This window comes from Parasteatoda tepidariorum, chromosome 5 (assembly GCF_982258835.1).
Source record: "Parasteatoda tepidariorum strain Cologne lab strain chromosome 5, Ptep-v5.0, whole genome shotgun sequence".
NCBI classification, from domain to species: domain Eukaryota; kingdom Metazoa; phylum Arthropoda; class Arachnida; order Araneae; family Theridiidae; genus Parasteatoda; species Parasteatoda tepidariorum.
The window spans coordinates 83,933,698-84,077,876 of record NC_141759.1 but is presented as its reverse complement, the minus strand read 5'-3'; the positions used below and the strand labels follow the sequence as shown (position 1 = coordinate 84,077,876).

General features: G+C 29.0%; 7 protein-coding genes across 9 annotated transcripts; 4 read left to right on the top strand and 3 right to left on the bottom strand.

The window, feature by feature from the left end:
* The first annotated feature begins 46,426 nt into the window (after positions 1-46,426).
* LOC147809616 (uncharacterized) lies at positions 46,427-49,994 on the top strand. The gene is made up of 2 exons (XM_087162885.1): positions 46,427-48,991; positions 49,989-49,994. The coding sequence occupies exons 1-2, from the start codon at positions 46,427-46,429 to the stop codon at positions 49,992-49,994; spliced, it is 2,571 nt and encodes an 856-aa protein (XP_087019011.1).
* A 7,649-nt stretch (positions 49,995-57,643) lies between these two features.
* Positions 57,644-70,073, bottom strand: LOC107442896 (uncharacterized). Its single transcript, XM_016056575.4, has 4 exons — positions 69,158-70,073; positions 62,863-62,986; positions 60,790-60,845; positions 57,644-60,286 (listed from the first exon to the last, which is right to left on the bottom strand). The coding sequence occupies exons 1-4, from the start codon at positions 69,872-69,874 to the stop codon at positions 60,149-60,151; spliced, it is 1,035 nt and encodes a 344-aa protein (XP_015912061.1). The 5' UTR covers positions 69,875-70,073; the 3' UTR covers positions 57,644-60,148.
* Positions 70,074-70,245: 172 nt separating this feature from the next.
* Positions 70,246-88,849, top strand: LOC107442894 (transmembrane protein 145). The gene is made up of 6 exons (XM_016056573.4): positions 70,246-70,929; positions 73,700-73,874; positions 77,315-77,548; positions 79,280-79,417; positions 82,460-82,715; positions 83,878-88,849. The coding sequence occupies exons 1-6, from the start codon at positions 70,442-70,444 to the stop codon at positions 84,042-84,044; spliced, it is 1,458 nt and encodes a 485-aa protein (XP_015912059.2). The 5' UTR covers positions 70,246-70,441; the 3' UTR covers positions 84,045-88,849.
* A 4,428-nt stretch (positions 88,850-93,277) lies between these two features.
* Positions 93,278-101,971, bottom strand: LOC107442895 (F-box/LRR-repeat protein 12). The gene is made up of 2 exons (XM_016056574.4): positions 101,602-101,971; positions 93,278-99,248 (listed from the first exon to the last, which is right to left on the bottom strand). The coding sequence occupies exons 1-2, from the start codon at positions 101,676-101,678 to the stop codon at positions 98,348-98,350; spliced, it is 978 nt and encodes a 325-aa protein (XP_015912060.2). The 5' UTR covers positions 101,679-101,971; the 3' UTR covers positions 93,278-98,347.
* A 121-nt stretch (positions 101,972-102,092) lies between these two features.
* LOC107442897 (peroxisomal membrane protein 11C) lies at positions 102,093-109,822 on the top strand. Its single transcript, XM_016056576.4, has 4 exons — positions 102,093-102,380; positions 104,735-104,913; positions 106,108-106,161; positions 108,217-109,822. Exons 1-4 carry the CDS (start codon positions 102,159-102,161, stop codon positions 108,416-108,418), a joined length of 657 nt encoding a protein of 218 aa, XP_015912062.2. The 5' UTR covers positions 102,093-102,158; the 3' UTR covers positions 108,419-109,822.
* Positions 109,823-112,925: 3,103 nt separating this feature from the next.
* On the bottom strand, positions 112,926-135,625 carry TfIIFalpha (transcription factor IIFalpha). 3 transcript variants are annotated; one of them, XM_087164448.1, is made up of 13 exons: positions 135,439-135,595; positions 131,448-131,503; positions 130,494-130,566; positions 128,310-128,503; positions 126,394-126,480; positions 126,032-126,202; positions 124,308-124,440; positions 123,101-123,309; positions 121,986-122,182; positions 120,604-120,680; positions 115,702-115,780; positions 114,671-114,758; positions 112,926-113,208 (listed from the first exon to the last, which is right to left on the bottom strand). In XM_087164448.1, the coding sequence occupies exons 1-13, from the start codon at positions 135,469-135,471 to the stop codon at positions 113,007-113,009; spliced, it is 1,599 nt and encodes a 532-aa protein (XP_087020574.1). In that variant the 5' UTR covers positions 135,472-135,595; the 3' UTR covers positions 112,926-113,006. The 3 variants fall into 3 exon arrangements, with proteins under 3 accessions (XP_087020574.1, XP_087020575.1, XP_015923447.2); XM_087164449.1 differs by lacking the exon at positions 126,394-126,480 and adding an exon at positions 134,784-134,918 and having other exon boundaries at positions 135,439-135,556; XM_016067961.4 differs by lacking the exon at positions 126,394-126,480 and having other exon boundaries at positions 135,439-135,625.
* On the top strand, positions 135,616-143,823 carry LOC107451756 (prenylcysteine oxidase 1). Its single transcript, XM_016067962.4, has 5 exons — positions 135,616-135,980; positions 136,402-136,608; positions 138,786-138,963; positions 141,704-141,909; positions 142,829-143,823. Exons 1-5 carry the CDS (start codon positions 135,896-135,898, stop codon positions 143,584-143,586), a joined length of 1,434 nt encoding a protein of 477 aa, XP_015923448.1. The 5' UTR covers positions 135,616-135,895; the 3' UTR covers positions 143,587-143,823.
* Positions 143,824-144,179: the final 356 nt, after the last annotated feature.

Genomic DNA, 144,179 nt, shown 5'->3' with positions numbered 1-144,179 from the left:
CATTTGAAATTTTAAGGATTGGGGCAAAATTTGCTCCTTTCATCAACAGTCCAAATTTCAGGACGATGGAACAGACGGTACCGGAGTTATAAGAGAAATAAACAGAAACGCACACAGACTAACTCTTCACTTAATTATTATAGTAGATGCAGTTTATACAGGGGAAAGCAGGCGAGAGAACTAATTCTTGCATCGGATTCAAAAAGGCATAGATCTGTCTCTGTAAAATACTAATACATTATCACAAAACATATTAAATTTCTTTTTCTCAAGCTGGTAACAAAAATCTGATACAAATTGAGCCATAAATTGGGCAGAAATAAAAAATTCTAAGCGGGGAATTCCTATAAACAAGAAAAAGTTGTTTTAGATTTTTGTTTTAATTATGTTTCATAATTTACCAGGCAACATAATAATTTGAAGCTAAATTTTAGATTAAAAATTAATTAACGCGGGGAAAAGATGCGTTTCACTAGTGGAGGTTCACAAGAAATGTATTACTATTTTAGTCAATATAAATTGTTATTATTAATATTTTAGCTTCTGCATACTGCTTCAATTTTTTCTACTTCGTTACTCTCGATTTTTTTTTCATACTTATTCTTTTAGTCTTTAAACCTAAACAATCCTAAATAAACTGCAAAAGCAGCTCTGGATTTTGGCAAGCGCAGCGAACAGGGGTTAAAAATTCCTAGAAATTATGAAAATTTGAACTAAGTTCTTGCAACTTCTAATCCATAATTTATTGACTGAAACTTTAAAAATATTATTATCATTCTTCACATAAAATTGAATTTCTCAGATATGAGAATTTGCCTTATGTTCTGTGATGAATTAAACATGATTTTCAAAAAAATTTAAGAATGTTCGAATTAAGGGCATTAAGTTTCATTAGACAGAGGTCAGGACTGTATTTTTTTAACAGGTTCTTTACATCTTGATAAACTAAAATTATCAAAATTAATGCGTTATTCTCAATTTTTTTAAAAGCCCAGATAATGCAGAATTGGAATAAGCTCTTAAATATTGAAAAAAAAAAAAAAAAAAAAAAAAAACTAGACCACAAACTCTTTTTATTTTCCAGAAATAGTTGCTTTTCTTCATATTAACGTTTTATGCCTTTTTTAGAATAAACATAGAGGATGCTGGCTGAAGATGAGTTAAGTTTAACCGAACGGGACTGTTGCAATTTTACAGTTAGTTTCGAAAATAGCATATTATTTGCAAAGAGTTTACAAAGCTTTCGAAAAACAGCCTTTTAACGTTATACTTTTGCATAATTGTTCTAATTAAATAAATACATATAAGTACCCGTAAACTTCGTAAAATCATGAAACTTAAAAGAAGTTTGAAACTCAAAATTTAGAATGTATTTTTAATCCGAATTTATAATTTTAAATTTCCTGGAACTTTTTAAAATAATAACAAATTGGAAATATATTGTAATGGTTACGCATAGTTTTATGTTATGTAGTATTATAAAAATTCATATTATAAGCATAAATGGAGCTTCTATCTGAAGGTAAAGAGATAGATAAAAAAGTATTTTAAAAATAAAATATTATAAGAAAATAATTTCAAATAATTTTTTCCCTCGAACTTTGCAGAATATGAATAAATTTTTGGTGCGTTACAAATGAACGTTTTATAATGTAAAAATTATTTTATTTCAAAATTTGCAAGTCGTGCAAATTTGAGAGTTAATTTTAATATATTTTTTTTTCATTTTATATTTTCATAGAAAATCTGTATGCGGAAAATTCTTTGAAGAAATCTCGAGCTCATTTCCGCTACTACAAAAATTTTCCGGAATAAAATTTTGCAGAAATAATATTTACGAAAATAAAGGAAAATATCTATCAATTTCATAAATAGAATTAAACAATAAGTGAAAACTTCTATTATTTACGTAGTTTCATTTATTTTCTCAAGCATTTTTTCATAAATTGTTGTTCTAAAGGAGCAAAAGCAATTGTAATACTAAATCTATGGAACATCTTCAATTTAATTCAAGGCAGTTAATAAAAATCGCTCCCGTTTTGAAAATAAAATCATCAAAATTTACCTGTTTTTAAACACATATTTTCATGTAGGTCTTGAAACAGGGAAACCATGTTTAATTATATAATTCTTCATGACGGAAAAAGTGCTCTTAAAGAAATATCTCAGCGCCATCTATTGCCTAAGTTTACTTATACACAAAATAACTAGGAATTTTAGTTAGGTAGTGTCGTAGCGTCATCTATGTTCTGCATTTACATTTACAGGGGTTAAGCTTAAATTTACTTAGTTGTTTTCAAAGAGGTTGATTAATTTTTTAATTTGACATTTATTGATAGCAGTCTTTATTCTCTTCACGATTTGTACAGTTCTTAAATTAAACAAAAATTAAGATAAAAAGTAAATGTCATCAGTCTTTCTCACCCAGTTGTGGTAGAATTACAATAATTTAAATGGGAAAAAAAAATTATGATCAAAATTTCACAGAAATTAACTAACTACGCACAATTATTGGCAGAATTTTGGAAATGATATCTATTTTTTCTTTTATAATATTCAAACAAACTTTTCATCCATTAAAGTAGACATTTTAAAAGATTTCTTAAACCTGACATTTTACCATTTATTTTTTAAAAAATCATAAAATAATTTATTAAAAAAATATTTAAATTAAAATTTTATGTATGCAACTGATATCGACTTGAATTTAGTTGCTTGAATAAATTTAATAGAAAATATTAGCCGAAAAATTTTGATAGGTATAAATCTATAAATAAAAATGTAAAAATTGACATTTGCGTTCCCGAGGCATCGAACCTCAGACCTTTCATACACTAGCGCGGCATTGTACCCACTATACACTTTACGTCCGAGTATAAGATTGCTTACAAAAAATTAAATTGTTATTACGTACTTTTAAATATTTATAGATATTTCTTAAAATTTTTACTTATTGTTGATTGTTACATTGTTGATATTTAGTAACTTGTACTAATTTTTCGATTTAAGGGGGAAAAAAGAAGATAAAATTTTTCCTTTTTTTTTCACGACTTAAGATATAAATAAAAATGTTTGCTATGTCTGGAAACTTGATGTAAAAAATCCTAATCTTTAAACAATATCTGTTTCTTCTTCTACTTTTTTTATATGCTGCATAATTGATATTTATGACCGAAAATTCAGTTCCCTTTAAAGAAGAAAAATCAATAAAAATAATAATTTGTTTTAGATTTCAAGTATGAATATAAACTAAGCTACGGTTGAATATATACAAAAATATTATATATTCGAATTATATCTTGTTCAAATATATAATATTGTATTAAGATTACTATTAAGATTTTTCTATTATCGAACAATTTATCTAATACTAAATTATAAAAATTATCAAAATAAAAATAGAAATCATGGCTTTTTTTAATTTCTTATTTTCTTCAAACTAAAATAGAGACTGAACTCCGTTATGATATTTGATCAAAAATAACAGCAAAATTTTTCAGAGTGGAGCAGCTTGAATTTAGAAGCGACGAAAATGCTTCCATTCGCAGGGTACGAGCTGGAGCATCGGCCGGCAATATTCACTGGTATTTCAGTATGTTTTTTGGAGCAGTGAATTTACCTGTGGCATTTGGAACAGCTAGAGTAGCAGTGATAATTGTCACAGTGACAGTAGCAGTGAAATTTGTCACTGTGACAGTAGCAGTGAAATCTGTCACAGTAACAGTAGCAGTGATTTTTGTCACAGTGACAGTAACAGTGACTTGTCACAGTGACTGCTCCAGTCACTGTGACAACTTTTTGGTTGGAACAGGCTGTCACAGTGACTGCTCCAGTCACTGTGACAAGTCACTGTTACGTTACTTTCGACCCATCTCTACCAGGCGCCTAGATAAATATTGATGATTATGTTTGTAAATGATATTATTATACTGTTTAAATTTTTTTTCGAAAAAAAGTGGTAGATACCGTAATCACAAAACTTGTTGATTGAAAAAGCTTTATATTCCGTAACATTCAAATGAAATTTAATTGTTTATTTAATAAAATGTTTAAAACTTACAAGTATTTAAAACTGCATGCATTTATTTCAGAACGGAAAATAAATTAGATCTATAAAGATACATAATTAGAAAAGTAAATAGCTTAAACTATCTACTCTTTTAATTCATTCAAATTGCTGCAGCAAGTTTGTTAACTGAATTCTTACTAACGAAATTTTTTAGAATAACTTTTCTTAGGAATATCTTTCAATTATGATCATAAAGTTTTACCAAGATAGGACAAAAATGATTTTTTTTTTAATTTTAACCACAAAAAATTTTCTTTTTTTTACACCATTAAATATATTTTAAATTTTAACGCTTCAAAAGGTATATATTATTCAATAAAAATCAAATTTATTTTAAAAGGTATTTATTTTTTCGAAAATTATTTAAAAATATGTTTATTGGTGCTTTTATTTTAATAATAAAATATATTTTGGTATAAGAGTTAGAACCAATTTCGTTATGAAAAATACTGCTTAATGAATTACGGATCAACGGAACTTGTTTAAAAATCCAACTATTAGGATTATATGTAAACTACTTCTGTTACAACTAGTCTCTAAAAAATAAAAATGACAATGATCTTTTTATTTTATGGTAAAAAGTAGTTGCTTTAGTATGCAAAATAAAATTTGTACTCTTTGGTTACGAATAGATGAATGAAAGATATAAACAACTTTATATTCCAATTTGTAAATGTCAAAAGTAAAAAACTATATTTTATATATATAATAGAGTTACTGTTGTCAGTACAACTTCTTATAGCTTAACTTTTATGAATCATTTTCAAAAAGAATTGCACTTGCATATCAGAGAAGAAAGATATATTTTTTCAAATGCATAATATTTAAATCTAAGTAATTTTAAAAAAATAATGACATGGCTTGGACATAAAACCAGAAAGATTGTTAAAATTGAGACATTTCTTTTTAGAAATCAAATCATGTATTACTTTTTACGTTAAAAATTATACTTAATTATTACAAATCAAATATTTTTTCATTTACTTTTCTATTGATCCTAACTAATATCTAATTACAATCAAATCATAAACAGCTAGTGTGACTATGACTTAACGGCAAATACTTATAAGTTATGATCAATTATATAAAATAGCAGCTATTAGTATGAGTCAACTTTAAATGCAAATTTATGATCACTTCAATGTCACAACTTATAAACATTTACAGTTGAGCAGAATTCTCATCAATTAAGGACTGCAGTAAAACTATTAAATATAACCAGAAGAAAACATTACTAATCCACATTAGTTTTGAGTATACATGCATGATTTTTGCTTCAAATGTGGAAGTGGTAAAAAAAATTATGGCTAATAATTATTAGCTCCACTTTTTAACTTATTTATAATAAAACAGTTCGAATACTACTTTTTTCCTTCTAATTCTGATTACAGCCACAGTATGTTAAATACCACAGTTACTATTGTATTGCCCGACAAAAAACTGCAACCATAATTTACAGCTCCACAAAGATTTATTAATCAAGAATTATGTATAAAGACTAACAGTTTCTTAGACTATCAATTACACAGTAAAGAAAAAACCTGAAATTAGAATGTAAATTTGAATGTTTTCATTTAGTGCAAAATAGATTCACACACATTTTTTTAAAATCCTTTTTCATGACGCAATCGAATCGCAAACATCATTGCATCGTAAAGTAACATTAATTTTTTACTCTTTCTTCAGAAGACTCAACAACAAGACAGCAAAGTGACAAGACTCAATATTGAGTTAAAAAAGAATGACATTATATGAGGTTGAACTTTTGAACAATTAAGTTAATGTATTGACAGAGCAAAAGTTATTCCTGTTTCCCATGTACTTTAACAATGAAGTTAAAGTTTTCAACTTTTTGAAGGCGTTGCAACGAAAATACAGTTTCACAGGGATCGTGGTGACGTGGCGTGATTTCGAAACGAAATTTTAAATAATAATAGATTTCCATAATACGGTACACAAAATTACAAGGCTGCGGAGGTCAACATTAGTTGTCGTAACCCCAAAATTGTGTCGGCTGTTCAACGACGGTTATAAAATAAAAAATAAAATTTAGTATGTAATATATAATTCTTTACACATACCATAAATTGCTTCAATAAAAGTAGGCGTTACCTAACTCTTATTTGAAATTAATATTTCTTTTAAGAGTAACGCCTACTTTCTGCTTGAAAATGTGATTATAGCGTCTCGTAATGATAATGCAAAGTGTAAAATTAAGATTACATTGGATCTGGTATCTCCTTCCTCTGAAGCGTTGGTTCTCAAATGGGATATCCATGATCTGGGAGATGTTGTCGATTCGTCAATGAGAGTCGTTGTCAAATACGGTAATTAGGAAAAGGGGGAGGAGCCTAAGCTGGTGGCCGGATCTGTTCCTGAGCTGTATGACTTTTTGCTGTGGAACGTCGCTATCCGAAAGTAATTTCACCATACCAGGGATTTGAATGTCTCTATCTAATCATTCGATGAGAATTATTAAACTCCTACCTACTTTTTTGATTTAAAGATAAATTATTTGACATGTAAGTCAAAGGTGGTATAGTTATGATTATTGAAGAAATTATTAGTATATAAAAATGAAAGGAATTTCAAACACAAGTTTAATAACTTTTAAATCAAAGTTATTCTTCTGTTCTAAAGCTTAATAATTCTTCATGACAAGATGATATACATAATTTAAAATCATCGTTTTGCTTCAACTGAAAGGCACTTGAACTGCGACATTTTTTTATAAATTTTAATTTATTTATTAAGGAGCCATAGTTTCGAAAAAGCATGTTAAAGCTTTTCTGAAACTTAGGAAAGGCCTGCTTTAAATTCACGCTATAAATCAATAACTTAACTTCAATATCAATAACCTAAGCTTTCCTACATTTTAAAATCTCAAATTGTTCTATATAAAAAGTTGGTTCAACATTTCCTTCACATAACATGAAAATAAATCTTCGAAATGAATTTAAATATAATTTAAAATTAACGTTGATATGGTTAAAATAAAAACAAAAGAATAATTTTTTTTTTATATTTACATTGCATTTTAATAAGTATATACAAATATAACTCATTCGAACACTTTTTCTCACTGAACTAAAATATCTTAAATATTAAGAGCTAGAAAATTTCGTCTACTATTAAAACAATGTCTCAGTGGGTAACATTCAAATTCAACATTATAAAAATACATTATAATAAACCGAAAGCAAGAATATGTTGGCTTTCACAGTACAGCGATTGTCAATGAACGGCAGACGGTAAGATCTTTCGTCAGTTCGTGAATAATCACGTGACTCCCAGTTTCATGTGAGGAAAAAATAGGCGTTTTTAGCTTAAAAATAACTTAATAAATAGTACTCTTAGAAAAGTAGTAAAATGTTTTCTGGGAATTTTGAGGAATTCTAAATGGAAAATGAGAAAGTGATCTCAATTTTATGAGAATTCTACCTATCATAATCTGCATCGTAATTCGAGGTAAGTCTGTGTTTCTCCCATTGCAGCGGGTTTCGTAAACTTCTGCGGAAATGAGTTCCGTGTTGTAAAATAATTACTTTGTCCTTTTTTATAAGCTACCAAAAAGTATTTGCAAACTAGAAAAATATATTATATAAACTACCAGTTTTTTAAATATAATTTTTTGATAACTATTAATAAAACCATAATTCTTTCTATAGATTTTTATATGTAGCTTCCTTAAACAAAGAGGGAAGGTGGATCTGTCTACTTTCTCTCGTAAATCTAGATAGAGTTCCCAACCCAGAGCAAGTTACTAGTTTCTCGAAACAGAATCAATAACGGCTCCTGTAATTTATAAGCTCAAGGAAGCGCTCTGGAGATCTCTTGGCTTGGCGTTTGGATTTGGTAGTGACGGAAAGCTATCGAGGAGACTGTTTCCCGTCTTTTTCGACTCACATTGTTATGCAAATGAGTTCCGTCGATTTTGTCTAACATTTCAACCTTGCTCCCAACAATTTTGAAACTTAAATAAATTATTGAAAAACTATCATCAGCCACCATTCCTTTTAAATTTTTGTCGTCTCTAGGATATTATTATTAAGTTGAAAATTTTTATTAATGTAGAGTCTCGATATTTCGAGGTGAACGGGACCGAACCTAACTCGAACGTTCGAAAACGTAAAAATTTAATGAAACAAAGTATTTAATTTTCAGTTATTCAATTAAAAATATATTATATTTAAAGAAAATTGACTTGCATAAGGGGATCAGGGAACATTTACTACATTAAACCAAGTTACAATATTCATTATATTACTGCAACAGGTTAATATTTTAAAATAATTGTTTATTGTTTAAACACACTATTCACAAATTTCAGAGTTAAACGCACGATATCGTTTTGTGACATCCAATCATAGTAATCGTCGCGAAAACAATTGTAGTAATTATTCCGCGTGTTGTGTGTGAATTTGTTATTATTTGGAAGCAAGACTGACTTTTTTTCACTAGCTCGGATTTATGAGAAACCGAGACTCGAATTATCGAGACTCCCCTGTAATTTGTATTATTTTTTGTCGAATTGATACTTACAATGAACATTTTTATCAAGACTTGAATTATAAAAAAGAAAATATCCATTAGCCATCAATTATTAAGATGTTTTAGTCCTCTTTCAGACATTTTTATTTATAATATTCTTCTGTTACTTTTTTTGCTTTTGTTTGGGTCTCTATTGACTGCAAATGTAAGTAAAAAGGAAATTGATTAGATTATCATCTTATTGATATTGTTATTATTGTTTTATTTCTCTTCAATAAATACTGTAATTAGAAAACTTGTTGGTTAAAAATACCTCATGTACTAAATAGTTCTATTTAGATTGAATTACTTACTGAATAAAATTTTTAAGACCTACAATTATTTAATAATGCATTCATTTATATCTCTTTTTTTGCTTGCAACGAAATTTTCTAAATTTCAAAAAGATATTCACCGGGCACTAGGATGAATAAATTGTTTTTTTGTCAACGTTAAGATATTTTTATTTTATTATTCTTTAGTTATTTATTTTTTTTTTTTTTAGTGGTTGGATTGCTACCGGCTGCAAAAACTAAATAAAATTGATCAAGGTAGCCATGTAATTGATAATTATTATTGGCTTTAAATTTTCTTTTTTCGAAAAAAAAGTGATAAATACTGTAATTACAAAATTTGTTGATTAAAAAGCATTTATTCCGTACAATTCAAATGAGTTTGAATTGTTTATTTTTTGTTATGGTTGCAACTTACAACTACTTATAACTGCATGCATTTTTTTCAGAACAGAAAATAAATTAAGCAAATAAAGATACATAATTAGAAGAGTAAACTAATCAACTAATTTTTTTCATTCAAATTGCTGCAGCAAGTTTGTTTAACTGAATTCTTACTAACGAAACCTTTTAGTATAACTCTTGTTAGGAACATCTTTCAATTATGATTATAAAGTTTTGCCAAGATAACAAGAAACTGATTTTTTTATTTCAACCTCAAAAAAAGTTCTTTTTCTTATACCATTACATACATTTTAAATTTAAACGTTTCGATAGGTATATATTATTCAATAAAAATCAGATTTATTTAAAAAAATATAGGTGTTTATTTTTTAGGAAATTATTTAGAAATATGTTTATTAGTGCTCTTTTTAATATTAAAATATATTTTGGTACTTGAGTAAGAATTAATTTCATGGGGGGAAAATACTGCTTACTGAACTTGTTTGAAAATCAATTATCAGGATTACATGCAAACTACTTCTGTTACTACTACTCTCTAGTAGTAACAGAAAATTAAAGAGGCAATGATCTTTTTATTTTATAGTAAAAAGTAGTTGTTTTAGTATACAAAGTAAAATTTGCAATTAATATGTACACTTAAGTTACGAATAATTGAATGAAAGATATAAACAACTTTATATTCTAATTTGTAAATATCAAAAATAAGAAACTATATTTTATATATAAAATAGAGTTACAGCTGTCAATACAATTTCTTAAAGTTCTTAGTTCTTTAATGTTTTAATGTACAGTACTTTAACGTTTTTTTTTTTTTTAAACATTGCACTTGCATATCGGAAAAGAAATATTTTTTCAAATGCATATTATTTAAATCTAAGTAAAAATAAAAAATTAAAGAATAATAACATTGCTTAAAAAAATAAGAACATGGCTTAGACATAAAACCAGAAAGACTGTTAGAATTTAGGCATTTTTTTTTCTTCAGAAATCAAAAAATTTATTACTTTTTACCTTAAAAATTATATTTAATTATTACAAATCAAATATTTTTTTTAATTTATACTTTTCTATTTATCCTAACTAATGTTTAATTATAATCAAACCATGATACAGTGTGTGACTATGGTAGTGTGACTAGTTAGTAGGAATATAACTTAACTGCAAATACCTATAAGTTATGATCAATTAATAGCAAATAGCAGTTATTAGTATGAGTCAACTGTAAATACAAATTTTTCATAACTGATATGCAATTACAGTTAATTCACAGTCGTAGCTTATAAACATTTACAGTTGAGCAGAATTCTCATCAATTAAGGACAACAGTAAAACCAATAAATAAAACTAGAAGAAAACATTACTAATTCTCATTAGTTTTGAGTATACATGCATGATAAAATGAAGATAAATTGAAACATTTATTAAAGATGACTAATTAATATTTAAGCAGAGAAAAAAAAATCTCACAAATTATAATTGAGGAAAACTAGACTGAAAACAGCAAAATCTATTCAACCATCAGAACTAACAGACCACGATAAATTGTTATTTGATTCATCTCTAAATATTTAATACAGGTTTTGATGTTCTTCATTTTTTTTTCTTTCCTTTTTGGGATTATTACAGATTTGATTGGCTTTTTGTTGCTCTCTCACTTAAATTGTCATTTGCATCTTTTTTTCTCACTGGGGATATCACACATTTTATTGGGGTTTAGTTTTGCCTCATTAAAATATTTTTTGCATGCTTTTTTCTTCAATGGGGATAGCAAAGATTTGATTGGGCTATTGTTTTTCCCTCACTTAAATATTGTGTACATCTTTTTTCCTTACTGGAGATGTCACAGGTTTGTTTGGGCTATTGTTTCTCCCTCAATTAAATATTGTGTGCATCTTTTTTCCTTACTGGAGATGTCACCCGTTTGTTTGGGCTATTGTTTCTCCCTCAATTAAATATTGTGTGCATCTTTTTTCCTTACTGGAGATGTCACAAGTTCGTTTGGGCTAGTGTTTCTCCCTCAATTAAATATTGTGTGCATCTTTTTTCCTTACTGGAGATGTCACAGGTTTGTTTGGGCTATTGTTTCTCCCTCAATTAAATATTGTGTGCATCTTTTTTTCCTTACTGGAGATGTCACAAGTTTGTTTGGGCTAGTGTTTCTCCCTTAATTAAATATTGTGTGCATCTTTTCTCCTTACTGGAGATGTCGCAGGTTTGTTTGGGCATCCGGGTATTGTTTCTCCCTCAATTAAATATTGTGTGCATCTTTTTTCTTTACTGGAGATGTCACAGGTTTGTTTGGGCTATTGTTTCTCTCTCACTTAAATATTGAGTGCATCTTTTTTCCTTACTGGAGATGTTACAGGTTTGTTTAAGCTATTGTTTCTCCCTCACTTAAATATTGCGTGCATCTTTTTTCCTTACTGGAGATGTCACAGGTTTGCTAGGGCTATAGTTTCTCCTTCACTTAAAAATTATTTGTATCTTTTTTCCCTCACTGGGGATATCATTGGTCTGATTAAGCTATTGTTTCTCCCTCACTTTAATGTTATTTGCATATTTTGTTTCCTCACTGGGGATATCACAGGTGTGATTGGGCTTTTGTTTCTCCCTCACTTATATATCATTTGCTTCTTTTTATCTCACTGAGGGATTCGATTGGGCCTTTGTTTTTCCCACACTTAAATTTTATTTGCAGATTCTTACGTAAATGTCTCCAAAAATATGTATTAAGGATAAGAATTTAGTAAAAGTAAGGAAATTTATTTCTTTCAGGTTGATAAACTATTAAAAAGGGAATAAAAACAAAAAATCCCTCGAAGTTCAAATAATGACAAAATCAATTAGCCGAAAAGGTTTTATTTTGCTCAAAAAATTTAAGGGCACACAGTGCAACTCATAATATGTAGTAAATAAATATTAATGCAAGAAAATCATCAACGCAACTATTTTCATGCATACAGTCTTCTTAGACTGAAAAGGAAAAGAGAATAAATTAATTATTAACTGTCAAATATTACATGAAATTAAAATTATAATTACAATAATACTAATAACTTTTTGTATTATTTTTCTCTTTATGAAAATCTCTTATTTTAAATTTTTCAATAGATCAAAGAGTAAGAAAAAAGAGATAATTCTTTAATCTATTAAAAATCTTGTTTACCATTTTCAAAAATGTATTTTGTTAATCTAATTAATATTGCTTCACAATAATACATTTCATGAATTTAAAATTTTTTATAATTTTATTTTTTTTAAATAAATGTATGAAAGAAATTATTGACTATATTTACAAAATTTGCAATTAAGGATTAAAAAGGAAAATGTTTTGTATTTTATGGCAAAAGACTTCAAAACTCATAATTTCAAATTTATAAAAGATGAAAAATTTCGATCACATTTTTTTACGAAAGATACCGTTGTAGGGATTGCAAAACTTATCTTTAAGAAACGAAAATTTTTAATCAAAACTTAACCCTAAAATTTAATAAAGCAGCCCTCTCTGAATTCGAAGAATTTTGCAGGAAAGTTTTTTCGGTTCTGTAAAAGATCCCGTTTTAACCGAATTTGTGAAATTTCAATTCTTAATTTTTTCCCTTCTTGACCCAATATCATGTCTTTCCAGGACTTGTAGCTTTAATCGTTTACATTTTTTAAAAAAAAAATTTGTAAAAGTTCATTTTGAAAATGAATTTTTTAGGGACGAATCCGCTTTCACACTGAGAAAAAATAACAGTCAAAACTAACAGAATACTGTAAAGTCGACAGTATTTCTGATTCTATGAGAAAACCTAGATGCTCGGTAATATTTACTGAAGCGTAGAAATTTTGGAAAAATTAGCAAAATTACAACAGTAATGATTTTGGTAAAATTAGCAATAAAAAAATATAAAAAATGGGGACTTAGTATATGTTAAAAAATATTAGTAAATGTGGTTGAATTTGGAAATTTTATCATGATACCTAAGGGCAGTGCAAAAATACTATTTATTCAACTAAATTTAAGTTTTAGGTTTATATTGTTTACTAAATGTGCCGTAATAAAAACTTTAATTTTGAAAACCAGAATTTCTGGTAAGCTGCTGCCATATAAGCGGAAAAATCACCAAATGAATGGTTCAAATATCTTATATTTTAGTTTTAATAATCAGATTTTTTTTTTTTAATGTCATTACCATTTTTTTCTCCGTGAAACTATAAAAACAAATACTAGGTTAGTTGACCTAAATTTCTCTTAAACAGATCCCTGGCAGCAATTTTTTTTTGTCTCACCTCTTAGTTAAAGAAAAACTGTTCATCACTTTTTCGCAGCTCAGTTAGTAATCTGTGACTGGACAAAATCACTTCCTCCGAATTCAGCAGGTCATATAATCTGCGAGGATCGGAGTTGTTCTTTTTGATTCGATGTTTTATGTCCATTAGTAGATCCGCATGGTGGCCAAAAGCCTTGTTTAATTCATCCTTTTCCTTTTTGTTGTTTTTCTTCACATTTTTAAACAAGACATTGCCTGGCTTCGGATGAGCTGCAAAATAAAGTTTAACATTAAAACCTTTTACGACTATTCCTCACAATGTCCTGAACTGATGGTTACTTCTGAAGTAACCATCAGTAATACATTAATTCCAGCATTGTTCCTAACACTTATCTAGTAACCATCATTAAAAAGAGTAGAAAATAAAAACTCTTAAAAGTTAGTAGAAAGGGTAAAAAGAGTGCAAATGTAGAATATCAAAGAAGTAATATTTCGTGAATATGAAATACAAAAATAAAACTCGGAAGTATCTAAAATCCCGAAGGAAAAACGTATAATAGATAAATCTGGTAACTAGTATTCTGATTTATATATTTTTTAAATATAAATACAGAATATTTTCTGTTATCATTTTGAGCTTTCTCATAGTTTTAAATTATAAATTACGAGAAATTATGAAAAATAATGAGAATTTTAATTATTTAGCACAAAAAAAATCAATTATGACATTAAAAACAGTTTTGAATTTCAAAAACTACAGTGCTCACCACAATTGGTCTGTAATAAAACGCAAATTGTCCCATCTTATTTTTATGTTCATTATGCAAAGCAACAGTATAATTTTCAGTGTAGGTAAAAATCACCTCATTGTTCTCACCGGACTGCTGTGGTTGTGCTTACTTTACAAAACATCGAATAATTATGGAGATAATTTACCTGGTATACTTTTTTTCAATTTTTTCTGAGATTTTTTTAGTTCAGCACCATCAGAAGCGCAGGTTTTAGTAAATGGCATCTCAACATTATCCAGAAATTGATTTTCAATGTCCGGAAATCGAACAAACTCCATTTCAAAAGTCAATCCTTTATTTGTAGGAAGGCCAGCTATTTCATCTTCCACAAAATCATTTTGCTCAATTATGTTGGAACACATTTGAGCAGTTTCTTCATCAGGCTTTTCATTGAAGCCATTTTCATCAGGCTTTCCATTGAAGCCATTCTCATCAGGCTCTTCACTGAAGCCATTCTCATCAGTGTTATCCAAAGTTGGAACCTTCACAGTTTGGTTCTTTTTCTTCTTCTTAAAGATACCAAACCAGGTTGTACGGACAACACTAGTCTCTGAAATTATATTTACAGATTTCAATTGATCTCTCTTAAAATGTAGCAAATACATTACAATGAATTACATAATTTCAATTCGTTAAGTATACTAAATGATTATAAATTTTAAAATGTTACTGTAGGATCAATAGTGAAAAATAAGGGTTTTTTTCTTGTCGCGGAATTTCGTAAAAAACAAGCGGAAAAATAAAGTTTTTAAAAACAGTCTCTATGTAAGAGAACAAATCTCTCCTTGTTACAACAGTTTATGTTTTATAACATTTTCTCTCTCTGTCCATTGAGTAGTAGTTTAATGGTTTTATTAGCTGCTTTCTTCTCGTGAAGCGTTCTCACAAAAAGATATGGAAGAATCAACATACGAGGCCTTCCCGAGCCTTTGGAATATGTATGTTGGCCCTCGTATAATGGCCCACCCCTTTTTAGTTGAAATTGTGTTTAAAAGCTTTTATTACGAGGAGTAGCTTGAGTGGAAGAAAAAAAAGGCTTAAATTTAGATTTCGAAAACAATTAAAAAATTGTGAAAACGTATCAGAAAAAAATTAATCCTAACGATTAATTTTTAAAATTACACATTTTCTTTTTTTTTTTTTTTTCTTTTTTCATTCAAATTTACAGTCTAAAGATAGCACTGGGGAACAATGTTTTTTATTCCCTAACTCGATTTTTGCTAATTCGAGTGTGAGGATTTTAAATCTGAAATTAGTTTTGCTTCTAAAGCTACAGGTTTTTTTTTTTAATTTTTAAATAATTTTGTTGAAATTTACAAGCTTAAAAATGCTATATATAGCAGAGTGTCACAGAAATATTGCGACAAACTTCTAGAGGAGTTAGGGCATAGCAGCAGGATTAAAATTGAATGGAAAACCCATGCCCTTAAATGTCATCATACGCGACTAGGTACGCAATTCTATTATGACTTGTTCTGAAGCACAACAAGAAACAATTCATAACAAAAAATCATAACAAAACCCAGGCGAAAAAGTCATTAAAAGACTGTTACTTGGAGTGAAGAACCTATTGCTGATTTGAAATCAGTGGCGTAAAAATATTCAAGATCCACTAAAAAATGTAATGCTACAGAAATACTCCCCATTTGCGTCGAAAAATATTAAGACCAAAATGGAGAGTGTTTTCATTTTTTCACATAAAACAGGAAAAAAAACTCGAAATTACCCATGTGCTTTTTATATTTATTTCATAAATAATTTTGAATTTTAATGTTTTCCACTTGAAAGTTTGAACATTTTCAATGTTAAATACAATATTATTATTATGAAAATATAAACGTCACTTATTAGAAATGATAAACTAAAGAAGATAACTTGTGTTATAAATTTACCGCTTGGATCATCATTTGATTTTCCTTTTTTAAACAGTTTTAAAAAGCTATTCATGTTTTTAATGTTACACAGGCAAGCATCAAAAATAGAATGAGCATTTTTTTATGCTCTCTCTTTCTTTGTACTCTTCTAACAATACAGAAAAATACCAAACATTGTAGAAATATTTTTGAAACAATAGTCTTCAACAATCAGTCTCTACTGATTTGGTGAAAATATTGAAATTAAGCATTGTTAAGAGCGATGAGACATTGTTGTGATTTTAGAAATAACATATTTAAATTACATGTTTAAGTAAATCAATAAAAGAAAAGACACTATCATAACCAGTGTTGCCAGAATTTAAGATTGAAAAGTAGCGAATGGGAGCTCCAAAAGTAGCGGATTCGAACATTTTGTAGCCCAAAAATAAATCATATATATATATATATATATATATATATATATATATATATATATATATATATATATATATATATATATATATATATATATATATATATATATATATATATATATATATATATATATATATATATATATATATATATGTAATTTTTTTAGAAATTTTAGGAAGTTACAGTGCACACCCAAGCAAACAATTTTTATCAAAGAATGCATGGTCCAAAACGCAAAACAGCTAGAGGGCGTCAAAGTTTATGTTCTTATATGAGGTGAAAACACACAAAGAACGATGAAGTTAAGTTATAAAAGCCAATTTAATGGCATGTGATTACAATAAGTGTTCAAAACCGTGGCCGGCAGCGGTTATGCACGCAGTACAACAGCGAAGAAAAGACAGGCGAACATTCTGAAACACACCAGGCATATCACGAACTTCCCCTGCAGCGGCCGAATGCTTGGCGACAAGTAACGCAGCGCAGTAACTCACAACAGGAATGAAGCTTTCACGTTTGCATCGAACAACTTTCCAAATGCACCAGCACCCTTGCGTTTTGTTTTCGACCATGCATTTTTGGCTGTCTTTGTACAATCTTGAATAAAAGTAAATAAAACATTCAAAGCATTGCTAAGTGGTAAAATTTCCTGTTTAAATCTCTTATAGAGAAAGACAAAATTAGAAAATTCATGGTTTTTATGATCTTTATTTCGTAATATGACTATTTTCAAATATAAGGTGAGGTAATATAAGGTACTTTCAAATATAAGGTGAGGTAATATAAGGTACTTTCAAATATAAGGTGAGGTAATATAAGGTACTTTCAAATATAAGGAGAGGTAATATAAGGTACTTTCAAATATAAGGATCATTAAACGTACTTTTGAAATAAATGAAGAAGTTTATATCTGAAATGGAATTAATTGGTGACTTGCCTTATTGAAATGAACAAAGAAATTAAAATTGCCGTTTGAAACTTTCAATGGGCCGGGGTAGCATGACTGAGGGGGCGTTGGGTCCATGTCCGACAGGTCATCAGTCTGATCCCCGCCAGCCGATGACTCCCCACGTACAAAGTGCTGACTGAAGTGTGCTAAATCTTTCGGGCACACAAAGTTCTCTAAATTTCCATGAGAAATCAATCTCTCTCGGGGTACTGAATAAAAGTTCTGGCTGTGGTTCATGTCAAAATTACGATATGCGAAGGAATGAATGGTATGTGATTGTGTTCTCCCTTTCAAACGGTATGTGGCATATGTATGTTGTCTCCATAACATCCTCAAAGATGTTTTCCTGACAGACAGTCGCTAATAGCCCACTGTGCAGCTCTAGTGCGACGCAAATAAAAGTACCGTACCGAAACTTTCGCATTGTGCTTCTTCATCAAAATATTTTTTTCTTTAACATTTATCATACAAATACATGCAGGGAGTAGAGAAAAATATGGGAACACTTCGACACTAACTCTATGTTAACAATCTTTCCCTTAGCCGTAATAGTTTTGGAAGACTTTACATGGCAAAATATTTGGCACATTTTAAAAGATCATGCTTGAAACGGCGTCATTTTTATGCGCGCAAAGTTCAGATCGACTAAAATGAGGAAAGGAAGTTGATAACTTCTTTCTAATTTTTCTTTCTAATTCCCACCTGGAGAATGACCAAGGTTATACAGGTATCTGAAGGGCAGATTTGTTGGCCACTCTTTCAGGGGCACCATATTAGGTGGGCCAACGTTGCTCCCACAGTAAGGACTGATAGTACAGAGAAGGAAAGAACATCCATGCCTTGGCCGGGATTCGAAAACAGAACCTTTCTGATGCAAGGGCAGTTCCCTAACCCCTACACAGGCCGGTCGGCTACTTCTTTCTAATTTTAATACCAGCAATTTAGAAATTATTCTTCAGGATTGCAATATTTTTATAAGAAAACCATTATATTTATAGTGGCATTGAAAAAGGAAAGAAGTTCTTAACTTCTTAAGCTTATTTAGGTCGATACATATTTCGCACGAGTAAAAAGAACACCACTTCTAAGAACTTCAACCATGATCTGTCGAAATCTGACAACAACATTGCCCGGGTAAACTTCCGAAACATTTTCAGCTAAACGAAAACTTGTTTCCATAGAAACAGTTTCCATTTAACCCTTTCCTTCTCGCTCCCGTGAAAATGTCGGGGTGAGGTTTCGCCCTCTATTTCTCGCTCCCGTGATATTGACGGGCTGGAGTGTTCAGTTGTAACGCACCAATAAGAATAAAACTAATTAATTTCTTTTGCCCGAAAAACACTTTATTTCTCCTTTCCACCAGACCTTTATTTCTCCTCTACACACCAGATGGCAGTACCAGGATATTTTTAAGGCAATTGTAGATGGTTAGTTTATCTGAAGCTAGATGTCAGCACTAATCAAATGCGTAATACAAATACAAAAGCCAAAAAATAGGCACTTTTATTACAGTTTTCTTGAAAATTAACCGATCGTTAAGGGGTTGAAAAAGTTTTGTAAAAACGAAGGTTTTTAAAAATTTACGGTATAAGCTTTTGTTAAAACATGCCGGTATTATAAGTCTTTTTTAAATTCATTTCGTTATAATTCGGAGAAGTTTTTTTTTGACTAAAATTTATAAAAAGACATTTCAGTTTTTTGATGAACTTAGATGACAAAGTAAAAATTCTGTATGGATCATAATTCTTAATTGTTCAAAATAAAAGCTTTAAATCAAAATCTAAAAGAGATTTTAATAAAAATGTTGGTTACAGCAGGTTTAAAGCGATATACAGGGTTGTTCATAATTCCCTCCTGCGTTTCGAAGCGTTATAGTAAGAAAACGAAGACGAATATGGCGAAAAAGAACATATGAAATTATTCCGAAGTATTCAAGTTTTATCTTAAGCAGTTGCCGGTAAATGGCAGTAACATATACCACTGAAACCAGTTGTAGTAAACATAAGGTTGTAGTAAACAGAGGGAATTATGAATAACCCTGTATTTTAATTCCTTTGATATTATGAAGTTAATTAATTTTTATCTTTCCAAAAACTTTTTTTTGCAAATTCTCTCCTTGACAGTAAGAAAATCATAAAAAGTAGAAAGAAGTAAGAAAAAATATAAGAGTTGAAACCATGTCTTCGAACAATATAATATATTTAACTTTAATTGAATTATATCGTCCGCTTATTTGGCCTCAATATTTCGAATATTTGAGACATTAATTTATTATTTATAAATTTGCTGTTCGAGGCAAAATGTCCACTCTCAGGTATAAAACTCTAACTTTTTATGATTCTGCTATCTTTGAGCTGTATTTCTTTAATTTTGAACATCATTTCGCCACGAATAACCTCTCAAATATGTAACAAAAAATGTTTTCTTAACTTGGAACCACATCTTTGGTAAGATTATTTACTAGAATGATTGTAGACTGGGTTGCATGGTGTTCAAGGTGTTAGACTCATATCAAGAAGATCCCGGGATCGAATTCCACCTCGAGCATCGATGCAATTTATCACTCCGTTGAATCTGTTCTTCTTGTGTTGTTGGTACGTCGTTAATTCACTGATTCACCTGTTTGGTGACCACAAGAAGTAACAACATGTACTTTTAAAAAAAAGACAAACGATTTTTTTACTTTTGACGAAATCCATTTCCTCGAAGGAATAGAGATGGTTATTTCGTCACTTTGACAAAATATTCGCTCAGATTATATTCCAGGAAGTAGTTTCGTCAAAAATGAAAAGAGTTTAGTAAGATTAGCGTATTAATTTTTTACGGTATTTGGATTGAATTTTTGATGCACGTACAATTTCATCCCCATATACTTTGCGAAAATACTACTAACCAACACTGAAGAACTTTTAAGTGCTATATATGATATAATGTATTTTCATATGATATAATATATTTGATCTGATGTTTTTATATGATGTAATATATTTTATTTTGCCTAGCAATTCTTAGGTCTATCGCTTATCTTGTCCTTAAACTTCGAGCGTTTCAAGTATTTTTAACATCAGTAATAGCTTTAACTACCACATGTAAAATACTGAAATTAGTTTTAAAAGAAACAATTAAAAACATTTATGTATATCAGTAAATAAAACATTTATTCACAATTGACATTGAATAAAAATAAAAACAATTTATGAATGAAAAACCTATAAGGACAGTGCACACTAATTGTTTTTTAAGTCAAAGTATTTACCATAGAAATCGCACAAATATCAACAACGCAATATTGATCAGTCATATTAAGAACAAGAATAAAAGTGACGCGAGTAAATTATGTTTTACATGGAAAAAAGAAAGCTGTTATTGAAATAAACTTGTCAAAAAAAATTTCTTGCATCATCTTGGAATAATTTTTTTAAAAATCATATTGCAAAAAAAGTTTTAGTATTTCTGAACTAGAATTTCATTACAAATAATAAATTAAATTAACTTGGATTTTCTTTTAATTAGTTTTGCATCTTAACTAAATAAATTTTAGTTGAGGTATTTAAACATTGAAAGATATTTTATTAAAATTATAACTAACTAGACTCAGTTAGAAATTCCTATGTAAAAAAGGTTAGATAGCAATTTATTTAATCGTTATTTTACCATATTCGATCAAAAAAATCAAATTACCAAGAAAAAGATGACGTTCAAACTTTTATATTTGAGAAAAATAATTTATTGATTAGTTTTTCCTAATACGGTTTAGCTATCGGAATTCTATGCTCGCCAGCTGTTCCGGACAGCTAGGTATATGCTGTATCTGAGAGAGCTAATCTATCAATCTCATGATCGACGCAACGGGGTTCGAATCCAAGCGTTGATACCACAATATTTCTTTCATTCCTTCAATACCTAAAGAGTATCCAGCGTCGTACATTTTTCAAGCGGTGACCCTGGATAATACTAAATTATCATTCACGCATAAACGGAGCAGAACCCACAAAGCTCCCATGTCCGTTTAAGTTTTATTAAAAACTCTTCTAGTTTTAAAGGGTTGCAAAATCGTATAGTTTTATATTCAAGGTCTCTTAACCGTTCTAACTGTAAACTATTTCAAACCTGTAAAGGTAAAAAAAGATCTTAACCATAAACTGCAGCCAGTTATTGTGCCGTAAATTCAGAATGAAAATTGTAACAGTGTATAATTTATAAAAGTATGTCCATCACGTGACTATAAACACAATCATAATTTTAGTAATATTAGTACATTGCTATAATTTATCATAAACGTTATAAATTTTAAATTGCTCAGGAATGTCCAAAAGGATATAAAGATTTGAAAAATGGTAGCGATTTCGCCTTGAAATGAAAACGACATGATTTAAACTATCATTGACAAAAAACTGTTAATCGAAGCGTATTGCATTAACATTATTTTTGTTTTATATTCATGATTTTTTGACAAACCATTATTCAATGATTGATTATTTAGGGATTATTTAGGGATTACAGTGATTTAAAAATCATTATAGAAAATAGAGCAAATATTCCCGACTCCTGCAAGATGTATATCACTATAATTCAAAAGCTCTGGACTAACTTATGCAAAATGCCTTGTTTTAAATTATTGGATTTTTGATAATCGAATATAAAGTACACATTCAAATTTCGCCCTGATTTATAAGAAACGATTTTATAAGCTTTGTTGGTAAGTTTACAACAATTGAATAAAATTTGTTTGCATTTAACTAACTTCCAGCAACAATCGTTGTTTGACTTTTTATTTCTTAACAATGAATTTTTTCAGTTAAAATACACAACTTCAACAATTAAAAACTCTAAGAAATAATTAATTTTTGGAAATTTAATCATTCTAATTTTTGAGCTTGTGAGTTATACACATAACGTTTGAGCCTAAATCTTTAGAGCTATTCTAAAAAGTGAGAAAATGTTTGGTTTCGTTAGAAACTTGTTGATGATGTTGGGATTTTGTAAACGTAAGCATTAAAAATTATTAAAATATTTACATTGCGAATTCTCAATAATAATTTACTAATCAGTTTATTGAACTAGCAAAACAATACTGAATCTTTCAAAAAAAAGTTGAAAAAAAAAAGGATTTATGTTATTAATATACATTTGAATACTAATCAACTTTTATCTGTGTCTTTTAAATAACTTCTAAATCTATAAGAACTATATTTGTAACAAACTATATTTGTTAACATTTACTATATGAAGGGTAATATTTACTAATATTAGTCTTATTAATATTAGTTCTATCGAACATGAGAGAGAACAGTTACTCCATTTTATAAATTTGTAACTTAATCCAATTTTTCTATGAACGAAAAAATGAAAATTTAAATAGTTAGAAATTAATCTAATTAAGCTCAAAAATTTAAAATTCGAAGCAATAGTTTCTAGACTTGTTCTAAAAATTTATGAAAGGCTTAATTTCCTTCGAAACTGGAAAAAAATATTCTGATTTTGTAAATGTAGGTCTCCAAATAATCTTTAAATTTCCGATGTTAAATAAATGTTTCACTAATAAACTTCTTGAACTACTAAAAATTGAAGAAAGCATAAACTGGCTTAAAAACTTAAAATTATTGATATTATGTAATTAAAATTACATTGGTATATTTTATTAATAAATTTATATCCATACTGTTTTGCAACTTTGAAATCTATGTTTTATAATGATTAACTTATGGATTTAGAACTGTTATCTGTCAATATACTTTTTTTGTTTTAATTGAGTTCAATATGGATTTAAAGAAGTTAATAAGCCTTATTAGCCTTAACTTGAAAGATTAATTAGTACAAGAATAAAGTTATTTTATACCTCATTTCTATTGCATATACACAATAGTTTTATAGTTTTGAATTCAAATTTTCATGTTTTTTTTTTTTTTTTTTTTTTTTTTTGTATAAATGAAGCAAAACAACGAGAATAGAGTACCAGAAAAAAAGGTTCAGAAATGAACTATTCTCTATTTGATGTCCATTTCTTTACCTTTATTTGTGTTTTTATATTGGAATGTATAAACCAATTCCTAATTAACATATGGTGTGCTGAGAAAAAATGATTTAAATCATGCTTAAAAAATCGTCAAAAAGATCCTTTATTAGTTAATTCAAAAAAGAGAAATATTTGACAGTATTTTTCATTTGCACTATTTTTGCAGCTTTTAGAGTAATAAAGAAAAAGCAAAATTCCTACATATATATATATATATATATATATATTAGAGCGCCGATTATCCGAACGTCCAATTATCCGAACCATGTCCGAATTCGCTTTTTTTTTTTCAAAGTTTAGAATACTTTTTAACTTATCGACAATTTTTTCAAAATTTAGAAGAATAAAGAATATCCACCACATCTAAAGACCATATTTAATTTACAACCTTTTTTAGCAGTTTTCTTATAGTAGCCAATACATACATGTATTGTTGTACAGTTAAACCCACATACCCCTCTTCAATTGAAAATTATCTTCCAAGAATGCGAGCTTCAATTTGACAGTCTACAATGATTGAAATTTGGAAGGAGTTTATGAATAGATAAGTGCTGAAGTTCTACTATTGGGGGATAGGTATTTGTCACTTATGGTTAATGATTAGTGATCACAGTGCTTGGAATCTGAAATCTTGGAATAAAAGTCTTAGCAAAAAAATAAACGATACTGAAGTTTTAGAACTAGTAGATCTTCTCGATGAAAAGATGCCAGGTTATACAGCAGAAGAAATAGAAGACTGGTGTCGAGGCACTGAAAACGACCCAGAATTTCAAATTTTAAATGTTGATGAAATTGTTGCTGAAATTTTGGATGAAAATCGGAACTCCACAAACGAAGAGGAAGAAGTGGGTGATCGAATTCAAGATAGTGGACCTTCTCATATAGCAGCATGCGATTCCTTAGATATTGCTGTGAGTTGGTTAAAGCGTCAAAATGATGTTGATCCAGTTTAGTTGATTTATTTAAAAAGAATAAGGGAATAAGGGATCAAAAAAGAGCATCTTCATTGAAACAAAAGTCTTTGCTGGATTTCGTTTGCAATGGAACATGAAGAAAAATGTGGTAAAATCAGTAATTGATAAAAAAAAAAAATTATAAAATGCTGAAATAAGATGAAAATAATTCAAAATGAAAAAAAAAGTTTAAAAAAATTAATGAAAAAATATTAAAAAATTGAAAAAAAATTTTTAAGCATGCCAGAGCAATTTTAGATAGTACTGTCAGTCTTAAGCCTAGAAAAAGTGTGAAGAGAAGTTAGTGCATAAATAATAATCATTTAAACTAGATTTTAAACAACTTTCCAATTATTCCAATTATCCAAACTTTTCATTATCCGAACCACGTTCGGTCCCGAGCAGTTCGGATAATCGGCGCTCTACTGTATATATATATATATATATATATATATATGCTAATAATATTTAAAAAAATTACTTCTTTGCCTATCACGCACGTGGTCTTACGAAATTTTAAATTAAATTAATGATTATGATAAATAATTTATTGAAACGTTGATGTTTTATCAGAAATATGCTTTATTCTTTACTTGGTTACCATATTTTACAGCCAAAAAAAGAAATAAAAGGGCGAATGATGACATCGCCGACCAACTGTATTTCGACGAATGGAGGGCTAGACTTCGCTGTCTGGCTCAAAAGTATATTATTGAGGAAAGTTGCCGTGTTGATGATGGCTTCAAATATGAAGTTCAACTTGGTAATGAGTGGAAGGCTCGAGAGTTGATGCGATTCCGCAGTCTTCCAAACATTCACATTTTACTCGAATCTTCAGAAAAGGAATCGGAACTTGAGCAAATCCCAAAAATGATTCTGACTAGTGAAGCTTGTGTGTCAGATGAGGATTCAAAGTGTGAATCTGGGGTTGAAATGAATCGTGAAACGTATGATGAAGACGAGCTTTATAAAGTGACGAATACAGATTTCATTTTGCGTGAATATAAAAGAATTAAGCGTCTTTACCGAGGCTCGTCTTATGAATCATTGGCAGATGAAGAATTTATTGATGGATCATTTAATGTTGATAAAAATTATGATGAGTATGATTCCAGTTGTTCTTCACAATCGCTAGAGGAAATGGCTTCTAATACCATTGATGAATCAGAGAGAAAAACGAGGTATTTTAAAATGCTTTGAGTACTTCACACATAAATAATACGTTGCAAAAGCCTTAACTCTTATGAAAACCGTTTTTCACAAAGTAAATCAAGTCTTAACTCATATCTACCTGAGAAAATTCCCGTAATTAATTCAGAATTAATATGCAAATTAATGCTTTATAAATATTTTTAATAAATACTAGCATTAAGACACGCAAATATGTTTATAATGTAATATGTTAAATAAATAAATATATTTAATATGTTTAAATATAATATGTTTAAGTAAATATAATAATCAATAAAATATGTTTTCTCCTTTTTCCCATTCTCCGTCTTCAAATCACAAAAAGAATATTTTGAACTTTAACTGAATTTAAAACGCTGACTTTTAAAAAATGAAAAACATTTTAAAAATATTTTTAAAGTACTTGTTGTAATTCTCTTTTATTATTTTTTTTTATTAATTTTTCCATTCAGCTTTTGTTAAACATGATATGGATAGATTTGTATATTCAACAAAAAGAAATTTTTCATTTTTCAAAAAAGTAACATTGTTTACTGTTTTTGAAGATGTCATTTTTTGCTGCATGTACATTTCTTACCGTAATCACCGATCTTAACACATTTTTAAAGTATTTGCCGAAAATGATGTTAAAAAAATATTTACATCAATATACACAGATCAGCAATAAAGCAAACAAAAACCAAAAATTCTTGCATCCCAGCTGAGAGAGGCTGAATTTATCAAAACTGGTTTGATTGCTGGATGAAACTTCGAGGTATTTGGAAAATTGCATCCTTTTACAGTCTCTCTTTACCTTCCGACAATCAAACAAGTTTTGACTTTAATTTCAGTATAACCTTCCACTGTAATGAGTTTTCAGTTTTTGAAAAGGCTTTTGTTTCTTCCTCGCTTTAATACTTAAGCGTTCATATTGTTTTCTAAATTCATATTATTTTTATGGAGCTGCACTTCCGCCATGTTGATTCCAACGAGAGAATATTGGTCAGGATTGTTATTTATTTCAAGATGTCCATTTTAAAAACTCCAAAATAAAAATAGATCAAAATAAGAAAAAAATAATCCGATGGAATTAAGCTAAGATAAATTATGATCATTCAAGTCAGCACCAAAATTTTAAATGAGATCATTTATTGAATTGTTCTATCAGTTGTTCATTTACACGTGATAAATTTTTTTGGTGTTTTGATCACGTGATTTGCTTTCTCTTCATTTGCTAAAAGACTATAAGACAGGTTGAAAAATGAGTTTAGAAAACTTTGCTAAAAGATAATAATTTATTTAAATCAAAATTATATTTTAATGATATTCAAAAATTGTTTTTACGAATCCGCAGTCAAGCAAGTTTTTAAACGAAATCAAAATAATAATTAAAAATTACATGCTGCTGACTTACTATAAAACGAATAATTTTAAAGATGATGATATAGAATTAATATTATTTTTTAATGACATTTGAAATTGTTTTTACGAATCAAATATTAAATTACTTATTACGAATCAACAAATAAATTAAATTAAAATAATAATTAAAATTTACTTACTGCTGTCGTACAACAAAACGATATTTCAGTTGTCGAAGTACAGTTTTAGTTTTTAGAACTTTTACGAATTATAATAAGTTTATTTTTTCTTTAGCGATGAAATTTATATCAAATCAAATTGCTCAGGAAATAAAATTTATATTACACAAAAGTTTTTATTTTTTATTTTTGCAGCATGGTCCATGATACAGTGGAAGAAAGAGGTGATAAATCGAAACTAGATAAGATCGCGAAAAAGAACACCAAGAAAGTTCGCGTTCGATCTTTCTTTAAAAGTTTGTTCAAAAAGTTGAAAAAATCAAAGAAAAAGGGCCATTAGCGAATTTCTCAAAGAATTGCGATTTCCTATAGGTCGGAATTAGGACTTGGATTTTGGACTTTCCTATCAGATTATGGATCATATTGGATTTATTTGCTTGGAATATTGTTACCTACTTTTACGAATTTGGCCGCTCTCCGAAAGCTTATTATGAAGAGTTTGGTTATTTTCTTCGGAACATTGTTAGTAGGAATTAGTACTATCTGCAATTCCTCTTGTCTTAAGAAGTACACTGAATATTGCTAGCAAACATCTTACTTTAAGAAATCTGTATAAATGCTTTGCAACTTTTAGTTAAATAAACATGTTTCGAAGTTCAAGTTGTGAATTATTTAATTTTAGAATAAGAAAAAGTGTTTTGAATGGACAGAAACACGATAAAGTTGATCAAATCTTGCCACCGTAGCACAGAGATTCAACATAATAATTATGAAAAATTGTAGAGTATTAAAATCTTTTAAAATTAATCTTAATATTTTTTTTTTATTTCATTTAAACGACTTAAAACTCCTCATGCACCACAAAGTATAGCATGAGGCTTACAGTTGTAAATAGAAAACAAAGGGAGAAAAATTTACAAATTTACATTAAAAACAAAATTCCGCAAAGCCGCAAGACTTTCAATACTTTTGACCAGTTCTGATAAGACAGGTGGCCAACAAATTGAAAGACGTCTCAAATCAGTCTTTAAATTCATTCGGGCACTCGCATACAGACTACAGTGAAAAAGAATATGTTCAGCATCTTCATCAGTATCACCGCAAGCACAAATTCCACTGGTCTGCAGATGGAAACGAAATAAATATCTCTTAAAATTTCCATGGTTTGTAAAAATTTGGGTCAATATTAAATCAGTTGCAAAGAATTTACATTGCAAACGGTGAAAAATGGATGGAAAGAACCTTTTCGTCCAGAGCGACCGAGACGAAGCAAGAAATTCAGCATTCCAGTCCGCAATGATTTTATCTCTAGCGATGCGCTTCCAGTGAGAAGCTGGAACAGACACCCTTAAGTCTATTTCACCACACGTAGCTTCCCTAGCCAATTGGTCTGCTCTTTCATTGCCCAAAATACAGCTATGGCCACAAACGTAAGAAAAATGAATAGTTACGTTTTCAAGAGCGTTCAAAATCGAGTGAATTTCCACCACAAGCTTCTCAGTAGAAGTCGTGTCACGCAAAAGAAAAAGTGAAGAAAGAGAATCTGTACGAATGAGATATTTAAAAATTTGGTTTTCACTAAAAGAATTTTGTATCCACTTGTAATCTTAATAATAAGTAACGTTTTTATATGAATTTTTGAAATAATTATCTAATTAGGTTGAAAGTATAACCTAAAATCATGTCTAAAAAGCCAAGAATTATATATGAACACGTGACTTATGGATCAAAGTACGGTATAAATTTACGGCACTTTAAGGTATTATTAAGACCACGGAACTAAACGTTACTGTAAATTTTACAGTAATGCTTATTTAATTAGAGAGATAAAGTGATTTTGAGGTAAATATTACTGTAAAAACAACGGTTTATCAGATTTTTTTTCCATAACATGTTCCGATAAAAATAAATTCTGCGATGAAAGGTACCGGCCCTCTTCGGGCCGGTACTTTCTATAAAAAGAAAATTTATTTAAAATATATGCTTAGAGTTACTGATTTTTTCTCATATTAAAATTTTCTGTGAATACTTTAGTAATCATAAAGGAAATTTCTTTGAAATTGAAACAAAGAATAAATTAAAGGAGCAAAATTATTATTTTTTTCTGTTATGGTGAGGACTACTTTGTCAAGTTATTGTGATTTCGCTTTAAGTATTAATTATTAATAAAATAAAACAAAGATGCTTAAATAGCTTATGTAATGTAAATTTTAAACAATAAAACGTTTGAAATGATTTACTATACACAATAAAAGCTATCATACAATGCCAGAGGTAGTTTGTATGCACTGGCATTGCATTATGATTTGTCTTTTGGAGTATATTTGGGGCCAAGTATATGTATACAGTATTTACGTATTTAAAAACCATACTCTGACACATTGTGGGCTTCTTAATTTGTTACAGAGTGATAATAAACCTAGTCTAATTGCTGTAACGTTGACTCAGTGATTCCCTAACCTCTATTGGTCTTTCGCCCGTTTCAGATATTCACTGCTACCTATCGCTCATTCTTTTTGCGTAAAAAAACCATAAGTTGTCTCCAATAAGCATAAATAATACTGGGAATTTAAATGGTTAATATAAATTTGAATTGAAATGTGGCTCAATCATTTTTTTCTCTTCTTTTCTAAAAGAAATTATATTTGAAGGAAAATAATTAATATAGGAATGCATTTTTGTTTTGTTTTTTAATTAAAATCTGTAAGAAATGAAATCTTTGAAAATTAAAATTTTAGAACACAGTTTTTCATCTTTAAAACCTCATCTTAAGTTGTTCATCTTGTGCTTTCAACCAAAGCTTGAACATCCAACTTTATGTTCGTCAGAGGTTTCCTTTCAAGCAAATCTTTAACCTATTTCTTTGTTTTTCGATATTCTCGGGCATTTTTTTTATTAGTATCCTTATTTATATTATTTTACATACTCATCGCCTCCTTATCACCCCCCTTTTGGATTATCACCCCAATTGGGGCTCAAATCGATGGGGTTAGAATGCCCATCGATGGTTGGTCGTAACGAAGCCGCATCCGGCTTGCACCGACAACAGTGCTTTGCATGGAGACATAATGTGCTTTGCTACAACAGTTTGCATAACAGTGCTTTGCGACAACAGTTGCGTTGCATGGAGAGGAAGACCATGGTTCTCACGGTCTTCCTCTCCATGCAACGCAAATGTGGGTTAGTTCCGTTAAAAGGTCCTCCATGAAGGCTACTTTCTCCCAACATTTGATCCCAGGAGTTCCCTTGTCTTCTGGGTTGGATTCAAAATTACAAGGCTATTGCTACTAATGTTCAAGGCTTGAACATTAGTAGTTGTGAACCCAAAAAATTGGGTCGGCTGTTCAACGACGGTTATAAAATATTATAAAATATTTTTGTATATTTTAGGATTTATCAGTTAAAAAATGTTACTCATATAAATCTTTTAAATGTTAAGGGATTCAGATTCATTCGGATTCGGATTCAGATTCAAGGTATCCGACTGGGTGAAAATCGGCAATTTCGACAAAAAATTTTATTTCTTTTCATTTTTTACGTTTTGAACTTTAGTATATTAGCTTTCCAGTAGCCTTAAAATTTCTGATCTCCGATTTTTATGGATTGGTATTTGAAACTTTTTTTCATTTGAATAAGTTATATTTTTAGGACAAAAAAATTTATTTTTAGAAATTAATTTTCGATAAATTAATTTTTTTTCTTTAAAAATTTTCTTACATTTCAGACATTTGTACTTACATATTTTGATTATATTCAGACTTACATATTTTGACATTTTGTGTGTAGATTTTGTATAATGTTAGCGATGCTTTGAACTATAATAAAAACTAAGGTCTAAGTGTAAATTTGTTATTTTTATCAAGCTTTGAGTAAGAATATTTACATTTTTTATTTAAAAATGTAATGTTAAATAATATATTTAGTTCTATTTCATTACCATTTTGAATAATTTTTGCTAAGGTGATAGTTCACATAATCATATAATCACATAGATAGATCACATAATTGATGTAGAAAAGAAATTATTTTGAAATTTATGCAATAGAATTTATTGTAGGAGTGTTAGTATGGCATGGAGCATGTGCAGTTTTTTTTTTTTTTTTTCAAATTTGCCCTTGTTTTAAAAATTGTTTTATAAATTTTTGAACTTTACTTTAAATTTATAATTTTAGGACATTTACTAACCAAAATAAAAATGAAAATTTTATTTTGACTCTTTAAAAAGAAACTGTGCCGCATACCTTATAATTAAAACTGTATTAAAATTATTAAAAAAAGCAGTATGTTGTTGCATCATCGTATGATCCGATGACGTCATCGTGTTCTAAAAGTTAAAATTCATTTTCTCTGGAGATTTTGCGCTCGTATGATTATTAACATTTGTGATCTAAAAAAAGTTATTTAGCGATGGCGAAACTTCTGAAAAAGTTGTAAGTTAAACTCTAGTTATACTTTTAAATATTTAAATTAAAATGATAACTCATAATATTAGTTTTGAGCTCTAAAGAAATCTTAATTTTTTAATTACTTTGAAACATATTATGTTCATTTATATCCGGAAGATTTTATTTTAAATGAAATTGAATTCCAAATAAATTATCTAATTTCTGTAACAAATTTAACTAGATATGCTTTTTAAACTGAATTTTAAACTTCAATATCATTACGACTGATGTTTTAAACCCTTAAAGTAACTAAAATTTGAATGAAAATAGAAATTTCCTTAAAAAAATCTTAATTTGTGAGTTTTGTAAACTATTCGTAAAACGATTCATTTTCCCCTCTTAATATTTTATAAGTATTGGATAACTATAGTATCACGCCAAACGTTTGACAATTTCATAAATGCAAAAACTTCAATTGTTTGTGTATCTTGTATGCAAAGTAAAATGCATATTGCCTACTTTTAATTTTTTAATTTAATTTTCCATAAATTCTTTTCATTTATTGAAAGTATCTAATATTTCATTAGAAAGCAAATTTTTCCATACTTAGAATTTCCTGATAAATTATTGCTTAATAAATAAAATAAAAATTTTGCACAATAATTTGATGGATAATTAATATAGTGCGACGTAGTTTTTGGGCGCTGTAAAATAGAGATTTTATAATAATACTTGATTAATTTTCTAGTTACCATTTTCATGCTGAAAAGGATTTCACAGATAGCAAAGTTAAATGGTCCTTTATGTTTACATTGAATAATAAACAAGAAAAAAGTACCCCGATTCAAAAAAGTAGTTAATAAATAACCGCTGCTTAGGTTAATGTACAAGTTTTGATTAAATTTTAAATGAAATACTTCATGTGAACTTCTTTTTCTTCATGTTGTCATGAAATATTTTGGTTTACCTAATCACTAAAGCAAAATTAGGAATTTTAGAGCATTTATTTACAGACAAGCTGAAATCATTGCAATAGTTTTTTTCTCAATTTAAAGTCTTATAACTAATACTATTTCACACAAAAATTAATAGATAAAACAGCTTTTGAATTTAAAATTAATGACACTACAATTAGTTATTGATATTTTTGGCAACACTGTGGTAAACTATTGCTATAAGTCTATTGAATTTGAAAATTTTGTTTCAAATCAATTAATTATTTCAAAGTAATTTTGTTCATTAAGCATTCGTAAAAGTAACTCTGACAAGTTTAAAATTATTTGATTTAAAGATACTTAATTCTAGTATATATTACACGGTGGGTTTGGCGACATTGGTGATGTTTTGGAGAAGGATTAAGTTTGCAAATACATTCCGTGGGTTTTTGCTCGTTTGCCATTTTGCATTTGCATTTTGGAATTCATCGTGTGACTTTACTATTGAGTTTGAAATCTGTAAATTCATATTTGTTTCTGATCACGTTATTCGAATTAAGAATTTACAAAATATTTCAATATTGAACATTCATAAATACTTGTGTTTGGATGTTATATACATTCATTAAGTTTATGTATTCGCCATTTTCTCTGTTTTTGCCTACGCCAATTTTTAGCAATAATTGTAAAATCGTCATTTCGGAGTTTGCAACATTATGACAAGCGTAAACACGTCATATCGGAATTGGCGACATTTTTCAAAATCGTTCCAAGCGTATATACCCTACAAATATGAACAATAGAAATCAATAAAAACATTTATTGATATCAATAGAATTCTATTGGTCTGTACTTGTTTCTATTGACATTTATATTTGGAAGCCTTAAAAGGTGCAATACTAGTCAATACTAGCTTTCCGGAAACCTTTAAATTTTTTATCTCCGATTTTTATGGATTGGTATTTGAAACCTTTTTTTTTATTTGAATAAATTATATTTTTAAGACTAAAAAATTCTTTTTTTGGAAATTATTTTTCGATTAATTAATTTTTCCTCTTTAAAAATGTTCGTACATTTCAGACTTTTTTGCATTTTAAATGCATTTTCTGAAGAAAGTTGATTTTTAGAAAATTTCTTTACCCTAACGCAAATTACAAAACAAAGTTTATTTTAGAATATTTGGAAATTTTGTTTGTAGATTTTTTATAGGGTTAGAGATGTTTTGAACTATAATAAAAGCTAAGGTCTAAGTGTAAATTTGTTATTTTATCAAGCTTTGAGTAATAATATTTAAAATTTTTATTTAGAAATTCAATGTTGAATAATATATTTAGTTCTATTTTATTATCTTTTGGAAAATTTTGCTGAGATACTAATTCAATTCAACAAGTAATCAAATAATTGATCATAATTGATCAAGAAAAAAAATTATTTTGAAATGTATGCATTAGAATTTGTTGTAGGAGTGTTAGTGTGGCATAAAGAACGGGTAGTTTTGTTTTTATCTTAAATTCGTCCTTATTTTGGAAAGTGTTTATAAATTTTTGAACTTTACTTTAAATTTATAATTTTAGGACATCTGCTTCACAAAATGAAAATTAAAATTTTACTTTGACTCTTTTTAAAAAAAACTGTGCAGAATACCTTACAATTAAAATTGTACAAAAATTATGAAAAAATAAAAAAAAAAAATTTTTAAAAAACAGTATAAAAACATTAAAAAGTTAGAAAAAAACCTAAGTAATGATACGTTTTGATTCGAAACAGAGAAATTTTTAAATAATGCTCATAAAATTTTTTCAATTCAACCAATGAAAATTTATTATTTCAACAAAGGAAAGTTAATCATTGTTGCGTCATCCGATGACGTCATTGATCCGATGACGTCATCGTGCTCTAAAAATTAAAATTAATTTCCTCTGGAGAATTTGCACTTGTATGATTATTAACATTTGTGATCTTAAAAAAAAAAACTTATTTATCGATCGCGAAACTTCTGAAGAAAGTGTAAGTTAAACTCTACTTATACTTTTAAATATTCAAATTAAAATGATAACTCATAATATTAGTTTTGAGCTCTAAAGAAATCCTAATTTTTTAATTACATTGAAACATATTATGTTCATTTATATTCTACAGATTTTATTTTAAACGAAATTGAATTATAAATAAATTATCTAATTCTTGTAAAAAATTAAACTAGATATACTTTTTAAACTGAAATGCCTATTTTCAATATTATTACGGTTTGTGTTTTAAACCCTAAAAATCACTAAAATTTCAATATAAATATAAATTTCCTTACAAAAAATCTTAATTTGAGAGTTATATCAACTATTCGTAAAACGATTCATTTACCCCTCTTAATATTTCATAATTATTAGATTAGTATAGAACCACATCAAACATTTGTCAATTTCACAAACGCAAAAATTTAAAATGTATGTATGTATTGTACGCAAATTAAAATGCGTATCGCTCATTATTTTTTGTTTTCGGCTTTAATTTTTCATAAATACTTTTCATTTATTATATTTCACCAAAAAGCAAAGCTTTTAAGATTTAAAATTTCCCGATGAATGACTGTCGAATAAATAAAATTAAGATTTTATACATTTGATGGATATTTTTAATACTACGCAGTTTTTGGGCGTTGTAAAATTACAATTCTATTATAAAGCTTGTCTAATGTTTTAATTACTATATTCTACAGTAAAAAAAATTCACAAATCACTAAGTTAAATGGTTTTTTGTGTTTACATTAAACCGTAAGCAAGTAAAAAATACTCCCGAATTCAAAATGTGGTTGATAAATAATCTCTGCTTAGGTTAGTGTACAAGTTTTGACTAATTTCAAATCAAATACTTCAAGTGAACGTGGTTTGATTTTTTTCATGGCGTCATTAAATATTTCTATTAACCTAATCATTAATACAGAGTTAGGAATTTTTTAGTGCATTTTTTTTACTGAAATTCTAAAGTAATGGCAATAGTTTTGTCTTATCATAAAGTATTATAGATAATACTATTAATACTAAAATTAGTTATTAATAAATGATTTTTAAATTAAGAAGCTGCATTCAAAATTATCGCTTTTTTAATTTAAAATAAAGAAATTACGTTTAATAATTGACATTTTTGATAACACTGCTGTGTACTATAAATGTAAATCAACTGACTTGGCAAGTTTTGTTTAAACTCAATAAATTAATTAATACTTATTATTATTTCTATAATTCTTATAACTGATATTTATTAAATACTTTAATCGCCAATAAACGATAAAGCAATATTAAGATCTTATTTTAATGTATAGTAATCTTCTAGTTATGAGTATTTTCAAGAAGCGTTTATAAAAAAGTAGGAACACATGTTCAGTCATTTTAAAATGCATTTAGATTTAGCACCTTACTTTTGCCAAAAATCTGTCCATACATTAAGATTTATGCTTAATCTATGCCAAATTAAAAGACTTAACACATTTAATGCAGTTTTAAATTAAATGTATTTCGAAAAAAGAATTCCTAATTTAATTCTTTAAACTTTAAAAATAAGTTCGCTGGCAGTAGTTCAATTCAACGTTTTTAAACACATTTACATACATTTAAAATGTTTTTTGACCATGGCAATGTTTCATTAATGTAAAACACTTAAGGGTACTAATAAGGTCTAATTATAGTTAAAGATTGCATAATTACTAGTTTACTAATTCTGTCCTTTTCATATAAAAATGTCGATTCATTTTTAGTTCCTGTTTAATATTTTCCAACATAAATATTTGCACAATCCAAATAAATCTATCACCCAAATGCATATCGCTATTTAAAAATATGACTTTAAAAGCAATATTTTCTTGTAGTTTAACAAGTAAATTTGTGTTTAAATATTCACCATCAAAATCAGAACGTAGAAATTATTCAAAAATTTTCGTCGTTTTTTTTTTTTTTTTAATTTTTTTTTTTTATTTCCTTCCATAGGTTTGGCAGGAAGGAAAGAGAGTTGAATCTTGAGGAAAAGTACAGGCTTTGGGCGAAGAAAACCTTTGGTCCCCCAAAGAGAATAGGGAAGAAGGATGAAAATGAGATCAGCAGGATGTTTTTGTTGATAAAAGATCCAGAAATTTGGAAACCGGGAACGAACGCTGGCACTCTACTCTGAAGAAGTTTATGAACGAGTGTAGGGCTGGTTGAGGTCCCAAGATTTTGACTTACCTCCCCCTGATCTGCAGGAGGAAGAAGATCGTTTGGCGAAAGCCCTAAGGAAGAGGGGTCGGAAGGTGTGGTCTCCGTTTTTGTTCTCCACTCTGTGAGTTTCTAAAGATTCTGTTTTTCAATAGCTTTCCTTTAATTTATTAAATCCAATACTCGTTCAGTAAAAGCTATAAATTAAAAACATTTCTTCTTTTTCTATTCATCACTTCAGCTGGTGTCCGGCTTTGGCTGTCTCAAGTAGTTAATGTCATCTCTATCTGTCCTACAAAAGTATTTTTCTCCGTCTATTTTACCTCTATCGCACCTCAACTAATTTATCTCAACGTATCATATGTGATTTCTTCTATTTTTTCTCAGACATTTTTTCTTTTAACTGGTTTATTGTTGTTGCGTCTAATATCACATTTCGTCTGCTGGAGTTTCATAACCTTAGCTATTGTAGGTTCTCTAAATTTGATACATCACTTAAAGTAATCACTTTGATACATCTCTTCACATCTGAGCCATTTTATCACACCATATAGTCTTCCTTTTTCTCGCAGGTTTATTTTCTTTTAACTGAGTTATATTGTTGTTGTGTCTGTTCTCACATCTCGCCAGCTGGAGAACATTAGTTACAGTTCGTTCTCTAATTGTGTTGCAAATATTAATTTTTTTCTTATTCTCCAATATTTCTTTCTCCTTAGCAGCTGCATAAATTCTTTCCAAAATGTCCGCAAATTACTTAATCTATTTCTTTTTGAAATTTCCTAAATTAATTTCTGACTTTGAAAGTAAAATATTTTTCCTATGTGCGTGCACAGCAAACGGGGGAAAAAACACTTCTTTCTTCAAAACTTAAGATTTTTTTTTTCTTTTTTTTTTCTGCACGAACTCCAGAATAGAACGCCATCGGACTGACGCCATTTTTACTCTGCATCCTCCTTCCAGTTTGTTCAAAAAGCACCCATAAACACAAACATTTTTAAGCCCTAGATTGAAAGTTTTAATGAAAACAAAAGAAGCATGTTACTGCTCATTTGTAAATTCACTATATAATTTACTGAGCACTATTAACTGTACAATTAGCAAAATTACTACATGACAGATTATCTAACAATTAAATTTCTTTGTTCGTTTTTTTTGCTCAGTTTCAGAAATGTAATTGCTAGTTTTTTTTTTCGTTACATACGAAAACAGTCAGGAATTCGTTCACATAAAACAATATCCTTCAAAACATCACATAACATACTTTCAATCAATAGTAATTCTTTGCATGTTACTAGGCATGGGGGTCTTTAGCAAGGGAATATATGTCTAAAATTCAATATGAATATTTTAGACAAACAATATTTTCATGAATTAACATTGATTTAAACTTTTTAAGGTTAAAAATTTAAAAAAAAGGATAAAAATAAGAAAAAGGATAAATTGATTATTCTTTTTAAATATAATTAATACATTTAAGAACTCTTTTTTTAATGTGAAAAATTTAGGGAACTTTTGCGAATATATAATTTATTTTCGGCTCCTGTCCATATTAATGGTTCCTTAAAAAGGAAGTTTCTTGATTTTACCAATAGGCTGACAGAAGAGTAATAAACTTATATTAAATATATGTATATAAAGTATGAAATTTTAAAAAAAAATAAAATAAAAAAATTTTAAAAAATTAAAATTAAAAAAAGAAATGTAAAAAAATTAAAGTATGACATGTATTTTAGCGATTAGTAAAGTAAATAAATTAACATTAAATTTAGTTACCGAGTTTAAAAATTTATAGCAAAAGTAGGAAAGAAATGCTTGAGGCGGCCATAAAGTGTTGTTTATATAGTTGATTAAGTATCACAGAGGAGAATTTAAAAAATCGGGGATTTCGCTCTTCAACCGGAATCATCGTCAAAGAAATAATGAATTCAAACTCCTGTCTATAGAAAGGTTACATTTCGGTCTCACCGCCTTTCAAAATTTTTATGCAATCATTAATTAATTCATTATTATTTCCTTATATAATTGGGTATTGTTGTAAATATTAGCAAAATAAAGGTGACAGCTATTTTAAATTAGTATTTAATAAGAACTTAGAAACAAAAAAGGAAAAGAACGATTAGAAAAAAATAAACTCGGAATATACAAGAAAAAGAAGTTGCCAGATTACGAAAGTGCAACTCTACATGATAAACAAAAATAACGTGAGGCTCGCTGATAGCATGCTCGATTTATAACAGCCTCCTTCGAGCATGAAAACAGTCAGTAGTCAATATTGTCACTCAAGGAACTGCTCTTACACCAAGTAATGTCTTTTGGGCATGAAACTGAGGTACTGGAAGTGCCTCCGTCAGAATGTCTGCTCGTTGCTCATCACTTCTGACGTAGCCTAGTTCAAAATGTCCTTTAGCAAACTCATCTTGAACAAACTTGTATCTTTGATCGATGTGCTTAGTGCGAGCGTGAAACATCGGATTTTTGATGTACTTGATGGTACTTTGATTATCAATCTGGAGGATTGGTAATGAGACGTCGTTGGCTATCTCGGCAAACAGGCGCTTTAACCATATCAGGTCTTTTGTCGCATCCGCTGCTGCCATAAACTCTGCTTCTGTTGTTGAATTAGATATAGCCTCCTGTAATTTACTTCTCCAAGTAATTGCACCTCCACCGTAGAAAGATATCACACCTGTGCGAGATCTCCGAGTTTCAGCACAACTGTTGTTATCTGCATCACTAAACAACATAAGGCTTCTATCATCTGTACTGCTATATACAATGCCATGTGCAACGGTAGTACGAAGGTACCTGAATGTAGTCTGCACAATTTCCCAATCAGTTTCTGTGGGATTGTCTAATTTACGAGATACTAAACTTACTGCATAAGCAATGTCAGGTCGGGTTCCCATCGCTAAATAAAGTAAGCTACCTACTGCTGATCTGTATGGAATGTGACTGCTAAGAGGATTTGCCTCCTTGATCTTTATCATCCCATCAGCATTCGGAAGTTCATATTCAACTTTCAGATTTGCCTTTTTCACCGGAATGCGTGATGTTTTGGTAGCATCCCCAAAACGCTCTAGCATCTTTTTAGTGAATGCTTCTTGGTGCAAAAAGATTGAGCCGTCTTTCAACTGTTCAACTTGTAAACCAAGGAAACAATTTAAGGTTGTCACTCTAAGGTTGAAATGTTGCTTAACTTCGTTCATAAAGGTCATGAATGATGCTTCGTCTTGTACAGCGACAATCCCATCATCGACATAAATCGCCATCAGCATCTTGTGTCCCGAATCTTTACGAGTGAAGAGGCAGTGGTCAGATTTGCTTTGGGTCATACCATGTTTCTTTAGCACGTCGGTAAACTTGGCATTCCAGCATCGACCAGCTTGTTTAAGACCGTACAAAGGTCGGAGCATCTTGCATATACGTCCGCTTCCGTCATCATATCCTTCGGGTTGATACATGTATATATCCTCAGTCAAATCACCATAAAGGAAAGCTGTCTCCACATCAATTTGAAATAATTTTAATTTCTCCTTAGCTGCTGTTGCAATTAGAGCTCGAATAGTGTCGTAGCGACACACTGGGCTAAAAGTCTCCCCGTAGTCGATATCTTTCGTCTGCGTATATCCTTTCGCGACTAATCGAGCCTTAAATCTTTCGATAGAGCCGTCTGGGTTAGTCTTCACTTTGTAAACCCAGCGATTTGCAAGAATCTTTCTTCCTTCAGGTGGTTCAACAAGTTTCCACGTACCGTGCTTGTTTTGCGAAGCCATCTCTTCGTCCATGGCTCGTTTCCAGTTGACATGCATCGAAGACTTCATAGCTTCTTCATGTGATTGGGGTTCTGTCAAATTCAGGATGCTGCTGTAGACTTCATAGTCGTTAAATCTGGGTGGGCGGCGTATAGTTGATCGGTCACGCAATCCATGCGTCGTCATCTGTGATAGTTCATCTTCTACATTGCGAAGATTTTCACCCTCCTGCAAGTCAGTACCGTCGGAACTGCCTGAAATTTCAAACTGCATACCAGTTGATGTACTAGTACTGGCACTAGAAGTCGTTTCTGAAGACAAGGAAGTGGGACCTATCTGCTGCTCGTTGAACACCACATTGGCACTCTTGATTGTGTCATTCTTTGATGGTATGAAAACACGATAGCCATCATAATCACAATATCCAACCAAATATCCCTTAACAGCCTTGTCGTCCAGTTTACTTCTATTGGTATCCGGTACATGTACAAAAGCAGTTGATCCAAAAATTCGAAACTTGTCGATTTTCGGCTTGCGTCCGAACCATACTTCGAATGGAGATTTTCCTGTGATCTTACTTGGTCCAGTTCGATTAAGAATGTGAACAGCCGTCGATGCTGCTTCTGCCCATAAAAACTGTGGTAAGCCTGTATCTTTGAGCATAGTACGAACTGAGTCCATTATTGTGCGGTTTTCTCTCTCAACTGCACCATTTTGTTCTGGCGAGTACGGCATAGTGATTCTTAACTTGATGCCTTCATCATCAGTCAGTTTAGCCATCTTAGCATTTTCGAACTCACGACCGCCGTCTGTAACCAGTTCTTTCACATTTATGCCGTCTTTATTAGCCCGAGCAAGAAACGATTTAATCTTATCTACAGCTTCATCTTTATGTCTCAGAAATTCCACAATTCGAAATTTGGAATAATCATCTTTGATCACTAGCATGTACTTCTTTCCTCCTCTTGATAAAACTGGCGATTCGAGTAAATCTGCATGTATGATCTCACCTGACTCCTTCGTTTTAAATCGTTTTGATTTGAAAGTCCGTCGGCACTGTTTACCATACCTGCAAGGTTCACAAAAGAGTTCATCATCAGTGAAGTCTATACCATTTTGGCGCAAGTACTGTTTCACATATTGTACTCCCTGATGTGCGAATCTTCTGTGCCAAACTGATAATGGCAACTTTGTCGTTGTCACCATTGTTGTATCTTGGTAAGGTGTTGTTACGTCATCGTCGACTAGGTAAGCTGAAGCAGCAGAACCTCCTTCTGGCTTGACCGGTTTTGCACGTAATTCAAAAAGTCCACTAGATGAGCATGGAGCTTCTAAAAGTACATTTTCAGGGTTTTCTTTACGAAAGAAACGACAAACCATGTCATCTGAATCTCCGAAGTTTGAGATTCCTCGTTTCATCGCCTTTGAAGCTGATAGTAAATTTTTGCTGATATCTGGTGCATACAATACATCACTGACCTCAATAGACTTTTGCAGGGTTCCAACAGTTGCGCACATGTCAATTTCTCCGCAGCCATACGCTGGTATTGTCTGTTTGTTACCAACTACGATTTCTACTGGCTTGTCAAAATGACGATACGTCTTGAAATATTTGGCTGAATTTGTGATGTGTGCTGTAGCTCCATCGTCTTTGAGCCACACATTTCGGCTACTGTCATTTTGGCAAATAAATGCACTACAATGAGTAGTAAGAAAAGTTTCGGTTTTATTACCTGGCATCTTTGGCTTGTCTGGAAAATCAGGACAAAATTTTCCCATGTGCCCTGGCTTATTGCACCTAAAGCAGTTGCCACGGAAGCTTTTCACACCATCATTGGCCTTACTAAGTTTCATACCTGTAGCTGTTGAAGGTTGAGATTTTCTCGCCATCTGATACTTTGTCCCCTTCCTCCATTTCTTCTCTCCGTTGGCACTGTACCTTGCACCGCTTGTAACAAAAGCTGTTGTAGCATCTTCCTTCATGCATACACTTTGTCTTTGAAGGCGCATCTTTATTTGTTCCATCAGTCTCTCGGATGACTTTTCGGCTTTTGGTAACGAGTCCCATTGTGACTTGAACTCTCTGTATTCGGCATCCGGAAGAATCGATAATATGCGCGGCATGAGCAGATTTTGAGGCAACTTTCCTTCGCCGCTCGCCTCCTGTTCCCGTTGCAAGTCGACCCATAACGTACGCAAACGTGCGAGAGATTTCATTACGTCTTCATCCTTTTCTATTTTGAAAGTGAAAAATTGTTGAAGGAGAGTATCCAATTTTACACTCGACACTTTGTCGAAGTTGTTGATCAACTCCATCCATATTTCCCGTGCAGAGTTACCATGCATACGAATTAAATTTAAAATATCCGCCGATACATTTGATCGAATAATTATTGCGGCTTTTGCATTCGTCTTTGTGTAGGATACGAGCGCTTTGTTGTATTCGTTGACCGTCTCGGCACTGGCGTCTTTCACAGGTACCGACGGTTCTACAACTGAGCCATCCAGAATTCCAACACAATCATTTAGGACGAATAAAGAGTTGATTTCTAATTTCCAGTCAGTCCAGTTGGACGCACCTTCCAACTTCGTGCACTGTATAAAGTTCTTTCCTTCCATCGCCAAACTGTTAATCCACAAAAATGAGCAATCACTTCACCACTAACGTTAATGAAAAACGAAGTACTACTCACGATTTGGCATACAAAAGTTCATACACGTCGTCAAAAACAACTATCCACGCAGTAAAACGTTGCTAATAGCCCATAACCTGTTGTAAATATTAGCAAAATAAAGGTGACAGCTATTTTAAATTAGTATTTAATAAGAACTTAGAAACAAAAAAGGAAAAGAACGATTAGAAAAAAATAAACTCGGAATATACAAGAAAAAGAAGTTGCCAGATTACGAAAGTGCAACTCTACATGATAAACAAAAATAACGTGAGGCTCGCTGATAGCATGCTCGATTTATAACAGGTATAATATAGCCTACGTCACAGGTTGTGTTGTTCCTACTAAATTTAACCCATGAACGGCATTTTCTGCGAGCCTAACTTCAAGCCACAAATAAACAAACGAAGTGTTTGATCGTTTAAATAGCTGCTCGCCAGATTTTATTGCATTATAAAGAAAAGTAATTGATATTCGATTTTTGATTAATAATTGATTTATGTGGATAGTGGCATTTATGTGGACAGTGGCATAGAATTTAGCATTGCGTCATGGTAAATGTTATTCCTACTAAGTGGAAGCAGTTGTGTTTTTTTTTATATTATACCCAATTATTGGTCGTATCACGGATTTAGTATTGTGAAAACTGTTTAATAAATATCAAGGCAAAAGCAAATTTTGTTCAAAAAATATCAAAATAACATTTAATTGGGAATGTAATATGACGTAATGTAACATTGGCTAGATTGTTTGTATTATTGTTATAATTTGTATTATTCGCGTGATATCAAATTCAGTATTATTCCTACTTTACAATGACTGAAGATGGCAACTTCTATTATTTTTTATAGGATGTAATACGTTTGTAGGTTGTTTATTAAGATATAAAAAAACTTTTGCAGTTATTAATACGAGAATAAACTATTAATACGTGAAAATTATTAATATTTTCTGGAAATACGTTTTATTTAACCCCTCAATTATGCCCCCAAAGCAAAGTGCCATTGGTCGATCTACAAATCAAGCAAAAAGGAGAAGAGAAGAACGAGCTTCAGAAACAAGTGAGCAGAGACAAGCTAGGCAAAAAAGAGATCGAGATCACACTGCTCTAGATCGATCATTAGAAACGAGTGAACAGAGGCAAGCAAGGCAGCAAAGGATTCGAATTCGCGGGACACAGACAAGACGAACGATACATACTGATTTGAATTTGTGTGGTTTCAATTACAATCCCCTTTACAATTACAGTCTTCATCCAAGTGTAATTATTGGAAAAATGGATAAAAAGTGTACGTATTGTGGTGCTCTAAAATTTAAAAATGAAACCCCAGGTATGTGCTGTGCAGGTGGAAAAGTAGAGTTACCAAACTTGCGTTCACCACCTGAACCATTACTAACTTTAGTATCAGGTGAAACAAGTCAATCAAAAAAAATTTTGAAAAATATACGCAAGTACAATTCATGCTTCCAAATGACATCGTTCGGAGCAACGAATATCGTTAGCGCAAATTTTATGCCAACATTTAAAGTGCAAGGGCAAATTTATCACCATGCTGGATCACTACTACCCTTGCCAAATGCTGATCACAAATATCTTCAGATATATTTTATGGGAAATACTGACGAACAAATCAACAGACGGTGTCAACTGAATATGAGTAGGGGAGAGTGGGGTCAATTGTAACATTTTTTACTCAACTATTTTTAACTAACAAAAAATCCAATGTATTATTAGTAATAATTGATAGACGAGTAAAGTAGACTATCCTCTACTAGGAAAAAAAATAAATACCTTATTTTAAATGTTATTATATTAGTTATTAACAATTTTTGACAGTCGTGCACTTGTTACAATTGTCCCCACTTACGGGGTCAATTGTAACAGTTCATAAATTCAACTAAAACATAGTTAATTATACATATTATCATAGTTGTGATATATTTTTTTATTGATCAAAATAGTAGTGATATCTTAGGAGTAAAAATAATAATGAGCAGAAACCTAAAGGGTTAAACTTTTAACTTTAAGGGGTTAAAAACTTTAATTTATGCTGTGAAAGGTGACAAATAAAATAATGCACATGCAACATAATATAAATAATATAGGAAACTATTGGTGGTTCTTAAAGAGTTAAGTAATGGTTTGTAAACATAAGATTATTTATTTTCAGCTGTTACAATCGTCCCTTTACTTATTGTTACAATTGTCCCCAAGACGCCATTTCAGCTTCATTCGTTAAAAGCAATGCTAGCTAATTAACAAAACTAATCTTTTTTTTACTGAAATGTTAATTAAGGTGTCCACTCACATATTCGGTTAATAATTTTTATTTGTTTAAACGAAATTACTTTGTTACAATATAATATTCTAATACCAAAAAAAGTACTTGCGTAGCGTGAAAATATCTTTTGTGATGTAACTCTTTCAAAAGTACATAAAAATGGTTGCCAGCAGGGGTGTACACGTAGATTTATTAAATACACCTTGTGCGCCACCTAGAAACCAAATATAGAACCCGACACTCGAAATTTTTGCTCTGTTACAATCGTACCCTGTTACAATTGACCCCACTCTCCCCTACTAAACGAGAGATTGTCGCTGAATTACAAAATTTGTTTGAACAACATAATGAACTAATTAAATTATTTAAAACCGCCATTGAACAAATGCCATCTGACGATTACAAAGTAATAATAAAGGCAGATAAAACACCTGTTGGTCAACATCAAAGAAAATTCAACGCACCAACGATTGATGAAGTGGCAATTGTCATAGTTGGTGAAGAATTTACTTCTCGCGACATAATTCTTCATCGTAGAAATGGTGAAGTCCAGAAAGTATCAGAAACGCATCGTTCATATGATGCATTACAATATCCCATTCTATTTTGGCAAGGAGAGGATGGATATCATTTTAATATTAATATGAGAAATCCTACCACTAATGTGGACATTAACAAAAAGGTCAGTGCTATGCATTATTATGCACATCGAATGATGATTCGTGAGAATGCTGATAATCATGTATTGAAATGCAGACAATTATTTCATCAATACATTGTTGACATGTATGCAAAAATAGAAAGTGAAAGACTCCTCTACATACGACTAAATCAAGTCAAATTGCGTTCTGAAGAGTACATCCATTTACGTGATGCAGTTGTAAATGATGGCAATCTCAGTGAAATTGGATAAATAGTCATTTTACCATCCACACATACAGGCAGCCCAAGACACATGCATGAATATGCACAAGATGCAATGACGTATGTTCGTGCATATGGTCGTCCAGATTTTTTCATCACATTTACAAGCAACCCAGCATGGGATGAAATAAAGGAGCTTCTATTAACTGGACAATCGCCATCAGATCGTCATGATATTTCTGCACGTGTATTTAAACAAAAGTTAAAATCCTTAATGGATTTTATTGTCAAACACCATGTATTTGGAGAGACGCGCTGTTGGATGTATTCCATTGAATGGCAAAAAAGAGGTTTACCACATGCGCATATTTTAATATGGATGATGGACAAGATAACACCTAACAGAATTGATGAAATCATTTCTGCAGAAATACCAGACATTGAAATTGATAAAGATTTGCACGATATTGTCTCAAAAAATATGATTCATGGTCCATGTGGCTCACTAAATAATAATTCACCATGCATGTCAGATGGAAAGTGCACAAAGCGGTATCCTAGAGACATACTTGCTGAAACTATTACAGACAATGATGGATATCCACTCTATCGACGACGATCTACCGAAGATGGTGGAAAATCCATTAAACTAAAAGTACTCAACAATGCTATTGATGTTGATAATCGTTGGGTAGTACCATATTCTCCATTACTACTAAAAACGTATAACGCGCACATAAATGTTGAGTACTGCAATTCAGTGAAAGCTATAAAATATATTTGCAAATATGTGAACAAAGGAAGCGATATGGCAGAGTATGCACTGGAAAATACAACTGCTTCTAACGATGAAGTCACCCAATATCAACTGGGACGCTACTTAAGTAGCAATGAGGCTGTATGGCGTATTTTATTATTTTCCATTCATGAGCGATATCCAACGGTTGTTCATTTAGCAGTACATCTTGAAAATGGACAGCGTGTGTATTTTACATCAGAAAATGTACGTGCAAGAGCAATGTCACCACCGCCAACAACATTAACTGAATTTTTCACATTATGTAGAAATGATACCTTTGCAAGGACACTACTGTACTCTGAAGTACCAACTTATTTTACGTGGAATACATCAACAAGAAAATTTCAGCGTCGTAAACAAGGTAGAGCAGTACAAGGTCATCTAAATTTATATTCCACAGATGCATTGGGTCGTCTGTACACTGTACATCCAAATAACGCAGAATGCTTTTACCTGAGATTATTATTAATCAATGTTCGTGGACCAACATCTTTCCAAGAATTAAAAACAGTCAATGGCCATGTGTGTGCTACATTTCGTGAGGCTTGCCAGAAATTAAGTCTCTTAGAAAACGATGCTCATTGGGATATTTCACTCGCTGATACTTCTAATACAGCTCAACCACCACAGATACATACACTATTTTCCATCTTACTAACTGCATGTTTTCCGGCTAATCCGAAGGATCTTTGGGAAAAACATAAAGTCTATATGAGTGAAGACATTTTACATCGCATGCGTAGAATAAATGCTAATCCCAACATTCAATTTACATCAAATATATACAATGAAGCATTGATTTTAATTGAGAATGTATGTTTGACAATAGCCAACAAATCACTGACAGAATTGGGAATGATTGCTCCAAATAGATCTGGTAATGACATTTTCGATCGTGATATACAACGAGAAACGCACTTCGATGTTAATGAATTACAAGCATTTGTTCGAATTAATCTGCCGAAACTGGTATTAGAACAACGAACAGCATATGACACAATTATAAATGCAATATCTAACAAGAGTTGTGGCTTATATTTCTTAGATGCACCTGGAGGTACTGGCAAAACTTTTCTTATTTCAATTATTCTGGCAACTATAAGATCACAAAATAATATTGCACTTGTTATTGCATCATCTGGTATTGCAGCAACTCTTTTGGACGGTGGTCGAACAGCACATTCAGCATTGAAATTGCCATTAAATGTGCAGGTAATTGAAACTCCAACATGTAATATTAGCAAAGATTCTGGGATGGGAAAAGTACTAAGATCATGTCAGCTTATAATATGGGATGAATGCACCATGGCACACAAGAAATCATTGGAAGCTCTCAATCGCACATTAAAAGATTTGAGAGGAAATGAGCAGCTCTTTGGTGGTGCACTCATTTTGCTAGCTGGTGATTTTAGACAAACTCTACCAGTTATACCCCGTTCAACACCAGCAGATAAATTGAATGCATGTCTCAAATCATCAGTGTTATGGCGGTATGTGGAGAAAATATCTTTAAAGACCAGTATGCGTATTCAATTACAACCAGATGAATCTTCTGAACGATTTGCAAAACAATTGCTACATATTGGGAATGGTAAAATGGAAATGGACCAATCCACACACTGTATTACATTACCAGAAAACTATTGTCACATTGTAAAATCCACTGATGAATTGATTGCAAAAGTTTTTCCAAATTTATCGCAGAATTATAAAAATAATCAATGGGTTAGTGAGCGTGCTATATTGGCAGCCAAACACATTGATGTGAATTTAATAAACTGCAAAATTCAAAATGAAATACCTGATGAAGAAACAACATATAAATCCATAGATATTGTTGTCAATCAAGATGAATCAGTTAATTACCCAATAGAATTTTTAAATTCATTGGATCTACCAGGAATGCCACCGCATATTTTATCTTTGAAAATTGGTTCCCCAATCATCCTTCTACGAAATATAAATCCACCACGACTATTGGCGATCGAAATGGGCTGCAGGTGGCGTAGAGCAGAACTCTTTTCCTATGGCAACACTTCACATGCTTTCCCCATTAGCGTGTGGAAAGTCATAGAGGAAGGAAGTATGTTAGTTTCTCTCTTGATTTTCATATAGATTAAAGTCTTTCAGCTTGAAACACTATATGAAACTGAAAACTGCATTAAACATAGTTCTAAAGAAAAGTATCATGGAAATTTTAAAAAATATTTTGATTAAATAAAGAGGAAAAATGTTAAGAAAAGGGAAAATATCGTAGTACATTCCTATACAACTGAAAAGAGGAGGAGAGGGAAGGGAGAAGGGCTAAAGGCATGAAACCGGTCTCTCCCCAGATGGAGTATTCGAGTGTTGCGATCGCGAATGCAATGGGACTAGGCTATCAATAAAAAAATTAATGAAAAACATAATTGAGGCAACCATTTTAAATGGAAAACACCAAGGAGAACATGAACTAATACCACGCATTCCCATGATACCAACGGATACTCCATTTGAATTCAAACGTCTACAGTTTCCTGTACGACTAGCCTTTGCAATGACCATTAACAAAGCACAGGGACAATCATTGCAAGTATGTGGATTACATTTGATAAATCCATGCTTCTCACATGGACAGCTGTACGTTGCGTGTTCACGAGTTGGAAAACCATCAAATTTATTTGTTTTTGCACCAGATGTGAAAACAAAAAATATTGTATATTTACAAGCACTACTAAGATAAACTTCACCATCAATCATCAAATATCCTTCATTTCATGATGTATTATTTAATACCACAAGTGAAGAAACATGTTTATTCTACCATCAACTATGTATATCTATGTTTTGTTATATTCAAGTGACATATATGCAGGGATAATTTTATTATTCATTTTCATTTTGATTTTATTTTATTGAAATTACATACATTTGCTGACTTGTGTGCTCAATATAGGCTTATAAGTCATTGTCAAGTAGAAAATACAGATAGAACAATTCAGAGAAAGACATCACAAAGAATACATCCAGGGTTACGGCGGGATTCGAACCCGCTACCTCCACGCTTAACAGAGCGTTTGGACCGGCGATACCGCTCGGCCAGGGAGGCCCCTTTCATTTTGATGTATTGTATACATTTGATCATTAATCACAGCAACGTGTGAGCGGGTACAGCTAGTTTGATATAATTTATAAATCAAAACATCTAAGTCCCGCAGTGGACTGATCGTTAAGACATGGTTCCCAGCAGATCACCGAAGTCAAGCATCTCTGGCTGCGGTCAGTGTGCGGGTGGGTGACACTTGGATCAGTCTGCGTAGGGACCGGGGGTGTGCGGTATGGGTCTTCGTTAAACTATTCTACCGTAAAGTGCTCGACTTCGCGTGCAGGTCGTCGGGCTACCGAAGCGGGAGTGCCATCCCCTCTGCAGAGGATCATAATTGTGATGGCATGTCTTCGGATCATCCTCAGGGATGCTTCCCAGACCGTCCCCAATAGCCCATTGTGCAACTCTAGTGCGACGTAAATGAATTACAACAACAAACTTCTAAGTCCTCGGGACCCGAAAAATTTCGAAAACATGCGTCTTTCACATAAATTACGCGATAAATATAGATATCAACAGATGCTTCTTATTATTTTGCTGAAGTAAATATAATTGCACGTGTTTTTCACATTTTTAATGCGAAATTAATACGTTTCGAATCGAGGATTCAACTGATTTTTTTGGCAGGTTCCATCTTGCACCGATTTTCTAGTAAATCCATGTGGTTTTTCAGTAAATTGTTGCAAACTTCCATATGGTATTCTGAAATACTAAATTTTCAGTATTACGACAAGAGAATTTCGAATCACGCATTTGAATAATTTTTTGATGCTCCTGTCCTGTTCAATGATTTCGTAATGAATTCAAGTTTTTCGAATGTTTGTAGTGAAGCATTTCTACATAATTTTTGAAAACCCCGAAATTTTTTAACACGAAACGATTCGTTAATCTCGAATCGCGTAATGAGTTATCACCTTTTAATTTTCGACCAGGATAATATTTCATATCCGTTGTTGAACAGCCGACCCAATTTCGGGTTTACGACTACTAATGCTCAACTCCGTAGCCTTGTAATTTTGAACCAATCCAGAAGACAAGGAAACTCCTGGATCAGTACCCCCAGAGGCTTTGATTTGTTATGGGAACATGGAGGACTTTGCGACTCGACAGATTTAACGCGCATCAGTCACCATTTACTACACGGGGAGTCTTCGGCCGGTCTGGAATCGAACATACGTACTCTTGGACGAGGGTTCATCCCGGTTTCGACCAGGATTGTTCGATTTCATCGTAAATCCATGTGGTATTTCGAACCGCTCATTTGATATAAAAACAACTTCGCTGCGCTAACGTTTGATTTGCGCCGATTCATGTTATGCATACATGTGTGTGTATGTATACACAATATCAGAACTTCGCCGAGAGGTCGAAATAGGCAGGTTTCAGGCACCAGGCTATACGTAAATATTATTTATTGAGACATCTTCCTAAAGAGCAAACATTCAAGCGACACGAAATCGTTGAGCTCCTCATTAAAAGTTAGGGAAAATCTTGCAAAGTAAATCCGCAAAATGTTTCCTTTTAGGGAAATCTTAGTATAATTGTAATTGGTCTATTAAATAGGTCAAGGGAAATTTAGCTTTCTCACTAGTTAGCAAAGGGAAAAATGTCAAAATGCTAATTAATGCATACTTGAACTAAAATAGAATAAAAGACAGGGTGTGAATTTTAAAGTGTGGGAAAGAACATTTCGTTTCGAATAATAAATTAAGAAAAAGATTTACAGAAAAGGAATAAAATAAAAAGATTAGTAGAAGCTTTTAATGTTACATGTGAGTATATATATATTTTATATTTATGTGTGTATATAAATACATATGCATATGACTAAAATTTTTTGGTTTTATATTTAAAATATCACTCAGTTCTCATATTATTATAAGTGTAGGGTCCAGCTTGTCCCATCTAACTTCCTTAGAAAGTTACGACTCATGCGTAACATTCTCTGATTGGTTGAGAGCCAAAATTTACCAAAACAAGAAAGAAACTTTTCCTTGTAGATTTAACATATGGAGTGATCAACAAAGTATTTTTATCTAACGGAATCTCCAAAAAAATAAGTAAGAAAGTTGAAGTCATTAAATAAGAAATTGAAGTCATCATATAAAATAAAAATTGAAGGGAAATTCTTCCTTTTTAAAATATTTAAATTTAGAAAACTAATACTGATTTTGAGTCAACAAGGTTTGTATTCATGCTAAAGAAGAACAACAAACAATTTATATAAAAATTAAAAAACACAATTTTTTTTAGCGATTTTAATTATAATAATCTTAGTCTGAAATGACAAATTCCAGACACACCATAAAGAAAATCTAATATTTCGTTTGCATTTTGGTATATATTACATAATTTTACATGCAAATTCAAGAGGACTTTATCAAACAAAATATACAAAGTATATAGGTTGAATAACTACATTTTAATAAAAACATAAATTTAAATTGAATTTGGTTTTAAACACAGGCAATGCTTTGTCACACTTCAGGAATTGAACAAATCAACGTATTACACACACACTTTGATGAAGCTTTAAAAAAAAAATTAAAAAAAAACATGTATCAATAGCTTAAATGTAAAGAAGCACTCACATACCAACAAAAAAATTTTTATTCTCCAAGAAAATTAGATCTATTAGACAAAGCTATTTTAAAAAAAAATTTTTAATTTAAAATTACAACTGATTAGAAAATTGATAATTTTTTTAGAGTTATTTAACTCTCAACTGTTGAGTTACTTATATAAATTTGACAATATCCTGTTTAATATTTTTTTTAATTTATTAAAGAGCAAAGAAAAAAGTTTTTAATGTTTGATTTTCTGTGGGAGAAAGATACTAGGTTTAACTTCAAGCTTAGTTCTGGGTCAATGATTAAAAGATTAAACAATTTCATGATTAACTCATTAGCAGCATCAAGATATTTATAATGCACATTTTAAACACACATCAGCATAATTTTTCTCATTCCCAAATAGAGTATAGTTATATATAAATAATCAAATTTCCTTTAATTTATTAACAATATTATGATTTTATTTCTTGCATTTAAAGTTATGAAATTTAAATATAAAAGTTACTTTTTTACAAAGCTTTAATAATATCAACAATTTATTGAAGATTTCAGCACAGAGATATTTTAAAATTGTATCATTAAGAAATATACAAACCCAATGTTAATAATTTGTTATTATTTATTAGCTAAATGAATAAAACCTTTTATTCTTAAGTTCTGACTGTTTTAAAAAGTTATAACTATTTAATCTTTGATTTCATTAATTTTGCTACTTTCAATATACCACGCTAATAGAACTAAAGTATTAGGAACTAATGCTTCAATTTTATTAGCATTTAATTTGGTCTCAATTGTCTTTGAAAAAAAGTAACTAGTTCAAAGAGGCATTGATTTAAAAAAAAAAAAAATCTTCACTACTTGATAGAAACCAATAGGAAATGCAAATTTTTAGCATACATTTAGCAAGCAAAATAAACAACAGGTATTCCATTACAGGGTGCGTAGCCAGATTTTTCAACAAAAAATAAGCACCTTTTAAGCACTCAAAAAATATTTTTAATCACTTTCCAAAAAAAAAAAAAAAAACTTAATTAGGATCTGTGCAGGAATAAAAATTATTTTTTTTTATCCTTTAAAGTTCTTAATTTATAAACATAAAATCAATAAAAATCAAAAGCATTTTCAAAAACTTTACATAATCATGATAAAATAACTAGCTTCTGATAAATGTTGCAGAGAAAATTATGAAAATCATGCATTTTTCTGTAATTTAGAATGACAATCGACAGGGCAAGGAAGAAAAAAAAACCTCTTTTCAAAAGATAGAAAATTGAGCACTTTTTACAAACCCCGAATAAAAAAGCACTTTTAAAAAACTTAAACAAAAAATAAGCACCTTCAGGCATTTTATTAAAACACTACGCACCCTGCATTAAACATAATAAAAATTAATAACTGAATAATATTAAATATAAATTACATACATATTTTGAATATCTAACACAACTAATTTACATCATACAAAAAACAAATGCATTATTAAGTTACTACATATAGGTAAAAGATTTAGTATACAAAAAATCCATGTCATGCCCAAGTTAAAAAATTTAGCTCTTTCTTAAGTTTCACAGCAGAATAAAATGTTATGAAATAATTCATTTGTATTTTAATAAAAAAAACAGACAAATTAAAAAGATAGTATTTTGTTTATTACAAAAAATTCATGGAAATTGACTAGTCTAAATATTTATCACAAAGAAAACATTTCACGATAAAGGAAATTCGGGACTTAAAATGTATCTAATTGCACAGTTGAGAATTTTTTAAGCCAGAATTTTACTTAGTTACGTTTATAAAAAAAATCAAACACATTTGGTACATGCATAATTTTAAATGTGTGAAATTAAAAAATTTATTTTACAATTTGCTGATCTATAATTTATTAAGTTAGTTCGGCTGAACGAATTAATGTTAACTTCAGATGTTTGTAATAGATATTTTAAGCCAAAATTTTACTTATTTACAATTATCAAAAAGTCAAACACATTTGGTACATGCAAAATTTTAAATGTGCGAAATTAAAAAAATAAATTTTACAATTTGCTGATCTATTATTTATTAAGTTAGTTCGGCTGAACGAATTAATTTTAACTTCAGATGTTTCTAATAGATATTTTTTAAATGTAATAAAAACTTCCTAAATCAAAATAAAGTTTCGTTCTTAAAAAAATTTTTTTACTCAAATTTAAGTGTCAAAATGTACTACATTTCAAGCTATGGTAGCATGTAAACAGCATAAACACATCTGAAAACAATTACATAGCTACTAACATGGATAGGGAAACAATCCAATAGACTAAACGAAATAATATAAATTTCATAATTGTTGCATAATGTACTTAATATTTTACATATAGGGAATTTTATAGTCATCGAAATAGAAAACTACACCATTTATGATTGACATTAAACATACTTGAAATGTTATGCATTATATTTACTTATAATTTCAAATATTATTAGGCATTTAATTCATCAATAGTTAAGAGTTTTTTTTTAATTCATTTTGAAAGACTTCTGAATTTAAAAAATCTGAACATTTTAGAACAAAAAAAGTTTTGAACTGATTTCAATAAATGAGGTTTGCTTCCTTATGCATTAGTAATACTTACATAAATATTCTATCAAGCAAGTGATAGTCTATACAAAAATTCTATTTCAATAGGGATTTTTTTTAGAAAGCTTACTCAATTTTAGAGAGTTTACTGAAATGTACAAAAACTAGGTTAATTTTAATAAAACCAGTAGAAAATGGGAAAATTCAGTAGAGTTGGCAGCTATGCAATTATATTTTTAGGTCAAGAAATAATGATAACCATGAATGCATTTTATTCGAGGAACTAATTCATGTTACCAATAAAATTTGTTTTTAAAAATAAAACATATAAACTGACCAATATATAATATGCTTAATTATATTAACCGATTCAGCTCCATAGCTTCTAAGATACAAACCATAAAAATAAATCTCAAAACAAACAAAGAAAATGAAACATTTACATAAGTTAAAGAAAAAATATTAAAATTCTTTGTAAAAGAATATCCACATCTTTAAAATATCATAAAACTATCCATAAAAAGTGTTTTGGGGAAGATTTCTCAACAAAAAAAAAGGATCTTTCATCATTATAAAAAAATAATAATAAATGTATGAAAAAGAAAATACTTTAAATTTTTTTTTAACTAGCCTTTATTTGAATTCATGAAAATGAAAACTTACAATTAAAAATTAATTATATGTAATATAGAGAATATATATATTTAATCAAGTTAGACACTCCTTTCATTTTTTAATTCATTGTACTTAAATAATCAAAATTCTGAAATGACTAGCAACAATTCTCATGTTTTAAATTTTATAAACAACAAAAATTAAATCAATTTGACAACTTGTAGAGGGTATAGAGAAAAAGAGCAACATTTAAACATAAGAAATATTTATCACAGGGTGCGTAGCCAAATTATTCAACAAAAAATAAGCATTTAAAAAATATTTTTAAGCACTTTAAAAAAATATCATAATTAGGCAGGGTTGGAAAGTTTTTGACAATGACGGTTTTATTTTGTTTTAACCGTCATGTAAAAAAAAAACTTTTACCATTGTTTTCGACAATAATCATGAAATTTTAAATCATGCAAAACGAATGGCGTTTTCACATGTTACGGACTGACAATATGCCGAAGTAGATTGGGGTTGAGTTAATTCTGAAAATGTTGAATGGAACAATGTGAACTGTGTCTTTTTGCATAATTCGTAGAGAAAATCAACATGGTGAAGGAAAAATATCATTTTGAAAAAGGGAAAATTAAGCACTCCCAATGAAAAAAGCACCTTTAAGGGTTTTTAAAAAATGAAAATAAGCACTTTTAAAACACGATACGCACCCTGTTATCAATATATAAGTTAAATCAGTTTATTTCAGGGGTCTCATACCTTTTAAAATGATCAAAATTAAAGTTTTCTTTCAATTTTTAGCTCTTAGGTTTATAAAATACTAAAAAAAAAATTTATCAATTAATAGAGGTCTTTTACTGGGTCTTATTTAACCTAAGTCCAAAGTTTCACAGGCAAGCCGGGTCCTTTTAAGAAAAAAATGAAGTTTTAAAAAGTAAAAATATGAGAAAAGTCATAAAAATGTGCATTATAAAAAATGATAAAAATCTGCTTTTAAATGATAAAAATGCACTTTTAACCTGTAATTTACTGTCAAATTTACGAACTTAGAACAACTAAATTAAGAAGCTTAGATTGTGTTACTATACTTATTATTAAAACTTTAATTTAAAAATAATTAACGAGAAAAGTACTACAGAATCTTTCAATAAAAATTATTTACTGACGAAAGTTGAAACTGCAACGCACAAAATCAAGAGCTAGCGAAATTTAAGAACATTTGTTCATAATCATTTCTTTCCAACCTTTAAAGGGTGACAAATGTGTTAATTGCATTTATCGCTTTTCTTAATAATTGTATTTCTCATCTTTTATTCTTATGTATTAAAATAATAATCAGATGAAATCCTCCTGCAAAAAAACTACAAACAGAAAATTAAGTTGCAATAAGAAGAAAAATAAAAAACATAGTTGAAAAACAACTCTCACTTTTTTGAATTAATGACATTGTGGCAAAGCTTAAATAACAAAGACACAAAGCAGATTTTTCTTTTTTTAAAGGATATGTATAATTTGCACTGAATCACTACTTTTTCATTCTATAATTATCCTCTGAATGCTTTGCTTTTTTTCAAATAAGATTTCTTTATAGCAAATTAACTTCAGCCAATAGCAAATTAACTTCACAAAATAATTTACTTTTAGACATTACAATTGCTTTAAAAACAAAGTTGAGCTTCTTTTTTTTTTGCAATACTATGTAAAAATAAACTACTACTAGCATTAACTAGAATTTTTATCCATTGTATTTACAGGGTATCTGCTACATTTTAGATTTTCAAATTCAGGACTTTAAAGACTAATTCCAAAAAATTTAAAAAACACAATAATAAATTTAAAAAAGTATTATAATAACATTAATTGAAATGATAGGTATAACCAAAACAGTTATACTCTGAATCTTCATATTTCTAGATTTTAAATTTAAAAAACAGAGTAAAGAAAGAGCTGAAAGAAATACAATAGCTAATTTTTTTTCTTCTTTTTTTCGGCAAAATTATATTCTAAAGATACTTTTCTTATACATCAGAAAGGAAAGAAATACTAATGACTTTTCTGTCCTCATTGCGGAATAAAAAAAATTTGCCAATGACTGGCTTGCTTCAGCTAAAATTTTAAATTGATAAAATAAAAATTCTGAAATCATAGAAGTTTAAAAGATAATACCCTCTAGAAATTATGTTTTTTCTTTTATTTTTTGAAAAACATCTATATGACATAATAAAACATTTTATATTTTAATAAAATATTACTGTGAGCGGGGATTTTTATTACAAATTCAGATATTCGGAACACCATAAAATTGGGGGGGAGGGAATTCCATTTTAAAAATTAGATTTTTCGGCATCTAAATCCATGATTTTTTCTTAAAAAATAGTTTAAATCATGACATTTAATGACAAATTTTGTTCAATGCCCAAACTCAAGACTTTCCATGATTTTTCGGCTGCATAGATGCCCTGTTTATAGAAAATTAACTTCAGTCACCATACTTTCACAAAATAACTTGCTTTTAGACATTACAATTGCCTTCAAAACAAAGTTAAGCTTTTTAAAATGAACCACTAGTATTTTTAAAATGAACCACTAGTATTAACCAGAATTTTTATTCATTATATTTAGAAATCTGGAAATTAAATACAATAATGGTTTAGTAACACTGATTGTGTGAATGTAGTGATCACGAAAAGTAGGAACACATTGACCTTTGGGGTCACAAAGAAATAAAACGTAAGGAATCGCTTTAGTGTTCTAATTCATTTGTACCATGAGATGCATAGATGTTTTTTTTTTTTTTTTTTTGTATTGAACATTTCAATTTGCTGGCGGCATTCAACGAATCCTGTACCAAACTATTAAATAAAGATTTGCATCATATGAAAATATCAGTGAGATAAAAAATCAAGCATAGTGTTTCCGCCATACAGCAGCAATAACCTAGTTGCACAATAATTTATAAAAATGTGTAACCACTTTTTTTTTCTTCAGAAAATGTTAATCAAACTGATTTCCTTTAAATTAATACTTTTTAAAGCGAATTCATTTCTAAAACAGTAGTTGAAGTAATTAATAGAACGTAAGCTTAGTATACTGCTATGCGATAGAAAAATCAACATAAGTGTAAAAATTCAAAATTGAGATTTTTATATACTTGACATTACTGCTGATAAGCTATTTATCACAATAAATGTTTTATTTTATCTTATTTTTCTATTACTGTGTAGTCAGATTTTTATACAAAAAATAAGCACCTTTTAAGTATTCTTTAAGCACTTAGTAAATATTTTTAATCACTTTCCAAAAACAAAGAAAAAATCACAATTAGGATCAGTGTTGCAATAAATAAAAAAAATTCTACATTGCTTAAAATCCTTAATTTATAAACATAAAATCATTACAATTCAAAAACATTTTCAAAAACTTTACATAATCATGATGACATAACTAGTTTATAATAAATATTGCAGAGAAAATTGTGAAAAATCATGCATTTTTTGTAATTACGAACGAGAATGGATATGGCAAAGAAAAAAAAAATATCTTCTTAAAAGAGAAATAGTTTTCAAGCTACTTTTCTCAAAATCCTTTATGAAGCACGCTATTATTTAAAAAAAAAAAAAATGCATGGCAGGATAATAATTTATGCTCAGTTTTTAGTTTAGCTATTACTTAAAACTTATAGATTCAGCACATAAAATATTACTCTTATTCTGCAATACAATGATTCAGAAAATTCAGTGATCAAAATAAGAAATTAATTATGGCAGTTTTCAATGAACGAATAGCCTGAAGAACAATCAATTCTTATTCAGCCTAAACTATAAAGTAATTAAGAAGCTTCATACCTGCTTTTTTAGAGCATTTCCTTTTTTTAAACAAGTATGAATCCCCTTAAAAAAGTCAAAAACATTATTGAGGAACTTTCATAGACTCAAGTAAAGGTAAAAGTTTTGATTTAAGTACAAATATACATGACTAAATACATACAAAAAATTTACCAAAGCATTTGATAATTACAATTTTTTGTTTGCTGGAATTCAATAATTATTTCTATAAAATGATTTATTTGGTACAAATGGTGAGCATAACACTATTTTCTATAAACATTCCGTTAAAGAACAGTTTTAAAGATAGGTAAGCAAATTCATAGCAGTAGACAGTGATGAAAAGGATAAGAGTTTTCATCTGAGCCACAACTTTAACCGCAAGGCATCAACTCCATTTAGATAGTATCTAAACAGTCTTTTGTCACGAACAAATCCTAAATTTTCATAAAGTTTGAGAGCTGGTCTGTTAGTAATCTCAGTTTCTAAAACAACCTAAAAATCAATATAAAAAAATTAGTATTAGTAAAATAATATGCACAAAAACTATTTCTAATAATGTATAGTAAAAAATATGATTTTAGATTATTCATTATAAAATCTATTAAAATGTGTTCCCAAAAAAATTCGTCTAAAAATAATTCTCCAAATAATACTTCGACGAATATTTGGTCAAATATTCCGCAAAAGGGCCGAATACGGAATAGTGGCTAAATATTCGTTACATCCCTATATACAAACTAGCAATAAATTATTGAAGAAAAAATTTTTAAATTATAAAATGAAATATCAGAAGTTTTAACTAAAGCATGAAAAATAAATATCACAAATTTTAACTAAAGCATAAAAATATATATAATGCAAGTATAATGATTGGGGAAAAAAGTTCCAATAAATTATTCATGTCAAAAAACATTAAGCATAAAAATATTTTAATAAACAAAAATTGAGTGAAAATAAAACTAAAATATAAAAACTTATCATGAAATAATACAAACCTCATCAGCATTGTCTTCAACCATAGCGTGAATTGCTTTTAGTACTAAATTTGATCCTATAAAGATAAGTAAATACAAGATCATTAAAAGTACATAAAAAATAATAATAAATATGTAATGCAGTCATAATAAAGTATATTAATAAATAAGTAATTAATTAATAGATTAATTAATAATAAATAGGTAATGCAATAATAAATGCAATTACCTAAGGATTTATAATTACTCTTCTATTTGAAAAAACTTTTAATGTTTGATTAATTTGGTTATGAAATTACATAATTCATATCTTTTTTGTCATATTTTAAACAATAATAAAAGAAAGTTATTTAACAATAAGAACATTGTTAATAGACATAAGAAAACAAAATTTTAAAACTTAAGAGCAAATTTATGACTCTTATTATTATTGAGATAAAGTTTAAATAATCTAATTACAAGTATTCAAATAGTTATGAATACTTTTTGTTTTCATTTAATACATTCATTTATGAATACATTTGTATGAATACATTTTGTTCCAACTATAGTTTTAAGGAAATCAAAATATTAATTTTGAAAGGTAAAATGAATAGCTAGAAAAAAAAAATTATTTCTTTATCTTAAATTTTTCATTGGAAGTTAACTTAGCATTTTTCTGTTCTTTTTTTTTTTTATTCTTATTAGGACAAAAATTATTTAGAATGTTAACACTTAGTTTAAGTTATAATTTTAACAACATTATATCTGAATTTTGCAATTTTCCTTCTCATTTTTTTTTTTAAAATTGTGAGTATAAATAAGATTTTGGTTACTTAATTATGTATTACAGGAATTTGCAATTTCAGTTTTAATTATTTGTTTATATTTCTTAATTTCAGATTAATTGTATAAATATAAGTATAAATAAAGATAGATAAAGAATAAAACTTCCACTCAAGTAAAAGGTTAACAGAAATTTTACTGGTCCGCTTGGATGGAAAGCTTTACTGGACTCAGGCAAAAGATGTACAAAAATTGAAAATATGCATAATTTAAAAATTTCCACCAGGGTCACTTCCTAACCATTTCTAAACTATAAACAATTTAGATGAAATATACAAATATTTTAAAATGTAAAAGAAACAACATTATGTTCTTCAAATTATTATAGAGCAACTGGTGCAATTAAGAAAAAAATGGTTCATGAAATTAAAAAAATAATTGTGTTTTTCCAATTAATTGTAATAGCTGTTCCTTTGTGTAATTACTGCCCCTGTATTCATAAATGCATTTTAAAAATACAAACAAGAGTTAAAATATTAAATATTATTTAAAATGTTTTCCTATACTTATTGGTTTTTTGATTCATAGCAAAAAGATTAAATAGTTTCTTTGTGTTTAAGTGAGGAGACAGTAATTACATCTTTCATGCAATTACACTTTAAAGCTGTCACTAAATTTTTATTTTTAAAGTTTTATTCGTGGCTAGCCATTAATTTCTATACTGAAAGGCATGGTCTTAATGTTAAAGTTATCAACATTAGTTAATTAACCCTCTGACATACGAAGACCTCTGGGAGACGTCATTTATTTCTTATGTCATAACAATAATTGACGTGTCTAAGACGTCTTCAGCACAGAGATGCCAACTTGCTCCGGGCAGCAAAAAAAAATATAAAAGTGGTAGTTTATCAATTGTGATTCTTGGTTTAATAAATTCAATTTAGTAGATTTTTATTCACCATTATTTCTAAATAATTCGTAGGCTTACATAATTCGCCACTTTATAGTAGTTATGCCATGCTATACTGTTAAAAAGCAAGTAAAAATAGTTAAATATTTGCAAAATTTAGTTTGTAGTTATATACCATTTTTTATTATTTTGGCGTGTCCGGAGCAGTTTGCATTTCTGTCAACATTCCGTTGCGAGTTGCTGTTTACAGTGTAATCAAAGATCATTTCTATATCAAGAAATGATATGTCAAGGGGTTAAGAGATGAACTTTTCCAAATTGTTTTAGGCAAAAGTTAAAATTTTAAGAAAACTCCCCTAAAATATGGAATTTTTAAAAATTTTCTTGAAATTAAGAGTAACTTAAGAAAAGGTGCTCACCAATTTTCTTTTTTCTATATTTTTTATCGACTGCTAGCATTGCAATGTAACCTCTTCGACTATGTTTTTTATGTACGTCTAGCTTGCACACAATGGCTCCCACACATTGTTCACCATATTGAGCCTTATGAAATAAAAACAACTTGTTAAAAAAAAAACATTTACAAAAATTTTAAAAACACACAGATTCACTACTTCATGAAACAGAGTTACTATAACACCATGTGTACCACCGAACCAAGAGCAGTGGTCGTAAAAACTACCTTATTTTTGTAGTTAACTACAACTACTTATGAACTATAGTCACCTCACTACTTTTCCGAGATGAAGTTCACCAGAGAATTTAGTGTACACTAATGTTCAAAATTGTTTTGAATAAAACAAAATTGGGTTATTTATAGATGAGGAATTATTACGAAATATTTCGCTCATCTTTACATGTGCTAATTTGTTATTACAAATCAAATCTCGACAGCAAATATTTAATTTCAGGAATGTTTGGAAATTATCAAATATTTGCGATTTTTTGTAACTAACACTTTATTTCTTCCAGAACTCAAAATTTTCTTTTAGGACTGAAAGAACATTAAAAATTAAAGAGAAAATATGTGCTCTTCCCTTGAAATAATATCAATGCTTCAAGAGTGTACATTAAGAGTCACAAGTACATCACAAATGTACAAGGGGGAAGTACGAATATACAGTGCACAGAAAAATAAACGGATCACCTTAATGGTTCGAAGGGATGACCACAAGTCTGCAAATCAATAAGAGCAGACGATAATTTAAGTTATGAAATCAGACACAAATATGTACTTTTCCTAAATAATATACCTTCCTAAATATATACCTTTCTTTCAAAGGATTCTGATTTCTGAGGCTCAAAATATACAGGGGGAACTGCAATTTGGGAAATACGGTCCTAGTAGTTTCGTCAGGACAGGAGTCCAAAGTTTTTTGTGTTATTTAAATTTTTTGCACATTTCGCTGTATCCCGGGAACTACTTAAGCAAATTTAAAAAATTTTGCACACAATTATAAAATTCATTTGTCCAAAGAAAATTCCGTACAAAAAATTATTTTTAGTAAATATTTATTATTTAATAATAGATGAAAAAATTTTAAATTCTAAGGTATAAAACTTTTTGCTTCATTTTAAAGAATATAATTTTACATGGCAAAATACAAAATTCGAAGGAAATCGGTCGAATAGTTCCTGAGAAATTGAATTTTAAATATCTGACTTTTTTTTAAAATTCAATTTCTGATGAACTTTTTAACAGATTTTGCCATGCAAAATTATAATCTTTAAAATGGTGCAAAAAATTATATACCTTACAATTCAAGATTTTTCCAACCATTTTTAAAAGAAATAATAAACATTTACTATCTTAGTTGAGAGATTAGAGAATATTATTTACCAATAATAATAATATTTACTATCTATTATAAATATTTACTATCTAAATAATAAATATTTATCATTTTGGATAAACGAATCTTATAATTGTGTGCAAAAATTCACTTAAAAAGTTCCCTCAATATAGCAAAATACAAAAAAAAAAAAAGTAAAATTAGCATTAAGAGGTCAAAACTTTGGAGGGCTTTCCCAACCAAACTATAGGTACCATATTTTCGGGATTGCGACTACTCCCAATATTTTTAATGTCAGAAATCCGAATTCGTTAAAAAGAGGTATATTTATTCAGAGAAAGTACGTTTTAGTGCCTGATTTCGTAACTTTAAAATATCATATGCACTTATTAATAAGCATATTTGAAGTCATCTCCTCGAGCCATTAAGACTGAGTCTTAGAACATGAATATTTCATTATTAGATTAAAAGTTATTCAAGGTAGTCCGTTTTTTATTTTGCACACTGTACATTTAAAGGTGTGGCCAAAGTGATAAAAAAAGTTTTTATTTGTAATAGCTTGTTTAGATACTAGTAATATATAATTCCCATTAAAGCTTAATTCCACAAGGGCCGTCTCATTATGTCTATTAATGATCATGTAATGATTTGGACCAATCATATTCAAAAAATTAGTTTCACTTTAACCTAAACATTACAATAAAAGTTACAAATTACATTACATTAAAAGTAGCTGCCAAGATTCGCTACAAACAGTTTTTTATTGCACTACTCGCTATGCTAGTTACTTTTAAAAGCAGCACACTATACTACCTAAAAAAAAGTAGCAACTACAGTAGTTTCGCTCCTTGTAGCACGCTTCTTTTGACCACTGACCAAGAGTAAGAATATATCATTACCATATTACATTTACAGAGTGCGTAGCTAAATCTCTCAACAAAAAATAAGCACCCTTGAAGTACTTTTTAAGCACTAACATAAACAAAATGCAAAATAATTTTCGAAGACTTTACATGATCACGATTAAAATAACTAGTTCTGACAAAGAACTCTTTTCTTGATTATATTAGTCATTATAAAATGATCAAGAGATTTTTCGGTTCGACATCAGAGGGTGGAAAATGAAGCCTGAAATTGAGAATATCTTGCAAAATGCAGCAGAGTTGCGCACGAGAGTGCAATAATATCACCGAGCCCAGCTCATAATACGTGGCGAAAATCGACATGGTACAGAAAAAAAATCTCATTTTCGAAAAGGGGAAATTGAGTACTTTTTTAAAAAAAACAATGAAAAAAAGCACCTTTAAGGGCTTTTAAAAAATTAAAATAAAAAATAAGCACATTTAAACAGTTTTTAAAAATGTTATGCACCATGATTAAAGGTGTACAACCTGCTTCTTTAAATGATCAATATGAGCCAAAAAATTACTTAATTTACATAATAAAAATATACAAATATTTTTCAAACCAATTGTAATAATTAAAAATATATATATAAAATTAATGCATCAAAATTCTAAAATGCAGAGTTACCAATTAAAATTTTCAAATATTTTAGCTTTTAGTTTTTTTTTTTTTTTTAATAATTATCAGTTTTATCATATTTGTAATTTGACGATTTTTTTAAAAATTAATCTTTAAAGTAATTTACGTACAGTAAAAAGTTTTACAAAAACAATCAATATTAAATATTTATTGTAACTTAATTTTATTAAATAAAACAACTTTCGTAACACTTTAAGTTTTTAAAATAATACAGTTTTAGTTTTTAAGACAAATTAGTACTGCTCCAATTAAATATAGGAATAATTCAATTACCTAAAAAGTAAACTTATTACAAGCAATGTAAGCCCTTATATATGAACTATAGTAAAGGTAAATTTTGTCGTTATTTATTTTTTAAAATAAGATTAAAATATTTCTTTCTATTTTTTTTTTAATTCTTCAAATTTGACACAAATATTTACAATTGAAAATAGTCAATATAAAGATTTGATAAAGAAAAATTTAAAAAAAAAAAAAAAACTTTGTCTTTATATTTAATTCTATTATGTATTAAAATTATATGTAATAAAACAGTAAATCTATAAGTAGACTATATTAACTTCATTAAAGTTAATATTTAAGACATTTATAGAAGCAACTTTATAGCTATACTTTAAAATATATGTATATATATAATTTTTAGAATTTCTGATACTTTAAGCGAGCTAGTAAAAACATGGTTAATTTGTGAGGGGAAAAAATTTTAGGTTTCACGAAATTTTTTTTGCTCAAAATTTTTTGCACAAATTCATTTTTCATTTCTCTAAATAAATAATATTTGATATATAATACTCTGTAACCCTGGCCTGGAACACAAAATATTTTACTCAAGAAGAAGGAAGGTCAATAATCAAGAACCCTAAATATAATATAATTGAACCTCGATATATTGTTGAACACTATAAACCTCTATAAATTGTTTGTTTTCTCATATTTATCTTTTTTCAACTCTCCCGTTGCTTATGCTAACCTGATAACCAGTGTTCATTCTAGATCTTAAAAAGGATAGGGTGCTAGAAACTGAAAAGGGCACTATTTCCTCCTTAATAGGCACCTATCACAAAATAGGGCATTGTTCACCAATATTTGCATAACTTTTAAGACATTCAAAATATACAAAGTTTTTAATTTCATCATTAAAGTTTTTTTAAGATCATTAGTTTAAATTAAAAATAATTCCTCAGTTAAATTCACACATTCTATTTATTATTCTTAAAATGAGGGTAAGTAAATGTTGCGTGTTGTAGGAATAACTTATTAAAATTATCTGGAATTTAAAAAGGATGTCAAAATGAATGCAAGAACAATAATTGTAATAACTGCCTAAAAAGCGATCGGAAATTAAGGTGGACTTACGTTGGAATCAAGCGTGTGAAAAGGTGATTACTAAAATATGAAATTCGCAAGCCATACCATTGTAGTCATTTCATCATAATCGAAAAAACCATGGGAAAATAATCAAGAAACAACAAACAGCTGTAAAAAAAGATTAATGACGTAGATTTACGATAAAATGGATCAAAATTAAGTAAGTCAAAAAATGACTCTCTAAACCGAAAAACTAACTTGTTGAAATAAGATTGCATAAAAATTATCAGAATAAGAAAAAACAAGCGGAAATGGTCAGATATGTGGATCTACGATAGATTCGCTCAGAATCGAACGCCTTCAAAAAGATAACTCAATTCGAAATTCATATGTCGTAAACGCATTAAATATATCGGAAAAAATTCGAAAACCAAATGCAAAAAATTATAAACTGCCAAAAGAACTATTATGTTGCTTGGAAAGTTTGTGCTGATAAATTAGCAAGTATTATAGGATCGAAATGAACTTTATAAAAGATTTAAAATCATCAGAGAAAATTTGAAACCTTAAAATATCAGAGAAAATTCGAAAACCAGTCAAAAAATTATTAACTGCCAAAAGAACTATTATGTTGTCTAGAAAGTTTGTGTTGATAATTTGTCTACTATTATAGGATCGAAGTGATCTTTTCAAAAGACTTAATATCATATGACGAGGGGAAATTACAATGGAATCATCACAAATTGAACGTCATAAGAAGATTGTAGCAAAAATATCTGATTTTTAAAAATCATGTGAAAAGTGCTGATAAAATGATAAATAACTGTCGAAAAACATATCCGAAAACGATGAGAAATTGTGATAGAATTGTTGCGAATCAAACATGTCAAAATGTGATAACGCTAGTTTGAAATTCACACGTCGTAACAACACTGAATTAAAATATAGAATTTGAAAAACCGTGTCAGAAAAGGCTGAAAAATTATAGTTTTCAAAAAAATTTTATCAAACGAAGATAAATTATGATCGTTTCATCACAAATCATAGCATTAAATAGTGATAACTCAAATTCGAATTTTGAATATCGTATTAAATCTCACAAAAATATCAGGGGGAAAAAATATGAAAAAGCTCAATAATGTATATTATAATATATTACTAGTCCGTAGATGTTTTTACTGGTACTTTATTCTTTTTAGATTTTCTTTAAGTCTTTTAAAGTTTAGATTAGATTTTCTTTTTCAAAAAAAAAAAAAAAAAAAAGGTTTAAGTAATTTTAAATGAAAACTTCAATACTGAGAATGTCACACTTACGATAAAAAAATGCTATTTTGTTACAAACCAAAACAGTCTTTTAACATCAATTGCTGGTCTGAGAGATCATTAACAACTATTTTTTTGGTGGTCTAAGTCCAATATCAACCAAGTTAATTGGTCTAGGACCAACGGACCAGGCCATCATAATTTCATGCCAGAAAAGTCTCTTAAACTGAAACCATGATACTGCTCACTATCATATTAACAGGTTAAAAATTTTATTCTAAATAATTAACTAAATACACGCTAAATTGCAATATTGATATAAAGATAAAAGATTATAATTATTAATATTATCAACTAAATAAAATAAAAACCTTATATCATTAAACAAAAGCTTAATTGTTAATTAGTAACATTACATTTCTTAACTTATTTGTTTAAGAAAAAATCTGCTTGATATATATTTCAATATTGTCATCTTATATTATCACTTTAGCATATCCTGATGTACTTTCATGCAATACATAAACAAGCTTTACCACAAAAATGCTACTAAAACTAGAAAAACTTACTATATATTTCATTAGTGATAATAGTCATCTACTTTCATTAATTTCAAAAAAAAAAAAAAAGATATTTTAAATCAAACATATGTTACAAAACACATTTTCCTGCAATTGAATACACCTTTTAATGTTACTAAATCTGTATTTAAGAATCAAGCAAATACTATTATAATAAAAGATACATGTTTTTATGCCATTGGCTTTGCTCTAATATCATTAAACATATGTTGAATGTTACCTACCAAAAAGCATAATTTTGGCCAATTGTGTATAAAATACCTATAAGTATAAATAGAATAAGGTTCTGAAAGGTCTTTCTGAATCAATCTCATGATATCTGGCATTTGACTTTCAGAATGATATCCATGATAAGTTATGTTTACATCGTTTGAAATTTCTAAATTTATGCTTCCAATGGGAGGAACAGCCTCAATTTTTTCAATTTGAACATCACGAATTGAATTTAAAGCGCTATCATGAACTTTAGAGGATAATTCTAGCGAAGGACAAGAGGGATTTTCATCAATCGTTGTGACATTGCTTTCAAGAGACTCGAAATTGGTCCTGGAAATTTCTACACAGTGTTTGGGCGGCTCACACGTCCTGTGATTGAGTTTTTCTAAATTAGAATTGAACACTTCAAATTTATTACATTTATTTATACCATTCACAGCTATGTCAACAAATTTCATATCTTCGTGCAAAGTTTTGTGACACCCATTTAAAAGACCACAATTACTAGAATCTTTACAGATGTGTAACTTTTCACGAAGATCGTCTGCTAATTCGGGAAGGTTTGCAGACGATTTATTATCGATTTTTTCACTGAATGATGTAACTTGGGTCTCATTATCAATCGAGTTATCACAGGCACCGTTTATATTGGATCCAACTACAGGATCATTAAGCCTAACATCTACGTTCCTTATGTTTATGTCGAGAGTAGATTGATTTTCCATGTTTACAAATTGACTATTAACTATAGGAAAATCGTTTCACACAGTACATTACACAATTAAATGTGGCTATTGAAACACGTTCCTCGAATATTCACTTCGTAGAATCACTCATGATCTCATTATCATCAACTTCCAGTCCAGACAAAAACAAGGACGAGGAAAATTGATTTCATTTCGATTCAAAACTTTATAATAATGTATTTCTTTTTTAAATAATCACAATCATCTAAGAATGTTAGTTGTGTCATAAATATTTTTTTAAATTATAAAATATTTGTCAAAAAACTTCAATTAATGTTTTAAATATGGTAGAATAAAATCTAAATAAATCTAATTTTTCAGAAAAAAGTAACTGTAACTGCCAAATATTTATGATTGCAAAACATTTCTGCTCGTTTGAGTCCAGAACTGTCAGATAAATGTCAAATAATATTCAACTGTTTATGAAATTTTATTTTGATCTTACTTCGACATGTTATTCATAATCTTCCATTGTTTTTGTTTATGATAGACTGTTAAATCTGTCTAACTGTTAATTTTTTCCTTTCTACCGGCTTAAAAAAAATAATGCTGATTAAACTTTGTACGAGTCTTTATTTTTTAAGTTGCATTTATTGCATTAATACTTTGCATTTGACTGGACAATTCAACACAAATGAATTTTTCAAGTTTTTAACAAAGTTTGGATTTCAGAAAACTATATATCATGATCATTTAAACACTTTAGGTTTTATTTATGGCAATATAACTGCGCCCACTTATGCAATTGATGAAAGACATAAAGCTACTTTTGTTGTTGTAGATAGACAGTTTTTTCTCGAATATTATAAGGATAGATCTTTATACAAATCTGATCCTGATGGTGTTTGCAACGCAATGTTTAAAAAAATCGATACTGTCGCATTTGATAAAAATTGTAAAGAGAATGGCACTGACGATCTCTTGAGAAGTGTTCCCTGTCCTAGGAATGAATTGTGTGAAGATGAAGATGCACCTCAGCGAGTGGTTAACGGTCATCAATTTACTTATGCTGTCCTAGATAAAAAACAGGCTAGGTATTTTTTTTCTTAAATCTTTTTCTAATATAAACACAAAGTTAGGATGTAAAGATCATTTATTATCTAAGGTATTATGTGCTATTATTTAGAGTAATTATTATTAGCCATTAATTGTTAAGTGCTCTGCGTCTTAGATGACTTTTTCTAATGCAATGTTAAAAAGCAGACAGGATAGGGGCTCACCTTGCCCAAGACATCAATCAGTAAAAAAGGTCCCAGAAAGCTAGTTTTGCTGTTTGTTTTGTGGTGTTTGTTTGTATCTGTCTTGCCAACTACAATCACCAAGGTGCCAAATAGATTTTAAACTTGCAAGTTAAAGAAAAAAAAACTTGTAGATGTTTCCTAGTGGTGGCTAGGAGTTATATCTGTGATGTTTTTTTCGTTTCTCACAGATCCGTAGCCAAGACTTGGCAATTATTCTGCCACAGATCACAATACAGAAATCTCCTTCACTTTATTTGGCACCTTCGTGATTGTCATTGGCATCACAGATCACGATACGGAAATACCCCCCTTTTAAATTCTGCCATTGCTTCACATAGCTTTTTTCACTTATCTATGCTGCCTTGAAATCTAATTCTACGAAAAGATTATATGCATCAACATTATATTCTTTATAGTTTGTCTATGGTGAGAACTCCCCCCGCCACAAAGTCTGAGGCTGTCTGCTGCTATGGAAACAAGAATAACGCATTTTCTGGAAGGTAGTTTCTCTTCACTCTAGGGCTAACATAATAGACTGAAGAAAAAGATACCTTTTCTTTTGATGACCCGAGTAAAGACCTGTCCTTAACCCCTTAACTGCTGCAGGCGTATATATACACTTTCCCGAAATACGATGCTTTGCATTGCTCTGCTATATATGGAGCTACACCCCGACTTCGGAATGCAGTAAAATTACCTTGAAAGTGTTAGCGATTGATATGATATCATATTCAAATTTCAGAGGAGGGGGAATGGGAAAGGGATGTATTGGAAAAGTGACATCTTTATTTATTGCTTGTATGTTTCTATTTGAGTAAGGTCGGGTTTAATCTTCTTTTGCTTTTGTTTCCTGTGCGTATTTGGTGCTTTTTATTTTTTGAATGAATATGTCGGAAAGTGAAAAAAATTCTTCGTGAATCCCGCTATCAGTGCAATGAATGTGATGTTGGCTTATGTGTCCAACATGTTTCAGGATTTATCATACAACAGCTAAATTTTAACATCTTTTATATTGTATTTTTATTCTTTAGTTTAAGTTTGGTATTTTCTTTTTCTTCTCTTATGAAAGTAAACTGTTTTTAAATTGCAAGGCATACATCTTTTTCCCCCACCAAAACACCGCATAACAAAGCGCCCTTGAGCGAAAAATGGCGGCACTGGGGAGTGAATCACGTAAATTTTACTCGGCAGTTAAGGGGTTAACAGTGACCCCTACTTGAAATAGTTATACCTCGTTACCATAGTCACCACCACAGATCCAGGCGAATGTCTAGGGGAGTTCTTACTTTAGACAAACTATAGTTTTTCTCTGATATTTGCTTAATGTATAGATTTGAACAATGGTGGATTTTCCTCTTCGGAATCCACATTGATGACGAACACCAACACCACAAGAGGAAGTAGCCTATTATATAGTGTATTAGAGAAGATTTCTAATATAGTTGTTAGCAGAATTATTCCTCTTTAATTTTTGCAATCAAGTTCGCTTCACTTGCTCTACTACTTCTTTTAAAAATTTAGTGCATTACACAGCTAACTACAAAAAATTATTGCCTACTTTAAATTAATTTTTAGTAACATGTTAATTCGATCTCCTAGTATAGGACAAAAAGGAAAACTTGCTTGTTTGTTAAATATTTATTTCATTCATAACATGCTTTTTTGCAAAAATGTCATAAAAAACTAATCTTTTAGCCATTTTGATATGCATAAATTTGTAGACCTCAAAATCATTTTGTATTTTATATATTTTTTCTTGGCATGTACACTGAGTTTGAAGAAGCATTTAGAGAAAGGTTTTTCAATTATATAAACACAGGGCCCGACTTAGCGTAATTGTGGCCCGGGGTCAGAAACTTCTTTGGGGGCCTCCCTCTACTTCACCAGTTCAGTAATGAAAAATTGAACTTCATGGAGGTATTTAAATGTCTCACCTCATTATACATATATAACAAGAAAATTGACTAGTACTTAAAATAGCTATAAAGTCCTCCCTTCCAGTGGTCAGTCGAAATATCGTTCTGTCCATTTTATTGGTTTTCTGACAATTCTATGTCCATCATGCCGCATGCAGTTTTCTGATTGTTAACTTTATCATCTAGCCGCGAAAAATTCATATCTTTGCTGACATTAGCTAATTTTACGCAATTACAATGGCTCGCTTAAGCCAATCAGAAGAATGTATTTTTGTGAACATATCTCATTTTGCGATATGAAAAAATACAGATTTTTGATTGGCCAAATTTGTTCATCATAATTGCAAAAATTTGCTGAATTCTGCAATAGAAGGCCATGGATTTACGAAATAGAGATTTTTTGTGTTCATACTACAGGTTAATTAAGAAGCTAACATAAAACTGATGGTTTTTACATTGCACTGATATTTTGTTTGAAAAAAGTTCATTGAAGAAGGAAACCTAAAATAAACTTTCTATTCGATTTGGGGCCCCCCTCTGATGTGGGACCCGGGGCAACTGCCCCATATGCCACTGCCTTAGTCAGGCTCTGTATAAACAATAAGGAGATAAATTTTTATAGACTAAACTTTTTTTTTCCTTCTCAGATTTTGGTACATTAGCCTTGTAGCTTGTTATAGATATGGGTCTGATAATAACTGTACTTGGAAAGAGTCTTCGAAAGAAAACATAGTTATGGACTATGATATATGGCTGGCAAATGGAAATCCTTACGCTACACATAGGAATCCTTTTGAATTTCAACTGTCCTTTGATCAACAAGTAAGTTCATCTCTGTTAACTGAATTATTTCTATTCAAGCAATCAAAAAAATAATACTAAATTGATTGCTAAAAATGTCACATTAGGTAAAAAGAAAACTATAAAATGTTTCTAAACATGTATTTTATTCATTGGCAAAATGAGTCTTGGTTGGGATATGATGGCATGCACACACTTTTCAACTGTGTTCAAGAGTAATTGTAAACAGTGCGCATGCATCGTCATTGCATGCGTTGCTATGGCGACCGCTGCTGTTTTTATTTTCACTAGCAGGCATTTTTAATGTGTTTACATAATAATAATTTAAAGCATTTTTATATTCTTTTTATTATTAATGTATAATTACTGACTTGGCAGTGATTTCAATACAAATATGAATGCTAAAGAAGGAAAAGTTATTTGTGCCTTCTTGAAACATGTACATAGGCAGGATTTGAAAACCAATCCGATGACGAACATCAATTGAGACAGTTTTTGCATCCCATTATTTGAAATGTTGTGGCATTTAATTGAGTCCATCCAGAAGGAAAAAGCATTTAACCAATGGGTAGCCAGTGATCATAGTGAGGCGATCACAACTTTTATTTTTTTTATATTGGAATATTTCTTTTTGTAGGTATATTGTTATATTTTCATTTTATTTATTTTATTTTATTGTTTTGAAGTTAAATCAAGCTTTTCCAGTTGACATTTACGTTGACTTAATGTTATTTTGAAAATAGGATTGTTATTCCGTCTGTTATTAATCCTAATAGATGGTGAAAATATTGTTTTAATCGCAATAAGTTGTCACCTTAATTAACTTGCAAATTCTTCAAACAAATAATGGCAAGTTGACTGTGCCATAATTTATAATTTTTACAAGCATTATCAAAACACAAGCTAATAGAGAATCTAGATTTTTTCTTAATAATTTGCTTGTCATCATAACTGCTAACCATATTATAACGCCAACTTTAAATTTCCCCACATATTTTGCATGCAAATAAATTAAGTGATGTTTCAATCTTCCCAGGGTGAGTCCTAGCCTTCTATAGAAGTTTCTTCTATTCTATTGGAAAATTTTCTTCTTGCTTATATTTTTCAGTTCTTAGTTTTTATCAATAAATGTTTTATTAAAGGTATCTGTGATAGAATAAATGAATTGTTTAACAACTTTCTATGTATCAGGCCAATAGGATATGTCATCACTATTTTCTAATCAACTTGACATTTTTTTGGCTTATTGCAGTGAGTCCACACACTTTTTGGGAAATTAGAAAATATATAACATTTATTTCTCTGTTTGCAATAGCTAAAAGTATAATTAAATATTTATAGCAATAAGCTTGAGTAAATTCAATCTGATTTCATAATTAGTCTAGACGCATTTGGACTACCTAATTGTAATAAACCTAAAAAAACATCAGGCAAATTAAAAAAAGTCTAGTACATTGTAAGATGTCGGCAACAAATTATAAAGATTTTTCAGTTAGCCTAGTACCTAGGCATGTCTAAAATATCTTTCTACCAAATATAAAGAAATATGTTAGTCCATATTTATATATATATATACAGTGAACTTTCATTACTACGATATCCAATACAACAATAACTCCCTTTATTACAATAATGCTTGTGGTCCCGACAAACTTGCATATGAATTAATGTCATGCTTCTCTCATTATTACTATATTGTCTAAAGCAATAAATTCCTCTAATTTTTTTTTTCAAAATTATAACATTATTTTCTCCATTTAGTATTGGTTTCCAAACAATGTAAGAAATCTTATTTTATCTTCTTTTGCCATTTTTTCCATCTTTTCTGACAAGAGAAGACTCACTTCGGACCACCCCAAGAACTTTAATTCTTAGAATTGCCTCCCTTATCTCTTTAAGAAGTCACAGATGTAACATTCCTATCTGATTTTATTTCCTTCATATTAAAAGCTGATCATGAGTCACAAATGACCACAAGCATCACGTTAACACCTGAAAGAGAATTTTTTCTGTAGAGGGTGGGGGGAGCGCCATTCACGAACTAAAATCATTTTCGTGCTTTGGACTCAATACATACTTTGTTGGTAGTCTTGTCAGCCAAAAAAATGAATAAGCAGACGAAAATATCAGATTATTTTCAATAAAAACGGTTTTCAGGTATTTTTATTATTTTATTTTCTTAATTTATTCAATTGTTTTTAATATTTAACCATACTTAACACTCTGCGAATTAATTTTTTGCATAACATATAAATAAATTTATAGTTAATACGTATATTGCATTAAATTTTGTCCCCAAAGTATTGTATTTATTGTTTTGTATTTAATTAATTTGTATTACAAAATTGTATTTATTGTGTCCCCAAAGTATGTAGGCCCTCGATATAACAATATATCCCTCTACAACAATATATTTATTTGGTCCTCAAAATATTGTTTTAGCGAGGTTTTACTCTATAAAAAAAGCAAGCATTAAAACAGTGTTTGCCAAAGTGTGGTACACGTACCCCCACAGTGTTTTCATCATAGAAAAAAAATGGGTGAGAATTTCTCACCCTTTCTCAAAAACAGGGCGAGATTTTAAAAAGTTAAGTGAGGTTTCTAAGAGCTAAAAAAACACAAAAACTCTTGAAAATAAAATCATTTCTTTAATTATAATACATCATCATAGAAGATTTTGCCTTTACAAAGTATTCGTCCATCTTACATTAGTGCATAAGAAATTTGAACTTATTACATGAAGAAACCTTACCTACGGTAAACAGGTGGTTGCAGAGAAATGTGTTCTGAAAGGGGTTCTGTGGTTTGGAGGGGTTGTGTTCTGTTGTTCGAAAAGGTTCTGAACAATACTCGCAAATAGGGAAGCTAGATAACGGGGCAATGTTGAAAATAATGAAAGATCCAGGAGGAAAAGTATAACGGATTTTATTCTAAATGGCGTAATTCAAAGCTTTTTCCAAAATGCGAGAAATTCGCTAATTTTGAAATTGATTTATAGAATGAGCTAATTTCTCGCGGTAATAATTTTTTAATGCGAGATAGTAGAAAAATATGCGAGATTCTCGCTCTGTAGTGAAAACACTGCCCCAGGGGTACGGGAACAGTTTAGCGGGGGTACGGGTTCTTACGCGAAATATCTTGCAACAAACGAAAATTTTATTTAAAATCGAAGCTAGCCCTGAAATTTGACGATTACATATTTTTTTATTGGCTATTTTTTTGCAGAGTTAGCTGTTAATAATTAATGGTGTCAACAGCCAGTTGTGATTTTTAACTTTTGTGCAATTTTTTTATTAGTGGTACACGGCATTACGAAAAATTTAGAAAGGGTACACAAAAGTCATACATTTGGGAAACGCTGCATTAAAAGAAACTTTATGAGAATTTACAGTGTCTTATTGTTCTGTATGTCAACCTAGAACTGCCCAACACATAATTGCCCTCCCCCCCTCTCTTTTTAGGGAACAGTTGAAATGTATTTGGGATTGCTTGCTCTGTATTTGATTCTAGTCCCTCTCCAACTGTACGCTGCAGTGCATCAGCGTCATCACGTAACCAGGTTATATACTGCCTCATTAGTGTTACAGCTATCTTATGTTTTCTGCATAGTGGTTCATATGGTTAAGTTTGCGCTGGATGGTGAAGGGGTTGCTGTTCTTGAAGTTGTTGGAGATGTGATGCATCTATTAGCTGAGGTAATTGCATTATTTTCTATAGTCAGTATTGGATATTTCTGCTTTTGGTGCTTTTCCGTTAGCTGGCGCAAGTGAAAAATGGCCAAATAATGTTGAATTCTGCCAAATTTCTTACAACCATAAAGAGAATGTTAGTTTGGGGCCATGCGCCCTATTCTCTGAATTCGTTCAAAACAAAGCATGTATTAATATTTGTTTATAGTTTAATGTTTTCGATTTTTATTCTGTTGACTGTTTTGTCATTTGCTTCACTTGGCTACTTGGCTCCTGTTTTGTTCACAATTGGCAACATTTGCACCCGGCTAATGGAAAAGTACCCTGCTTTCATTTATAAAAAAATTCATGCTTTTTTTTCATATTTTTTTTATCCCTTTAATTTGAATTCTGTACATTTTCTTTTTAATTAACACAATTTCGTTAATCAATTCAGGATTTGTAGTTTTCCTGATGAAAAAAGTATTTTATCCTTATCTGTCATGAATTTTAACTTTTTTTCGAGATTTTTTTTTTGTCTATTCAGAACAAAACTTTATATTTTATAACAATTGTGGATTCTTAAGAAATAGATTATAAAAATCAAAAGATTTAGATTTTTGATCCAGCATCTTTTTTTTTTCCTAACTGATAATACTAGTAGAAATTGAAAAATGCAATAGTTCAAATTTAGAGACCATTTACTGATTATATCAGACATGTGAATCAGACTTGGAATTCCACTTATCTAAAATTTAAAATTCGTTACTTGTGCTAAATCTCGTTAACTAGACATTTATTCCTTAGACATATGTTCCAACAATCTCGAGCTCTTCACCTGCTCTTTTTCCAGTTAGAAAGTATATGGCTACAGCTTATTCTGCGAGGCGATATTTTCAAACAGATAATTTTTTTTGAGAAAAAGAAATAAATTATATAATTTCTGAGCTCAAATCTACTGTATTTCATAAGATATTATTGATATTAAGTAATTTAGGTGACTTTAAAGAGAAAATTTGTTTTAGTTGTTTAGAGATGTATTGTTAAAAAAAGGTGTTATGGTTCCTAGATTTAGAAAGAACTCACTTTTTTGGCTGTTTTTACTTGTTTATTACTATTTGTTTTTGATGGAAGATGTGTACCACTATAGGTAAGTGTTTGCATATTGTTCGAGCAGTGAGATTAACTTTATTTTACAAATTATCATTTAGGTTCGGTAAATTTCGAAGTTGGTTAGCAAAGTAAAAAGTGTTTTATAATGATTCTTTTTTCAACTGACAATTCTTACGTCTTTAAGTGACAGGTCTTCAAAGGATGATTCTTATAACAATTCTTCTTTTAAACACAAATAATTAATCAGGTAACAAATAATCTATGCAAGAAATGCTACTTAAGAGAGTCTCAAAGCACAATGATCACATTGTAAGCCAAATGGTTGCAAAACACACCAAAAACAGTAACCCGGAAGTATAAGCAGTCAAGAGCTTGCAGCACTCCCTAGTGTAGAAAACACCATCCATAACAATGAGATCACTATAACAATAATTCCATCTGCCATTCTCTATTATAGTACTTTAAATGTACTTGTTTGAAATTCTTTTAATAAGAAATTTTGAAAAGTAAACAGACCTTATTATATAATATTTAGAATGTGTTGCATAAAAAATATTAATTCAATCATTATGTTGTAAAACATCATAGAATTTATTATTATTTAGAGAGTTTAAATGATAAAAATTATTTCATTTATTTTTTCAGAGTCTCTTTATGTTGCTGTTGCTTCTCCTAGCTAAGGGATGGGCTATTACTAGAACTGAGTTAACATGGAAGCCTTTTCTTTTTTGTGTTTGGATGCTGTACACGTGTGTTAGTGTTCTTCTGTATGTCTGGAATATGGTAAATACTGTACGGTTTTATATTTCCTTGCAATTTTTTGTAACTTATACACACATATCTTTCTGATATATTATTTCACTGCAAAGATTAAGGTATTAGTTAAGCTAAGGTGTTATTAAACTTGAAATAGTTACCCTAAATTTATTACATATTTATGACTAAAAACAATGTTCTCTCCTTCTTTTCTTATTACTTTATTTTAAAAGACAAAAGAAAATTAATAATGTTATTAAAAAAAAAGTAAGATTTTTTCTTTTAGGAATGTAGCCAGGGTACTAATGGTAAAATTATATCTTACATTAGACTGAAAATGTTTGTTTATTAACTATTTTTTGCAAAATGAAGATTTTGAGGTACATAGTGCTGCTGAAGCATTAAATGTATGGAGCTGTGTTGCTAGAAAGCTATTGGATGAAGTAGGTTCATAGTAAATTATGTGAGACTATGAAAAAAATTGCATCAAAAAAATTTTTCCAACTTTTTTATTCTCATAAAATATTTTGAAAATAAATAAGGGCATATCCTATAACCTAAAAGTTAATAATAAAAGGCTTTCATTTTATAGCCACACTATGCTCCTCAAAAACTTCATTTTGCAAAATATAACTATTTTTTGCAAAATGAAGGTTTGTGGGTGCAAAGTGCTTCTGAAGCGCTAAATGTATGGAGGCTGTGATAGAAAACTACTTGATGAAGTATGATGAAGGTTCACAGTGAATTATGTGAGAGTAAGAAAAAAATTACATCAAAGAATTTTTTACGACTTTTATATTCTCAATAAATATTTTCAAAATAAATAAATAAGGGCATATCCTATAACTTTAAAAAAAAATGACAATAATTAATGTAAAGCATGTTGTTTGGTATATTTCCAGACAATCTCATTTTTTTCTGAAAACAATATTTTAAATATTTCTTTATTTTCTATTTATTTTGAAGGAAATTTCTTTTCTGGAACATTTAACATATTTTGATTTAGTTGCTTCTTATAACAAGACTTGTTATTTTATTTTTTTGCCTTTTTTGTGCATAATACTGATTCACAATGTATTAGTTATAATCAGTAATTAAATTAAATTTATTCAAGAAGTGGTATGCTTAAAAAAATCAGGAATTTTAAGAAGAGAAAAAAAAATATTGAACCATAAGGAAAATAGTTCTGTTGTCAAACTGTCATGAAATAAAAACTGAATAGAATTATGTCGAAATGTTTTGTTTTTTTTAAGCTGTAGTTCAAAATAAATCTGTTCTTAATATCTTTTATAATGGCACTATTATAAGAATTTTAGATTTTGGTAATAATTATCATGCATAAATCAATAATTTCCAAAACTTAAATTTTTGTTTAGTGAGCAAAAACCCATCCTCCAAAAAGTTAATTTTGTAATTTACTTTTAAAAATTTCCAGTTCTAAACATTTTTATACAATTATCTTTATATCTTCAAATATATTTGTTTTTATTTTCAATTTTTACTCATTTTATAATTTTGTACAATTATGTACATATTTGATATTAACAATTTAACAAGAATTAATTAATTGGAATAGTTATTTTAAAAGGTTTTTTTTAATGTTCTTTAATAAAAGATATGACACATTCATAGATGCCAATCTTAAAACCGCTCCACAATATTTAAGTGGTTGTGAATAATTAGGCTTAATTTGTATAATTTTGCTTTGACACCACTTACAAACTTCACTACTTGATTATCATATCTTATTTGCTTGAGTTTTATTTAGATAAGCCAAATTAATTTAATCAGAAATAAAATTGTAACACTCAAATTTAACTACTACTTCAAATATTCAAGAAAAACTTTTTAAAAGAAGAGAAGTTTGCATATATGGATATATTTTAAATAGTTATACGTATTTACCACCTTCTAAAACTGAATGAGACTTCATTTATGTGTTATATGTTGAATATACAGTCAAACCCTGCTATAGTGAACTCCCAGATATAGTGGACGAAATGTTCATTCCTGTGCCTTGCTACACACATATAATGTTACTTTTGTGGATATAGTGAACCAATAAAGAGAGGAAGTTGGATATTAGGAATTTTTTTTATGACTTCGACTGATTAATTTTCTTCATTTTCTTGTAACAATTTTGAAATTTCTACCTCAAAATAAATACGCATACCTATTTTTTAAACCATTTATAGCATGAAATGCAGCAATAAACAGTTTTTCTTATTTGCTTCATTATTTATTTATTTTTTTTTTAAATTTCCAATGACAGATTATAGACAGTAACAGCATACATAAACATCGAATAAAAATAAGAACAGAAACAAAAGATGCTGTAACAAAATCTATTAATCACAATATGTCTCTATCTTCCCAATAGCGTTCAGTGGTAGAATTTTTGCGAAGTGCAGAGCAGCGAAGAAGGTGCGTGGAGTCCATGTCATCACCAGAACTGCAAAGAGTGCATACCGGGAAGGAACAATACCAAATCTAAACAGATGTTTCTGCTGACAGTCTATTTGCTTCATTATTGAATACTATTATTCAATTGGTTAAGCATTCAAAGAAGCCACAATCTTCCAGTATCTGGACAATGATTCAAGTCAAAGTCAATAAATATAGATTACTTTAATGTGCTCAAATGCCTGGTTAGACAGGCTTAAAAAATGGAATAACATAAATCCAAGAAAAAATATCAGAGTAGGGAAGTGTTTCCATATCTGATGTTGAGGATTGCTCATCAGCTAAAGATTACAAATTTTTTTTTTGTACTCAAGACGGAGAGTAATTAAAAATAAAAGTTAACATTTTTTGTTACTACGTATAATTTTTCAGGCATTTTTGTAATTCATGTTATTGGTCTTTTATTTAAATAATGTGTAATAAAAAGGGGAAGTTTGGAACCATTTGTTAAAATTGTTTGCAGAACTGTTATAGTGAAGTCTTGGTTATAGTGAACCAAAATTTCGGTCCCGTGAAAGTTCATTATAGCGGGGTTAGGCTGTATTTCATTATTTAGCCTGAAAAATATATTTTATATGTTAAATATTGTTTAAAACTCTTTTATAGACTGAAGTGGATGTGATTGATGATATTGATGAATATCAGACTTTTCCTGGCTGGATATTCTTAATTTTGCGCCTGGCCATCATGGTTTGGTTTCTGTACGAGCTACGTTCAACCATGTTGGATGAGAATGATCGAGCGAAGTTGAGATTTTATGTTCATTTTGGTGCTGGAATTTTAGTATGGTTTGTTTACCTGCCTGTTGTTGCATTGATTGCTCTTCAGATATCTGCATTATGGAGAGCAAAGCTTCTTTTAGGTGAGCTATCAATCTTTCTTTTCTAAGAGAGTCAATGTGGGTCATTATTGGGAGTTGAAAAGCTTTTAGAAAGTTATCTAATTAATGAGCTAAATATGTAATAAATTTTTTAAAAAATCTTATTTACTATAGGGCCAGTGTCCAGGAAATTTAGTTTTGGTGCTAGATGAAATTTATATTTTGTTGTAGAGGTTTGATTAGCGTATACCATAAGTTGAAGAGGTTTTATGTTTTTTATTATAACTTGAAGTTCGATGAATTTACCATTCATTGAAGGGGATGTTGGTTGGTATAGTCGTCCATATGTTATTCCAGTCTGATGTAGGCCAGCAATTATTTAGCAAAAATCATAAATTGCTTAATAAAGAATCGGAATATAATAAATAAATATGTTTTATTCTTGAAATTTATGTGTGATCATATGAAGCTCCAAAGTATTAAAAAAAAATTTATTCATACGTAATAATTATAATAAATTTTGAAATGGCAAGGATGGTCGCCTGCAGAGCCAAGCCCCACAAAGCACCTCCGTTCATCAAGAAATCAAAAATGCAAGTGTAATGTGTGAGTTGAAATAGTTTTGGCCAAGGAAAGTTAAGGAAACCATGTATAGGCTAATGATTGATTAAATTTAATGCCAAGGCTCTTTTTCTTAGCATTACGCATTCAAGTGTGTTGGTGGAAAAGAAAGCAGGAGAAATCATAACGAATTTTAAGGAAATCAAAACATTAACTAGCAACCATATAATGGTTTTTGAATTCTATGCAAATGTGTTAGGCGGAAGTAGAGGGAATCTCTAAATGTAGATTTTATTCTACACTCAATTCAAGGTTGTGGTATAAGAAGATTACAGGTTATGTTAAGGATTTTTATTTATGGAAAAAGCATTTCTTAAATGATAGGAAATATGTTATGTATTGCATGACAGCCAGAGATGGTGAATCTTTTTTGACCAGTGTGCCAGTTAATTACAATTTATTGTTTTTAGGAGTTGCTTGATTTGTATTTCTAACTTTCTAAAATAATTGTAATTGTAAAATAATTGTAATTGTAAAATAATTGTTGAATTTTCACAAAAAGGTTATTGAACGTGCACCTGCTTGGAAATTTAAATTTGTGATTTCCGAAATTGTTATAAAAATACTTTATGTATATTTCCAGGTATCACATCTAGTGCTGACTTTCTTGCTTATGCAATCATGTCACATCTCTTGTCCCCTACCAGAAGTGAACAGTACTTTCAGCTTGCATCTGAATCCGATCCCGGTGAAGAATTAGAAGAATTCAATGAAGCTCCGCATAATGTGCCGAGGCCGCAAAAAGTTTAAACTAGTCTTGCTACAATCGCAAAAACATTTTCATTTTTTTATGTGCTGTAAATATACCTCTCCTAAAATAATCAGTCCATCTTCGTTATTTGCTGTGATGTGAACCCTTTTTAGAAATATCTATATAAATGTGTTATGAGACAGTATTCAAATAGAAGGTGCTTCATTGTTTTTAATCTTTTGAATCTGGATAGATTTAACTCTTGTTGGTTTTATCTCATTTTGCGTGTTTTATATCATTGAAGATATTTTAATAATGTGGTTGTTTGGTTTTCATTTCAATGTTTTTATCATGTGTTTATCCTTTTGTTATATATTTTACCCATTCAATCTTACAAATTTTTTACACTTATTAATCATCCTAAATATTTCATTTAATGCATTTTTTATTTTAAGAATAGAGCTGGTTAGACTGAGGGTTGATATTTATATACAGTGCCAGCGAAAGACGTTTTGTAACTTCAGGCGATACTGACTTAAATTTGGAAAAGAAAACTGAATTTAAAAAAAATAATAATTTTTTACATAATAATAATTTAGTCACAATGCTGTAGGAAATTGCTTCTTGTATTTTAAATTACAATATTATGAATAACATGTAAACTTTTTTTACCCTAGGTTTTATGAATTATAAATATTTTTCGCTATTTAATGCTAATAAAAAATATTTTGTGAAGCAAAATAATAGGTCTCTAAACCAGAGATGTCAAGTTTCTTCCAACCCAAATGGAAGAAATAAAGAAACTCCTTTTCAAGAGAAATCTAAAATTTAATAATTTTTTTAAGCAGTTTATAATAACAATTTAGTTTAAATAATAGTAATAATTTCTGTTAAGTGTGAATGCTGAAACAGACTCTCCAAGTAATTTAATGCATACATTTTAAAATTTAAAAAAAAAAGATTGAATTAAATAATATAACAAAAATTACATGAATAATATAAAAATTGTTATTTAAAACAAATTAGAGGTGTATTTTCTAGTACTATAAATTCAATTTGTTTTAATTTGAGCTATTGGAATAATATTCATTGCTAAACAATTGTATAGATTATTTTTAGTTTCTTCCTGTTTTTCCCTGTTTCTTTGTCTGGGAGAAATAGGTTTTTTAGAGATGAGAAATACCAACCCTGATCTAAATACCTAAAAATAACTACTCCGTAGCTAGATGTAATTAATTATACTCAAACCGCCTCTGAAATAATGTGGTACATATATAAATTTCATAAAAAAGAAACTAAAATAGTTAATATAATAGTTACTCTTTAAAATGAAGTAAATGTAAAATTGTTTTTTATTTTCAGATATTATGAATTTAATTGATTTAAAGTTAAGGTCTTCTAATGAAACTTATTGCTAAACAATTGTAATGGTTATTTTTAGTTTCGTGCAGTTTCTTCCAATTTATCCAGTTTCTTCCATTTGTGCCCCTTTCATTTTAACCAGTTCCTTCCACTTAGTGCAGTTTCTTCCATTTTGCCCAATTTCTCCCACGGTTCTGGAGAAAATAGGTTTCTTCCGCTTAAAATACCAACCCTGATTTAAACAAACAATTCGTATTATCCAAATATGCCATATTTTTTAATGGATTAGTTTTAAAGGTTAAGACTCAATGCATACCCGTCACTTATATTCTTTTAAGGGTAACTACCACAGCTCAGTATACCCTACACTGATGTTATTTTAAGGTTAAGTACCAATGCCTGGTGTACTCTACCATACTTTACAATAATAGAGCCACCTATTGATCTGTAAAGTAATTACTCAGGTATATCATACATTTGGACAATAATTAACGATCTGTCTTAAAATAACTATCTTAGAAATTCTGTTGCAAGATGCAATTAATGGTATTATATTAGTAATCATGATGTCATTAGAAACTTATTTTATCATAATATTAACTTAGAAGCTTGCCTACACTTAATTTTTCTTGATTAATTCAAAATTATGAATAAGTAATAGTATTTAAAAAACCTAAGTTTGCAGCATAATAATGCTTTTAAAATTTTTAATTCAATATGAATTTAATCCAAATAAATATGTTATTAGTGTTATATGAGTAACTTTTGCAAATAAGTGAACTTTTTTTTCTTTTTTTAGTTTCTAGCAGTAAAAATTTCTGTCAGTATTTTCTGCATTTCATTTATAAATGTCTTAACTCTAAACTATGATACTGAAAATCACAAATTAGGCTTCATTTATAAAAATGATTTATATTTCAAAGACTTTTGTTTTCATCATCGTTTCTCTCTTTTTAATCAATGTGATTTAAATGCAGGTTCATTTTCCTTTATTAAAAAGAAATCCTACAATTTAAGCATATTAGGGAATTTCTCTTTATTATTATAACGTTATGAGCAATGAAAGAAAGCAGGAAAAAAACTTTTTTAGTCTTCATCAGTGTTCAAAACAAACTTCCTGCGAAACAAACTTGCTTGCATTTGTGTCACATTGATTTTGTTCAGTATTTTCTCTTTTGTTATTGAAGTTCAAATAAAATATGTATAAATAAAATATATGTACTAAAGTATGCAGTCAGCTTGCAACATATATACTTGTTTACTATATACTAACTATTGTGATTTATTGTTATTATTTTTTGGTTTTATTTCCATTGTTTGGGTTGTTTAATGTGATGTTTTTATCTAAAGTTTTCTTTAGAATCTAGTCACAATAAGTTTTATAAATAAAATATAGGGATTTTCTTAGTTTGATGGATATTTAAAAAGAGTATTATTATGAAATTCTTTTATGAGAATAATATGTAGAGTATAATAAAAATATTTCCTTGTAACATTCCAAGATTAGGCATTCATATAGACTACTTTTAATTTCAAATCATATGAAGTATTAAGTCATGTCCCTTTAGATCTGAAAAGATCTAATAATGTATGTCTTTTTAGATATAGTGCTCTAAGAAGATTTGATAACATACACGAATTTTTAAATCTCAATTAATATTACATAACATGTAATTGGTACAAATTTAAACTATGCAGTTTTGTATTTATTGTGTTTTATTTTTTTAAATTTTATTATAACTTTAGCAATTTGGTTTATATCTAGCTATGAAATCTACTTTAAAAAATAAACTCTTAATAAAGTTATCTGCTCATCTCACATCGAAAAGGTATTTGTTTACTTTAGATGAAATTTCTAATTGCTTTGCCTGTTTGTGTAAAAAATGTGAATTTTAAATATTCACCTTAGTTTTTATTTAATTTATTTTATAATTGCAATCTGGAATTAACTTTTAAAATGTAATTACTTAATATTAATTATTTTTTACTTGCAAAATTATTCATGTTTAGTTGATGGATTTAATATCCTTTAATCGCTGGTTTAATTTCATAACCTTTAATTGCTTGGTTTAATTTCATACCCTTTAATTGCTTGATTTAATTTCATACCCTTTAATTGCTGGTTTAATTTCATACCCTTTAATATTTTTTAATGTTCAAATTACTTTTTTTTTTTATAAAGTGCACTATGTTTTCAAAGTGTTCTATTCTTAATTTTTGTTTGTGACTACATAACTGTTCAATGTTCGTTATATCCTTGAGCAATGCAATTTTCTTTAACCTAAAATTATTCTCATCTCTTTCATTTGATTGATTTCCCAATGAAGAACTGCAAGTTTTTTTTTCTTGCTCTTTTATTAAAAAAAAAAAAATTCTGTTCTCCTTATAGATTTCACACTCTTCATTGATTTTGCGTATGAATAATGTTTTTATTGTAATAGTCATGATTTTTTTTTTTCAAATTGTCTATTTTTAATTAAAAATATTTTCATCAGTGTAATACTTGTATTAGCTTAGTTTGTCAAAAAATATTTTTACTTATAAATATTTTGGTGTTTTTGTTTTTATTTAATATTTTCCCATTGTAAATATATTTCAGATCATTTGTTCAACAAGCATATTTTTAACATCAACTCAGTTAGTATGACTCACTAAATTGAAAGAAGCTTAGTGTCTGCTATTTTAATCTATTCATTGAAATAATTGATGTCCATGCATGCATTTAAGTTATTATTATTATTGAACAGATTCTCATTTATTTATATAATTTTTTATTATGAGCTTGTGTCTATACCATATTAATTTCAATTATGCTTATTTTCAGAATCCAAGCAATTCAGTATCAGAGTAGCTTTTTAAATAATAATAAATAAAAAAATTGGATCAAAAGGGCTTTAGATTTTTTTTTTTTAAATGTGGTCTATCTTCATATTAATATTGTATGCTATTTCATGAATCAACATGGCAAACATTGACTAGAGGGGGACAAGACTTATCTATTCAGTCATAAGTAGCTAATTGACAATTGTTAAAAAAGAAACAAATTTTTTCCTAATATCAGTTATTTTATAAGACAAAAAAGTCTTTTGTAAGAACAGTCTTAATAAATTTTTATGGTTGCCCAACAAAATCTCAGTTAAAAAAATGAAGTATGTTTACTTAATGATTTAACTGAATTTCATTTTAAAAAAATTTGAACCAATCTGTTTTGATCTCCCTTTTTTGTTAACCGTGTAAAATTTATAATTTAATCGTTCTTACATGAATAAGACTATGAAATTTCTTTCTTAGCATTTTTATTACCTTTCAGTCATTATAAAAATGAAATCAAGATTGATGTTGAGATATCTTTATTAGTTATTTTCATTGCCAAATTATTTCTTCATTGGTGTAATCTTTATATTCAAACTTCATTGATTAATATTTTCAATTACTTTTTTATTTCATTTTCTTTTTTTTTTTATAAAAATAAGTAAAAAAGATCATAAAACTTCTGGCTGCATTTGTGGTTGTTCAAGCATAGTTCTTTCAGTACTAATGTGAAAGTTCAATAAATTTATTGAAATTTCTAAAGAGAATTAATATTTTTGTTTCTTTTCATAAGTTGGTAGAAACAGTTTATAGTATGCCAATAGTGTTTTACATTTGAAGCAGAATTATCTAAGTATCTTGGGCAAATAACCTCAAACTTTGCGTTACAATGCAAAATATAGTAGCTCATAAATTATAGTACATAATAATATTGGTTTATTTTGGAGTTTGCATGAAAGGTCACACTTAAAAGTTAAATGTGTAAAATAAAAATTTATGTGTATAGTGAAGTTTCCAAAAATAAGTTAGAGAAATGTTCATATAGTACGCCAATTAGAACTTCAATTTTCTGACTTAATGTAGATAAAAGAAAATAAAAATATCAGGATAAAAAGATTAAAATTAGCTTGGCGTTTGAAACTCTTTAAATTTATCGTAACATGTATTTGTATTAGTTGACGAGCATTCAGTTTTTTAAGCTTGCATTTCAGACTAATTTTTTAGATTATATTTATTTCTGGGCATTTTTTATTGTGTGCATTTTCATTTATTGTTTATAATATCAACTATGATTCTAAATCTGTTATCTCAGGGAATGAACCTTATTTTTAGTAAAAATATTCTTTTTGAACTTACATATTTTTAAACTGCATATTTATAGTATTTATTTGCAAATTTAAAAAAAATTATTTTATTAATATTGATTTCTTTTCAACAAATTACTTATTTTTATCAGTATTTAATTTTATTCAATTTTTTAATTATTAGTAACATTAAATTGTTGCAGTTATTGTTTAGCATATTGATTTTACTAAGTTTGTATTTATTCTTGGCGTTTACAGATATTTAATCTGCATACATATATTTATATTTACATATATTTATTCATTCACTAGTTAAAAACAATATAGAATTATTTTGAATCACTTTCATGAAAATTTTATTTTATTCAATTTTTATTTATTTGAAACATCAAACTTAAGCAGCTATAGTTTAGTATATTGTTTTATTACATTTGTATTTATCCTTTGCATTTACGTATATTTTACGTGTAATCTACAAATTAAAAATAATTAAACTATTTTCAAGCAATTAATCATTTTTATTAGCAATTTCAAGCAATTTATGACTTTTTTCGTATTTTTATTTCTTTATTATTTAATTTTATTTATTTATTTGAAACATCAAACTGTAGCAGCTATTGTTTAGCATATTAATTTCTTACTTAGTTTGTATTCATTCTGTGCTTTTATAATTTTTCAAGATAGTTTTTCATTAAAAGATTTATACTTATGCTTTGAAAAGGATTGTCTTGACCTTTCCTGAAACAAATGAAATTTTGCTGTTTAATATTATGAACTGTGAAATTTGTGACTTTAAATGTGCTTAAATTCATCAAGTCAAAATCATTGACTCCTTGAATCTATCACCCACCCTAATCCGCCCTTGCTAAGAATGCCTTTCTTTTTCTGTTTATGACGTCCTTAAAATCAAATAATGCACTTTTTTATATAGAATTTATGCCTGCATTAATTAAATGCATTGTACTGTTAAAAACAGTTTATTCATTTACACTTATTTTTTAACTAACTTATTTTATTATTGTAGAATGATTTTTCTCAATATATATATATATATATATATATATATATATATATATATATATATATATATATATATATATATATATGCTATGTTTATCGATTTATAATTCATTTCTCTGGATTGATATGTTTTCAAATTGCTTTTATAGTCTTTTTTTTAAATTAAGTAAAATCTCGAAGTATATTTTAAAATATGTTTATTGTTGTAGAATTTCCTGTTGAATAAAATAACCATTCATATTCTAAGTTAAAAACCTGAATTTGACTTGTTTTTTATCATATTTTTTATTACTATCCAAAAGAAAAATCTTTTAGAGAGACATTTCACTTTTCTAAGGATTTTTGAGGTCTGAAATTTGAAATCTATTAAATAATTTCAAATCAAAATTTTATGTTTGTAAATTATGGCAATTTTATAATTTTGACTGACAAATTATATTATACGAAATGAATTTCTTCCATTTAAAAATACTTTTGAAGTTCACATCGCAGTTGGCAACTTCATTTGTGGCCTAAAAAGGGGGACCTTTATAAGACAGCCTTCTGTTGTACATATATTGATACTGTAAATTCTGCTATTTTGTGTTGCAGATTGACACAGTAAATTCTGCTCAGGCCCTCTGTTACATATTGATAAGTTAATTCTGCTACTCGACTTTATGCTGCAGATTGACACAATAAATTCTGCTATGGCTTTCTGTTGCATATTGATACAATAAATTCTGCTACCCGACTTTGTCCTGCATATTAACACACTAAATTCTGCAATTTGGTTTATATTTTGGTCATTTCATAAGACCAAAATATAAACCAAACTGTGGAGTCTTAAAAAATAAAATGTGCTTGGCCAATTCTTAGATGCAAGAGAAATTGGAATAACGTTTTGAAAATTATAGAATATATTCGTTAAAGGTCATACTTTTCAAAGTATGAAAAATATTTCTTTCCCTAAAATTGGTTACTGATTTTAAAAAATACGACATATTTGTTGGTTCTCTAAAGTAATTGCGGCTAGTATTTTTTTATAGCTAAATAATTCAAATTTTTAAGACAGACTTATTATATTGTGTCAATTGTACTATTTTTATGTTTTTGTTCATTTACGCTATGTGTTGAGCATAATTTACTAATTATTATAGCCAAGGAATATACCATTTAATCTTTCTATAAAAAAATTAATTATGTAATGCATTTCTTACTAATAAAAGTTTTTGTGTTGCAAACATAAACAATATTTCATTAAACAACTTGTTTGCTTATTTAATGCAGGTTGTAACATAATTTTAATTGAAAAATGATACATAGAAATTATTTTTTACTATTTTATAATGGTTTACAATTGTTATAAAATTTATTTATTTATTTTAAGTTGTACTATATGTTTCAAATTTTTTATATGAACAAATGAATTTATTGTATGTTTCAAAATTTTAAAGAATTGTTTCAATAAATTCTTCCCCAAAATTAATAGTTAGTGGTTTTTTTATAAATTTTATATTTAATACTATTAGTTTTAACTATTTTGCATAATGTATTTCACTAACTACGGGAACTTTTGATATGCAACACTTAATTATAAGCTAAGCTTTTTTTTTAATTTTTTTTGAAGGTGCCTAGCTGAATTATCAATAAGAAAAAAAACATAAGACTGGCAAGTGTTGAGAATGGATGGCTATTTTTTAGCGCTTGAAACGCGTTGGGCTTTTATTTCCATTCGCATGTATTATTTATGTTTTATTAATCAAATAAGGTAAATTTCTGTTGGTTAATGACAACGATTTATAAACTTGTGCAGAGAATGAAATAAAACAGGATGTGAAGTTAACAACAAAAAAAAAAATCTCTCTGAATAACTTTTGTTATAATGATCTTTCAAATGGTTCTCGGTAAATGAAATAGTAACAAATAATAATGAAAAATTAAGTGTTTATAGCTTTCTTTGAAAATCTCATTACTCAGAAACTTTTGTATTTTGTTATTTAAAATTACTTACTTTAATATGGTGTAGAAATTTTTATACTTCAAATTTAAAAATAAATAAATAAATCTGTGCCAATAAAAATTCTAAAAAAGATTTTAAATAAATATATATTTTTTTTTGATAAATATGCACATGGAATTATCTTTGGATAAACGAATTTTATAATTGCATACAAAAATTTGTCGACACACATAAAAATTTCTCAAAATATGACGGAAAAAAATTTACATCAAGGGGCCCCAAATTTCCACCCCTTACCTGACTAAAATATTGGGCGCATATTTTCCTTCTAGCAACTATCCGCTGAGTTGTGATGACTCAGCGCATAGAGCGCTTGCCTCCCAATGAGAGGCTGGTCAATATGAATTCTCGCTCACACTGACTTTAGTGTTGACAAAAAATATTCTCAGTGGTAGATGGATCATGAGCTTGAGTCCCGTTGCCATCAGGCTAACCACGGGAGGTTATCTTGGTTTTCCTCTCCATGTAACGCAAATGCGGATTAGTTCCAGCAAAAAGTCCTCCATGAAGGTAAATTTCTCCTAATTACACGATCCAGTTGTTCCCTTGTCTTCTGAATTGGGTTCAAAATTACAAGGCTACAGAGTTGGACACTGATAGTTGTAAACTCAAAAATTGGGTTGGCTAACGACGATTATAAAAATAAAATAAAATTTCCTTTTAAAAAATAAACAATTTAACATTTTTTCTTTCCTTCGGACTATAATCCTTTTCGTCCTAGGTGATAATTAAAAGAGAAAATAAATTAACTTAATTTTAAAGTGTAAATATATGCACAATGATGTAATATGAGTAGTCCAAAACAACATATTTTATTAATTTTTGGAGACATTTAAAAAAGCAATTTTGCAACAATGGAGCAGATCGTAGAAATTATTTCACATAAACTATAATTACAAATAGTTACCAGTAATTCAAGTTTTATTGCAGCACAAATTATTTACCAATGATGCAATCATTTATTTTTATTGACAAATTGAATTAAAATAAAAATTACTCATTGCTATTATGAAGTAAAATTTATACTTCAAACCTACTCCACTCTAATTTCAAACAACATGGAGTAAATTTGAAGAAAAAAATTGCAAAAAGAGTATTTTAAAGCACATAGGAATTAACACAAATTTAAAAAAAATTTTAGCAATATGAGTGGCAATACCTACACAGTATGAAATTATGTATGCATAAATACAATGTTTATATGCTTCAGTCGATTCTACTTATTGCATCACACGTTAAATTATTATTTCATTTTATCTGGCATACTTATGAGATAAGCAATTTAATCAGCTTCAATGGCTATCGATTCTATTTATTGCATCACATGTTAAATTATTATTTCATTTTATCAGGCATACTTATGAGATAAGCAATTTAGTCAGCTTTAATGGCTATCGATTCTATTTATTGCATCACATGTTGAATTATTATTTCATTTTATCAGGAATACTTATGAGATAAGCAATTTAATCAGCTTCAATGGCTATCGATTCTATTTATTGCATCACATGTTACATTATTATTTCATTTTATCTGGCATACTTATAAGATAAGCAATTTAATCAGCTTCAATGGCTATCGATTCTATTTATTGGATTACATGTTGAATTATTACTTCGTTTTATCAGGAATACTTATGAGATAAGCAATTTAATCATTTCATTTTTGTATTATATATACAGTTTACCATTATGAGAATAGTGAATACAATTTTTTCACCATTTAATGGGGAGGAGGGGGGGTTAAATTTATTTAATGCATAACAAGTTTAATACATTTTTTTTCTGGAATAGTGCAGGGTTCCCACTCAATTTTGTGAGGAAAAAAAATTCCCTGACTTTTTCAGGTAAATTTCTATGAAAGTCGAGACCACGTTTTATCTATATCAGGTAATTTTTCATCAGAAAATTTTTATTCTCTTATTTGTAATGCCAAATATTAGGTTTTCTGTGTAAAAAAATATCATTAAACGAGGATGAAAACATTTCAGTCTAACTTAAATGTTAAATTTTACAACAATTATAATAGATGCAGGGTTGCCACAGAAAAAAATGAACAAAATAGTTGCTTTTAGTAGCCTAAAGCATGAAAATAATTGCTGAACCTAAATTCATCAAAATATGACTAAAATTTTATTAAATTATTTAAATGTCACATACCATGATACATTTAGTCAAGTTGGTAGCAAATATGATAATATTTATATAAATGTTAGTGTTCTAGCACTAAATTTTCACATAAAAAAATTAGAATATTTTCAGAAAATTAAATACTTTTAATTACTAGAATTCATTCAAAAAATACTTTTTCATTAAAAATTCCCTTTTATCAAAAATTACTTTAGCAAATATATATATATTGTGAAAAGTAATTACTCAAATTTAAAATTCACTCATAATATTGTATTAAAAAATTTTATTTTAAAAAAAAACAAGCAGAATTTCGCAACAATAATCACCGAAAAGGTTATCCAGAAACAAAATAGAATTACAACAGAATCTGTGCAAATTGAACGAATTAAAAAGTAATGACTCAAATTTGCAATTCAAAATCTTTTTTTTTTTAAGAAAAGAAAAAATTCAGTGTGTTTAGAAGCTCCCGAGGACTGCAGGTTTTCAACCAATTTATGCTAAAAAAAACATCTTCAGAAGTACAGAAAAGTCACCCAATAGTGTCCTTTTCTTAAATATAGTTGTTTTTTTTAGTCTTTTCAGGTAAAAAAAGTTGCAACAGTCGCCTCATGCCGAAAATAGTTACATTTTAGTCGTCTGGGGCAACCCTTTGTTAGAATTATTTAACTCGAATCTCAATAACTGATTTCTGTTATCGACAATTTCAAGATTGGTAACTTTCTAGGTTTTTGTAAAAAAAAATTGCGATTTCCCCCAACTATTCCCTGTTCTCACTGACCCGTGGTAACCGTGCACTAATGAGCTATGCAATGAAAGCTCAATTTCGTGGATGTTTTATTTACATAACTGATAGATGAACACACTAAATACAATATTTCCATCCTTCCTTGGCAATTGATCTCGGTATTCCATAATAAAAAGCTTTATAGTATTTTTCTTTATCTGGAACACTTATGAGACACACGGTGAAAGCACAATCACACGGATGGATATATGAACAGTAAATACAATATTTTCGTCATTCAATGGCTATTGAATGTATTTATAAAATAATAATTTTTTTAAATTTATTTACCTTTTAATCTTTAACACTCATAAGACGTATAATGAAAGTATAATCTCATGGATGAATTATTTACATCATCAATTTATGAACAGTAATATATAAATAGTAAATACAGTAGGGAACCAATTATCCGGAACTGTCGGGACCATCGCTATTCTGGATAACTGATTTTTCCGGTTTTCTGAATCGTTACAAAAAGCCGTTTTTTTATTGTTAAACCCAACTAAAAAAAAAAAAAATTGGAAATAATCTTAAAAATAAGAAAAAACGATGAAGTAATACACTAATGATTATTTCCAAAATGATGGTAAGGTAAACATCTTTAAAATAAGAAAAAAAAAATCCTAAAATCTTATGAGGAAAAAAAATTTTTTTTTTAAAAATAGCGAGAAAATTTATCGAGTTTCGTTCCGGTTTTTTGGTTTTCCGGATAACGGGTTCTGTACTGTACATTATTTCCGTACTTCAATGGCTATTGATTTCGGTTGTTGCATAATAACAAAATTCATATACAGGGTGCAAAAAAGGTTGGTTATAGTCAAATATCTCGAGAAATATGGGTCGGATCGAAAAATGAAACTAGAGAAATATTCAGAATTTTAGGTACTTTGGGATAATCTGGTCAACCATTTCCGCACTTTGAGATTATCCCGTCAATCATTTACATACTTTGAGATTATCCCATTCCGCCAAACGCAATATCGCCAAAAGCTAGCTTCTGCATCAATAACTACAAATTTTATCATATTTACTGTGTAATCCTTAACTACTGGAGTTAGTTTTCTTTAGCGTGTTGAAATATGCTGCTTTTTTTACTCCACTGCAAAATGATTTGCATTCGGTATTTACCTAGCACCGAAGAGAGTGTTGTGGCATATTTTCAAGCATTTTTTTTTTTGTAGTTTTAATTAAAATTTAATGTGTTGAGAATGTTTACTTTGGAAAATGCTTTTCATTACGATGGTGCCAAAGGATTTGTACATTTTAACGAGCGTTGACAGATCGACAGGATAGTACCAATTTTGTAAAAGTTATCCTATGATACCAAACTCTGCCTTTCATCCTCATTCCCAGGGACAGGGTAAATCTTAATTTCTTAAATATGAAGTCCTATTTTTTATTCCAGAAAAAAGTAACCCTATTTGTGCATAGGCATATGCATTTTGTTTCATAGTTGGCGCTGTAACCGAGAAAATAAAATAGTGTATAAACTGTTTTAAATGGTGGTATCTCGAGAGATTGAAAAAATGTGTTTATTTTTTAGTTCTCAAATGTCTTTATGTTTTTCTGTTATTGAAAAAAAATTTATACGTGTCTATTTATATACTTTAAAATCTGAGAGGTCTAGAGATTTGTCATTTTTAACATTTTTCAAACTCTATTTAATTTTACTTGATTACAACATAATTCATTATGTGAAGCATTACTTTTTTCTGAAGAATCCAAATCTGCAACTATAAAAAAAAAAATAGTGGTTCACATATAAAATTCTAAAGTTGCCCAACACCTTGTCATTTTTAACATTTTTCAAACTCTATTTAATTTTACTTGATTACAACATAATTCATTATGTGAAGCATTACTTTTTTCTAAAGAATCCAAATCTGCAACTATAAAAAAAAATAGTGGTTCACATATAAAATTCTAAAGTTGCCCAACACCTGCCTCCAACGAGTGAGTTTAGTATCATTGGATAGCTTTTAAAAAATATTGATTATTCGATCCAATGTATATTTATCGAGATATTTGACCATTTTTAAATTTTTTTTTTTTTTACATCCTGAACATATTTTTTTACATGGAACATTCATGAGACATGGAATGAAAGCATGATCTCATGGATGGATTACACTGGAAAAATTTTTTGTTGTTGTTGTATTTATGCAAAGACTTGATCTTGCCTAATTCGAGCGAGGTGATTTCAAATTAGTTTAGCTCCTAAAAATACATATTTTTTTAATGATATTTTTAATCTACTTTTTGTACACTGGGGAAAATCTCTTTTGTTGCATTTATACAAAGACTTGATCTTGCCTAATTCGAGAGAGGGAATTTCAAACCTGAAATTAGTATAGCTCCTAAAGCTATGGATTTTTTTTTTAAATGATATTTTTGATCTATTTTTTTTTATTGAAGTATACAATTTTAAAAATGTTATACATAACAAGGAATCAGGTAAATGCTGCAACAAACTTCAAGAAGAATTAGGGCACATTATTAAGATTGAAATAGAATAGGAACCAATGCCCAGAAATGTTGTTCTGCAAGGCTAGTGGCGATTTTCTATTCAGAAGCACACATAGAATCAATTCATAATAAGAAAGCGCCTCTAGTAGTGTATGACGACATTTCCAGGCATGGGTTCCTATGCGTTTTCAATCCTTATGTGCCCGAACTTATCTAGAAGTTTGTCAGAACATTTACAAGATTCCCTGTTACATATAGCGTTGTACATTTTGACTAAAAAAAAAGTGCTTTTTATAAACATTTAGTAGCTTGGTGACAGAAACAGATTTGAAATCAGCAATGTGAAAATATTCAGTATCCGTTAAAAAAACAAAACATTTGTTCCCCAGTGTTATCAATATATCTGCATATAATATTTTCACTCGTAAATGGCTATTGAATCTATTTATTGCATAATAAAAAGTTTATGTATATATATTTATCTGGAGCACACATGAGACATATAATGAAAGCATGATCTCATGGATGGATTATTGACCTCATCGATATGTGAACAGTTGGGATCTTTAAAGCAGTTGCTAGAGCACCGGAAATCTGCTTTCACAGTAATTGATGGATTGTAAGGAGGCATAAGAAATGCATGCAAACCGATAGAAGAAATGTTTGTATCTCTAACACAAATATATGATAATTTCGGAACAGCATCTTTCTGACATTTAAACAGTGCACGATCATTGATGAGTGTATGGCCTATGAACAATTCTTTAATCTTAGCACAGTTATCTAAAATAATATGAACCCCTTCGTTAGATATATCAGTACCTTCTACATCTAAAGTTTCTAATTGAGGAAGAATCTCAATCAGAGATTCAATACCGCCGTTGTTAATTCGAAAGCAGCCTTCGAAATATAAAGCCTTTAGGCATTTGAAGGTTGTAAGAATGTGCAAGTCTTGACTAGTTAAAAAATTATTGCAGCCTCCCAGATCCAAGCAAGTTAAATTAGGCAAAGAAAGGTGGGGCTGAGATCCGAAGAATGTACTAGGTGACAATTCAGACTCTCGGATACTCAGGTGAAAGATATTGGGAGGTAAATCACTGATAGATACATTCGGCAAAGAACAAGACACCAGGATAAGCTTCTTGAGGTTTGGACTTTTGTTTGATATTTGCCAAAAGCATGACTTCTTCACAATAACAAGAGAGAAAGGATTCATTGGACTATTGTATTTTGGCTTGAGTAGATGGAATTCTTGTAGGTTGTTAGTGAAATGGTTATTAATGAGGCTTAGAAAGAATCTTTCTTGGAGAGGCTTCTTTACAACAATAATTCTTTTAAGAGTGAAATCGTCAGACAAAATTCTCCATCTTTGGCAAACCCTTAAAGACAATGTATATGCTTTATTATATTTGAAATAAAACATTTTGACCACAAAACATAGAAACTTAGATACAGAAGTAGAATTTACAATAAATGAATTCATAATCACAACCCTAGCAACAATTTTACCTTAGCCCCAGTTGGGCTGACAATTGGCTCAATATGGGTCCTATATAGGGACAATATCGGCCTTTATGAGGCCAATATCAGACCTATATTGGCTGATTAATAAACATAAAATATACGGTGAATTTGATAATTATCAACAACACTTTACCAATATCAGCCGTGTATAGAATTAATTCTATATAGGGCTGATATTGGTGGTAAAGTGGCTATAAAATATCGGGTAAATCGGACAATTCTATTTAGGGCTAATATAGGGGAAATAACGGCTCTTTGAAACCCTATTGAGCCAAGATGTGAATATTGGTCCAAAATATATTTACAAATAATATTATTATAGGTAAATACCAGAAAAAAAAATTTACAAATGGAAAATATGCCAAGTATAAATTCTAGTTTTAAAATGTCTAAATAAAATTCAAGAATATTTATACATAAATGTAATCGATGATTTCTTGAAACTTCAGGACATTTGGATTTCCATAAACTTCTGAATTGCAATTAGCAAAAAATCCAAAAATCCAGATTTTTTCCGGAGTACAATCATCTCTGCATAACTAAATTTATGTGCCCCATTTACGATTTTAAGCATATTTAATGTGCTACAGCACATAAGCGGAATTACTGCGGGAATTATTTCCGCACAAATTCTTTTTTTAACTTATTCTGCAATAAACATCAACTCACTAAATTGTATTGACAAAAATAATTTTTTATAAAGACAATATTCATAACCACCCCTATTGAGATAAAATGTGTCATTACTGCTTGAGGCTTATATATATATATATATATATATATATATATATATATATATATATATATATATATCATAAGTGCACAAAAACAATATAATCCATAATGAAATACACTTTCGCAAAATCTTATGTTATAAAATAAATTTTTATCCCTGTGGCAGAATTTTTTCGAGCTTTCTGCAACAATTTTCTCTAGTACTAATACCTTTCTGAAAATAATTTTTGATAGTAACAAATACATATATATATTACTAATTTCAACAACAACAATACTAACAGAAGCATTTCCTGTTTACAAAATTTTTTTTTTAAAAAAAGCCTTTATATACAGAATAGAACAGTATTATAATTTTTTTAATTATATAAATGCAAGAATTTTTTTACTATACATATTCTGCTATTATTAGCAATATTCTCCTGTTCTAAAATTTTTTTTTATGTAATTAACTTTGTAAAATTTAATCTATATTTGGAAATTACTTCTTATAATATCAATCAGTCATTGTGGAATTTTTTTTATTCTTAAAGCAAAGTAAAAAAAAAAATTATGAGCGTTTCTGCTATCTCTGAAATGCGGTAAAGGCATTTTTTGAAAATAATTCTGCACAAAAAGAAAAAAAAAGCTCTGCAGAAAGAAAAAAAAAATCTTTCCAAATATACTACAGATAAAAAATATTGAACTTTTTTGCTTCCCAAATAAAAAATCCTTCTGCAAAAATCTCTGCAATGTTTTGCAACAAGAAACAAACCACTGGTGAAACTTAGAAATAATAATTTTATTGTAATGATAGGAATCTATTTTGTTTAGTTGTTTTCTTACAGTAATGCATTCAAAAGAACATGCTTTCATATACCAATTTTATACTAGTATATTTTTCATTAAGATACATAGGTAAATATACTTCTAAAAATAAAAATGCTCTTAAATAAATAAATCTTGATTATATTTTGCAAATTAAGAGCTGAAAAATAATTTTTAATTAAAGTATTAATGTTCATGGCTGTCAAAATTAGGTTTCATTTCAGATGCAGTATATTTTGATGAACTCAACAAAATTTCCTCAAAAAGCAAGAAAAGTGTATTAGTTTTTTTTTTTTTTAGTTTCTTGCAGGCCTGGAAATTGTCAAGACTTGGTGATTATTCTCGCACAAATCACGATACGGAAATCTCTCCGAGAAGTTTAACAGTCATAACTGTTAAGCGAGTTTTCTAAATTTGCTCTATGTTATTACATTTTGCTCGATTCTAGAGTTTTTAGTTATAACATTTTTTTATGTTTTTTTTCAGTGAAAAGTTCTTTAAATTACACCTACTTAAATTTTAAAAATCATTTACTTTTCTTGTAAAAACAATCGCGAGTAAAAATTATAGTCTGGCAATACCTTTAGAATGAAAATTCAAGCACTGTACTATTATAATGAATAACCATTTATAAGATATACGAATTACTCTAGCTTGTTAACTTACCTGGAACACATACAGAGTTCACTGTAATCTAGTCTAGAAAAAATGTCCAATAAAATAGAATCGGGTATCTTATCCATAATTATTTTTTAGAATGGTCTAAATTAACATAAAACTGTAATTCAGCCGGTATCACAGATTGATAAGAGGGAAAAAAAAGTTATAGAATTATTGGCTCATATTTAATGGTCTAAAAATTTAAGCTACAACAGTTAGAGAAGTAAATGAGGATATTAGTTACTAAATGCGATGAAAATTAGCAAAGATCAGAGATTTTTAATAAAGATTTGTGAGATGAGAGATGCTCAAAGAGTATGATGCTGATGAGTATGTTTATATTTGTTAATTAGCGTTGGACTGCTTACTTCTGCCTGAATCAACTCCTGTTACGGTCTACCAGCCTTAGCCAAAGGGAATTTTGATAAGATTCTGATTTCAAGCAAAGCTATAAGCAAACATCTTCAAAATAAATAAAGCACATGATTTCTGATCTTTCATCAATATAATAAAATAAAAAAATTCGTATAAGTATTTTTGTTCCTATATAGGTTTTTATAAATATGGAGTGTCTAAATATTCTGTTAAATGATTATGTCTCTCGAGATGCAATTATTCGGACCTGTAGTTATGCATCCCTGCTATTAAGTGAATACTCAAGTAAAGATACTTCAAGGAAGTTGAAAATTATAAGTACAGAACTAAGTTACTGTAGATTACTAAATCGCCTTTTTGATGATGTATCTATGCTAAAGTATACACTTCAGTATGGTTTAGGATCAAAAGTTTGTAAATTATCTTCTGATTATAACATTAGTTTTCATTTCATAATATTTATTTTAGACGAAGAGTTCGGTGTTAATTATCTTTTTGACGCACAGTACTTTCATAAAGCTTTCCTTTCACTTTTCATCTGTCTATTTTGTAAGAGAAATAATTTCTGTATCGTGATCTGTAGCAGAATAATTGCCAAATCTTGGCAACTTCCTGGCAGCGGCCTACGAGAAACTAAAAAAAACATCACAGAACGGACCAACTCGAAATATATAACTCATGGGGATACTTGTGTATCGTGATCTGTCACGCTAACTACAATCGTCAATGTTCCAAACAGGTTTTAAACTTGCAAATTTTTTAAAAAAAGCATGTGGCTGTTTGCCCGGGAGTGGTTACGAGTTGGTTGGGAGTGGTTACCTTTCAAGTTGGTTCCTTTCTGTGATTTTTTTTAAAACTTTTTTATGGCCCACTGCCCGGAAGTTGCCATGACTTGGAGATCATTCTGCTGCAGATCAAGATATGGAAATCTCCCCTAACTCAACGTCACCCCCGGGCAACATCTACATGTTTTTTTTTTTTTTTTTAATTTGTAAGTTTAAAATGTATTTGGCACATTGGCGATTGCAATTGGCATGACAGATCACGATATGGAAATATCCCCTCATTTTTAAAATGCATAAAAATGTTATTGTATCAATGGAATAAGAAGAGACTTTTTGTATTGAGCACTGTGAAAGGGTTGATCTAAATAGTAGGTGCTGACGGTTTGAAGAGGTTTGAGAAAACTATTTTTATCAGCCCAGAAATCCCCCCTTATGATCTACATCCAGATACTCAAATAGCAATGGAAAAAGTATACACCTCTAGTACTGTGAATTTTTATAGTAATCACCACAAAATCCCCTCCCTGTGAATGAAAAACTTTGTATTGTTTGGAAGATTTTGGTATTGGTACCTGCATCAAATATGTCTCTAAATCTAGAAAACAGTAGGTCAACGGCTCAAAACTGAAAAGCACATCACTTGAAGAGTAACTATAATTCATAGCCACCTTTGGGCAAACAACTTATTATTTCTTTCTTACATTTTCTGTATATAAAAACCTTTTGGTGCCTTAGTGATAGTAGTGATAGGAACACAGACTAAAATGGAAGTATCCCCAACTTTTTGTTAAACACGAGCCTTGCTCACGTTTAATTGGCTCAGTCCAGATGAATTATTTTCTATTCTAGTCTAGTTTCAGCCTTGATGTTAATCCCTGTGGCAGAATTGTGGCCACACGGTGACATTGTCGCCAAATATTACCGAATTCTTGCAGAAAGAATTTTAATTTCTGAAGCAAAAAAGATTAATTTTTTCATCTGCAGAAATTTTGGAAAGATTTTTTTTTTCTGCTGAGTTTTTTTTTTAAATTTTCTGCAGAATTATTTTCAAAAAATGCCTTTCTCACATATCAAAAATGGAAGAAATGCTCATGATTTTTTTTAAAAAATTTTGTTTTGAGAATAGAAAAAAAAATTCCTCAATGACTGATATTTTAGAAAGTAATTTCCAAATCAAAAAAATTTTTAAAAGTTAACTGCACAAAAAATTTTTTAGAACAGGGGAATATCGCCATTAATATCAGAATATGTATTTTTTTATGTGTATGTTAAAAATAAAAATTCTTGCATTTATGATTAAAAAAATTATATACTGTTCTATTCTGTAGTTGAATGGGTTTTTAATTTTTTTTTTTTTTATTAAACAGGAAATGCCTCTGTTACTTTAAATTAGTTTATTAGTAGTTATACATACATACATTTATATATATATATTTGCTACTATTAAAAATTATTTTCAGAAAGGAATTAGTACTAGAGAGTATTGTCGCTGAAAGCTCGAAGGAATTCTGCCACAGGGACATTAATTAAGATTAAAGTAAGATTGCCATTTTAAAGTGAATAGTGAAACAAGGTTATATAGGATCACTATCATGTTAAAAGATGAACATTAGCCTGTAGTGAAGAGATATGTCAAAGAATGAAAAATTTTTGTTTGGTATCAGAGGTGTGCAAGAAAAATATGTTATGCCACTTGGAGGGAATAGAATCTCTTCTACCAGGTTGTTTTGGGAAACTTTAATTGTCAGCATTCACAGCATTATAAGATTTTCTTCAGATTAAGATTTGTCAGCATTGCAGTTTTATAAAAAAAAATTTATAGATTTAGTGACTTAACAAAGCAACATTGTTTTTATTGAAAGTTTTGCTTAATAATTTCATTTAGAAATTAAAACCTTTATACAGCTTCTAGTTTTAGAAGGACTTGTGTTTTGATTTTTATGACATATTTATGATAGAATAGTATATTTCTTTTGCAGGAGAATGGCAAACTCTTACGCTTGATTTCTGTTCTCTTGAATATTGTTGACCAACTCTATTTCCCAGTGGAGCATTTTGCTTGGGCTGCTGATAAGAAAATTATTGCTGCTGATAGCAATATTTTTTATAACCTCTCTTCTGGTCTTTGGGCATTATCATGTTACTTAAATATTTTGAGGTGTGTAATTATTTTTTCATTATCTTGAAATTTTATTAGCTAATATTCAAATGCTAAAAACATTGAATTTAAATTAAACTTAAATGAAAATATAATGCACGTTTTTTCAGAAAATATTTTCAGTAATTTGGGAAAACGTGCTACTTTTTTGAAATATGTTAGCATATAGTAAGCATAGTTATTAGTTTCAAAATTGAATAGGAAAGAAGTTAAGTGGCCATTCATAGATTTATTGTAATTAATTTTTTTTATGTTTTTTTTTTATTTAAGGATCAACAGTTTTAGTTATACACTTAAAGAATCGACTTCGAAAAGTGATTTTTTTTCTATACATACATTTATTTTATTATAATATATGAATAATATGCTTATTTCATCAGCCCTGTGGCAGAATCGCGGCGACACAGTGACATTGTCGCAGAATGAAATAGAGTTCTTGCAGAAAGATCTTTCTTTAGGGAAGTAAAAGATTTTGGTTTTCTTTTCTACAAAAATTTTAGAAAGATTTTTCTTTTCTGCAGAATTATATTCAAAAGATGCCTTTCTCACTTATCGGAGGGGAAAGAAATACTCGCGATTTTCATTTGAGAAGTAAAAATTCGATAATGACTGGTTTCAGCAAAATTTCAAATGGATAACATACTATTATTATTACAATTGTTGATATTCTTGTGCTTTTTTTGGAAAAAAAAAATCATGATACTGTTACGGCACGCAAAGTTCGAATCGCGGATTCAAGAAATCACTTTTTAACGTGCCCGGTTAGCACCAATATCATAGTTGATCCATGCAGTGTTTCAATTGTCAACCTTCGACAGTTATTACTACTAAATTCCGCATTTGAAAATATACTTGATGTTTTTACTCTCTTTTATATAAAACATACTGGAATTTTTTGTGTCTTGTTAATGAACAAGTTGAGTGCCACGCCAGTCATCCGTTACTAACACTGTAAAATATTATATGAAACTAAAAAATTTACATTGTTTTAAGCAACTACTGAAAATGTATTTAAAATTTACTTGATTTTTCTTATGGCAAATCAAATTTCAGTCTGTTAATAATAGTGTGCTTCTAAGCAATGTATGTGGCTTGATGGGGATTTCCCTAAAAAGTACACGAGGCATTCATCATGTTAATTGTTACTATTTCTTAACCTGTTGTTGTAATTTTCTGCTTTATTTTTAATTTCAGATCGTTACTCACACTGAGTCGATTAGAATCTTGCAAGAATTATTCAGACAATGAGTAAGCATATATTCAGATATTTCCTTCAAAAATGCACAATTTATTCCCTGCAGGCTACAAGTGGCCAACAGAGACCTGACACATGGCCTCTAAGCTGTCTTAAATTTTATTAAATACATATATCTTTATATAAAAGAAAAATAAGAGAAAAAAATTTTTTTTTCAAAATTCAAACTTCTTTGAAAGTTATTGCAATTTTAATTGCTCTTTTTGCACTTTGTTAGCTTTAAATACTGACTTTTTACTCATTATAAAAAACTTTATTTGTCTCTCTCGAGCTCATGATTTTATAAGTTCGCAATTCAGTTAATGTGAAAATTAAAAGAGAGAGAGAGAAAAAAACCAGATTAAATATTGATATTTTTAAAATTATTAAAAAGAGATGAAGCGATAAAAAATATTTCTTACATATGAGTTTTTATAATGATAAAGACCTTTTTAAATGAGTAAAACAACTTATTTATTTCTTCTTATTGAGTCACACAATCAATATTCTTAAATTTAATTTTTTTTTACCAAGTGCAATTAATTATTTTTTAAATATAGGTAGTCAGTCATTTCTTTATGACTACTATATTAACAAAATGTTCTTACATAAACTTATTGCAATTTTATTCTTTATTTACAAAATATTTCTTGTTTTAGTAAAGAATTTTGAAATTTTAGAATAAAATAATGGCGAGGAAGACACTATCCCTAGGTGAAGGGGTTGTAAGCAAAGTCTCTATATTAGATTTTATAAAAGAAAATGAATCTGTATATGCTAGTATGAAATGCACAAAATAAAAAATGGACCACCCTGAATAACTTTTAATTTAATAATCAGATATTCATGTTTTAGGACTCAATCTTAACATTTCAAGGGGGTGATCTTAAATATGCTAATTAATAACTGCAGACAATATTTTACGCTACAGAATCAGACAAAAAAACGTTCTTTCTCAGAATAAGCATACCTTTTTTCAATGGATTCAGATTTCTCAGCTCCAAAATATAGGGGGTAGCTCCAATATGGGAAATAACTGCAGACAAGTTTGTCAAGAGAACTGTTCAAAGTTTGTACCCCTTAATGTTAAATTAATTTTTGTGTATTTCGCTTTATTTCGAGAACTTTTTAAGCGAAATGAAATATTTTTGCGCACAATTATAAAATTCGTTTATCCAAAGATAATTCTATGAAAAATATAAATTTAAGTAAATATTTATTATTTTTCATTGTTTTATTTAATAATGGTCGAAAAAACTTGGAATTGTAAGGTATAATAATTTTTACTTCATTTTAAAAAATGTAATTTTACATGACAAAATACGAAATTTGAGCATAGGAGGAGGAATAGTTCTAGAGAAATTGAATTTTAAAGAAGGCATATTTTTGATATTTGATTTTTCAGGAACTATTCGACCGACTTCGCTCTAGTTTTGTATTTTTTTCATGCTAAATTACGCCCTTTAAAAGGATGTAAACAATTTTATACCTTACTATTCAAAATATTTTCGACCATTATTTAATAAAATAATAAATGTCTACTAAAAGTTATATTTTTTATGGAATTATCTTTGGATAAACGAATTTTATAATTGTGTGCAAAATCTTTTCTATTTGTTTAAAAATTTCTCGAAATATTGTGAAAAAAGCAAAATTACCATTAAGGGACAAACTTTGGACCGCTCTCCTCGCCAAACTGCAGATAACTCCTATATTTTGGGGGGTCAAAAAATCAAAATCTGTTGAAAAAAGGTATTTTTATTCATAAAACGTAAACTTTTGTGTCTGATTTTATACCTTAAAATATCATCTGCACTAATTAATTGGCATATTTGAAATCACCCCATCGAACATCTAAGATTGATACACAAGATAGAACACGAAGATCCCATTATTATATCAATAGTTATTCAGGATAGTCCTTTTTTTATTTTGCTCACCGTAGATGCTATATATTGATATGTATATATATATATTTGAGAGAGAGGAAATAAACTTTTTTTAGCCTATTTATATTTTAAAATTTAATTAATATTTTACAAATTTATATACATTAATTTTCTTTGTAGGCTTCTTAGTCAAGTCTCAAGGCAACAACTTGGTGAACTATTGGTTGCTTTTCGAAGTTCAGCTGATTTTGTTATTGCTATTAGCTATCTACCTCCAGGTACTTTAATGTGGGCTGGTAAATTGTCAACAAAAAAGATTGCATGGTGTGGATTGCTGTCGTCGATTTTGCGCCTTGTTTTGTTTTTCAGAAATATGCCTTAAAATATTCTTCATTTTATTTGTCTAGAAAGGCTATTTTCAAGATAAATGTAATTGTTATTTAATTTGTGCAGTAAAAAATTTCTTTAATTTTATTTATTTTTCTATTATATACAGTTGTTAATATTATAATATATTTATGTATATCGGAAACTAAACAAAATGGTATGATTCGGGGAAAAAAAGGGGGTTGTGTTTTTATTTTTGTATAATATTTATTTGTACTTATGAAAATTATATATATATTTGTGTTAAAATTTATTTTACTATTGCAATCGTTGATACTGTTTATTTATTCAGAAATGTGTGTATCTTAAGTATTTCATTACAGAAATTTCTAACTTAATACTTAAAGTAGGGTAACACTGTCTGCAACAAAATAATTCGTCCTATAAATTTTTTTTGTTATAGTTTTTTTTTTCATGAGGTATATTTTGCATTTTCATTAACTAAATATATTTTATTAAAATAGTGAAGTAAAGAAACTTAAATAGTTTATTTTCAAGTTTGAATCAAATTAATAAATTTTAATTTAATATTTTTTCAAATTAGTTTTGTTTACTATTTTTTTCTTAATATTACAGAATTTTAGTGTAATTGTATATTCTCAATTTAAATTCCTTATTTACTGTACTTCTTATTCTGTAGTTTGTGAGGTTGAAGTTTTAAGACTATATTCTTAAGACTTATTTTATTTTTATTTCTTAAATGCAGACATGAACATTCTATGATTTCACTGACATTTTTTTATGCTTTGACAGCGCATACTTAGTTCAACTATTGAATAACTTGTTTTTATATTGATTAAATAAATCATAAATTTTTTTATTTGTTAGTTTTAAAAAATAATCAATATATAATGATTTGTACATTCCAGAATCATGGCAATATTTTTACTTCTGACGTAGTGCAATGTCTTGCTTACATTTATTGAATCAGGAAAGTATTTTTATCTTCTGAAGCGGTGAAATATTTTAAAAATGTGCTTAATGTTATGAATTAAATAAAAATTCCTATTTCAGTGAACTAAGGAGAATAAGTTTTAAATTTTTGAGAGTCTTGAGAAAAAATATGAGTCTTTGTTACTTCATAACCACCAAGTATAAAGACAACGACGCTGTGTAGCCAAATTAAGAAAAAATAATTTAAAAATATTATTATTAAACTATTGTTATAATTATTATATATTATTGTAAAATAAAATTTTTAAACTTTACATAAAAATATAGATTAAGAAAAAATAGAGAATATCTTTAACATTTTAAAATAAAGTTATATTATTATTATTTAAAAATAAAATTATACTCAAAACAAGAATGAAAAAGATTTGTGTATAAAATATTTTTGAATATATATATATATATATATATACACAGAAACTTAATTTCCATCATCTTATGTACAATTTGTATCAATAGTTTTTTAGTAACTGGAATCCAAAAAACTATTTTATTTGGATCAAGATGTATTGTTATAAATATTATTTATTATAGATGTCCTGTGTTTTAAAAATTGCATTAAACAATTTTATGTGTAATTGTAAATAAAGTTACTTTGATATGAATTTATTCTTGACTTTCTTTTTAATCCTAAGGCTGGCTAATAATATTGTATTATCTCCTTCATGATGTGTAGAACAAAAAATTCTTATTTAATTTTCTACTTATGAGTAACCTTAAATGTTCACTATGTGAAACACAATGAATACAAATTGAACAGTTTACAATCTATTTTACTGTTTAGTAGTTTTACTGTAAATCAAGTTTGCTATTTAGAAATCTGAAAATCGTAAGCACAGAATGGTGGGGTCTAACTGGTGGTAATTTTAAACCAAACCAAATTTACCTGTTATTCAGGTACAAAATGCTTTTAAATTTAAAACATCATAATTAAATTATGATATATTAGTAAATTTGAGCTTACATATGTTTTTATTTTTGTCAACTCATAATTTTGGAAGACAATTTTTAAGGAAAAACACACAAAAATTTATTTGTAACCTTTAGTGGGCTAAGACCTCTCAAATCTTATAAATCAGGTATTGGTTTACTTAACTTATATATAAATTATTTGGCTTAAATTAAAAAATTTTAGTTAACATACATTTTTGTACTTTTAACGCAGATTCTGAATCAAAAATCTATCAAATAAATCCTCAAGCTATATTAAAAAATCAGCTAATCAATTTCTTTATTCTTTACCAACAGCTTATACATCCAACCAGTTTCAGGTCTTCCCTGCACTGGCTCTGTTTCAGTTAAGACTGTCACCTAGGAGTATCAGTGCTTTTTGTATGCTGATAAAATTGCCTGTTTCCAGTTATTACAGGAATTATTTTTATGATATTAATGTAAAATTATATTTATTAATAAAATGATCATAAGTGTATTGATAGATTAATAAGCTACATTATAGGTTAATAAGAAATTTGGATATTCAACACATATTTTGACAGCCTTCAAAATATGTGTAACACCAGCCTTTTAGAATTGCGGGAGAAAGTCAAAAAACAAAGTGAGATTTTCACTTTTACTTTCTTCTCTTGAATCTTAAAAGAATGATAAAATGAAAGTTATATTGATATTGTAGATAAAAGTTATTGTTTTATACAGAGTTCATACATAATGTCAGGAAAAAATTCCCAGTTAAAAATAAGAATATTGCTGGGAAATGTTATACAAAATTTTGATGTGTGGATATATCAATATTTTGCTATACCCAGATTTAATCATATGTAACTTCATTTAAATAATTCCCAACATTTTAAAGAATTTCAAATAAAAGAAAGTTAATCATTACCCACTTACAAAGATTGAAAACTCTTACAATAAATTCAAAAATGAAATAAAAATAAACATGAAAGTAATATTGCATCATAATTTTTTTCTTCAAACATTTAAGCAGGGGTCTGTCCAGACATTTTGTGAAAGGTCCGAGTTGAAAGAATGTCCGTTAAGTCACATTCTTTCAACTAGGGTCCTGCTTTTATAAATTTGTGCAAATAGGGTTTGGTTATTGCAAAAAAAATTTTCAAGGAGTTTTTAAATTGCAAAGAGATACAAGATTATGCTCAGCACTGTAAAATTTCACAAATAAACAGCAATTGCTGCTTCTAAATTAGAAATGCAACATGCAAATATTTGGTATTTAGCCTATACTGCTGAATGCAGAATATTCGTTTCATACGAATAATGGAAGCGTCTGCCGAATACAAAACTTAATTCGTTTACAACCATCTTTCTTGTTTTCCCCCCTGGGAAGGGTTTATTCGATTAACAAAACAATAATGAGGATAAACAAATTTGTGAAGGGTCCATTTTTAAGTTAAAATATTTTGTAAAGGGTCCGTTAACGGACCCTTCACAAAATATCTTCTAAAATATCACCCAAATTTCCTCTAAAGAGACTAGATTTAAGTAAATAAATTTAGACAGACCCCTAATTTAAATAAATAAATTTTTATTCTTCAAGCAAAATAATTTTTCTAACTTTTATCAGAGGGTATTGATACTATATCAACTAAAGAAAAAAATTAGCAATCTAAAAATTAAAAAAGTAAAAACTGGTCTAATTAGAATTTTTACAGATTCTTAGCATTAATTTTCATATTTTTTTTGAGTTGTTTGAGCTAACTTTATAGCACTTTTGAGTTTTTCAAGTTCTTCTCGAGACATATGAACGTATGTAGATTTGATAATTATATGTAAAAAGAATTATTTCAAAGAAAATAGTTTCACAATTTTGTATATTGCAGTCAGGGGAAAAAGATTTGTGAAACTCATATGCAGTGTGCAAATGATAGTTTAAGTTGTAAAATCAGACTTTTCAGAATAAAATTTTTTTTAAACGTAATTTTAACATTTTATAAATTAGTTTTAATCAGCCACTCCAGATTTTTTAGAATTATTGATATTTTATTAAAAAGGTGTGACATTTGTGTTTGAAAAAATACTTTATTTTAATTAGATAAATAACTTTCAAACATCCTACATCAGGGTGCATAACCAGAGTTTTCAACAAAAAATAAGCGCCTTTTAAGTACTTTTTAAGCACTCAAAAAATATTTTTAATCACTTTCTAAAAAAATCTATAGGATCTGTGAAGTAATAAAATAAAATAAAAATTCTATCATTTAAAGTTCTTAATTTATAATCAGAAAATCAATAAAATTCAAAAACTTTACATAAGCATGATTGATAATTAGTTTCTGATAAATATTGCAGAGAAAATTGTGAAAATCATGAATTTTTTTGTAATTTAGAATGACAATCGATGTGGTAAAGAAAAAATATCTTTTTAAAAGATAGAAAATTAAGTACTTTTTACAAATTCCGAATAAAAAATGCACCTTTAAGGGCTTTTAAAGAACGTTAAACAAAGATAAGAACTTTTTAAAAACGCCACACGTCCTGTATATGTTTTAGGCTTAATAAAAATATTTGCATAGTAATGAGGGATCACTACAACAAATTTTTAACTCTTATAAATAAATATTAATGTTAGAAAAAAATACTGAAAATAACAGCTATTTTATTATAGACAATAAAACATCATACAACATAAATAACAAAACTTGTATTTACAAGATAAGTTAAGATTTAAGGGACAGATACATCTTGTCTTTGATCTTTCGCTTCACTAAGTCCATTTTTTTCAACACATCAGCAATTTTAGTGACAAGTTGTTGAGAGTTAACTTTAGTTTTCTTAAATTTCTGTAACAATTCAGTGGCAGTCATAGGTTTGCGAGACAAATACCGACGGATAGCTTCTTCAGTAATACCATCCAGAGAGCTGCAAAGTATGAAATTATCAATTTTGGTATCATAATAGTACAAATTATTTTCTAGACAAATTTAGAATTCTTTTTTAAATAAAAAATATTTTCATGGTTTCAAAATAAATTATAAATGATAATCAAAAAAGTGGAACATCAAGAGAATACTTTATTTTTTTCACATTTTCTCATTCTAAATAGCATTAAACATGCAACACAATTCTGAGTTCACAACTATCCATGTTCAACTCCATATCCATGTAATTTTGAACCTAACCCAGAAGACAAGGGAACTTCTGGGTAAAGCATTGGGAGACACAAGCCTTCTTAGAGAACTTTTTGATGGAACTAATCTACACCTGCATTTCATAGGGAGGAAAACATTCCACTTTTAGCCCGACTGCAAAGGGATTTCAATCCATGATCCAAACACCACTAAGGATATTTTTTACGTCAGCACTGTGATCAATACGAGCATAGCAACGCATTACAATGACGGCTCAGGCACACTGTTTACTCTTACAGTTGAACACATTTGAAAAGTGTGATGATGTCCAAATAAGGTGTGCACACCATCAAACTCAAAACACCCATTTTGCCAATGGGCACTGAATTAATATACTGTTACAAAACAGAATGAGTCCCTGATTTAGCATTTTTTTTTAAAAAAAACTTTATGTAAAAACTCTTTTAAAACTCTTTCTCCTATTCTAAAAATTCCTCAAATCTTCAATATAAAACTTTCTTTTAATAAGAAATATTTTTACACTGAACAATTTTTTTAAAAATTATATTCAGTCAATCTTCATTCTTTACATCATGAAAAGAAAGCTTCCGGTGTGAGAAATAAAACAAATTCATCATCATCATTGGCAAGACAGCCTTGAGTGGGCCTTGGCTTTCTCTAGAAAATTTTGCTATGTCATTCTCCTTGTTGCCACGTCTTCTTAGTTCAATACCCTGATTGTTTTAAAATCCGCAGAAATGAAGTCCAGCCTTCAAAGTTTTGGAAGTCCTCCAGCTTTGCTACAAATTGGTTTGTGTTTGAATATTTTATGTGTTGGACTAGTTGTATTTAAACGGCATATGTGCCCTGCAAATTTTATTCTGTTTATCTTTATAAATTTTATTACATCAATGTGCTTATAAATTTAATTTTGTCATTTGTTCTGCGCCTATAAAAATTGGAACTCTTTGACTCAGCCAAAAATGGTGTGCAGAATATTTACAGACTGCAATATCAGCTTCTTCCTTCTTTGTTAGAATCTAAGTTTCGATTTGCACGGGCACTAGACATGTAATAATTTAGTACAGTAGTAGTTTACTATCGCTTTTTATGTATGTTGATCTAAGAGCATCTAATTATACTTAATAATTTTAAAAATATTTTTATTGATATTATTCATTTTTTAAATTCTAAAATAATAAAGTTAAAATTTTCTAAACAAAATATTAGAGAATAAAAAGCCAATGCCTTACTTCACACTACTGGATCCAGACTGATTGTCTGATTTGGGTTTCTTATTTGATACCAACGATTCATTCAATTTTCGCTTAGTTCCTTTACCTAAAAGAAAGTTTTACAGATATTATATATATATGTATACATATAACGTTGTTTCCGAGTGAAAGGATAAAAACAGGTCTTAGGCAGGGAAAGAGGCCACAATATTTATTTATTAAGTATTATACAGAGAACAGTTATCAAAGTGGCACAAAATGTGCTCCTCAATAAAAGTTAGGTAAAATCTTGCAAAGCAAATCCGTAAAATGCTTCGTTTTAGGGAAAAAGGGAAATCTCAGTAATTGTAATTGGTCTATTAAATAGGTCTAGGGAAAAAGTGTTTCCCACGAGTTCGTTACAGGGATAATCGTTAAAAGGTTAATTAAAGTATACTTGAACTAAAAATAGATTAAAAGACAGGATGTGGATATTAAAGTGTAAGAAAGAGCGTTTTGTTTTGAATGATAAATTAAAAAAAGAATTTACAGAAAAAGAATAACATAAAAAGTTTAGTTGAGGCTTCATATGTTACATATATATATTTATTTAAATACAAAATACATTTTTTATGTTTCAGTATGGTTATAATTAAATTTACGAAATTATAAATGTCCTAAACTTCCCATGATTTCAATTTTACAATTCTTTTCTCCTCAAAATTCACCACAAAACTCCAATTTTCAAAGGTGAAAACAATTGAGATATTATAGAAACAACCATTTTTTCCATTTGTAAAAAGAAAACATTCATTTCATGAGAGTTAAAAAATTTAAATGGAGTATTTTGTAAAATAGATGAGAAAACTTGGGGAGTTATTTTAATAAAAAAATCTGGAATTCAGTATAATGATTCTAAAAAAATAAAACAGGGCTTGCGGGCTGAAAAATATTAATTTAAAATATTAAAAATATTAATTTTAGTATGGTATTTAATATTAATTTTAGTAATTTTAGTAGTTTTCTATTAAAAATATAAATTTTAATATGAATTATTCAACATTTCTTACCTTCAGCATTTAATCTAGTAGGAGTATTAGCTCTACTACTACTGGCACTATTATCAGAACCATTTTTCTTAGCTTGTTTCTGGGAAAAAGAAAAACATATACATTAAAGAAAATGTTAGAATGAGCTTTTTTTTTAAAAAAAAAAATTATAATAATTTTACATAATTACACAATATGTACATTTCCATTATCCTAAAAACTATTACATGAGATTTATATAAATCATAGAGATACATATGATATAACATTAGTATCAACATTCCTTCATAGGTATTCAATGCAAAATTTTTTTTATCATAAATTGGTCCTCCATTAATTTAACTTGAGTCTTTTATAAACCCACTTACTTATCTTAACATAGAATTAAATTTAATGACTAATAGGAATATTCTGCAGACCACTAAAAGAACCTACAAGGAATTATGAGGCACTGTAAATCTTACTAATTAGCCAGTATAAAACTATACTTCTTTTCAGATGAGTTTAGTAGTGCAAATATGAATCAAGTAAAAAATGTATAAAACAAAATAGGCATTTAGAAGGAACTTATAAGTCGGGTATTATAAGATTATACTAAATAAAACAAATAGCCATTAAAGTTGACTGTCAGTCACCACCTGATTACTACTTTTTTTGTTGCTAAAAATGCACTCCATGAAAATTTTTATTATTATTATTTTTTTAATAAATATGCGATTCTGATAGTTATTTTATTTCACACTTTACTTAAGAGATGACTCCTGTAATGTTTAGCATTTTTCAAAATGTTTTTTTTAAAAAAAGCCTTATATTATTTATCTCAATTTTTTTTTTTTAATGGTTTAAAATTTTCTAATTTTTAAAAATTGGCCACAATTATAAATGCAACAATAGGTCAACAGCAAAATTTCCTCATTTTGTCCTACATCTTATATTAACTTGTATTATTGTATATACAGATTGCACCATAATCAAGTAACATGCTTACCTAATTATTACTTAATAAAATTGAATTTATAGGTTTTTAAAAGAAAATTTTTGGTTTGTAGAATAAATAATACATAATTTTTTGCATTATAAACATTTACTAAAGTTGCGACTCTATACAGAAGTATTTATGAATCAACTGCAGGCCCTTTATTGAATTTGGTTACTCCCTTTTGGGTACTTTCCCACACATCTAACACAGTAAACTGTCCATTCTCTATGCTATAAAATGTCAGCTGGAAAATATTTGCCCAAATATCTTGACCAGTGTAAGAGTTAAATCACCCATACATCTACATATGAAATATTTAGGTTATGAAAAGAAAAAGAAAAATGAAAGAGAAATAAATAATTTATACAATAAATAATAAAAACTAAAATAACTTGATTTCAGAAAAAAATTATAATATTTTCCCCAAATTTTTTATTAATTAACTTATTCATATTTCCAAAATAAATTATCCAAACTTCCTACTGATATTTATTTTCTTTTAGATTTAAAACAATGCTATAGAAAATAATGTTTGTAAAAAATCATTCAGTAGAATGAAATTTGATTCAATAAGGTTTAAAGTTAAGTTAGTTACAATTGAAATTACACAGAAACAAATCTGTTTTTTTTTTCCTCCCCTTTCTGACATATGGAAATTTTTAAGAACTATGATAGTTTCTCTCAAAAATAAAAAGTAAATTAAAATAAATCTTCAATTGAATAATAAGCGTAATCAAGATGTTAGAATTAAGAATTTGATTCACTCATCCTTAATAATGTATTAACCCAGTGGTTCCCAACCTTTTGTGGATCATCGCCCCCCTCTTGGGGTTGGCTGACACATATCGCCCCTTTCTCTTTTTGCTCAAAAAACCATTCATTGTTGCTTGTGAGCAACCAAACACTGAAAATATGCTATGTAATTTTATTTCAATTTAAATTGTAATGCAAATAAGGAGGCACATTTATCCTGTCATTTTTATTAATTAAAAAAAAATTTTGGCATCTTTTTTTTCAAAAAGAAATGATATTTAAAACGGAATAATCAAAACAAAAGTACATTTTTTTAAATTCATATTTTAATGTAATCAAGAAAAATTTAAAACGTTAACAACTAAAATTTGAGAAAAAAAATGAAGAGGGAGAAAGTACATTTTTACCACTTCAATGACTGCCCTGTGCTTGGTGTATTTCAAGTTAAATCTTGAATGTCAGGTTTTATGCTCGTCAGATTTAAACGTGAGTCTCCTTTGAAGCAAATGTCCAACCTATCTCTTTGCTTTGTGAGCAGCTGGAAGACAGAACTAAATCCTCTCTGCCCTAAATATGTTGACGGGAACGAGATGAGAAGCGGCTCAATTTGCTTCCACAATTGTGAATAAGTGTCCATATGCTTTACCCAGGCTAACTCGTAACCGTATTTTTTAAAGACGACTTTGGCCTCACAGTCATACTTCAAATCTAAAAACTCAGTCTACAAAGGGGAAGAGAGCTTATCCACAACTTCAGAAGAGAAAGGATCGAAAATCCAATCCGGAATTTCTAATTTCATCAAATCTTTAATTCTTGATTCCATAACTGATCAAGGTGATCAATAAAAATTAAGAATTTATTTTCGAGAATCTCGATATCTGCCATTGAACACTTTTTAAGAGTTGGAAATTGCATTAGCTCTTTGCGACCAATGTTTGAGTTGTAGATATCAAACTTGGCGATGAATAAAGATATGATTCCCTTAGCCTTGATAATGTTCATTTTATTTCCTTGAAGTTTTACGTTGATTTCATTCATTTTTTTCAAAACTATGAGTGAGGTACGCAGTTTCCAACTTGCGTTGCTTCAAACTCTCACTTAAAACAGGATCAGGATTCCAGCAATTTGAAGAAACGGCTCAGTTTCCTTTTAGAAGCCATCTCACAGCTGTATGTTGGAGCAGGAAATCGAAATCTTCATCATTTTCATGGCAAAGTTCTCGGAACAAACGGTTATTAGGAGAATTAGCTTTTATTTTATTGATGCCAGAAATAACCAATTTTTTGCAGCCAAAAGTTGACGATGAATGATATAATGAATGGTGAGATAACTTCCGGTACTTCTTTTTAAGGTGACCCAGAAACCCAGTATGACAACCAGACATGGTTGGAGCACCATCTGTTGCACAAGCATTTACATTTGTGAGGGGAATATCTTTTACCTCAAAATAATCTCTGACCAATTTAAAAATCGACGATCCTTTTGTATCTGTGTTCAAAGTTCTTGTAAACAACATTTCCTCGTTAATCTCCTTACTCTCATTTATGAATCTCACATAAGCTAAAACAGCTTTGTTATCTATCACAGTTGATTCATCAATCTGCAACGCAAATTTACCTTCTTTCTGAAATTTGATGAGTTTTGATTCAACGTCGGCGGCCATCTCATCAACACGCCTGGAAACAGTGTTATTGCTTAGAGGAACAGAGTGACTTATCAGATTTCCGCCTGCGATACCAAAACGTATGACGAAAACGATCCTGCACTTGAATTTTTTTCTAATTTTTAACTATCATAATTCTTTGTCTACACCAGAACCATTAGTTTCATATATATTTTCAATTTCAATCTCAAATAGCTTTTATTATTAATATTATTAGCAATTTTTATCTTTTGAGTACTCGTCGCCCCCTGATCACCCCCTAAGGATTATCGCCCCCTTGAGAAGCTTTATTGCCCCCTTTGGGGCGATCGCCCCCAGGTTGGGAACCACTGTATTAACCCCTTGCCAGTGTCGCCCGAATCCAGTTCGAGCAACTACCACGAGCAGTATTTGTGATGCCCGAACTGACTTTGGGCAGGAGAAAAATTAGCATACAGTAAAACCTCGATTAACCGAGGTTTCTGTTAACCGAGGCAATAACGAAGTCTAAATTTTTTTTTTCTCCTCTCCAAAATGAGCTTGGAAGAAATTATACACATATTAGTTCGTTGTCCGTGTAACAGGCACTTATTCCCCACAAACGCACTCAACTTCCATGAAATATTACACCCTGAGAAGACAACATCCATGAATGCTTTGTTAACAGTGGTCATGTGACTTGTAAGTTTAATCATGTCAATTTTAAAACTACAATATTTTCTTGAGATTTGTGTTATTTTTGAAAATGTTTCTTTCAATATTTAACTAAGTATAGTTATAATGGAATTTTATACACTAAGTAAAAAATTCCATTTTACTTTTTAAAATTCACTACTAGAGTTGATTTCCTTTTTAAATCTTTTTAGCTGTGAAACATAAGTTCATATATATTTACCTTTATAATTTAAAAAACGTTCTATTGTTTTTTACTTTAAAAGTAGTTAAATTCGCAAGTACAGAAGGTTTTTTTTACATGGCTTCTATTAACTGAGATTTCCGATATCCGAGGTACTAGCGGTCCCAATTAGCTCGGATAATAGAGGTCTTACTGTATCTATTTTGTGAAGCCCAAGCCGAGTTTCTTTCTACTTAAGGATACTTAATTCACTATTTTACTAATAGATGGCATTAGTGTTCCTAGGTTTTCACCAATTAGTTGTCAGATGCTTTATTGCAAAAATGTATGTATTAAAAATCATATTGTTGTGTTTTTATATTATATTATACTAGTTATATTATATTTAGCTCAAATTAATTTGCTCTAATTGAATAAGATGTACGTGCAATCCATTACTTTTTTACGCGTATGTAAAAATTATAAATACAGTAGTTATTGCATTTAAATAAAAAAAATTTAATAAAAACCCTTTTTCTAATTTTTATCATAATAAAAAGAACAAAATGAAACAGTCAAAAAAATTTTCAATTTTTCTAAAATATATACTGTTAAAGGGTTAAGGACAAAGATATAAATTTTTATATTTAAAAACTGGTTATTAGATTACAGTTAGAATGTAAAAAACAAAAAAAATGCTATATAAACTTTTACCTGCATAAACACAGCATGAACTTTATTATCATCAAAGTCAGAATCTGAAGTATCAGAAGAAGAATCTCCAGACGAGTCTAAGTAACAAAAAAATAAGACTTTTACGTGAAACATAACTATTATTAAGGTATAATTATTAGGTTGCAAAAATTAGGTAATAATATTTGAGCTTTTATGGCAGTCAAGAACTATTATTGTACTATACAAAAACTATTATTGTGTGTCCTATATCGACAACTTAAAATAAGTTATATGAAATACTTTAAATTTAAACTCTTACTTTAAATTTTAGATTGTGGTGAAAATTTTGTTGGATTATAAATTTTAATTCGAGGAAGTCTGTTAATCAATGGTCTTGAGATACACAGGATTCCGTGAAAAAAATCACATGCCCTGTTCCTAATTTCTGGACCGGAAGGAAAGATAAAAAAATAAAAAAAACAGGAAATCCTGGGTACACCTGGAGTACGATTACCTCTGCATTTGAAAAGTTTTATGGCATAAAAATATTTTATTGTTTGAGTCTAGTAAATTATGTTTCGTGTCTAAAATGTGAAAAAATACACTATAAAATATTCGACAAAATGTAAAAAAATTTTAAAAATACCAGAAGAAAGTAATTATATTTATAACCACAGAATTATTATTATTATTTTTTTTAAATCATTGCCTGAGCTAATTTTCTTTGAAGCTACATATTTCTCAGTAAAAATTGCCTTCCCTGCCATTATTTTAGCTTGATCTCAAAAGGAGAAATATGCAGTATAAAAAAATAAAATACAGTGAAACCTCCAAGAAAGACCACCACTGTTTAGCGACCTTCTCTATTTACAACCACGTTTGGGAGACACAGATTTTTTTTCTCCACAGACTTTGCGTTGAAGAAAACCTTAAGGAGAGACCATCAAAAACTCTCTCAACAATATAAAATTAAGTTCAAACTTTAATGAAAAATAAAATTGTTTATTTATTTAGTTCTATTATACATAATTGGTAAATTTGTTTTTATGCACAATTATATCAGTAGGCCTAAATTTTATAGTCGTTAAATTTTATTCATCGATCTGGTTCTCATGATGCCTACACTAGTGGCATTTCCACACCAAGAGAATGACATTGAATGAAATAAAATCACTCAGACAAAATCTTGTTACCTTCAATAAAATAAAGTCGATGGAGATAACCCCTAACATCGACCTACCCCGATTAAGGACCATTTTACAAGAAGTGGTTGCTCCTGAGAGGTTTCACTGTATTTGCAAAATAATATGTGTAAAGATACTTGAATAACATGATAAATTTAAAAGCAATTACAATAAACAGTCAAGATCTCCTACAATAAACAGTCAACAGAAAATTAAAACAAATTGATCATAACTTACCTCCTCCTTTACCTTCTTTCTTTTTCTTCTTTTTCTCCACTTCTGGAGCTTTTTCTTGCTCAGGGTTTTCTTCAGTCTCTTTATTTTCTTCTGTTTCTTCCTCATCTTCTGAATTATCTAATTTGCGTAAAGCTTCTTCATCTTCGACTCCCTTCATCTCACGATTCACTTTTTCTTCTTCTAACTCCTCTTCAGAGCTGCAAGTTAACATTTTAAAGTGAAAAATACGCTCACAAAAGAGGCAATCGTTAATAGCTGTACAAACTTCTGAAAAAAAATATAACTTTTTTGTGAACCATTCCCATGTTTTTTTATGCTTCTAGAAAAAAATTATAAAACCATTTGAAATCTTGACTGCTTCATCAGAAATTAGTGACTATTTCAACCAGTATCTGAATTACTGTAATTGTACAACCTAATTTTTTAAAACAATAATATGTAACATTTCTTGCATATCAAAAATATCTTTTTACACTAAACTCAGTGGCGCGACAGTCCATACAGGGCCAAGCCTTACTGTTCCCGGTCCAAGAATTGAAACAAGGATCTGTGGCACGAGATATCACTCAGCCAACAGGCCTCAAAATATCATTTTCTCTTACTAAATATGAAATAAAAGTTGCATTTTATGCATATAAATGGTTATGTGCAATTTGTGTTTAAAATAAAAAAAATCTAGTGATTTTTATTACAACAAATTTTGGCATGCTTCAAAATGTTAGAAAGATTTTTTTTAAAGAATGTTTTTGAGATTCATTTGATAAATTTCGAATTGTTTTGTTAATATTCTTCTTAAAATATGTAAACTTCACTACATAAAAACAAAATAAGAAATATTAAAACACCACAAAAAATAATAAATACACAATAAAAAGGCCTAATAATAAATTAATTGCATTTTAACATTTATATACACATAGAAAATATGTTTCCTTGTCAGATGATGGTGATAGAGTTTTTTTTTTTTTTTTTTTTGAATTGTTGAGATTAATATGATCGACATTGATTTCTAAATTAGGACAATAGTATTACAAAAAAATTAGCAAATTACAAGCTAGTTTGATAGCTGGTAGCACAAATAAACACATTTTTTTTTTTTTTTTTTAATTTCATACCTTGAAGACCCTGTAATATAATCCACTTCCCGATCATCAAAATCTCCTTCATCACTCTCTTCTTTACCTTCATCCTCTACATCTTCCTTCTTTTTCTTTTTACCTTTCTTAGCATTCTTTTTTGCAGATTTTTCATCATTTTCTTCTACGTCATCTTCATCACCAGATTCACTAGAATCTTTAGTCCAGTCATCCATGTCAGATATTTTCTAGAAAGTGAGATTAATCATGAGGAATACGAGATTAATCAATGCACATTTAAGCAAATACTTGCGATGATTTTTAAAAGTAACTTTTATTACAATATATGACAGCAATTGATATTTTAAAATACACTCTGCCACAGCTAACAAAGATTTAGGTATAATTAATTACATACTTTTACTGATTCAGCATAGCACCATCTTTTAGAAAATAAAATAAAAATGTTCTTTCTTCCAACAAAAAAAAAGCTCTTAGTCAAGTGTAAGGGTAAAGAGTCCTCTGGTCAAGATGATTTTGCACTAATTCATGCGACCATATCAAATCTACTCCGTTCATAACATGTATCGGTTAAAAGGCAAGGAATGAAACTCAAATTTCTTTAGAACAATAAAACAGGTTACAATATATTAAATTGTGTCAAGATTATCAATTAGAAAGTATACAAGTTTCAAAAGATTACTTTGAGCTTAATTGTTTAACAAATCTATTAGGTCATAAATGAAAAAAACAAGTTTCACTCATTTTTAGAAGCATTACTAAGTATACCCTATCATTAGTAAAGCACATTACGTGTACCACAAAATAACGATTTATTACGAAGATTCATATAAAAAATAAGCTAAGCAAATAAATATTCTGAGTATCTTTCGTTAAAAATAGTTTTTGTTTTTTTAAAAAGAGAAAATGAGTGATATTATGAAACAAAGTCGCAGCTTTTTTTTTTAAAATGAAATAAAATGAAGATTATGAAAGATTTAAAAGCAAAATCAAACGCAAATGATTAATAAATTGTCAATAGATAATCATTGAGCATAACTTTTCATAAAGTTCAATTTATTTCTGATTTTGCATAAGTGATTTCTTCTATTATTTAATAAATTGAACTTAATCACACAAATTTGTCTTAAGCAGGAAAAGGTGTCAAGAATAATAACAAAAACTGATCTGATAATATAAAAAAAAACTAAAAATAGAAAGAAAAAAAATACTAAGCTTGACTTACAAAATCTTTAGCCTGTTTTTTGTTCTTCTTTTTTCCACTAGGTTTTTCACCATCTTCATCCTCCTCTTCAATTGATTCTTTCTGAAGACGTTTTTTAACCATAATGGAAAAGTAGTTCAAAACTTTGTCACGTCTGGAAAAATTTTTTATAAAGAACCTAATTATGAGTAATACATTTTAAATACATACAATTTAATGAATATGATAAAACACATTACCATAAAATCTGTACATTCAATAAAACCATATTTTACATCAATTTCATTCCGCATTATTACAAATATACATTCCCCTCTTTTACACATTTACAGGATTTAGATGTACACATGGATCTCTAGATGTGGTAGCACGTGACTTCAACAATCGGTAACGTACCATCAGTTGTCATAACGTATCATCTTTATCGACATATAATCTCAATAGTGTGATCGCACTGCTTGGGACTCAAACGGTTAAGGGGCCGTGTTGCAAATGATATTTGAGGCGTGGTAAAATGTGGATTGAAAGGTATTGTAAATTTTGAATTCCTTGGAAGGGGGTAAAGATAATTTTTACAGGAATCAGCAGACGAGGATAAAGTAGAATCCATAGCAGAGTGGGATCCGTGTGACAACATTAATGAATTCGACACAAATGTGACGTTCTGGAATCTATAAATTTTTAACTTTATGGTATGTTTTAAAAGTTTTCATTGTGTTATGTTTTTCTAAATACTCTTGAATAAATTATCTTAACTTTGGCTATTCTTAATTTTTTTCTAAATGTCATTTAAAGTAGTATTGTCTCTATAAAACACCTTAATAAGTAAAGAAAATACCATAAGAGAAGTTACAGAATTAATGGCATGTAAGAAATTAAAAATAATTTTCGTAAAGTGTAATTTGTCAAAGTAAATTGATACAGAGTTATTCATATGTATTTCATTGTTATAAAGTATTGATATTTCATGATCAATAAATGTTCGAATTTGGGGGTTTGAAATGTCTGAATCCGGTGAATGAGCCAATAGTCAGTTTTTTGTATAATTTTTGGAGTTTGAAAAGTTGATTTATACACTATTGTATATGGTAGTACAATTTATGTACAAAGGTGCAATTTAGGTACAAATGTGCAATTTAGGTAAAAAGGTACAAAGATCTCACATTTATTTTGGTTTATAAATTTAAGGATATTGTTTTTTTTTTAGACAACAAACTCTAATAGGCATGAGTAGAAATAATGAATGTATAAATTAGTGGAATTTAATAATTGGTCCTACAGATCAGTCACAAAATTTTCTTAATTTTTACCACCGCAAAATCAAGAAAAGTTGCCAAATACACTTTCGTAAAATTGCTAAGTTAATTTTACACAAAGCACTGTTAACTAACATAGACTAACTATCTGAAATTTTCTAATCTGATTTGATTAAACATGTAATATGATTGGCGTTTTCATACGCTACGGAGTGACGGTACGCCAAAATGAATTGTGCTGGAATGAATAGTGAAAAAGTTGAATAGAACAATGTGAAAAGCACGCATTTGCATAACACATGGCGAAAATCAAAGTGGTAAAGAAAAAAATATCATTTTCGAACAGTGAAAATGAAGCACTTTTTAAAAACACCTAATAAAAAAAGCAACTTTAAGGGCTTTTAAAGAAGGAAAATTTAAAATAAGCACCTTTAAGTACTTTTTAAAAACACTACGCACCCTGCTATTGAATAAAGGAAATATGATTACCTCCCAAATTCTTCTTCGGCTTCTTCAGCGCTCAAAGCTTTGTAGCGTTGAATAGGAGTGAAGTTATACCATTCTGCCACTGGGTAAGCTTCAAAAGTTCCATCAGCTGCTTGAGTGAAAACATAGTAGGAGGCATTTTCAGTAACTCCTCCCTCACGAATTCCTTTATATCTAATTTTTGCAGAAAAAATTTAAAAATAAAGAATAAAAAATACATTCGATAAGAGCATATTTCCGCAATCACTAAACAAAACAAAAAAAAGCAGTTGAAACTTTTAAAATAATGAGCAGTAAACAAATTTAAGAAAAAATAAATAACTTTCAAGTGTTGAGCCTTAGGAGGAAACTGTACCGAAATTTACAAGTGCATTACTTTCCCATTTGACAACTTGTGTAAAACAAGCTTTCTTTTGATGCAGGAAGGAACAAATCTGTTTTTCTTTCTTATTCTAACAAATGAAAATTAAGAACTATGATAGTTTCTCTCAAAAATGAAAATTAAATTCAAATAAATCTTTTATTGAATAGTAAGTGTAATCGAGATGTTAGAATTAAGAATTTTATTCACTCATCCTTAATACTAATGTATTAAGGACAAAGATATAAATTTTTATATTAAAAACTGGTTATTAGGTTAACAGTTAGAATGTAATATATATGTATATATATACAGTCGGACTACTATTTAACGAACTTCCACTTTATGAATTTATCTATTATGCGAATTTTTTCGAGGAACCAAGAACATTTTGGGAATTTCTTCGTAAAATAACTTCCAAATAGCGAAGTGAATTTTATATTTAATTGAATTTTCTTTGAGATTTACTTTCCCTATTTCTCAAAATATTTCAGAACATATCAAACTTGTTAACGCACCTTATGGTGGAAATGACCTTGAATTGATTTTCGAAGCCACTTAACTTTAAGAGAGAGCAGTAAAATCTCTTTCCATTTTCAAACGAAAAACTCTGACAAAATTAACCGTTTTATCAGTAACAATTAAACTTAAGAACGCATGTTATAATGTATGCTTAAAATTACTTTGTAGTTATAATTTTATATAGCAAATGAATGCAGCTATAATTTTATACATAAATTCAGCTTTTTTTAGTTGAAAAAGTATGTAGTATGATAGGGTAACACTGGATAATGTTTTACTTTATTCTTATGCAGATTTCTTTTATGGCTAAGATTTATAGAATAAATAGTAGATACTAGTTTACAAGATAAAGGTGTATCAATTGCTATTTTAATTATGACTAGTTTTTATGATTTTAAAACCTGTTTTGTATTGTTTAAATATTTCAAAAGGTGATTTTCTATTTAACAAATTTTCTACATAACGAACTTATTATCGGGATTTAAAAACTTCGTTAAATAGTGGTCCAACTGTATATATGTTATATAAACTTTTACCTGCATAAACACAGCGTGAACTTATTGAGTAGCTTAGAACATTTACTAAAGCCATTCTCATTCAAATCATAATATCATAAAAGATTTATGCCCATAGCTGCCAACATAGATAGGAAAAAATCCAGTAGATTTTGCAAAGTACAAATTTCATGATAATTGTTGCATAATGTACTGAATATTTTACACATAGGGAATTTAAGGGCTTTTAATTGTCATCAAAAAAGAAAAACTGCAATATTTTCCAGTCATGATCGGCATTAAGACTCTTTAAGACAGAAATAAAATTTTAAGAAAAAGTAAGTCTGTGAAGGTACCGCTAAACAGTAGTGAATTTAGCCTGGACAGACAACCGAATTCTCATTACTAAATTAGTGAAAAAGTAAGATCTAATAATATTACTTTTAAAATGTGTGAACAATTCATTAGAAAGAAATTTGGAAATGAATACTAATTCAGACCTCAAGACTCATTCAATCAATTAATAGCTTATTAGAAGAATAAGTTAAGTGGAACAGATGATGGAAATAATTGGCTACTAAATGCATAAAAACACTAAATAAATGTTTGCAAGACATAATTTTACTAAGCATTGCCCAACTTTAAAATTTGGGAAGTTAAGTTAAAATGCTTCAATTACAGATGAGATATCAATAATACATTTTTATACGCAGAAGTTTGAGCGTTTTCAAAAAGTTCCCTGACACATTCTTCTCCTAAATTTTTTAATTACTAATTATTGAAACAGTAAGTAAAATTTCTTATTTGTATTTCTTCTACATCACAGAATAAATAAATAAAAATTTTACCATATTTCTTTTTACATAAAATAACATTCAGAACAAAAAATCTTATTAGCCTTTACTTTTTTCCACCTTTTCCATTAAGTTTCAGCAGCCAAGGCTGATCTTCTGGATTATATTTTTTAGTCATAATGCCATATTTTTTACGCCTGGATTCTTCCCGCTGCTCACGACCAAATTCACTCCCAGCACCAAATTTTGGCTGATCTTCATCGGCTTTGAATTCTTTTAAATTATTTTCCCTTTCCATTTTCACCTATAAAATAAAATCATATTATACATAAAACAATTTTTAAAAAAAAAACACAATATAAGCTATTACTCATTACGAAAAAAAAACAAAAAAAAAAAAAAAAAAACAATTATCATGTATGAAAATTATGCAATTGCAATCCACTCACAGAATTTTAACAATATTTGGCTTTCGTTTTTCTAGAACAGGGTGCGTATCGAAATCTTTCAACAAAAAATAAGCATCTTTAAAGTACTTTTTAAGCACTAAAAAATAATTTAAAGCACCATATACATTAACAAAATGCAAAATAAATTTTTAAGACTTTACTTGATCATGATAAAATAATTAGTTTCTGACAAAGAACTCTTTTCTTGATTATATTAGCTACCAAAAGAAGATCGAGAGATTTTTTGGTTTGATTTCAGAGGGTGGAAAATGAGGCATGAAATTGAGAATATCTTGCAGGATGCAGTAGAGTTACACATGAGAGAGCAAGAATCTCACCGAACCCAGTTCATTATATGCACATGCAGTCATCATCAAACATATCAAATGATTTGCGCTTGAATTCATTGTGAAAACGTTGAATAGAATAATGTGAAAACCACACTTTTGCATAATATGAGACGAAAATTGACAGGATCAAGAAAAAAAAGAGAAAACTAAGCACTTTTTAAAAACATTCAATAAAAAAAGCACTTCTTAAAAACATTCAATAAAAAAAGCACTTCTTAAAAACATTCAATAAAAAAGCAAAATCTAAAATAAGCACCTTTAAGCACTTTTTAAAAATGCTACGCACCATATAGAATGTTTTTGTTTTTCTAGAATCTATTGAGAATAGTGTAATTGCTTTGGGCTTTGTTTAATCAATCTAGTATATATTCATCATCATTATCTATCATTTAGTATATCTTCATTATACTTCCAAGACATAGAAAACAGTCTACTTCCTTAAGTTCATCATTTTCTAAGAATTAGTCATTTAATTGCTTAGCTTTAATTTTCAAAATTATAGTTTTATTTTGGTCGCAAATAAGCCCCATTTTCTTTGCCTCTATGATTAAAACACTTATGTTTGTTTGCATGTCTTGAAGGTTGTTGGTCAGTAAACATAAATCGTCTGCAAAAATCAAGGTCAGAAGATATTCAACAAGGTCAATCTTATACCTGCTTATTCTCTAATACTCTCTTCATAATCCAGCCAATAGCAATTAAAAAGATTGTTGGAGAAAATATACAACCCTGTCAAACACCCAAATCAACCTTGAAGGAACCTGATTGACGAGCATGGATAATCTTTTATTGTCTAAGAGCAATTTTTATTAACTAATATCAATATGAAAAATTATACCTACCATTACAGTTGAATCTCGTTTGTATAAAAACCATTATAACCAAACTTATAATTTCTAAATTTATTTACATAAAAACAATGAGTAAAATTTTTTGTTTTATTACAAAACAAATAATGTATAGCAACAAAGGTAAAAAATAAGAACGACTTCTAGATCATGGAGTATATAATGATTCAAAAATTGTCCACGTTTTTAGAGAATTTAATCTTCTCACATTATAAAAATTTATCTTAAACTTACAAAAGGGCAGATACTTTTAATGTACTTGTCAAAAACCTTTACTTGGTGGTTTTGAAAAGGTATAGTCCTTAACGATTAAACAACATTTAGTTTTCAAGAAACGAAACATTAAAAAAAAATTGGCATTAATTAGCAAATTAAATCATTATCTATAAAAACACTTTTAATTATATTTGTCGATTATTATTTTTACATCAGAGGATGTTTCATTGCCAATTATATAACAAATTTCTACAATAAACAAGGAAACATTTGAGAATATACGGGTGAACAGAAGATAGGATGAACAGGAGATTTGGTAGGTATGATAGAAGCACAAAAATAAAGTTAAACAAAATAGAGCAATTTTCGTTAAACCAAGAGTATTAAAAAAGATGTTATTATATATAGTTGAAACAAAATATGAATTTTACTTGTGTCCATGTCTTCACATCCACTTTTTGAGAGCCACTGAAGCGCATTACATTGAATTTTTTCGATTTATTCCTGTAAGGAATTAAAGAAAAGATTTAGTACCTGGATTTTAAAGTTATTCAATATTATACAACACACAGGGTATCTGCTACATTTTAGATTTTCAAATCCATGACTAATTCCAAGAATTTTTCATGTCATAACGAAGTTACTATTTTCTACCACAAAAAAACAACAGTAAATTTAAAAATGCATTATAATAACATTAATTGAAATAACCAAAACTGTTATACTCTGCATCTTCATACTTATAGATTTCAAATTTAAAAAGCAGAGTCAAGAAAGAGTTGAAGCAATAAAATAGCTGAAAAGAATACGAAAGCAAATAATTTATTTTTCTTTCTTTCTGCAGAATTCTATTCTAAAGATACCTTTCTTGGAGAGGAAAGAAATACTCCAGATTTTTTTGTTCTCATTTCGGAATAAAAAAAAATTTCCGATGACTGGCTTGCTTCAGCTAGAATTTTAAATTGATAAAATAATAATTAAAATTCTGAAATAACAGAAGTTTAAAAGATAATTCGCTCTAGATATGTTTTTTCATTCCTTTTTTGAAAGAACACCATAGTTTTTAAAAACATTTTATATTTTAATAAAATATGACTCTGAGTGGGGATTTTGTCAGAAATTAAGATATTCGGAACACCATGAAATTGGGGGGAGTGGTAAATTCCATTTTAAAAATTAGATTTTTCGGCAACCTAAATCCATTATTTTCAATGTTTTTTTTTTTTTTTTTAAATAGTTAAAATTATGACACTTTATCATTTTATGATAAATTTTGTACAATACTGAAATTCATGACTTTCCAGGTGTGCAGATACCCTGAACATATGTTCATCATAAAAGCTACACTGATCGTGATTACTTATGTAAACAGAAAAAATTCTTACAATGGCATTTTAACAATATATTCTTGAACCACTTGAGGGCCATTTGAAGTTGAAGCCTGAAAAAGAATTAAAAATTTAAAAAATTAGAATTAGTAAACTCTAACAAAAAATTTAAATTGTTAAGACAGTGAAGTTTAAATAGTATATTATTAAATAATTGTTAAGACAGCAAATATTAGTAATATATATTTGAACATGATATGATATTGTACTCTGTATTCTTTTGCCTACAAATTATTACCCTAATCTTAATTACTATTATATGGGGTATGTTTTATATCAACAAAAAAAGTGACATTATTTAAAACTATGATAGATTTTTTGGTTTTCATAATAGATTGTAATGTTCAACTTAAGTTTTTCGTGAAAAGTGATCATTATAGAAATATTAATTTTACTGTGAACAAGAAACATAAATATTAAATAACATAAAAAAATCATAAAAGTGATATTTTTGAAGTGTAACAAAATTTATTTATATTTAATAAAAAATTAATAGATTCAATTTTAATGCACTTAATTTGAATATGCATAAATGTCTGGTTCTGGTTATTTAATATTGATCTGGATAATTTATTGATGTGAAGTATTCAATTTTCAAAAAAAGAAAATGTTGGAAAGTACAGTAATTTTTCTTAAAAATAAGACGTTTTCTTTAAAAATTAATTTTGAGTAACTCTTACATCATGCCGGATCTAAAGGTCTAGTTAAAGACCATTAATTGCAAGGGATTACTTTTTACACTATCACATTACTATCTGAAAGCATTTTGATTAATAATGCAAAATTCTTTTTAACAGCCAGAAACAAGCTTTTAGAGTGCATAATTACTGCAAAATATTTTATATTACAGTGATTGATACAATGTAAATAGTATAAAATCGAAAAAATTTAAATTAATCTATGAGTGAGAGCTTGGGTAAACATGTTTTAAACTGGCCATGAAATTAACAAACAAAACTTTATTAATTTACATAAATTAAGTATCAAGGTTGAACTAAAAAATGTTTAAAATTGCCAAACAAAATATGTGTATTATATACACAGAAAAACAATTATGTGCGTCTTCATCTTGTAATTATATTTATGTGTTTTTATCTTGATGTATCATAGTATCATGTGTTTCTATTTGTGCAGTGATGTCATAGAGAAAAAGTTAACAATTATGAGGAAAGGGGATTATCATGAGAAAGCAGGGTTCGCCAAGTGGGCCCACTTAGAAAAAACCCGCCCGGTTTTTTCAAGGTGGGTTTTTCCAACAAAAAAATGTTTTTATTAAAACTTATTGGTGCACGTTTAATTTTATGTAGTTTAATGAGCAGCATAAACTTGTCAAATAGAGTTGCATGATTTATGGGATTAAGTTTTTAATATTTGTAAAAGTAAAAGAAACTCGAATCTATAATTTTATAGTACTATTGAAAACTTTAAGTGGGTTTTTTCAAAAAGTTATATTTCAATGAAATTAAATCAAATAGAAATTTAAATAATATAGTCGGAAAAGATCAATTTTTCAAATATAGTTGCATGCTTTATATATTAATATTAATTCATATATGTTTAAACAAATTGAAAAGAAACATTTTTTTTTTTTTACTAAGTGATACATTAACGCATTTTAACAGTTTTATTTTCTCGCTTTAAAAAAATAAGCTAAAACTTTTTATAAGAGAACTTTTTTAAAATAATTAATCTAAAAATGAAATCATTTTCCTAGGGTTAATTAGTTGAAAAAAATGGGACAAGTAACTGATACTCTTTATAATTATACATAATTTCAATTTCTTTTAATCTTATTATAAAAATATGGAAGTTTGGAAACATGGAAAACATTAAATATTTATTTCAGTATTTTATTAAAGTCAAAAGTCAGATGAAATTTTAGTTTTTACTGATTATAAATATTTACTGATTATTATTTTATGATAGGTAATATTCATAATGCTTGAGTTAAAAATTGTGAAACGTTATGTACTTAACTATAAGGAAGATTCAAATATGTAATAATGCGTTATAATGCATTATAAATAAATTTAAATAAGTTTAAATAAATTTAAACTTAATATAAAGTATATGTAACAAAATTAAAATAACTTTTTGGATTTATTACTATTTTTAAGCTTACACAACACTTTTTAATAAATAAAGATATTTACACAGTAAGACTTAAAGTTCATGAGCAACAAATGAAAAAAAAAAAATTTCCCGGGTTCTTTCAAATAAAACCCAATTTTCCCCGGGTTTTTTCAAACCCTGTGAGAAAGAGAATTACAAATGAGATATAGCATTATTTGTTGGATACCTTCGATTAGTAATGCTAAATAGATTGTAGACAAAAGCATTAAAAATTTGCTAAATTATATGTATTAGAAGAGTTAAGGTGTTCTATGTACATAACTAAAATACTCTATAGGAAATAGTGTAATCTCTTTCTGTAAAAAAGATAATTTTTATAATATTAGATTTTTTAGAATGTGTGCTCTGAAATCTTCTTATTAGGTATTAATGTTATGAATTCAATACTAGATTGGTACTTTTAAACTTCGAGGGGTTGTAAAATCCTATTATCAAAGTACACATACTTTACATTATAGGATATACCATATACTAATAGATACAATGATATTCAGCAACAATCTCGGATGTCACTTACCACACTACACTATCTGACCAAGCACATGCAACCTATTGCATGTGGAATTAACCCGGGATTTATCGCTTTTTGCAGGGATACAAAAACAAAATTCTAAGAGGCAGAGAGAAGAAACTTACTTTTATAAGCATTTTGTGAAACTATTGCTTTTCCTAAAGTTGAATTTGTGAAGGTACCGCTAAAAGGTAGCAAATTTGCCTAGAACAGACCACTGTACTAATATGGAAATATTCCCAGTGCACTAATTAAAGCATTCAATTAAGCATTATTGGCTTTAATAATACTACCGTGCATTTGAAAATACAACCTAACAGCTTCACGATAATAATGCGGGGAGATTTTTGTATTGTGATCTGTGGTCGAATAATTGCCAAGTCTTGGCAACTTATGGGCAAGGGCCAGCGAGAAAAAATACCATAGAAAGGGGCCAACTTGAAAGTTGTATCTCGTAGCCACCCACAGGCAAACGTCTACATGATTTTTTTTCTTTTTTAAATTTGCAAGTTTAATTCTATTTGGCACCTTGGTGATTGTAGTTGGCTCGTCAGATCACGATACGGAAATATCCCCTTCAACAGTAGAATAGAATTTCAAAAAACTAATAGAACAAAATTTATTTTAGATTTTTTTCTTTTTTTTACAATAGGTAGCTTACAATTCAATATTGGAAAATATAAGAAAACCTTAATTTTGGGTTGAATTTGCTAGTGCACAGCAAAATAGTTCATCTATTTCTACAGTTCCCTCCTCTTCTCAAAAGGAAATAGTGTGTAACTAAATGTCTGATATTAGTTGCAGATATATTTGGAAACCATGACCTAAATAGATAAAATATTTAAGCTAAAAATTAATTAGCTGTTGAAAATTATAAAAACAGAATATTTTTTTTTGCTTTATATAAAAGAAATTACCAAAAATTGTTAGTAATATTTAAAAATATTTTATGCAGGGTTTGACAATATAAGGCACAAGAGAAATTTAGCAAGCTTCGCAAAAGTGGAAAAAGGAAGAAAAAATTCGGTTGATCATCAGTAGATTGACTAAGCATTACAAACAAACTGATACAAACTAACTTTTAGTAACAGATGAGTTGCTTGTGATGTTGCAAAACTAATTTTTATGTTTAGCACATCTTAAAAATGGCTTACTTGAATGAAATGAAAACTTTGAGGCCTTTTTTTAAAAAAAATAGCGTTGTTTATAATAAAGATGGCTTAATATACTAATCAAGGGAAACGAATCCGAAGTTCCTGGAGTTAATTGGGCAACAAAATTTACCTTTACCTTAAATACAGATTTTTCATCGTATAAAAATCAGAATCAAAGGTAATACTTTACCTTAGCCTCAGTCACAGTTTTTGTCGATGCCATGTCAAACTTTCCAACAAATGTATATCTTTTGAGAACAAGATACGTAAATTTAACAACCAGACATCAAAACTTCATCATTTTATTTGATCAATTATAAAATTGATTGAGGGTTGATAGATGCCACGAGCTAGAGATGTTTTGCTTGAAGCTCTCTAAAAATGCGCATGCAACATTTATACTGGCATTACAATGAAAAAAATGACCAATGAAAAGCTGGAATTTCGAGCTGAAATTTAAAAATGCGAAAATTAATTTTCTTGATCTAGTTCAGCTTTGAAGAAGTAATCAATCGAACAATAAATAAATAAACAAACGACTGTCAGAACACTGATTAGAAAGTTTCAATTTTTCGATCTAATTTTAAAGTCCATTTCATGATATTGGACCGCTGATTTTTTTAAATCAAAACAAAAATTGCCTAACAATGATTTTTAGAATCATTGAATTCTTTTTTATGCTTTCTTGTTTTACGTTGACGACGGTTTATGGACGTTCGCCTCCGAAAATCGGTAATTAGCAGTACAACTTTATCTTTTAAAAAGAGATTTTTTCTTTGCCATATCAGTTGTCGTTGTAAATTACAAAAAATTCATGATTTTGACAATTTTCTCTGCAATATTTTTCGGAAGCTAGTTATTTTATCACGATTATGTGAAGTTTTAGAAAATGTTTTTGAATTTTATTGATATAATGTTAATAAATTAAGAACTTCCAATGATAAAAATTTTTTTTTTATTACTGCACAGATTCTAATTATAAATTTTTTTGTGGGGAGGGGGGAAGGATCAAAAGTATTTTTTGAGTGCTTATAAAGTAGTGCTTATTTTTTGTTTAAGTATCTAGCTACTTGACCTGTTTTAGATCATTTTCTTGTTTATCATTTGTTGTGTCATGTTATGTATTAATTACCATGCTATGTATAAATTTTAGCTATTGTCGGAGGTGGTATCGGAGGAACTTCATGTGCCCATTTTTTGAACGAATTGTTTGGAGGAAAAGCTGACATAACTTTATATGAGCGAGATCTGATTGGAGGGAGACTTAATTTAGTTGATGTTGATAGAAATAAATATGAAGCTGGAGGAGCCGTTATACATTTAAGAAATGAATATATGTTGAAATTTGCTGATAAATTAGGTATTTATTTTATTTTTGTGTTATCTCATTACTCATGCAATCAGGCACTTTTCCGTTAGCCGGGTGCAAGCGAAAAATCTCTAAATAATGTTGAATTCCACCAAATTTCTCACAATCATAAAGGGAATGTTAGTTTGGGGCCACCTGCTCAATTCTCTGAATTAATTCCATATAATTATCCTTCAATTTCTTCCATCCTTGTTTTAAAAATGATGAAAGTTTGGGATTTTGCCAGAACTGAAGAAAAACTGTAGTCTCTTTTTTTCAAGAGAAAGGTGTATTGGCAAAGAATGCGACATGCAGTCAGAATCATGAAATGAAACTGTCTTAAGGAGGAGTAAGCAATCCATTTGAAGGAAGTTCTCAAGGACATTACCGCATTGTGGAGAAACCAATTATTATAAACTTTCATTTTGGGTTTTGATTACAATTCATTAATATATGTTTATAGTTGAACTTGTTTTGCTTACTTTTAATAAATATTTGTTTATAGTTAAAGAACGTTTTCGACTTATATTCCATTGACTGTTTTGTCCTTCGCTTCACTTGGAGGCTTCACGCGCGTTTGGTTCACAATTTGCGACATTTGCTCCCAGCTAACGGAAAAGTACATGCAATTGTTTTGCATAATTTTGGGACTGGTTGAGAAGATTTATTAAATCTAGGTTTCTAGAAAAACAATGTTCTTAATCTAACAAAACTGGAGGAAAATTGTATCACAATATTTGAGAGAAAGATTTTGCAGAGTAAGATACTTGCTGGTGTAAATGAAAACAATAACTGGAGAAGGAGAATTAACATTGAACTGTACAAGACTTATAAACAACCCGATATTATGAAATAGATAAAAATAAATAGAATGATTTGAATGGCCCCCGTGATTCGAGCGAGTGATGACAATACAATAAAAAAGATACTGCTTTTTAAACCCACTGGGGCAAGAAAACAGGGAAGGGCGCAGTTGAGATGGGCTGACTCGCTGGAGTCTGATTTTCTTGCAATTAATGAAAAGAATTGGAGATCAGAGATAAATCAGAAGTCATTATGAAGAAATCTTCAAAGGAAGACATTGGCCCACATTAGGCTGTCTTGCCAACTATGATGGGACAGGTTTGTACATCTGCACCTGATGTTTGGTGACTTTTTTTCTTTGCCAAGTTCAAGTTCTGTGAAATCTGATAATAATCTGGTCTCAGTAGTTATCACAGAGACATGGGCGTAGATCTTTGAGGGATAACGAGGAGTTCTTCCCCAAATCTTTTGAAGAAGGGAGATAATCTCTTTATCCCTCCTTCTTAATCAACGACATTCTTAATCACTTTCAATGATTTTTTAAAAGTATTACAATTAAAAACCTTTAACTTGGGTTTTGAAATCAATTATAAGTAACGAAGATATTTCATAACATACTAAAGGAGTTTAAAATTCACAGATTTTTTTAAGAATGTTTATTTTTATAGAACTCTATATGGGAGTGGAGAGTTATTTCGACAAAAAAACACATTAGCCTGTAATTTTTTTATTAATCTCAATAGTATTATTGATGTTTTTGAAAACAGTATAAAAATATCGACAAGTCTATAAATTTTCTAACAAGTGTGTGACGGGGGCCGGTATAGCGTGGTTGGTCGGGCACTGGTCCACGTCGAAGAGATCACCGGTTCGATTCCTGACTGCCGAATACTCCCCATGTAGTAAACGGTGACTGGTGCACGTTAAATCTCTCGGGTCACAAAGTCATCCATGTTCTCATAACAAATCAGTACCTCTGGGGTTCTGATCCAGGATCCCCCTTGTCTTCTGGATTGGGATCAAAATTACAAGGATACAGAGTTAAACATTGGTAGTCGTAAACCCAGAATTGGGTCACCTGTTCAACGGCGGTTATAAAATAAAACAAGTGTGTGATGGTATTATTTTTAAAAATTCCTTTATGTTTTGATGTGGAATAACTTGTAAATTGAATTTTATTTCTAAGAAGGCAACCACACGTTTATGTTTTAGATTTTTCAAAACCGTCTTTTCACTTCTTTAATTTAGAAATATTATTGATCATTTTGCTACTCCTGCCCTACCTTGTTACCTTATTATTTTTATTATTGATAATTGTTCTTAATTTCAAATAAACTTAAATGTATTTTAGTTTTAAATAATTAATTGTTTGTGTTTGGTATTAGGTCTTGGTATTAAAAAACCAGAGTCTAGTATTAAATTTGGAGTATATGATGGAGAAAAATTTGTTATTGAGGAGAGTGACTGGTACATTATTTCAGTTATTAAATTCTTATGGAGATATGGTTTTTCGACTATTAAACTTTGGAAAGATGTCAAGTGGATGTTAGATGAATTTAGTAGGTATGATTTTGTATTTTGTCAAACTCTTTATTTATTGTACAATGTACATTAAGTATAACTTATTGGTAAATTGTATTGAAAACTTTTCATTAGCATCCCTATGCAGGGGTCTGTCTAGGTTTTTCTGAAAGGTACCTATTTTGTGAAAATTTAGACATAATTTGTGAAAAATTAAAAATTATATTAAAAAATGAACACAAAAACATGGTAAAAATGTAGACTTATCGTTTCTTAGGGATACAAAAATAAAATTTTAAGAAAAAGTATTTTGTGAAACTACCGTTTTACCTAAAATTAAATTTGTGAAGATACCGCTAAACGGTAGTAAATTTGGCCGGGACAGATCCCTGCTATGGAACAATTTTTTCCAGCTTTCTGCGACAATTCTCTCTAGTATTAATACCTTTCTGAAAAGCATTTTTAATAATAGCAATCATATATATTATTAATTTAAAGTAACAGAATCGCTTTCTTTATACAAAAAAAAAAGTATGCAGTATGTATCTATACAGTAGAACGGTATGAAATTTTTTTTAAATTATAAATGCAAAATTTTTTTTAACCTACATATAAAAGAATACTTCTAATATATATTCTCCTGTTCTAAAGAAAAATATTTGTATAGTTAACTTCTTTTAAATTTTTGCGATTTGAAAATTACATTTTATAATACCAATCTGAAATTCTAACTATAGACAGTCATTACGGATAAAAGTCATCTGCGGATAAAAAAAACAAACTTTTTTGCTTTCCAAATAAAAAATCTTTCTTCAAGAACTCTGTCATGTTCTGCGACAATGTTGCCGTGTCGCCACGATTCTGCTAAAGGTATCAACATCATCACTGGTATGACAGCCTGGGGTGGGCCTCGGCCTTATTTGGAACATTTCTTCATATCGTTCTCCTTGTGTTATCGATCACTTGATACAAAATGTGGTTAATACCCCCTTGAGAGTAAACCTCACAGGGAAAAAAAAGCAATGCATACCTGTAAGTCATGAGGACCTAGGGGGTTGATATATTCACAATTAATCAAATATCAAGTGTCTGAATAAATGTTTTATTTATATGAACACCACAAAGATTATATTTCTGTTCTCTTTTTTACCCCAGTTGTGTTAAATGCAAGTTTTCAAATTAATAATGAATTAATAATCAAAGCAATTTTCAGTGGGGTAGAAGCATTGAGAGCATCTCAGCTTGTGGGGTCTCATAACCTCCGTCATCCAGATCAAAAGATGCTGCTGCCAGAATGAGCAGTACCTATCATTTTCTCTTCTTTCTTTGAAAAGATAAAGCAAGGTGACAGCATAAAGATTGATTCTGATGTCTGAAAATATTATCTGGTTTGAAGAAATATAAAGTAACTTTTCAGGGCGAAAATGACTGCCCATGTCTCCAGTGGCAGAATCGCAGCGACACGGCGATATTGTCTCAGATCGTTACAGAGTTCTAGCAGAGAAAAAAATTTCTTTTGAAAACAATTTATTAATTTTTTTATCTACAGAAATTTACATGCAATATTTCAATCATGCATTTAGATAAACACTTTTTGGCGTGCTCAATTTATGCCGATGGTATCGTAAATCTACGTAATGTTTCGATTGTATTTCGGCAGTTATTGATATTGATTTTCAGATGATTTTTAAGGGGTCCCGATGTATTTCAAACAATATAAAAAATTGCAAAACTGCATGTGAGTAATTATTTTTTAAAACAATAATTATCGAATTTTAGGTAGTTATTGCTAATGATTTCTCTCCGATTTTTAAATCTGACATTTTTTATAACATATTATTTATTGCAATAACCTAATCTCAAAACAAAGCATGCATTTCAGAGGTCCGATTCACGTGATTTTGTCTTCGATCTTTTTTTCAGCAACTACTACTACGGCTTTTGTGATTTTTAATTATTTTTTTATTATGATGATTATTTACAAAATACGAACAAATAAATAATTTTTTCTTCCCCCCAACAAAATGCGAGAATATCACCCATAATATTAGAATAAAAAATAAATACATGTTCAATTAAAAATAATTCTGTAGTTTTTTTTTTTTTTTTTAACACAGCCCTTGTTATATTTTAAATTAGTAACATCTAGGTCTGCCTAGGTTTTTCTGAGAGGTACCTATTTTGTGAAAATTTAAACATAATTTGTGAAAAATTATATTAAAAAATCAACACAAAAAACATGATAAAAATATAGATTTATCGTTTCTTAAAGGATACAAAAATAAAATTTTAAGAAAAAGTATTTTGTGTTTTTCCTAAAGTTGAATTTGTGAAGGTACCGCTAAACGGTAGTAAATTCGGCCTGAACAGACCCCTGAGCATATATGTTGGTTATTATTAAAAGTATCTTGCATAAAGATATTAGTGCTAGAGAGATTTGTCGCAGATAGCTCGAAAAAATTCTGCCACAGGGCTTATGTCCGGTTACGGGAGTGCAATTAATGTACATAATGGGTTATTCCTAGAAGATTCACGGGTAATTAGAAATATATCTGTATTGCGAGGCATCCGTTTTGCAAGAGTGTCCATAATAGGAGGTTTCACTGTATTAACCTTTTGCTTATGGCTGGTGCAAAAAGTATAGCAGAATAACAAGCTTTAGCATGCAAAGTGTCATATTTAAAAGGTTAAAGTTATGCATTAAACATTACACCAAGTGTTTGTGTTTGACTTCATAATGGATTTAAGTTTAAAAATTTGAACAGTTTCTTTTTTATTTTAGGATATATGATTTACAAAAAGCAAATTATTCCTTCACAACTGTGAATGGTCTGCTTGATTCCATGAATAAAAATTTTAAAAACATGACGCAAGTGTCTCTTGCTGGACATCTTGGAAAGCATTATTCTAAAGCATTTTTAGATGAATTGGTGCAATCTGTAATGATGGTGAATTATGGACAAACAAATAATATTAGTGCTTTTGCAGGTAATAATTTTAATTTGTTGTATTTTGTTTACTAATTTTTGTGTGTATTTTGATTGTGTCATACTAATTAAGTGATTCGCTTTTTCTTTTATATTCTGCTTTTGAAATTAGTTATGTAATCATAGCATGTCAGATTTGAGGCTTGCAATTAGTAATGTTATTTCATGGTGCATAGCGTTTTTAAAAAGTTTTTAAAGGTGCTTTTTGTTTTTTTTAAAAAGCCTTTGAAGGTGCTTTTTACATTGGGCGTTTTTAAAAAGTGGTCAATTTTCCCTTTTTGAAAATGAGATTTCGTATCTTTACATCAATTTTCTCCACGTATTATGCAAAAGCGTATTTTTCACGTTGTTCTATTCAACGTTTTCTTAATTCATTCAAACACAATGCATTTTGGAGTACCGTCGGTACATAGCGTATGAAAACGCCAATCATTTCGCATGTTCGATGAAATACTTGCAGGTCCACACATGCGTCTACTGAACTGGGTTTGGTGAGATTATTGCTCTCTCGTGTGCAACTCTGCTGCATTTTGAGAGATATTCTCAATTTCAGGCTTCATTTTCCACCTTCTGAATTCAAACCGAAAAATCTCTTGATCTTTTTGTGGTGACTAATATTATCAAGAAAAGATTTCTTTATGTCAGTAACTAGTTATTTTATCATGATCATGTAAAGTCTTTGAAAATTATTTTGCATTTTGTTAGTGTATATGATACCTAAAAATATTTTTAGTGCTTAAAAAGTACTTAAAGGTGTTTATTTTTTGTTGAAGCATTTGGCTACGCACCCTGTTAAATTTTCCAGATTGTTTGTGTATTTATCACAAATTCTTTAAGAAATATTTATTTTTTCAGGATTTGTGTCACTATCAGATAGTTTGTATTTGTCACAAATTCTGAAAGAAAAATTTATTTTTCAGGATTTGTGTCACTAGCAGGAGCCGATAGTAATTTGTGGAGTATTGACGGTGGCAACAAGCGTGTTCCCGAAGGTCTCCTAAGACTATCTAAAGCTAAGCTTGTGAATGGAGATGTTACAGAGATTATTTTATTAAAAGATGGCTCATATAATTTAAAGTACGTAGAACCGAGTGGAAGTGTATCAGGCGTCGAGTACGATATTGTTATAATTGCAAATCCACTTATTAAAGGACTCACAAACATAAAATTTACACATTTTAAAAAGAGTTTCCAGCAGTTTGAAACCAAATTCCACAGAACTGTCGCAACATTTGTTAAAGGTTTTATAAACCCTGCTGCCTTTAATGCGGATAAAGTGCCTAATGAAATCCTTACCTGTCAGCCTCATCTTCTATTTAATAGCATTGGTAAAGTTACTCCTGTTAGTACTTTGGAGAAAAATATCACTACGAATGTGTATAAAGTATTCAGTGCAGAACCTCTTACACCAAAAACGATTCACCGTCTTTTTAACGATGTTGAGATGATCAAGGAAAGAGATTGGTTGGCGTATCCACATTATGAACCACCAGAGAATGTTCCTCCCTTTTTGCTTTATCCTGGTTTATATTATATTAATGCTATAGAACTTTCAGCTAGTGCTATGGAAATGAGTGCTATTGGGGCCAAAAATGTTGCTTTGTTATCTTATAATTTATGGAATAATTTAATGAACAAGGTGGACCATCATAGTCGAATTTATAAAGATGAACTGTGAAATAATTCTTCAAATTAATTTCCATGTGATATTCACTATAATTTTTCATGTAGTTGATTAGATAAGAATTGAGATTTAAATGCCTGGTTCTTGTCCCTTGGTGATAAAAGTAAAAATATTTTTTTAGCTAATATCTAATTTATAATCTAATTAGTATACCAAGCTAAAATGGAGTTCATGAATAGTACAATTCAGTTGTGATATATTTGCTGTTAATAGATAAATAATTTATCATAATATTTATGTTATTCTATTATTTGAGCGTGTGACATGACATTTTTTCTTTTTTTCAAAATTAAAAATTTTAAGCTGGTAATAAGTTGTTCTGCTGTCAGAGTTGTGCTAAAAATTTTATAGTAGCATTGAAAGGTAATTAGTTCTTTCATAATAGACCTAAAGTTTCATGTTTTTGAGTCAAAAACGTAAATTTACTTTTTTTTAAAGCATGAACATAAAATAAATTTAAATTTATAAAAATAATGTAATTAAAAATATGTACTAAATATTTTGTAGTAGCATTAAAAGGTATTTAGTTCTTTCATAATAGACCTAACGTTTCATTTTTTGGAATCAAAAACATATATTTAATTTTT

Coding starts and splice junctions, on each gene's coding strand:
- LOC107442896 (XM_016056575.4), bottom strand. CDS start 69,874: ATGGAAAATCAATCTACTCTCGACATAAACATAAGGAACGTAGATGTT. Junction 62,987..69,157: donor GGCCAAAATTATGCTTTTTG/GTAGGTAACATT, acceptor TTATTTCATAAG/GCTCAATATGGTGAACAATG. Junction 60,287..60,789: donor TTGAAGACAATGCTGATGAG/GTTTGTATTATT, acceptor ATTGATTTTTAG/GTTGTTTTAGAAACTGAGAT.
- TfIIFalpha (XM_087164448.1), bottom strand. CDS start 135,471: ATGGCATCGACAAAAACTGTGACTGAGGCTAAG. Junction 122,183..123,100: donor TATATTACAGGGTCTTCAAG/GTATGAAATTAA, acceptor GTTAACTTGCAG/CTCTGAAGAGGAGTTAGAAG. Junction 115,781..120,603: donor TTCATGCTGTGTTTATGCAG/GTAAAAGTTTAT, acceptor TCTTTTTCCCAG/AAACAAGCTAAGAAAAATGG.
- LOC107451756 (XM_016067962.4), top strand. CDS start 135,896: ATGATTTTTAGAATCATTGAATTCTTTTTTATGCTTTCTTGTTTTACG. Junction 135,981..136,401: donor ACGTTCGCCTCCGAAAATCG/GTAATTAGCAGT, acceptor TATAAATTTTAG/CTATTGTCGGAGGTGGTATC. Junction 138,964..141,703: donor ATGTTAGATGAATTTAGTAG/GTATGATTTTGT, acceptor TTTTTATTTTAG/GATATATGATTTACAAAAAG.
- LOC107442897 (XM_016056576.4), top strand. CDS start 102,159: ATGGAGTGTCTAAATATTCTGTTAAATGATTATGTCTCTCGAGATGCA. Junction 102,381..104,734: donor AGTATGGTTTAGGATCAAAA/GTTTGTAAATTA, acceptor TTTCTTTTGCAG/GAGAATGGCAAACTCTTACG. Junction 104,914..106,107: donor TGTTACTTAAATATTTTGAG/GTGTGTAATTAT, acceptor TTTTAATTTCAG/ATCGTTACTCACACTGAGTC.
- LOC147809616 (XM_087162885.1), top strand. CDS start 46,427: ATGCATGAATATGCACAAGATGCAATGACGTATGTTCGTGCATATGGT.
- LOC107442894 (XM_016056573.4), top strand. CDS start 70,442: ATGCTGATTAAACTTTGTACGAGTCTTTATTTTTTAAGTTGCATTTAT. Junction 73,875..77,314: donor AACTGTCCTTTGATCAACAA/GTAAGTTCATCT, acceptor CTCTCTTTTTAG/GGAACAGTTGAAATGTATTT. Junction 77,549..79,279: donor TGATGCATCTATTAGCTGAG/GTAATTGCATTA, acceptor TTATTTTTTCAG/AGTCTCTTTATGTTGCTGTT.
- LOC107442895 (XM_016056574.4), bottom strand. CDS start 101,678: ATGGATAAGATACCCGATTCTATTTTATTGGACATTTTTTCTAGACTA. Junction 99,249..101,601: donor GAACTCTGTATGTGTTCCAG/GTAAGTTAACAA, acceptor ATTGTCTTTAAG/GGTTTGCCAAAGATGGAGAA.